Below are 144,179 nucleotides of genomic sequence, written 5' to 3' on the forward strand. Positions count from 1 at the left end.
GTACTTTTTAAAGATTTAGCATCGAAACCAATAGTAAAAATAAAAATGATCTGAAGAGAAGCATGCCTTAATGCATGTATTTGCATGTGGTGAACTGAGTAAGCCTAAAGGGCATTTTTTTATGGATTCATGTCTTTGGGATGGGTTCATTCATTCAGTTCATTCAATTGTACTGATTGAGCGCTTACTGTGTGCAGAGTACTGTACTAAGTGCTTGAAATGTACAATTTGGCAACAGATAGAGACAATCCCTGCCCAACAACGGGCTCACAATCTAAAAGGGGATAATTTCTTTCCAACCTTCCTTCCCTCATCATCTGACCCTTCAGCTGTCTCTAGTGAAGAGAGGAAGGGTGCTGGGGGGGGGAGGGGAGCAATCTTCACTAAATGCTTGTGCTTCAGTTTCATTCCCTCTCACGGTTGAAAGGTCAGCATTTCTCTCCATATTATCGGGAAATACACAGGTCTGGAAATATTTGGCCTGAGCAGGGGAACGCCATCTGAAGTGTGATATTCACTTTTTTTTCCTATGTCACTTAACCCTCTAGTTCAGTCACTGGAAATGAAAATGTCTATTACATCACCTAATTATACCACCTCTTCGCAAGGTAAGGATGTAGCTTCCAGATAGATGTTAAAATTATGTTCTCCTTGACCTTTGGGGAAATGCCAAGAAAGAACAACAGAGGAGAGAATGTCTGAGAAGAATAGTAATCTGCTTTTAAAGGACCCCAGACTTAACGCTTGTTACTTTCCAAAATGCACACCTCCATATCTCTGTCTGGCGACGTGTGGGCTTCTGTTTCCGCAGTGAGTGTGTGGCTTTACCTCTGTGGCTCTGCTCCTTCTACGTGTCTCAGATGTAAGCAGTCAGGGTGTGTACGTCAAGCGGGGCGTAATCCGCCAGAAATCTCAAAATGCTCCCCAACACCATGCGAAAACAAGCCATCGAACGCTTATTTGCTTCTAATCAGCATTCCTTATATTTGCTCCCTTTGGAAGGAGATGCACAAGTAGGCCAACTAATTTTATGTCCAACTGGGACTGCCTTCAACACCAGATGTGCTTCCAACACACTCTTGTTTTCATGCGTGATGCCAAAGCCAGGCCTCAGGAAATTCAACCCAGATTATATGCTGTTAATATTCATTCATTTGATTATATTTAGTGAGTGCTTACTGTGTGCAGAGCACTGTACTAAGCGCTTGGGAAGTACAATCCAGCAACAAACAGAGACAATCCCTGCCTACAGTGGGCTCAAAGTCTAGAAATAGCTTTGGGTGGTTGTAAAAATCGGACCTTGAGGTTGAGGATGCAGGGAAGCAGGCGGGGTTATTAGCCGGTGGCCTTCTGCAGCCTTCTGACTCCTGAAGAGCTACTGGGGTAGTGGGGAAGGATACTAGACAAGGGCAAAAGGAAAGATTTAGAAAAGGATGAAATCAGGGCACTGGTACTAATGGTAGTCATTACCCTTAGACCGGCAACAAAGATGATTGCTGTTTCTACCAATATCCTGTTTTTGTTTCCTAATAATGGATGCTACAGAGAGGCGGGGGTGGGTATGTTGTTACTATTTTAAATTGTTGGTGACATTAACTACACTCCAGATACCGCATGACTTCCTTTAAAATCTATCCCACGCCACTGGCATGCCTCCATCTTTGGCAGGGATTCCATTATCACTATTAACACATAGTTCTTAATCCCTAATACTCAGATGAATGAAATTAGAGTACTTAAGTGCCTGCTCTTGGACTCAGCCCTCTAATTATTCCCTCCCCAAATGGATTCTCCTGTGAAGCACCTCCCCTGCCCTTGCTGATTTGGATCAGTGTTGCCTTTTGTGGACAGTGGAACATTTCTAACAGTTATAATTCAATCTCTTTCTTCACAGCAGTGGTGGCACTCGCTCTGTGTCCTCGGTGGGCCCTCTTTTTCTTTTTGTGGTATTTGTGAAGCGTTTACTATGTGCCAAGCATTCTATTAAAAGCAGAGGTAGATACAAGATAATCAGGCTGGACACTGTCCGTGTCCCACAGGGGGCTCTCAGTCTTAATCCCCATTTTATATTCATTCATTCAGTGGTATTTATTGAGCGCTTACTGTGTGCAGAGCGCCGTACTAGACTGAGCCCCAGACTGAGCCCTCCTTTCCCTCTGGTCCTCTTCCTCTCCCCTTCCCCCCCACCCACCCTCTGCTCTTCCCCCTTCCCCTCCCCTCAGCACTGTGCTTATTTGTATATATTATTTATTACCCTATTTATTTTGTTAATGAGGTGTATATCTCCATGATTCTATTTATCTTGATGATGTTGCCTTGTTTTTGTTTTGTTCTGTTTTGCTCTGCTGTCTGTCTCCCCCGTTTAGAGTGTGAGCCCGTTATTAGGCAGGGATTGTCTCTATCTGTTGCCAAATTGTACAATCCAAGCGCTTAGTACCATGCTCTGCACATAGTAAGCACTTAATAAATACTATTGAATGAATGAATGAATAGTACGCACTTGGAAAGTACAATTAGAGAAGCAGCGTGGCTCAGTGGCAAGAGACCGGGCTTGGGAGTTGGAGGTCATGGGTTCGAATCCCCGCTCTGCAACTTGTCAGCTGTGTGACTGTGGGCAAGTCACTTAACTTCTCTGTGCCTCAGTTACCTCATCTGTAAAATGGGGAATTAAGACTGTGAGCCTCACGTGGGACAACCTGATTACCCTGTATCTACCCCAGTGCTCAGAACAGTGCTCTGCACATAGTAAGTTCTTAACAAATACCAACATTATTATTATTATTACAATTCAGCAACAAAGAGAAACAAATCCCTTCCCACAATGGGCTCAAAGTCTAAAAGGGGTGAAACAGACATCAAAACAGGTAAACAGGCATCAGTAGCATCAATATAAACAAATAGACCTAGATATATATAGCTACCCCATCTGTAAAATGAAGAGTAAGACTGTGAGCCCCACGTGGCCCAGGGACTGTGTCCAACCTGATTAACTTGTATGTATTCCAGCACTTAGTACAGTGCCTGGCAAGCAGTAAGTACTTACTGATTACTATAAAAATTTCAAAAAAAAGAATCTTGTCAGACAAAATCATCCCCCTTCCTAGACCATAAAATGTCGGTGGATATTTAAATGCTGTTAGGACCTTCATTTTCATCAGAAATACAGGGGACACAAAACTTCTTTTAACAACAAGGGGGGGATATGGAAGTAGGGACACTTTCTCCTCCCAAATAGAAGCTAGGCCCTTCCTGTCAAAGTTAAGGCTTCAAAGAGGCTTAAGAATTCGGAAGCCAGTGTCAGTGTAAACAGCTGCTGCTGTTTATTTACCTTTGCTTTCTCTTTCAACAAACTAAAGGGAGGGTCAAAGTTTGACCACTCAGAAATGCCTTTTGCTCCTGCTGGCTTTTCCCTTACCTCATCCCTTCCCCTTGGCCCTGCTGCCAGTCCCAGTGGCCCTGGGGCAGCCATGGAATCTGGCTCGGGAGCAGACCTTGGAATGGGGATGGAGAGGAGCAAAGTAGGACACAGGCCTCCACACTCCCCAGGAACTGGCTGCTCGTAAAGAATCTTCTGGGGGCAATAAAGAGCCTGGCACAAGGAAGCCACACATAGCCCCACTGCCTGTCTTCTCAAGGGAGGGAGACCAGTGATGAGGTATGTGATGGCCATGTCACTTATTGCCTGGAAGGCAGTGTGACCCGATGATGTCTTAGGGGCCATATTGTGGAATTTCGCCAAGTTCATTCAAACCTGAAGCATTTCTCCAGGTACACTGGATTTGCGCCCTTTTCCACCCTCAGTCCCTCATCACTTATGTACGAATCCATAGTTTATAGTAATGTCTGTCTCCCCCCAAAGACCGTAAGCTTCTCGAAGATGTCTACCAACTCTGTTTTAATGTTCTCTGCCAAAGGTTTAGCACAATACTCCGCACGCAGTAGATACTCAGGAAATACCATTGTTCGATGGATTGATCGTGTCCCCCGCTGTTGTGCTCCTCTCCCTGGGCCCTTTGACTAAGGATGTCGCTTCAGGACATGTGCTTAGGACATTGCTTTGCACACAGTAAGGTTCAGTATTTATCTACTATTGATTGATTGACTATAAGCCCTTACTAAGCCCTCCTTTGCTCTTCTCCCACGCCCTTCTGTGTCATCCTGACTCGGTCTCTTTATTCATCCCTCCCTCCCAGCCCCACAACCCTTAAGTACATATCTGAAATTTGTTTATATTAATGTCTGTCTCCCCGTCTAGACCATAAGCTTGTTATGGGCAGGGAGTGTGCCTATTTATTGTTAGATTGTGCTCTCCCAAATGCTGAGGATGGTGCTCTGCCCCCAGTAAGCGCTCAGTAAATGTGATTGAATGATTGACTAGGTGCCTTCCCCGATTAGACTGTGAACTCGTCACTGGGCAGGGGTTGTCTCTATCTGTTGCCGAATTATATATTCCAAATGCTTAGTACAGTGCTCTGCACATAGTAAGCGCTCAATAAATACTAGCTAATGAATGAATTGAATGAATGAAGTGGAGAGAGAGCTGGCAGCTGAAAATAAAAATATCAGACAAGCAAGCAACTGGTGACAGGTCCCTACTGTAATGTCTGTCTCCTCTTCTAGACTATAAGCTCCTTGTGGACAGGGAATATGTCTGTTTTTTACTATATTGTACTCTCCCAAGTACTAAGTACAGTGCTCTGCACACAGTAAGCACTCAGTAAATACAATTAGATGAATGAATGAAGGGGGATGGATAGAGAGAAAGGTAATCGAAAACCCAACTGATGACTATAAAACCAGAGGACTGGCCATATTGTCACCAGCCCAACCTAGGAGAATGTACTGAAATATAAGCAAAACTGTTATTTACAAAACCCCTTTCAATATACGGAAATAAAATAATGCCGGTTTTGCCGTGGCAGTTAAACGTAGAGGGGGTTTGTTCTAATTATTTCATTTTTTGTTCAAACTTCTGTACTGTTTACCTGTTATAGATGTGATGAGAAAGCCAGGCCCATCTTTCTCTGTAATAAAAGATTTCTTCATAGAAATGAATATTGTTGGCATTATAAAGTACACTGCATAGATAATGGCTGTTTGATGTTAATATACATGTTTCCCCTGGGGCCTTGATTTCATAAATATTCCATAGAGCAAACTTTACTAAACCTTTCTGATTCCTGATCACATGATCTCACCACTGTATTCAAAAACTGCAATTACCTTCAGGATCTTAATCTGTGTACTAATTTGCTGTTCCATTATTGATCACAACTCAAAGTTCCTTCTTGTAGTGAAACCCAGATGGCATTAAGCATAAGGGAATTTGCTACTTGGATGTTAAGCTTTTTAATTTCATTTGTTGTTTTTGGTTTTGGTTTTTTTTGCCCCTGAAAGACTGATGTAGAATAATACTAATAATGGTACTTTTTTAAGTTCTTACTATGTGCGGAACACTGTTCTAAGCACTGGCATAAGTACAAGTTACTCAGGTTGGTCACTGTCCCTGTCCCACAGGAGGCTCACAGTCTAAGTTAGGAGGGAGTAGGATTTATTCCCCATTTTGCAGATGAAGTAACAGAGGCACAGAGAAGTTAAATGACTTGCCCAAGGTCACACAGAAGAAAAGCGGAGGAGCCTGAATTAGAATCTAGGTCCCACGACTCTCAGCTCTATTCTCTTTCCACTAGGCCCCATTGCTTGAATGAATGCTTCTGAATTTAGAATCTGTATTTAGAATTCTGAATTTAGAATGGGATGTAGAGCCTGCAGCTTGGTCAGGGTAATTGAGACAAAGGTAGTTTTCGTTGTCACCACTGCTATCATCATCATCGTCACCATTGGTGTTTTTTTTATGGTATCTGTTATTGTGCTTACTATGTGCCAGGCACTATTCTAAGCACAGGGGTAGATACAAGCTGATCGGTTTGGACGTGGTCCACGTTCTTCATGGGGCTCACAGTCTTAAACCCCATTTCACAGATGAGATAACTGAGGCATAGAGAAGTTAAGTGACTTGCCCAAGGTCACACAGGCCCAGGCCCTTGTTCCATCCACTAGGCCATGCTGCTTCTCGGATATTCACTGAGCGCCTTCATGTCAGGCTTGACTGTCCTGTTTTTCCTGTGGTCCTTTGTTACAGGTTTTGAGGTGGGTGATAGTGCCCCACCAAAACAGGTCCAAGACCAAGGGGGTCAGAAAAATCAATCTCACATTTAGCATTATTTCATGACCTGACCCCCTTCCCTGGAACCCTGTCCTAGCATAATAATAATAGTATTCGTTAAGTGCTTACTATGTGTTCTACGCTGCTCTAAGAATACTACACTGTTCTAAGCACTGGGGTGGATGCAACTAACCAGGTGGGACCCAGTCCCTGTCCCACATGGGTGTCACAGTCTTAATCTCCATTTTCCAGATGAGGTAACTGAGGTCCAGAGAAGTCAAGTCACTTTCCCAAGGTCACACAGCTGACAAGTGGCTGAGGTGGAATTAGAACCTAGGGCCTTCTGACTCAAAGGCCTGTGCTTTATCCACTAGGCCACTCCGCTTCCCATGACACTGCCCAACTGTACAGCCACAGGGTTGGAGAGAGAACATGGTGAAAATGGCATCGGGGTGAAATGCTCATTTGCACAGAACATAGCCTCGCACAAGGCCAGCACTGCTGGGTAGACTTCAGTGAGGAAAAGGAAATAACACAAAGCGTCTGCTCCTTGGACAGTCCAGAGTAAGCATGTGATGTAATCACCTGGGATCACTTAATTTCTCAGGGGGATCATGCCCAATTGCACTAACTGGCAACAGGGTTCAGAGGTCTAGTTTGGCCCTTATAGAACAAGCCATTTTCCTTCTTTCTGACCTGCAGTGAAGAGTGGGAGAAATTTCAAAGGATTGAAATGACCCCCCTGCCCCCCAAGTAGAAAAAAATGCACTAGGAAGCCTCCCTGACTTTTAAAAGCACGGCCAACCCCTCGGGTCCCCGCCAGTGCTCTTTCTTGTTTGATGTTGGAGGAAGATATCTTTCACAATGAGGCATTATCTCCTGGCTGGGAACCCAAGAGTTACATCCTGTGTTTAGGGTTTTTCTTCGTTATTTTTGAACACTGAGGAGACCTACAGTCTCATTTCAAGAGATGTGAATGAAACATTTTTTTGCATGTCTCTATTGCTCTCTCTCTCCCTGTAGACTGCAAGCTCGATGTGGGCAGGGAACACGCCTACCACCTCTCTTGTAAGTCCCCTCCCAAGCACTTAGCATGCACCTAATAAATACCATCGATGCAGGAGAAGCAGAGTGATTTCCACTTTGGGCAGTTTCTGGTTATGATGATTAATAGTAAGTGCTCAATAAATGCAATTAATAGATTGATTAACATTCGCTAAATGCACTGAGAGTGGCAGGAGGGGTTGGATTTCCCAATCGAAAGATTTATCCGGAAAGAGGAAACCGATGACGTAAGAAGAGGGGAAGCCGGGGGCCAGGTCTCCTGGTTAGATCCGTTCCCTGCCGTGATCTGGGAAGTCTTGGGACATCTTCACTGTATTTAATCTTCAAGAAGTTCATCGACAGAAAAAAAAATGGTATTTGTTAAGTGCTATTTATTTGGTCAAGCGCTGTTCTAAGTGTTGGGGTCGATACAAGTTTATCTCAATAAACACATCCCTGTCCCACACGGGGCTCGTAGCCTGAATAGGAGGGAGGACAGATATCGGATCCGCATTTTACAGGTGAGGAAACTGAGGCTGAGAGAAGTAAAATGACTGACCCAAGGTCACACAGCCAGCAACCGGCAGAGCTGGGCTTAGAAGCAGGTCCTCTGACTCCCAGACCCATGCTTTTTCCACTGCTTCCCCTTCGGTTCAATCTGCTTCCCCTTCGGTTCAATCGATTCACCTGTTCTAGAGCTTTCACTTGTGCGAGGCCTTGGGCATCCATTAATTTCTCTACTGCAGCCTGAAGTTGGTAGGAAGCACCCACTGGAGGGGGTAAAGATGTTGGCAAATCCCTGCCTCACCAGCCTGAGTGTTTCTGGATCAGGTGGTCCTAGACACACCCCTGCTCCCTGGCCCCGCTTACTAAACTTAATACAGAGCTGCTCTTCCGACTTCTTCCTCCTTCCTCCCACTCTCGCCTCCTACTAGGGGTGGCCATTTTCTGGTTTTACAACAGACGGGTTGGTTTTCAACCTGACTGTCAACTACCCGACTCAAATTCGGCAACAGGCACCTCTGTGGCTGGCATTAACATTTTCAGTACTGAAGCTCACTGTGGGCAGGGGATGTACCTACCAACTTTGTGATACTGCACTCTCCCGAGGGCTAAGTACAGTGTTCTGTACATGGTCATTCCTTTGTACATTCAATTATATTTATTGAGTGCTTACTGTGTGCAGAGCCCTGGACTGAGTGCTTGGGAAAGTACAATGAAACAATAAACAGATACATTCGCTGCCCACAGTGAGCTTACAGTCTAGAGGGGGGGAGACGGGCATCAGTGCCAATAAATACATTACAGATAGGTACAATGCTCAATAAACAGCACTGATTGATTGCTCCATCGAGGTACCCTTCCCCCTTGGACCCCGGCATCTGGTTCTGGGACAGACACAGTCACCGTGTTTCTGGTGGACCTAGAAAGGAACGCAGTGGCCTGGGAGCCATTGCTGGGGTGGTTCAGAACAACCTAAGGAAGTGCTCTAAGGTCATCCAGAATTGGGAGGACCTCCACAACACGGGGTCCTGTGACATCATCCCAGCACCCAGCGTGCTGGCGTTACGCTTGTGACGTCGTGTATATCCTGGGGTCCGATTTTGTTGAAGGCTGTCACTGGACACGCTTACCTCCTGGTCTGAGAAGCAGCATGGCCTAGTGGATAGAGCAGGGGCCTGGGAGTCAGGAGCAACTGGGTTCTAATCGGGGCTCTACCACTTCTTTGCTGGATGACCTTGGGCAAGACATTCATTAACTTCTCTGTGCCTCAGTTACCTCTTCTGAAAAATGGGGATTAAGACCGCGAGCCCCATGTGGGACATGGACTGTATCCAACCTGCTTAGTTTATATCCACTCGGAGCTTAACCTAATAAGCGTGTAAGAAACACTGCATTAAAAAAGAAAGAACCCATAACCCGCTAGCCCAAACCCTGCTTTTTGACTCATCTCTGGAGTCTCTCTCTGCAGTTCACAGGGAGCTGGAGTTCTTTCTAAGGTTCTGTTCACTGAGGCTGAAGTCGCCAATTTGACAGGAGATTGTTCATTTGGATTGCCCACCTCGTAGACCAGTTAGAAAGTAGATTCTAGACCTCTCTCGCGCGAACTTCTCAGCATGGTCTGGAACCGAATCACCAATTTACACCAAATGGTCTAGCGCTTGTTTGAATGGTGCATTTTCTATGTGCATCCTGCATATGTCTAAGAGTGCGCATTGAGTAGAAGCATCAAAATGTATGCAGAAACCACACTAGTGTTTCCAGGAAGTTCGCACATTCAAACGATCTGGTTTTTCCTCTGCTTCTTTTTTGTTTCTGCCTCACTGTTTCTTGCAAATTAAAAAGTAAAAGCCAGGAAACTATAGTTTAAAGAAAAAACACCGTGGGGGGAAAAAAGTACAGTGCCATCAAAAGAAATTTAAAAAAAATGAGAAAGTGAATGATGCTCTGAGTCAAGATGATTCTGTGAGGACTCTGGAATGATTCATTTATTAATCACAGTGATTATTATGGGTCTTACTTTGTGACAAGCATTATTCTCAGCCCTGGGGTAGATACAAATTAATGTGGTGGGACAGTGTCCCTGTCCCATAGGGGGCCTAGAGTCTAGAGGAGAGGGAGAACAGGTATGTCCCTTCTTTTTACGAGGAGGAAACTGTGGCACAGAGGGGTTGTGACTTGCCCGAGGTCACACGATGGGCAAGTGGCAGAGCTGGGGTTAGAACCCAGGCCCTCTGGAACCCAGGCCCATGCTCGATCCAGTAGACCACGTTTCACAATCCCAGTAAGCCCCCACTAAATACCACTGATTGATACCATGGCTGATCCATTTGGTAATTCTGTTCTACAGCTTCAAAATGTTCACTGTGAATAAGAAAAGGGTGCCATCATTACTTCTCTATTTTGCAACTCCTAATCCAGCCATGGAAAAATCCCACCGTGCCCCTTTCTTGCCAGGGGCATGTTTCCCCCCCCCCCCTTCCTCAGAGTTACAGATGCTCACTGTCACCAGATATAGCGTGGGGCATGGAGTAAAAGGCTTGTGGCCATTCAGCTGGAACGGAACTTGGGCATCGAATTCGGATATGGAATCGGACATCTTTAGGTCCAGGATTTGCACTTTGAGCACCCACCTCCCTCCTCTCCAGCTCCGGCCGTGGCTTGGAAGCGGCCTCCTGGTTCACCAGGAGGAGAATGCATCGGCTCTGGAGTGAGATGAGTGTTCAAAGACACCCTCCCACGCACCCCTTTTAGGAGAAATGTCCTAGGTTCGGTTAGAGAGGTGGATTCACCCCCTCTCACTTACTCTCCTGGAGAGATGTGCTAGGTTTGGGTAGATGGGTGGATTCAACCCCCGTCTTCTCCCCGCCAGAAGAAATGCTCTAGGTTCCGGTGGACTCAGACTTCCATAAAATGGAGACACCACACCTCACGCAAAGCACGATGTCACACACGTCGGGGTTTTTGGTATCGCCGAGAGCGGTCCCTGGCCACGGTAAGTATATGTGGTCATGGAAAATGGCAAGGGGAAGCGGGAAGGTGTCTGGTCTCGCCGAGAGCTGTCCGTGGCCACGGTAAGTATATGTGGTCATGGAAAATGGTGACAGGAAGCGGAGAGTGTCTGTTCTCTGCAAGCCCCATGTACCGCAGTGGCTTCCTAGAGCGTGACTAGACTACATTCCCCAAAGAACGGGGGGATGGTGAATGAAAGGGGCCTCTCGATGGAAGACGCCAGCCTGAAGAGAGACTGGCCGAGCAGAAGCAGCCTCCCTCTGTCCACTTCTTCAACCTCTGGTAGGATGAGTGAAAGTCCTCACACAATAAACCAGAGAGACCCTCCTTTCCCCTTTCGAATCTTGTAGCGCGATGCCATCTGTGGGGGAAGTGTGTCCGATCTTACCTAAATCTAGAGGCTATCTTGGCTGAATCTGGGCCCCTTCACTTCCTCTAGCACTTCCCCGTCCTCCCCAGTCCTTCAGATGAACATGGCTGCCGCTTTTGGACGGTGGACCCACAGGCCAGGAGCCAAGGGGTTGGGAGGCTGGGGGCCGCAAATGTACATTCTGGATGTAAAGGCATCAGGTGTCCAATTTGTACCCGAGGAGGGGGACAGACCTGCTGAAAGCCAGATTTTCCAGAAAAACAACAGGAGATGATGGGTCACCCCTCGCTTCACCTCATCTCAAAGAGTCGACCCCGACGACCCCGACGGGTAAAAAGAGATCATTTGTGGGCCGGCTGAATTTTTGGCAGGCTTGATGACTTTTTGATTCATTCATTCATTCAATAGTATATATTGAGCGCTTACTATGTGCAGAGCACTGTACTAAGCGCTTGGAATGTACAATTCGGTAACAGATAGAGACCATCCCTGCCCATCGGCGGGCTCACAGTCTAATAGGGGGAGACAGATAGACAAAAACAAGACAACTGAATAGCAATAAATAGAATCAAGGGGATTTACACCTCATTAACAAAATAAATAGGGTAATAAAAATTTATCCAAATGAGCACAGTGCTGAGGGGAGGGGAAGGGAGAGGGGGAGGAGCAGAGGGAAAGGGGGGAAAGGGAGCTTAGCTGAGGGGAGGTGAAGGGGGGGTAGAGAGGGAGCTACCACTGGTGCCAAGGAGTAGACTGGAGATGTGGAAGGGGTTTCTGAGGTGACAGGACCACAGATTCCCACAGCTGTCACCAGCCTCGCCCTCGACCACCCTGAAGGGAGGTGTCGGGGCTGACGCACTGCCCTGAGAACGCCACTTCCCGGCTGGGCAGTGACAATAGAAAGGTAGCATCAGGGTGGAGAGAGATTAGTGCAGTGGCTGGCACATAGTAAGCGTTTAACAAATAGCACAATTATTCTATGTGAGGGCGCCCTGGGAACCAAGGTGACATGAGCGGTTGTTAAACTTTTGTTAGTGTCTTGTCGGGGCATTTGCTCTCACTCTGAGCCATTTCTTCTTTCTTAAGGCTCACAGACCCCAGTATTTTTAAAATAATGATGATATTTGTTCATCCATTCAGTCGTATTTATTGAGAACTTACCATGTGCAGAGCACTGTACTAAGCGCTTAGGAGAGTCCACTACAACAGTAAACAGACACAGCCCTGCACACAATGAGCTTACAGTCTAGAGGGGGAGAGATAGATATTAATATAAGTTTATTAAGCACTTATTATGTGCCAAGCACTATTCTAAGCGCTAGGCTGGATACAAGGTAATCAGGTTGTCCCACTGGGGGCTCTCGGTCTTCATCCCCATTTTACAGATGAAGTAACTGAGGCCCAGAGAAGTGAAGTGACTGGCCCAAGGTCACACAACTGATTGGAAAAAAGCGTGGCTTAATGGAAAGAGCCCGGGCTTGGGAGTCAGAGGTCGTGGGTTCTAATCCCGGCTCTGCCACCTGTCAGCTGTGTGGCCATGGGCAAGTCACTTAACTTCTCTGGGCCTCAGTTACCTCATCTGTAAAATGGGGATGAAGACTGTGAGCCCTACTTGGGACAAGCTGATTACCTTGTATCTACCCCAGCTCTTAGAACAGTGCGTGGCACATAGTAAGGGCTTAACAAATACCAACCTTATTACTGTATCTACCCTGATGCTTAGAACAGTGCTTGGCACATAGTAAGCGCTTATCAAATACCATCATCATTATTATTATAAGTGGCGGAGCCGGGATGCCCGTTTTCTAGATTGTGAGTCCACGGTTGGGTAGGGACTGTCTCTGTTGCCCAATCGTACCTTCCAAGTGCTCAGTACAGTCCTCTGTGCATAAGAGAAGCAGTGTGGCTCAGTGGAAAGATCCCGGGCTTGGGAGTCAGAGGTCATGGGTTCAAATTGCGGCTCTGCCACTTGTCAGCTGTGTGACTTTGGGCAAGTCACTTCACTTCTGTGGGCCTCAGTGACCTCATCTGTCAAATTGGGGATAATAATAATAATAATAATGCTGGCATTTGTTAAGCGCTTACTATGTGCAGGGCACTGTTCTAAGCACTGAGGTAGATTCAAGGCAATCAGGTTGTCCCACGTGAGGCTCACAGTTAATCCCCATTTTACAGATGAGGTTACTGAGGCACAGAGAAGTTAAGTGACTTGCCCACAGTCACAAAGACTGGGTTCCCCAAGTGGGACAATCTGATAACCTTGTGTCTATCCCAGTGCTTAGAAAGTGCTTGGCATCTAGTAAGCGCTTAACCAATATCATTATTATGTTTAGACTGTGAGCCCTTTATTGGGCAGGGATTGTCTCTATTCATTCTTTCAATTGTATTTATTGAGCGCTTACTATGTGCAGAGCACTGTACTAAGCACTTGGAGTGTGCAATGCGGCAACAGATAGAGACAATCCCGTTGCAGAATTGTCCACTCCCAGCGCTTAGCCCAGTGCTTGGCACCTAGGAAGCGCTTAACCAATATCATTATTATGCTTACAGTGTGAGCCCCTTATTGGGCCGGAATGGTCTCTCTCTGTTGCCGGACTGTCCCCTCCCAGCGCTTAGCCCAGTTCTCTGCACCTTGTAAGCGCTTAATCAATATCATTATAATGTTTAGACTGTGAGCCCGTTATTGGGCAGGGATGGTCTCCATTCATTCAATCACATTTATTGAGTGCTTACTAGGTGCAGAGCACTGTACTAAGCACTTGGAGTGTGCAATGCGGCAACAGATAGAGACAATCCCATTGCAGAATTGTCCACTCCCAGCACTTAGACCAGTGCTGGGCACCTAGTAAGCGCTTAACCAATATCATTATTATGCTTACAGTGTGAGCCCCTTATTGGGCCGGGATGGTCTCTTTCTCTGTTGCCGAACTGTCCCCTCCCAGCGCTTAATATAGTGCTTGGCACCTAGTAAGCGCTTAACCAATATCATTATTACGTTTAGACTGTGAGCCCCTTATTGAGCCGGGATGGTCCCTCTCTGTTGCAGAATTGTCCAGTCCTAGAGCTTAGCCCAGTGCTTGGCATCTAGTAAGCCCTTAACTAATATCATTATTATGCTTAGAGTGTGAGCTCCTTATTTGGGCCTGGATGGTCTCTCTCTGTTGCCGAATTGTCTCTTCCCAGCGCTTATCCCAGTGCTTTGCACCTAGTAAGCTCTTAACTAATAGCATTCATTCAATAGTATTTATTGAGCGCTTACTATGTGTAGAGCACTGTACTAAGCGCTTGGAATGTACAAATCGGCAACAGAGACAGTCCCTGTCCATTGACGAGCTTACAGTCTAATCATTATTATGCTCAGAGTGCATATTGGGCCGGGATGGTTTCTCTCTCTGTTGCCGAATTGTCCCCTCCCAGTGCTCAGTCCAGTGCTCTGCACCTAGTAACCCCTTAGCCAATATCATTATTATGCTTAGAGTGTGAGCCCCTTATTGGGCCGGGATGGTCTCTCTCTGTTGCCGAATTGTCCAGTTCCAGCACTTAGCCCAGTGCTTGGCACGTAGTAAGCCCTTAACTAATATCACTATTACGCTTAGAGTGTGAGCCCCTTTTTTGGGCCGGGATGGTCTCTCTCTGCTGCCTAATTGTCCCTTCCCAGGGCTCAGTCCAGCACCTAGTAAGCCCTTAACCAATATCATTATTATGCTTAGAGCGTGAGCCCCTTATTGGGCCGGGATGGTCTCTCTCTGTTGCCGAATTGTCCAGTTCCAGCGCTTAGCCCAGTGCTTGGCACGTAGAAAGCCCTTAACTAATATCACTATTATGCTCAGAGTGTGAGCCCCTTTTTGGGGCCGGGATGGTCTCTCTCTGCTGCCTAATTGTCCCTTCCCAGGGCTCAGTCCAGCACCTAGTAAGCCCTTAACCAATATCATTATTACACTTAGAATGTGAGCCCTTTTTTGGACCGGGATGGTCTCTCTCTGCTGCCTAATTGTCTCTTCCCAGCGCTCAGTCCAGCACCTAGTAAGCGCTTAACCAATATCATGATTATGCTTAGAGCGTGAGCCCCTTATTGGGCAAGGATGGTCTCTCTCTGCTGCCTAATTGTCTCTTCCCAGCGCTCAGTCCAGCACCTAGTAAGCGCTTAACCAATATCATGATTATGCTTAGAGCGTGAGCCCCTTATTTGGGCCGGGATGGTGTCTCTCTGTTGCCGGATTGTCCCCTCCGAGCGCTTAAGACAGCGCTTGGCACCTAGCGAGCGGTCCCCGTCCGGGCCGAGGGGCGGGGGCGGGCCTGTAGTCCTCCCGTCCGGCAGGGGGCGCGGGCGTCCCGGGGCGCGGAGGCGGCCGGGGCGGGGGCCGCTCTCGTCCGGCGCCGTTCTCCGGCCGGGCGGCGCTGGGGCAGTCGGGAAGGTGGCGGTGGGTGGGGGGGGCCGGGGCCAGCCGGGGCCGGGGACGGCCGCCCTCCCTCCCTGCTCGTCGGCGGCCATGGCGGCCAGCGCCAAGAGGAAGCAGGAGGAGAAGCACCTGAAGATGCTGCGGGACATGACCGGCCTCGCCCCCAACCGCAAGTGCTTCGACTGCGACCAGCGCGGGCCCACCTACGCCAACATGACGGTGGGCTCCTTCGTCTGCACCTCCTGCTCCGGCAGCCTGTGAGTGCGGGGGCCGGGATCGGGACCGGCCGGGATCAGGACCGGCCGGGGCTTGCGGGGGCTGCGGGCCCTGCACACCGTCCTTCCTGCCAGTCTGTCTCCCCCGCGCTTCCCGGCCGCGGAGCACTGTGCTGAGCGCTGGGAAGCCCGGTTTAGCCGTAGCTAGAGACCGTCCCTGCCCCCAGCGGGCCCACGGCCCCATTTTCCCCCCTCCCCATCCTTCAGTCGTGTTCGTCTGCTCCCCCTCCCCATCGTTTCCCTTCCCATCCTTCGGTGTAGTTCATCTGCTCCCCCTCCCCATGGTTCAGGCGTCTTTATTGACTGCTTCTTGTGTGCGGAGCACTGTGCTAAGCGCTGGGAAGCCCAGTTTAGCCGTAGCTAGGGACCGTCCCTGCCCCCAGCGGGCCCACGGCCCCATTTTCCCCCCTCCCCATCCTTCAATCGTGTTCATCTGCTCCCCCTCCCCATCGTTCCCCTTCCCATCCTTCAGTGTAGTTCATCTGCACCCCCTCCCCATGGTTCAGGCGTCTTTATTGACTGCTTCTTGTGTGCCGAGCACTGTGCTAAGCGCTGGAAAGCCCAGTTTAGCCGTAGCTAGGGACCGTCCCTGCCCCCAGCGGGCCCACGGTCTCATCCCCCTCTCCCCCCATTTTTCAATCATGTTCATCTGCTCCCCCTCCCCATCGTTCAGGCGTCTTTATTGAGCCCTTTACTGTGTGCGGAGCACTGTGCTGAGCGCTTGGAAAGCATAATTCAGCAGTAGCTCGAGGCCGCCCCTGCCCCCAGCGGGCCCACGGCCCCATTTTCCCCCCTCCCCATCCTTCAATCGTGTTCATCTGCTCCCCCTCCCCATCGTTCCCCTTCCCATCCTTCAGTGTAGTTCATCTGCACCCCCTCCCCATGGTTCAGGCGTCTTTATTGACTGCTTCTTGTGTGCGGAGCACTGTGCTAAGCGCTGGAAAGCCCAGTTTAGCCGTAGCTAGGGACCGTCCATGCCCCCAGCGGGCCCACGGCCCCATTTTCCCCCCTCCCTATCCTTCAGTCGTGTTCGTCTGCTCCCCCTCCCCATCGTTTCCCTTCCCATCCTTCAGTGTAGTTCATCTGCTCCCCCTCCCCATGGTTCAGGCGTCTTTATTGACTGCTTCTTGTGTGCGGAGCACTGTGCTAAGCGCTGGAAAGCACAGTTTAGCCGTAGCTAGAGACCGTCCATGCCCCCAGCGGGCCCACGGTCTCATCCCCCCTCCCCCCATTTTTCAATCATGTTCATCTGCTCCCCCTCTCCATCGTTCAGGCGTCTTTATTGAGCCCTTACTGTGTGCGGAGCACTGTGCTGAGCGCTTGGAAAGCATAATTCAGCAGTAGCTCGAGGCCGCCCCTGCCCCCAGCGGGCCCACGGTCTCATTCCCCCCCCCCAGATCTTTCAATCGTGTTCATCTGCTCCCCCCTCCCCATCGTTCAGGCGTCTTTATTGAGCTCTTACTGTGTGCGGAGCACTGTGCTGAGCGCTCGGGAAGCACAATTCAGCCGCAGCTAGAGACCGTCCCTGCCCCCAGCGGGACCACAGTCTCATTCCCCATCCTTCAATCGTCTTCATCTGCTCCCCCTCCCCATCGTTCACTGGTCTTTATTGACTGTTTCTTGTGTGCGGAGCACTGTGCTGAGCGCTGGGAAGCCCGGTTTAGCCGTAGCTAGAGACCGTCCCTGCCCCCAGCGGGCCCACGGCCCCATTTTCCCCCCTCCCCATCCTTCAGTCGTGTTCGTCTGCTCCCCCTCCCCATCGTTCCCCTTCCCATCCTTCGGTGTAGTTCATCTGCTCCCCCTCCCCATGGTTCAGGCGTCTTTATTGACAGCTTCTTGTGTGCGGAGCACTGTGCTAAGCGCTGGAAAGCCCAGTTTAGCCGTAGCTAGAGAACGTCCCTGCCCTCAGCGGGCCCACGGCCCCATTTCCCCCCCCCCCCCCCCCCATCCTTCAGTTGTGTTCGTCTGCTCCCCCTCTCCATCGTTCCCCTTCCCATCCTTCGGTGTAGTTCATCTGCACCCCCTCCCCATGGTTCAGGCGTCTTTATTGACTGCTTCTTGTGTGCCGAGCACTGTGCTGAGCGCTTGGAAAGCATAATTCAGCAGTAGCTCGAGGCCGCCTCTGCCCCCAGCGGGCCCACGGTCTCATTCCCCCCCCCCCAGATCTTTCAGTCGTGTTCATCTGCTCCCCCCTCCCCATCGTTCAGGCGTCTTTATTGAGCTCTTACTGTGTGTGGAGCACTGTGCTGAGCGCTCGGGAAGCACAATTCAGCCACAGCTAGAGACCGTCCCTGCCCCCAGCGGGACCACAGTCTCATTCCCCATCCTTCAATCGTCTTCATCTGCTCCCCCTCCCCATCGTTCACTGGTCTTTATTGACTGTTTCTTGTGTGCGGAGCACTGTGCTAAGCGCTGGGAAGCACGACTCAGCCGCAGCTAGAGACAGTCCCTGCCCCCAGTGGGCCCACGGCCCCATTTCCCCCCCTCCCCATCCTTTAATCGTGTTCATCTGCTCCCCCTCCCCATCGTTCAGTTGTCTTTATTGACTGCTTCTTGAGTGCGGAGCACTGTGCTAAGCGCTTGGAAAGCATAATTCAGCAGCAACTAGAGGCCGCCCCTGCTCCAAGCGGGACCACGGTCTCATTCCCCCTCCTTCAGTCGTGTTCATCTGCTCCCCCTCCCTATCGTTCAGTTGTCTTTACTGACTGCTTCTTGTGTGCGGAGCACTGTGCTAAGCGCTCGGGAAGCACGATTCAGCAGCAGCTAGAGACCGTCCCTGCCCCCAGCGGGCCCACGGCCTCATTCCCCTTTCCCATCCTTCAATCGTGTTCATCTGCCCCCCCCCCCCCCCCCAATCGTTCAGTTGTTTTTATTGAGCCCTTCCTGTGTGCGGAGCACTGTGCTGAGCGCTTGGGAAGCATAATTGAGCAGCAGGTAGAGGCCGCCCCTGCCCTCAGTGGGCCCATGGCCTCATTCCCCCTCCCCATCGTTCAGTCGTGTTCATCTCCTTCCCCCTCCCCGTCATTCAGTCATATTTATTGAGCTCTTACTGTGTGCGGAGCACTGTGCTAAGCGTTTGGGAAGCACAGTTCAGCCGCAGCTAGAGACCGTCCCTGTCCCCAGTGGGCCCATGGTCTCGTTCCCCCTCCCCGTCCTTCAGTCGTGTTCATTTGCCCCCCTCCCCGTCACTCAGTCATCTTTATCGAGCGCTTACTGTGTGCGGAGCACTGTGCTGAGCGCTCGGGAAGCACGATTCGACAACAACTAGAGGCAGTCCCAGCCCCCAGCGGACCCAAGTCTCATGCAGTCGTATTTGTCTGCCCCCCCCCAATCATTCGGTTGTATTTGTCTGCTCCCTCCCCATCATTGTTCAGGCGTGTTTATTGAGCGCTTACTGTGTGCGGAGCACTGTGCTGAGCGCTTGAGAAGCACAATTCAGCAACAGCTAGAGGCCGTCTCTGCCCCCAATGGACCCACGGTCTCATTCCCCCTCCCCATCGTTCAATCGTATTGATCTGCGCCCCCTCCCCATCGTTCAGGCCTATTTATTGAGCTCTTCCTGTGTGCAGAGCACTGTCCTAAGCGCTTGGGAAGCACAGTTCAGCAACAGCTAGAGATAGTCCCTGCCCCCAACCGACCCACAGCCTCATGCAATCGTATTTCTCTGCTCCCTCTCCCCGTCGTTCGGTCGAATTTCTCCGCTTCCCCTCCCCATCGTTCAGTCGTATTTATTGAGCGCTTACTGTGTGCAGAGTACTGTGCTGAGCGCTTGGGAAGCACAGATCAGCAACTAGAGACAGTCCCTGCCCCCGACGGGCCCACAGTCTCATTCAGTCGTATTTATCTGCTTCCCCCCCACCCCATCGTTCAGTCGTATTTATTGAGCGCTTCCTGTGTGCAGAGCACTCTACTAAGCACTTGGGACAGTACAATTCAGCAACCCAAAGAGACGATCCCTGCCCACATCGGGCTCACAGTCTCATTCAATCTTATTTATCCGTTTCCCCTCCCCACCATGCTTTCAGTAGTATTTATTGAACGCATACCGGGTCAGAGCACTGTACTAGATGCCTGGAAAGTACAGTTCAGCAATAAAGAGAGCCAGTCCCTGCCCACAACGGGCTCACGGCTAGAAGCGGGGAAACAGACATAATACAAGTAAAGAAGCATCATCCTGACTCCCTCCCTTGTGTATGTATGTACATATCCATAATTCTATTTATATTAATGATGTGTATATATTTCTAATCCTATTTACGTTGATGCTATTCATGCCCGTTTAATAATAAATAATGTTGACATTTGTTAAGCGCTTACTAGGTGCAGAGCACTGTTCTAAGCACTGGGGAGGATACAAGGTGATCAGGTTGTCCCCCGTGGGGCTCACAGTCTTCATCCCCATTTTACAGATGAGGTAACAGAAGCCCAGAGAAGTGAAATGACTTGCCCAAAGTCACCCAGCTGACAAGCGGTGGAGCTGGGATTCGAACCCATGACCTCCGACTCCCCAGCTCGTGCTCTTTCCACTGAGCCACACTGTTGACTTGTTTTGATGTCCGTCTCCCCCCTTCTAGACCGTGAGCCCGTCGTGGGCAGAGATTCTCTTTTTATTGCTGATTTGTACTTTCCAAGCGCTTAGTACAGCGCTGTGAACACGGTAAACTGTCAATACATACGATTCGGTGAATGAATAGAGCACTGTGGACTAAGCGCTTGGAAAGTACAATTCAGCCCCCGAGAGCGCACGGGGAGCGCTCAGTAAGTACGATCGGATGCATGCCAAGGTGGCAGCCCCCGGGCACGCAGAATCAGGGGCGAGAAGTCTGCAGGGATGGTCACTCTTTGTTGTTGTGGGAGCGCACTTTCCCGAGCGCTTACTACAGCGCTCTGCACACAGGAAGCGCTCAGTACATCACTCTTTGTTGTTGGATTGCCCCGAGCGCTCAGTACAGCGCTCCGCACCCAGGAAGCGCTCAGCCCACACGATTGAATGAATCTCCCTCTCATGGGGGCCACATTCGGGTGGGAGGCAAAGAGGGGGGCCAAACTCTTTGAAAAAATTAAGAAAGAGGCTTTCTTCCTAACGGATTCCCCCGCTGCAAAGCGGTTTGGGAGGGGGGATCGAATGGGAAGGGGCTGTGGTTGGGGGGTTTTGGCTGTGGCTCGTCCCGGAGCCAGTCACCCAGGGCTTCTGCCTGATTTTAGAAATGCAGAAAATGTGCAAACTTGTTCCATTAGTGCCGGGGGGAGGTCACCTACAAGCTGCCTTCTGCAGGCACATCCAGGCCGTCGGATGGACTGGGTGGCCGGCAAAAGCGGGGGTTGCTCAATATCAAATAGCTAAAGTGGAATTCACACACGAAATAACCAATTTATAGAAGTGTGAGGAAATGGACACACCCAGTGTGATTTGGGGTTTTGGGTGGTTTTTACTTGGTGGGGGTGGGGGCGGCCGTGGGGAGAGTTGGCTCTCCCTCCTAGACAGACTAGTGTTGAATCAGCAGAAGGATTCGGAGAACAATGCAAGTTTTGAATTTAGTCTTCCTTTTTGAATTTGCACAGGAGGCTGCAGATTCCCCCGATTGCCGAATAAAGACCAAATGAAAACTAAATTAAGTTACATGCCAGGATGATATTTTCTCTTTAATCTATAATTCAGCCTCCCTTGTACATAATGAACTGTTTCGCTTTTTAATAGGGGTTGCGAGTATTCGAGTCGGGATTTACTTTCCCTCGTCTCTCTTCTTGGAATGTCTGTATAAAGAAAGAAGCTGTCTGTTTCAGGGTTGTTTTTTTCTTTAATTTATAAGTAAAAGCCCAGAAGAGTAATTTGCCTTGTAAAAGGAATATATTTTTGCTAAATAGTCCGTGGTGTGTGTGATTTCTTTTTCGGGGACTAGCCTTTTATCGCATGTAAATCTGAAGAAATCTAGGAGGATCTATCTCGTGGATAGCAGCACCATTGTTAACCTTGCTTTTAAGTAAACTGAACAAGTCGGTCTAATTTAGAATTTCCTTTGAGTGTCTTTTATGCTACCAGACTCCCAATTAATCTTGCTTTCCCTTCTCTGCTCACTTTTGTGTTTTGCACAGATGTCTGTCACGTGCGTATGCTTATGTGCTATCCATTCAGAATAGGAAGCTTAAAAAAACTGAAATCAGATTGTGAAACATGAAAATGAACTTTATTTTTAGGTGTGTGACTGTCGCCGAAGCAATTATTGAGCTTCAGATTTTAATTTCTAAAACCTTTGACGAGGCAGCAGCTACTGTCTTAGTATTTTTTTCAAGCGATGTAGCCCCACGTAATTATTCATAATCATACGTATCCTGAATTAGAAGGCCAGCAGTTGTTTTGTTCTGATATCAGAGAAAGTGTATTCGTTTTCTCAAAGTAAATTCCATGTGGGACGATCTGATGGGTCACTCCAGGGCCCCAGTTGGGTTTCCTGCTCTTTAAGAGTAACAGCCTCAAGCTCCTAGAAAGGAAAGGCTTAATAGACTAAATCTGTTTTAAGGTCTTATTGCTCATTCATATTCCACTACCTAAAAAGATTAAGACGCTTTACGTTGCCTGCTCAAGTTATTTTAAAGTTTCGGGGGTAGAGCTAACAAAATTCTATTAAATGCCCATCATGAGAAGTTAAAAGAAAATTGATTTTTTTTTTTTAAGACTGAGAAGCATGGATATTCATGACTTGGATTAATGGGTTCTTTTTTTTTTAAAACTTAGAGTTTCAGCCTTGAATGTCTAGACCGTTTGGGGGAATTTAAATAAAGGGGTTTACTGTATTAGTGCTTTGTGCTTATTAGTTCCGTGCAGTCTTATTTGGTTATTTTGCAAGCAGATAATTGAATCCAGTTAAGTACATTGCTGAACAGTTGTGGTGCCCTATATACCCCTAGTGATGTTCACAAGGAAGATAATTCAGATAGAAAAAGGTTAGAACTGATTGTGGGTTTCCACTTGCTAATGCAATACCCATGATCATACTTTGATACAGAAGCAGTATATTGAACTGGAGCTATTTTGTAACCTCAATTTTCAGTGTTTTAGTTGATTGAAAAAACTGGAGAACGTTGAAGTTGACACACCTTTGTTACCTTGTATAAGTGTTTGCTAATTGAATAAAACTTGGGGGATTTTTGAAGAATTTCTGTTTACTTGGTAATGATAAAAGCAAAGGAATGTCTAACTTCTCAACTGAGCATTGATCATCGTCTCTTATTTTCTTTCCCCCGAGACAGCCTTCAGTGCTATTTCTCAGTTTCTATTCAGTACAGCCACACGTGCACCATGTAATGTTTTGACGAAATTGTTTTTAAGCTAAAGAGTGACACGGTGCTTTTCTTCCTAAATTTCTCGCACTTTTTGCACAAATGACCTCGGTAGAGTCAAACTTAACGGTCTGTGAACATGTGTCGTAATCTTTAAGGGTCAAGTTTTAGGCACTTTGAATCGGAAAGTAGCACAACAGACTTGAATTTTTGCTGACGTTGTGTTTTGAATGTGATGATTACTGTATAGAGGCTGTATTAATGGCAATACGATGTAGCTGAATCCCCACTTGAGTCTTGTATCTTGTACCTTTACAAGATCCAACTGGGGGACTCCAGGTATGTGACCAGGAAAGGCCTGAATTGTGATCTCTGCCTGGATCTGGGGTGCTGACTGTGGGGAACCCCAAGGTCAAACCTACAGCTTCAGCACATTAGAACAGCCGGGCTGTGCTGACTTCCACCCCTGGACATTAGCTCCTCACATATGGGTCTTTCTGAGGGTGGAGTGAATAGGAACCCTAGTACTGAGGGGTTGAGGACATTGGAAGCATTCGTTGTGTTGCATGCAGATGACTGTACTATTGGGAGAGCGAAGCAGCGTGGCTCAGCGGAAGGAGTACGGGCTTTGGAGTCAGAGGTCATGGGTTCGAAACCCGGCTCTGCCACTTGTCAGCTGTGTGACTGTGGGCAAGTCACTTCACTTCTCTGTGCCTCAGTTACCTCATCTGTAAAATGTGGATTAAGACTGTGAGCCTCACGTGGGACAACCTGATTACCCTGTATCTACCCCAGCGCTTAGAACAGTGATCTGCACATAGCGCTTAACAAATACCAACATTATTATTATTATTATTAGTTGCCCACAAGGAGTTTTCAAAGTAACAGACAGTCTTCATTTGGCACTTCATCTCTGGAGGTCCTGTTTTGTGATCCTGGGGCAATAGCTTGAGTTTTCCATGGTGTTTTCACTGTTGATTGTACATTGCTTATTGTTATGCTGTTTATTGCACTGTACTTTCCCAAGGGCATAGTACAGTCCTCGGCAAACGGTAAGTGCTTAATAAATACGATTGGATGAATGGGTGAATGATTGAGTCGCGGATGTCGCCCGAGAGCCAGCAGGAACCAGAAGTCTGGGGCCCGGGCGACCAGGCCTGACCAGTTCCAGCCCCGTGTGGCCCGGCTCAGCCTATTTCTGGTTCTGGCTTCCTGTCAGCAGTGAACTGAGTCCCACAGGTGAATGTAAAACTGCAAGCTCTTGGAGGACAGAGACTGTGACGGCCAACTCCATTGTGCCTCCCGAGCTCTTAGGACAGTAAACACTCAGTTAATAGCCACTTCCTGGGCCTAGAAATAGTGCATTTTCCTTTTTAGTGTCAGTAATCAGGATCATAATCTTCACAGTAGAACTGAGTGCACTGGATTCATTGAGAAGCAGCACGGCCTAGTGGATAGAGCCTGGGTCTGGAAGTCAAAGTCCTGGGTTCTAATGCCAGCTCCATCACTTGCCTGCTGCATGCCCTTGGGCAGGTCACTTCTCTGTGCCTAAGTTACCTCATCCGTAAAATGGGGATGAAGAGAGTCAGCCCCATGTGGGACATGGACTGCGTCCAACTTGATTAATTTTCTCTAACCCAGCGCGCTTAGTACAGTGCCCAGCACATAGTAAGCACTTAACAAATGCCATTTAAAAAAATGATGCTCCACAGTTATAAGATGGAAAGTCAGTGGTATTTATTGAGCACTTACTGTGCGTGGAGCACTATAGTAAGCATTTAGGAGAGTGCATTCTAACAGAGTGCATTCCATGCATCAAGCTTACAGTCTAGAGAACATATTTTAGTGAATAAATTTTGGTGCTTACCCACATCATTTTCTTCTCTGTGCCCATTTAGAAGTGCAGTCAATCAGTCTAAACCTGGGTGTGTTTTAATAACAAGAATGCTTATCTACTTCCCTGGGGTCACCCAATTTAAAGTCCTCATTTGAAATTATACCCCTTTTCCATCTTCTAGAAATGTTGTTGAGAATAATTGGACTAATCCCTAGAGACTTTGTTCTGGGTTCTCTTCTCTCCTCCCTCTGAACTCATTCTCTTTAGGGAGCGCATCTGCTCACTTGGCTTCGCCTGTCACCTCTATATAGATGACTCCCAAATCTCTGTCATCTGCCTGATCATCTCACACTTCCTTCGGCCTCAAAGACCTCTCCACATGAATGACCAGCCAGCACTTTAAACTCAGAATGGCAAAAACTGAACTCCTTATCATTCCTAAACCTACCTCTCCTCCTTCCTCTTCTCATGACCCGAACACCCACCCCCACCCCCGACCTAGAAATGTCTCTCCACTGTGTCATCTTCCTCTCCTTTCTACCTTTTAGGATGTTTCTCTAAATTCCGTTGGTTTTTCCTCCATCCGTTTGGCCACCTCCCGGTCCAAGCCCTCGTCTCGTCTTGGCTGGACTATTTCATAATAATGATAATAACGTTGGTACGTGTTAAGCGCTTACTATGTGCAGAGCATTGTTCTAAGCGCTGGGGTAGATACAGGGTAATCGGGTTGTCCCACGTGAGGCTCACACTCTTCATCCCCATTTTACAAATGAGGTAACTGAGGCACAGAGAAGTGAAGTGACTTGCCCACAGTCACACAGCTGACAAATGGCAGAGCTGGGATTAGAACCCATGACCTCTGACTTCCAAGCCCGGGCTCTTTCCACTGAGCCACACTGCTTCTCACGCTGCTTTCGTCAGCCTCCTACTCATCGCCTGCTTCCAGGCTCTCCCTCTCTTCAGTCTGTCCGCACTCTCCCATTTGGAGCATCTCTCTGAAATGGAGCTCAGGATGGCATTCACTCACCACCTCCTCAAAAACCTCAAAACGTTTCTCTCCCCATGAAAGAGAAACTCTTGACCATTGCATTTAAGGCGACTTCCCAGCTTTGTCCTTCTTGCCTTTCTCTCTTACATCCTGCCGCACCCCAACTCAAATTCTTCACTCCTCATCTCCTGGCTCTCTTTCACTCCTCTCCTATTTTTGACCCCGAGCATACCCAGTCCCCCACTCTATTCCCTCCCGATCTTCCAAGCACTTTTAAAAAGCTTCAAACTCTAGGAAGTATTTCACAGCTAATCCTCTCCTCTGGCCGTGTCACCTTTTACCCTCCTTTAGTAATTAAAGAAGCAGCGGGGCTTAGTGGAAAGAGCACGGGCTTGAGAGTCAGAGGACGTGGGTTCTAATCCTGGTTCCGCCACTTCTCTGCTGTGTGGCCTTGGGCCAGCTACTTAACTTCTCTGTGACACAGTTACTTCATCTGTAAAACGGGAATGAAGATTGTGAGCCTCGCATGGAAGAACCTGATTACCTTGTATCTACCCCAGTGCTTAGGACAGTGCTTGGCACATAGTAAGCACTTAATAATAATAATAATGTTGGTATTTGTTAATCGCTTACTATGTGCAAAGCACTGTTCTAAGTGCTGGGGGATACAAGGTGATCAGATTGTCCCACGTGGGGTTCAGTTTTAATCCCCATTTTATAGATGAGGTAACTGAGGCACAGAGAAGTGAAGTGACTTGCCCAAAGTGACACAGCTGGCAAGCGGCAGAGCTAGGATTAGAACCCATGACCTCTGACTCCCAAGCCCGTGCTCTTTCCACTGAGCCATGCTGCTTCGCCAACAAATACCATAATTATTATTATTATTATAGTTATGTGTGGATGGCTTTCTCCATTTATTCACTGTTTGCTTTTATTACCAGCTGTATCTCTTTTTCCTTTAGTTCCTTTTTTTTTTGAAGCCTAGATTTTTGGCTATTACTACTACTACTAATAATAATGAAATGTGAGAAGTGGCACTGCCTACTGCATAGAGCATGGGCCCAGGACTCAGAAGGACCTGCTCATCTAATCCCAGATCCGCCACTTTTCTGTTGTGTGCCCTTGGGCAAGTTCCTTCACTTCTCTGTGCCTCAGTTCCCTCATCTGTAAAATGGGGCATGGACTGTGTCCGACCCAAATATCTTGTATCTACCCCAGCTCTTAGTACAGTGCCTGGCACGTATTAAGTGGTTAACAAATACTTGACTAAAACTGTAAGTGCTTACTCTGTGCCAAAGAGAGATAATCAGGTCTGTCACAGTGCCTGGTCTAGTTGTAGTGGTGTAGTTTGACTCCAGCTTTGTTCAGACCTATCATCATTCCTTAGAGCTTAGTTGATTTGGCCCAGTAGCTTATAGTCATTGCTGGCCTCTTTGGGTGTGAACCCCTAGAGAGTAATGATCCACATAAGAAGCAATTCTTGAAGGATCGTCTGTCAATAGGGAAGTTTCCCAGAGCAGTGCTAGAGTGTGCGTATGTGTGTTTTGTGTGTTCATATAGTATCTGTTGTGCACTCACTATATCCCAGGCACTGAGAGCTCACCTCCTCCAGGAGGCCTTCCCAGACTGAGCCCTCCTTCCCTCTGCTCCCCCTCCCCTCTCCCCACTCTCTTTCCCCTTCCCCTCCCCTCTGCACTGTGCTCATTTGTGTATTTTATTTATTACCATATTTGTTTTGTTAATGAGGTGCACATCTCCTTGATTCTATTTATCTTGATGATAATGTCTTGTTTTTGTTTTGTTCTCTTTTGCTCTGCTTTCTGTCTCCCCCGATTAGACTGTGAGTCCCTCATTGGGCAGGGATTGTCCCTATCTGTTGCCGAATTGTACGTTCCAAGCGCTTAGTCCAGTGCTCTGCACATAGTAAGCGCTCAGTAAATACGATTGAATGAATGAATGGTACTAAGCTTTGGGGTAGATACAAGCTAATCAGGTTGGACACCATCCATGCCCCACATGGAGCTCACAGTCTCAATACCCATTTTACCGATGAGGTGTCTTGAAATATAGGGCATGTAAGACCCTGGTTTACTTGGATTCTGAAGTGCCGTGCGTGTGAGATGGAGACGCAGAGATCCTAATCCACCCAATACGGTTAAGCAGATGTGAAGCAGTAAGGGACGCTCATCTCGTGTCTATTTTCTTTTGTGGTTTATGCATTTCCCAGTACCTTAAACCCTTTTTCAACATCTGCCGAGGCTCCACCTAGGATTGTAGCATTCCAGTCCTGAGGAGGAAAACCCTATCCCAAATCTCTGCCACCTTACCCCAGGCTGAAGTGCCAGGCCAGCCTGGGGGAGGGGAGGACGCATTCAGTTTTCGAGACCACGTGTCAAAAAGGGAAGTCTTTGCTGTCACGGTCTCACACTCAGCCTTATTCAGAAAACCATCCTGGTTGCCAGATGGCTTGAAATAGGGGTCACGAGACCCTGGGTTACTTGGATTCTGAAGTGCTGCATTATGTGTATTGTGATCCACGGTGCGTATCGTGGTCCAAGGCGGTGTTTGGATGCTGCATGCGTGTAGTCAGCGAGATCCTCCAGTATCACCTAATGGGTCAGCCCCACTATTAAGTGGAGGAGCGGTGTGGGCACAGTGGAAAGAACACGGGCCCGGGACTCAAAGGACCTGAGTTCTAAATGCCAAGTCTGCCACTTGCCTGCCATGTGATCGTGAGCCAGTCACGGAACTTCTCTCTGTTTGTTTCCTCATCTGTAAAGTGGAGATACAATACCTGCTCTCCTCCTACTTAGACTGGGAGCCTCATCTGGGGCCGGGACTCAGTGCAACAGTAAGCGCTCGATAAATACGATTGAATGAAGGAATGCAGCATACGCCCCAGCACGTAGTACGGTGCTAGGCACGTGGTAAAGACTTAAAATACCACAATTATTATCTAGCAGCAAGACAGGATCATTAACTGTGAAGTTTGGGAACACAGTCTGCTAGTGCTGACTGTATGCTTGAAACACAACTTCTCTGGGTGGGATGTGAGGAAGACGAATAATGGAATAATCCTCAAAGAGCCGCTGTGTGTTGAACTGAAATTGGACAACTGAAAACCAGGGAGGCAGAGGAAGCGTTTTAAACATGCGGTACAGTAAATCCTGAGGCATTATTCTCTCTCAGCTGAAAACTGAGTGGCAACTGTAAAAGAAGGTCCAGCGTAGAATAAGTAGCTGTCGCGGCTCAGATTGTAGCAAGGGGATTATGAGGCTGAGGCATGGTAAAACAGAGTCAGGCCCTGCGACTACAAACCCGCAGCAGGGCAGAGGACAGTCTTGATGTGCGCAAATGGGATCTGGGCAGTGGATCACACGTTGGCCTTTTTGTCACCCAATCGAGAGTATTTGAGCACCTATGGGCAGAGAATTGTAATAGTAATGATGATATTTGTTAAGCTCTTGCTATGTGCCAAGCACTGTTCTAAGCGCTGGGTAGTAAGCGCTTAGGAGAGGACAGTGCAGCAGAATTATCGGGCACATCCCCTGCCCGTAATGAGCACACTTGTGACATCTTCTTTAAGTGCATTCTGTTTCACCATAACATATTTTGAGTAGAACAACATTGGCAGAATTAGGAAATATTTTTCTGCTGTTACATCTGGATGCAATGCCAGGTGATTGTCCTATGAGCAAGTGTTGGACTCAGGGTAAGTCCTACACCGTGATTTTCTCAAGGTGAGCTTCTGCAAGAACACCACTCTCACTTTATAAGAGAACCAAGGGTTCTGATAACGTAGAACTGAGTGGTAAGATAAGTGGACCAAGCGGTTTTCATATCCTGTCTTGACCACTGCATTAGCCTTTTCACTGAACTCCCAGTCTCTCTGCTCTCTAGTCTAAGCTTCACTCGGCTGCCCAGATCATTTTTCTAAAAAAAAAATATACTGTCCTTATCTCTGTACTCCTTAGAAAACCTCAGTGGTTGCTCACCCATCTCTACATCAAACAAAGCCTCCTTACCATTGGCTTTAAGGCACTCAATCAGCTATCCCCTTCCTACCTAATCTCGCTAATCTACTGCCTACCCATTTGCACGCTTCACTTCTCTGTCACTAACCTACTCACTGTGCCTTGATCTTGCTCCTCTCGCCTCCAACCCTTTGCTCGCTCTCTCCTTCTTGGCTTGTCGCTCCCCCTTCGGAGTTGCTAGGTGGTCAGTATTCCCATCTTCAAAGCCTTACTTAAAATCAAATGTCCTCCAAGAAGTCTTCCTTGATGAAGCTCCCTTTTCCCAGCCCTATTCACCCCACTCCTCTGCATGCCTCCGCAATTGGTTGGATCTCCTGAGTACTTATTCACCCTAGCCACCCACCTCTTATGTACAGATCCCTAAGCTCTGCCCTGTCCCCTATCTCTAATTTATTTTTGTCTGTCTCCCACGCTAGACTGTAAGCTTCTTGAGGGCGGGGACCATGTCTACCAACTCTATTGAATTGTACTCGCCCAAGCACTTAGTACAGTGCTGTGCACAGAGTAAGCACTCAGTAAATTCTATCGATCGCGTGTGTGGGGGCAACTGTATGTGTTACCTAGCTCTGCCTCTCTCTCCCAGCAGATGGTAAATTCAGGGTCAGGGAACCATGTTTTCTTTTAATCTACACTCCCAAGGGCCTAAAATAATCCTGTTCAAATAGCTGCTCACTACATACTAAAGATGATCTGGACGGGGACAGGAGAGGTGGGGGATTTAAGCAAGAGTTTTCAAACCTCTGGCATTATTTAGGTAAAGCTACTTGTTGATCCCATCTTTGTCTTCTGGAGAAATATTTTAAGAATAGTAATAATAGTATTAAGCGCTTACTCTATACAGAGCACTCTACTAAGGACTGGGAGAGAATACATGGATGGGAATTAGACATGATCCCTATCCTTTGGAGATGGTCATAATCTAATTGCTTTGCAATATAGTGTATCATTTTTAACCAGCTTCAAACATTTTTTTGGTTCTGGTAGAATTAATCTGTTGTTTTTAAGCTTTACAATGCTAACTTCCTACTGCATGCTACAGCTTGGCATTTTTCTCCCTCCTGCTGCTTGGGCTCTGGAAATTTGATAACCTATTAAAGGCTTCTTCCATCTGCCGTAGGTTTTAAATATATAATTTGCCCAGTGGATTATGGTACTTATTTTTTTTTCCCGAGTAGCCAGGATTAGGATGAATTTAATGTCAGACTTTGCTGCTTGTAAATTTAGTTGAATATGGTGAATTTTGGCTAGGCATGCAATTAAAGACTTTAACAGCCCGCAGAATATTTTGCCACCCCTCTACCATGGTTTGTAGAGTGCCTACCGTGTGCAGAGACCACTGTACTGAGTGCTGTGCACACTAGAAAAGCAGTGTGGCCTAGTGGATAGTGCCTAGGCGTGGGGGTCAGAAGGACCTGGGTTCTAATTGTGCCTCCACCACCTGTCTGCTGTTAAATTTGGGCAAGTCACTTAACTTTTCTGTGAACTCCCCCCCCGCCCCCCCAGTTACTTCATCTGGAAAATGGTGATTAAGACTAACCCCCAAGTGGGACAAGGACTGCATCCAACCCGATTAGCTTGTATCTGCTGCAATGCCTGGCACATAGTAAGCGCTTAACAGTTTCTGCTAAAAAAAAAAAAAAGTAACTTGCCAGAGGTTTGAAAACTCTTGCTTAAATCCCCACCTCTCTTGCCCCCGCCTAGATCATCATTAGTATGTACTGAGCATCTGTTTGAACAGGATTATTTTAGGCCCTTGGGAGCACAGATTAACAGAATTGGTCGACTCATCCCCTACCCACAAGGAGCATAGGGTCTAGAGTGGGCAAGTCAGGATTATGGGATGATCTTTGGTTTGACAGATAACTGACTTTATTTGCCCACCAGTGGCTGTCAGTATTTTACTTCCATGAAGGTGATTTTCTGCTGACCCTCTAGAATGAATCTAATCATCAGTTTCCAGCCACGCCTGGAGGATGGTTGATTAGACTGAATCCTAGGGACATGTCTAGAGGCCAACTGAACTGAGAGAGCATATTTGGCTCTAGCAGAAGATGATTTTAGAGAGCGCTGAATCTATTTACCAGCAAGCATGCCTTCACAATTTTTGCTTTGCGAAAGTGTAAATCCTGTGCCAAAAAACGAAGAGTCATCCTTTGCATTTGGGGACTTAAAATGATGGCGCCTTTCTATTGGAAACTTAAATTGTGGTTTGCTTGCCCAACAACTTCATTCAGTAGATCTGACTAATGTAATTCCAGTAAATTGCTTTCTAAACACTTAACATGCGTAGCAGCTAAGTAGGGCTTTGCGAATCGGGAAGTAGCATCTGCTTCCAGAAATAAGTGCCGTTGGGCGTTACCGACGGCACCAGGGATGAGTTTTCGATCCTGTAGGGGATTGTTTTGCTTGACTGCCACCTAATCGGTGTGCCAAAGGAGGGGATTTGGGAAGGGCAGACAGTGAGAAAAGAATGAAAAATGAGTAGATAGAATGGGTTGGCGAAACTATCTTCAGTTTAACCAGCTTTGTGAGGACTTCCGCGTGAAATAGCATTTTCCTAACTCATTTAATACCATCTTTCAAATGGGAAAACAAGCTCCCAGTGAAAGTAGCTGGTCTAAGATCTCGCATAAAGACCGTCATGGATAATCCATGACTCCCGAGAAAAGAAGCCCGGGAGAGTGCTAAATTTAGAACACGTGTAGACAGGCTTTTTCAGTTCTTATTAGCAGGCCACGGTGGGGACAGGGAACACGCCAACTGGGAGGTGCAGTAACCACATGACAAATGCTTAAAGCACCCCTCCACCCATTTCCTTGTCTTTAGAGAAGAGGCACAGGTGGACTGGAAAGAATAACAGGAAGCTCAAGATGTGAGGGGTTAAGCAACGATAGCCCCGTGCCAGTCACGGAACAATGAGATGGGTCAGTGGGCCATCCACCTGTTGAGAAGCGGTGTGGCCTAGTAGAAAGAGCACGGGCCCGACAGTCAGAGAACCTAGGTTCTAATTCCGCCTCTGCCAATTGCTTGCTCTGTTAACTTGATCGAGTCGTTTAACTTCTCTGTGCCTCGGTTTTCTCAACTGTAAAATGGGGATTAAATACCTGTTCTACCTCCTGCTTAGATTCCGAGCTCCATGTGGGACAGACACAGTGTCCAGCCCATTAACCTATGTCCACCCAAGCACTCAGAACCGTGTTTCATACATACTAAATGCTTAATAAATGTCATTATTATCACCCACTGGCACCTCTGCCTGGCATTGTTGCTGACTCCGGCTCAAACGGATAAACTGAAAAGATTTGAAATAATTCAGACTACGCAATGAGGCAAATTAAAGGAAGTTAGAGATGGGAGGGAAAATGTAAAAGGAAGCTTCTCGAGAACAAGTAAGAGGTTAAAAAGTGAAATGGAATAAGTCTGCAAGGAAAACTAACACATACTGCGAAGAAGGATCACATTCAGAATTATCTTTTCAATTCAGAATCGAAGGCAGGTTTGGAGGAAAATGTCAACGCGGAAGGGGAACCAGTATAGTTAACGGGTTTTTTCAAGACCTTAGTTGTGAAACCTGGCGTTCCCATGAAGTGAAGGTGAGAAGTTTTATTTCTTGTCGATCCCTACAAGACCCATAAGCCAAGCAAATGTTGCTTCCAAGGAAACTCTAAACGATGCCCAGGCCGTATAGACTCGGGGGGTGCTGACACGCAGGAAACTGTAAATGCTGGTGAGCTACAGTGCACTTGTCAGCTAATGACTAGGCTCTTGTCCTTCCTGCCAAGGACTCAAATGCCACCCTGAAATTTGTAGCTTACCCCAACTGTTTGAGGTTCAAGCTGTTCATCCCAGCTGCTGCACAGGAGTGTTCATTCATTCTCATTCAGTCGTATTTATTGAGCACTTACTGTTGTTCAGAACACTGTACTGAGCACTTGGGAGAGTACTATATAACAATAAGCAGACACGTTCCCTGCCCGCAGTGAGCTGACAGTCTAGAGGAGCAAGTCATTAGAGGAGTAGTCATTTAAACCATGTGGTGGTTATCTGGGCCTGTGGAAAATGTATGAATTTCACTTGCACTACACTGTACTTGATATTGAATTTAAATCATTTTTGCAAACAGTGAGATGAGGATTACAACACCAGCACTAAAGGGAGAAGAAAAGCAGCTATACATTTAATCATGCTGAGATAAGACAACTCATCCTTGTTTTGACATTTAGTGTATTAAAAAAAATTAAAAATTAGTATGTGAATTTTATCTAGGGGTTCTGAATAGCTCCCAGTAGGACTGGAAAAGATGCTTTAGTGGACATTTAGGGTAATTTTAGTGGGAAGAGTCAGGCTTTTAATTTTTTTTAATAGTCTGATTTTCAGAAGCAAAATGAAATGACCTTTGAGCCATCAATACTCATTCCCCCTAGCTCAAGAGATGCTGAGACAAATTCAGGTTTTTATGACTTCCAGAGCAAAATTGGTCTCTGAGACAAAACTTAGCTCAAACCGGCCAACAGGACTTTCTGTGGAAAGGAAGCTTCCAAGAAGAATGGAATTCTGGCACCTGCAGTCAAGCCACTAGGGCATCAGTCAGTCGTATTTATTGAGTGCTTACTGTGTGCAGAGCATTGTACTAAGCATTCGGGAGAGTACAGTAGAACAATATAAACATATTAGCTGCAATCTCCAGCATATCTGCGTAGAATACAAGGAACAATACCAGACAGTATCGCACCCTTGCTTTACTCATTGGCTATGGGTAAAGAATCAAACACAGCACAGCCAACCCAACTGCTGTGGAGCAGTTTTTGGTCTTAATGAACTTCTCAGGCCAGCCAAATTTTCCAAGCAATTCAGTAGTATTTATTCTGTCCCTACTGTGTGTACTGCTGGGATAGATAATAATAATGATGACGATGGTATTTGTTAAGCGCTTTCTATGTGCGAGGCACTAAGTGCTGGGGGGGGGGGGTGATACAAGGTGATCAGGTTGTCCCACGTGGGGCTCACAGTCTTAATCCCCATTTCACAGATGAGGTAACTGAGGCACAGAGAAGTTAAGTGACTTGCCCAAAGTCACAAAGCTGCCAAGTGGCGGAGCTGGGATTAGAACCCATGACCTCTGATTCCCAAGCCCGTGCTCTTTCCACTGAGCCATGCTGCTTCTCTAATCAGATAGAACCTGATTAGTTCTTTCCTAACCCAGCCCTTGTTACTGTGAATGGCACATAGTAAGCGCTTAATAAATGCCATTAAAAAAACACTGCCCTATACTAAGAGCTTGGGGGAGAAGAGCTGTTTCTAAAATCTGGCTTTACCAATAGTATCTTTACTCAGTGCTTCCTCTCAGGATTTCTGATGTATATAACATTCTGCAAAGTATAAGCCTGCAGTTCTGCACTGTGGTCTGAAGATATATTGTAATAATATAACGCTGGGAACATGTGGTCAGCTGTATTCAGCAGCTGGTCCGGAAGGAGTATGGTTAAGATCTGGCCACTGTCGGGGTGTAGCGAGGTTTCTCGATAGTCGCTGCAGTCTGATCTTTCTCCTTTCTTCCTGAAGTTGGTGATGAAAGAGAAGTCTTTGGGATCCCGGGCAAGCTTCTCAGTGTTCGAAATTTTGAGGAAAAGTGCATATTAGTGTTTCAGCAGGCTGTCTCTTCTGTGCGGTAGATCAAAGTGGGTGTGCCGTAGGTGTTTTTCGTCCCTCAGTTGTGACGTCCGCAGTAGGTGGGTGGGTTACAGGGCTTTACGTGGCAACAACTTCTTAAATGTTTGCAGGCCTAATCTTCAGTGACAGTAGTAGTAGTAATAATAATAATTATGGTATTTGTTAAGCACTCACTATGGGCCAAACATCGTCCTGAGTGTTGGAGTAGATCAGGTTGGACACAGTCCCTGTCCCACATGGGGCTCCCAGTCTTAATCCCCATTTAATAGATGAGGGAATTGAGGCACAGAGAAGTGAAGTGACTAGCCTAGGGTCACACAGCAGACCACTGGGAGATTAGCACACACGTCCTCTGACTCCCAAGCCCGTGCTCTCACCACAAAACCATGCTGTTTCATAGTACAGGCCATGTGAAAGGCACTAGACTCAGTGCTGGGAGAGAAATACTTAGACGAGAAGCAGATTGGCCTACTGTGAAGCAGTGTGGCCTTGTGGATGGAACTCAGGCCTGGGAATCAGAAGAACCTGGGTTCCTATCCCGGCACCACCACTTGTTTGCCGTGTAATCTTGGGTAAGTCACTTAACTTCACTGTGCCTCAGTTGCTTCATTTGTAATTTTTTTTTAAAATGGTACTGGTTAAATGCTTATAAGTGGTAGGCACTGTATTAAACACTGGGGTAGATACAAGGGGATCAGGTAGGACACAGTCCCTGTCCCACACGGGGCTCACAGTTTAATCTCCATTTTATAGGCGAGATAATCTAGGTACAGAGAACTTAAGTGACTTGCCCAGGGTCATACAGCAGACAAGTGGCAGAGTCGAAATTAGAACCCAGGTTCTCTGCTTCCCAGGTCTCTGCTCTTTCCACTGGGCCACACAGTGATTAAGACTTTGAGCCCTGTGTGGATAATGGACTGTGTCCAGCCTGATTATCTTGTATCTACCCCAGCGCTTAGTACAGTGCCTTTCAAATAGTAGGGGTTCAGCAAATGCCATAAAACCAAGATAAACAGTAGGAGAGGTCATTGAAATATTGCTGGCGTTTCTTCCTGTTCTGTAATAAACTTGGAGCCATCTGAAGTTTTCAGGAGTGCCATGATAGCATGAACAGGGCTGTGCAATTTTTGTAATCGTGTGTAGAAATTCTTGAGTTGTGATTTGCACAGTCTTAGATCTCTTCAGCTTTTCCGTCCCATCGGTACCATCCCTACTGCGCGTGTTTCTTGATTTGCATCTTGTCATGAAGGTTTCTCTAAGTATCTTTATTGTCTGAATGGGTGCTTATGGTTGGATACTCCTTTTGCTGCACGTAGTCTTTTTATCTGCGTAATTTCCATTGAACTCAATTTGGTGACTTCACTTAGCCACACTGCCATGCCTGATATCTTGATGGTGCTCTGTAAACTAGACGGTAAGCCTGTTTTGGGCAGGGAATGTATTCATCAACTCTTATATTGTACTCTTCCAAGTGCTCAGTACAGTGCTCTGCACCCACAAAGTGCTCAATAAATATGATTGATTGCTTGATAGATAGTATTCTCAGTTCTGCTTTATGATGAGCTGGACTGTGGTAACCCCAAATGGGGTGGACAGAAAAAAAAATGCCGAAAGGCACAATGAAGCAAAATCTTGAATGGTGTGTAAAGGCAGTGAAAGGCTGAGAAATGTGGCCAGAAAGTAGATTAGCTTGGCTTTTGAATAATAATAATGTTGGTATTTGTTAAGCATTTACTATGTGCAGAGCACTGTTCTAAGTGCTGGGGTAGATACAGGGTAATCAGATTGTCCCACATGAGGCTCACAGTTAATCCCCATTTTACAGATAAGGGAACTGAGGCACAGAGAAGTTAAGTGACTTGCCCACAGTCACACAGCTGACAAGTGGCAGAGTCGGGATTCGAACCCATGAACTCTGACTCCCAAGCCCGGACTCTTTCCACTGAGCCACGCTGCTTCTAAGGATAAGCGCCTTCACTATATCATAAGCTCCTTGGAGAGCATGGCTACCAACAGTATTGTATTCTCCCAAGTCCTTTTTGTACAGCGCTGTGCAAAAAACAAGTGCTCAGTAAATAGAGTTGACTGACAATTAGAAGAGGGGTGACTGTCTTAAAAGAAAGGTTGCAGAAAGACTGCCAGGATAGGATGGAACAAAAATGGCACCTGGGTAGCAAATGCATATAATATAAATATTTAATTCACACATACCTGTTCGGTGGACTGCACATTTTACCTGCTCTTGCTCCTTTCCCTGGACCAGAAACTGTCTGTGTCAGCAGTTACAAATGGCAAGCAAAGCACACTTTTTTCCTTCAGATATCCTCCCCACTGTCTGTCCCCCACATTCATGACAGGAGGTCAAGAGAAAACAAGAGTGTGTTCTGCTGGGCCACTGGGAGATGCCTGGCACATAGTAAAGCCCTCAACATACACCATCATTATTAGGTAGGTTTCAGTCCTTTTTGGAGGTAGGAAACTAAGCACAAATATTACAATAATAATAATTATGGTATTTGTTAAGTGCTTACTATGTGTCAGGCACTGTTCTCAGCGCTTGGGTGAATACAAGCAAATCGGGTTGGATACAGTCCCTGTCCTACATGGGGCTCACAGTCTCAATCCCTTTTTACAGATGAGGTAACTGAGGCCCAGAGAAGTGAAGTACCTTGCCCAAGATCACACAGCAGACAAGTGAGGGACCTGGTATTAGGACCCACAACCTTCTGACTCCCAGGCCTATGCTGTAACCACTACACCATGCTGCTTCTCATATCTTTGTATGTCATTATTAGCGGTCACATAGAAACAAGCACTTGACTCAGGGTTACACTATTTTTGAGTCATCCTCTATCTTTATTTTAAAATGATAGAAATTAAATGGATATGGCTATGAGCACTTAAAGCATAGTTATGTTTTCTCAGTCCTGCCAGAGGACCTCTTCACATAATGGTGAGTTTCTAATAATTATGGTACTCGTTGAACGCTTACAATGTACCAAGTATTGTTCTAAGCTCTGGGGTAGGCACAGTTCCTGACCCACATGGGGTTCCCACTCTTAATCCCCATTTTACAGATGAAGTAACTGGAAAGTCAAGTGACTTGCCCAAGGTCACACAGCAGAGATGTGGTGGAGCCGTGGAGTCCTTCAGATTCCCAGGACTGTGATCTATCCACTAAGCCATGCCGCTTCTCTTTCTGTTCCCTCTCCCCTCTATTGGTGGTATGTTATACTTCTAAAGGTGATTCTCATGTTTTTGACTTTGAAAGTAAAAGCTAGACCTCTGGGTTATTTTTTACAGTAGCTTACGATGTTGTCTGCCAGGTAAGACAACTTTTTTTCTTCTTTTATTGCAGACTAGGGAGTTGTCAAATAACGGGTGGCACAGTTTTATGAACAGAATGTACACTTCTCTGTACATTCTGGTTGGAGGTAAACTCAGTGTATATTCTGGTTGGAAGCACTTCACAGGAGAAGTAGGGAGAGTCAAGAGCTGGGTTAATAGAGGCTAGTCCTCGAGTTCTTTTCCAGAGCGTTCAACCTTGATGTAATCATCTTGGAGGCATCTTTCATAGATTAGGTCAACATTGTTTAAACAGGTTGTACATGTGGGTGGAGTCGTTTCCCTTGATACTAGTCTAAGGAAAATTTTTATGCCTGGATCGAATCTTCATAAGTTCATACTCTGAATGCATGGTTTTCTTTCCTAGCAGTTTTTGCTGCAGAGCAAACACACGTGAGAAGCACAGATATGAAATGTTCCCCAAGGTCCTCTTGATTTCATGAATGCTTGAACGTTTTTATAGGAGGGCACCATTTTATTATTGGTAAATTATCTGTTGCGAATTTAGTTGCCTTTGAACCAAGCGTAAATATTACTAACAATATGCTCCTTATTTCCGGAGAAAATGTACTGGTTAATGATCTTTTGTTTCACGCTTAACGTCGTAAACAAAATATTGAAAATACTGGCCTAATCCCCAGATTGCCATGTAGAGCATAACCTTACTCCTCATCGAAATAAAAAAAAAAAGTGATAACAAAGTCCTACTTGTCTAGTGCTGAACCTTTCAAGAGTCACATACTGCAGTCTTCCTATCATAGTTGCTTAGTAGTTGTTCGGATTTACTGTGAACTGTAGAATGTAATGCTTGCTGCTAACCTTCTCTTTAGAAGCATTGATTGGGTCTGCATCCCCGAGTGAAGCGGTGGATTGACGAATTTTCCAGGTAGTTTGCTTTCTGTGCGTAGACCAAAAGGATCGTTCGGGCTCAAACTCCGCTTGCGGAGCTGATGCATCCATTTGGGCCATCTACTTGGAGCAGATCTAACAGATCATTGCTCAGTTCTTCATTTAGGCCGTGCAGACCCAGCCATTGTGTAGGTTAACGTCATTTTAAAATAGTGCTTGCAAAATGCTTGGAATCTATCCACATAGCAGTGGGATGAAAACAGTACTAAGTGTGAATCTGAATTTTACAGATTAGAAAAGTGTTGTTTCGCTTTATGGCGTATTTAGAAATAAACCTAAAGCTCCTTTCATCTTACAGGCGAGGTCTAAATCCACCACATAGAGTGAAGTCCATTTCTATGACAACATTTACACAACAAGAAATTGAATTTCTGCAAAAACATGGAAATGAAGTAAGTGCATTTTCGTCATCTGTTGAACTGGTGATCTCTTTAGCATTTTTCAACCAAGGATATGGTTAACAAGGGCACAGACTGTTTTTCCTCGGGAATGACACGAGTCTCAAGTGAGAGAATTTTTTCATCATTTTCAGAGTGACCATTTTATTTTACTGTGTGCTAAAGTATTGCATGTGAATTTTTATGTTTTGTTTGTAAATTTTAAAACAAAAAAAAAAGGCTTGACTTAGGGAAGATCTGGTGCTGGTTTAGGTCAAACAGAAAGAGAGGAAAATCACACTCGATTTGCATTTAGTGTCTTTATTGCTCAACCCCACATAGAGGTGTGATTTTTTTTTTCTTGTTGAAAAAATTTACTGCCTTAAATATAATGGAATCTTGTCCAACAGAATACAAAATGTGATGGATCCAGCTCCCCTTCAACCCTTCTCCTGCCCCAAATAGCCCCTAAAGTCACTATGAGGGGAGGGGAGGGTGGGAGAGGGGAGATTGGATACTAAGAAGCCCCTGCAGAATCCTAAAAATCTGGGTTTTTCCTCCTTCCAGGAACAGGCAAGATTTGGGGGTCCTCTAAAAAGTAAATACAAGAAATCCGCCCTCCCGACTGTTCTCTCCCATACCTTTTGACTCTCCAGAAGCACCTTTAAGAGCAAGGAGATTATTTGGGCCCAAGCCAGCCACCCTCTCCCTTTCCCGCGAGGCTAGCTAGCCGCAGGAAGTTTGGAGACAGAGTTTTGCCTCTCTTCCTCTTCTTCAGATCTCAGGCACAGGTGTCCCCCAGCAACCAGGAACCACCTACACCCCCTACCATCCAGGACGGTTGGTTAGGGGTTTAACCGATTGCTAAGGAAGATAGATATTATCTTTATAATTAGGTAACAGAGGTAAATTAAATCCAATCCAGACCACCTATCCCTTTTATCCAATGTTTTCCCCTCAAGAGTTAACACTTTGGGTGAATTTTCCTGCTTCCCTCTTGAACGCCCACCCCTCCCCCGACCCTTTCTGTTTTCTCTTAAACTGTTCCAGTTCACATTCCTTGGTCTGAATGTTCCCCAGAGCCTTTCTTGGGAAACCCTAGGTTCCAGGTTCCCCTCCTTTGGAGCAGTCCAATTCCTAGGTGCCAAGGTGGTTCCATGAAGGAATAGTGCCATTTTGAGCTATGACCCGTTTATCAGGCAGAGTCCATCAAGGTGACCTGCAAAGGGGCTACTTTATCTTGCTGTCTCATCCATTATCTAGCGGGTCTGTATGCAGTCCGGTGCCTAGGGACAATAGGACGGAGCTGGGGGAGTGAGAGGGTGGGCCATTCTGTAATCCCCTTCCTACCTATCCCTTAGTGTCCCTCCTTTCCTTTGGAGGACCGGCAGCAGCACAACGCCCCCAGATCCCCCGTACCTCTTCTTTGTCCTCTGGAGGGACAGGGGCCGGGCGTTATGGCACAGAGCCAGGATGCAGCATCGTGATGCTCACAGGGACGACTCCTTCCCTGAGGATCCAGGGTGCAGCGTAGTGAGGCTCATGGAAGGGGTGTGAGACAGGGACAACCCCTTCACCCCTGAGGAGCCAGGGTGCAGCTTTGGGAGACTCGTGGGGTGTGTCAAGCTTGTTGGGGAAATTGCCTGAATCTATCCCTCCATCTCTCCCACCACTCCCCAAACCAATGTGTGTCAGATTGCATCATGCGATTGGCAGATGATCCAAAAAAATCAGGTCCCATCTGCAGAAACCTATCAGAGAATACCACTCATTAGCGGGCCGTTATTCAACCCCTTCACCTGAGTGGGGGAAACTGGGTTAGGGGCCCAGACATGTCCTAAATTCAGTCAAACACATTTTCGTTCGTTAGCACCTCTGTCATATACCTGTCAGGGTAAAACTGCTGCCAGGGTGGAATGACAGTCTCTTGGGTTATTAGAAAACTTGGGTCATCTGAACATCACAAAATATTAATTTAATGTCCCCCCCCTTTTTTTTTACATTTTATAGACATATACGCCCGTGACTTCAGTTCAATTCCTGTATGACTGTGTATAACTGTATTTTCCCCCCTTTTGCTTTCTGTCAGAGAAATGGATATAGTGTGGTTTTGAGTACCCAGGTACATTTTCTCATTAAATTGACATCAGTGATATAAAATTCCTTTCCATGCACTTATTAGTATTGTGTTAGCTATTTGCCCAAGACTTTGCATGCTTCTTTAAACCCAGTTATGCTTTTTAATGAAAGTGTTTGGTACCACAATCATTAAGTTAAATCTGTCTGGCAGCAGGGCTTAGTGGAAACGGCACAGGCTGAGGAGTCAGAGGATGTGGGTTCTAATCCCAGCTCCTCCACTTGTCTGCTATGTGACCTTGGGCAAATCACTTAACTTCTTTGTGCCGTAGTTATCTGTAAAATGGGGATTGAGACTGTGAGCCCCACGTGGAACAACCTGATCACCTTGTATTCATTTCATTCATTCAGTCGTATTTATTGAGTGCTTAGTGTGGGCAGAGCACTGTACTAAGCGCTTGGAATGTACAGTTCGGCAACAGGGACAATCCCTGCCTAACAAAGGATTAACCATCCAAAAGGGGGGTACAGACAGCAAAACAAAACAACTAGTCGGGCATCAGTGCCATCAAAATAGATAAATAGAATCATAACTCTATACACATCATTAATAAAATAGAGTAATAAATAATATAAACGCATATATACAAATGCTGTGGGGAGAGGGAGGGAATAGGGGGAATGAGGAGGGGAGGGGCGGGGGAAAGGGAAGGCTCAGGCTGGGAAGGCCTCCTGGTGGAGGTGAGCTCTCAGTAGGGCTTTGAAGAGAGTGCCAATGCCAACATAATTGCTATTTACAGACTATGGTATTAATTTCATTTTTGCTTTTGCCTTAAAGTCCTCTCTGAGGTTCAGCTTGAAAAGAATTACTTCTTTTTTGACTGCAAGTGGACCACGCTGGTCTCCCTGCCACTGTCGTCTCCCAGTTTTCAGCTGAAGTTGCTCCTGGCTGCGTTCCTTAATGTTGCCTCCAATCCCCTCGCTTTTGGTTTCTTCACTTCATCTTATCATACAGTAGTTCTTGGGGTACTCTACTGTCAACCATTCTCCTAGTAATAATAATAATAATGGTATTTATTAAGCACTCATGTGCCAAGCACTGTTCTGAGTGCTGGGATAGATACAAGGTAATCAGGTTGTCCCATGTGGGGCTCAAAGTCTTAATCCCCATTTTACAGATGAGGTAACTGAGGCACAGAGAAGTTAAATGGCTTGCCCAAGGTCACAGCAGACAAGTGGCAGAGCTGGGATTAGAACCCATGTCCCCTGTCTCCCAAGCCCGTGCTCTTTCCACGGTGCTTCTCCGTGGCATGTGTTTCTCATGTGTCTCTGCCAGCAAAATTGTGTTGAGGTGAGAATACCTTCAGTGCTAGAAGACCGGCCTTGATCCAGAACGTAATTTTTTGTGATCTTATATTGCCACTTGATGGGTATGGCCAGAGATAATGATGTAACTGCACAAGCAGATGTTTTTGTTATGTCCAGAGCTTACAGTCAGAGAGCAGGTTGGACCACACTTCTGCCCTGTAGACCTGTAGTTTGATCTGAAACATGGTTGTTACATTGCCTCCGCACTGACAATCTACTGAACTTCAAGACTTGATGTCGTACTTCGTTTTTTTCAGTTGCATTATTAGATAGTGGGCTGCCTAGGTAACACGATTTTGTTATGGTGTGTTTAAAGCACTCAGGAATGTGGCAACTTGTTAATTCAGGGTTCTTCTCAGGAGTGGCTTAGCTCAGCTCGGCATGCAGCGCCTTACAAGTCTTCCTCCTTGGTTTCTCCTCCTTCCCCCACCTTGCTTGGTATTCTGTAAGAAAATTCTCCTAAAAGGGGAGAATTCAGTGCTTAGGGTTTTGAAGCTGGTGCCAGCTGTCATCTATCAGATTTGAAGTGAAAGGGAGATCCAGCTGGGGGGAAGGTGTGAGCCAGAAGCCGAGACAGCAGGAGAGGCGAGAACAAGGCACAGTCAGTAGGTTAGCTTGAGTGGAATGAAGAGTGCTAGCAGGGCATCCGTGTAGACTTGTCCTGGAGGTGAAAGGGAATGTGAGGTTGTATAAATTCAAAACCAAAAATGCAGTAGAGACTGCCTATTTGAGAGAGAAGAGAAGGATCCTGTTCCTACTTCTTTCTAGTCCCCAAGAAACTGATTTATTTTGGATCTTGAAGATCTGCATTTATAGATAACAAAAGAAAAGTTCAAGACGGCATCCCCATTAGAGATTTATCCCACACTGCGGCATGACAGTGTCCGTCATGCCCTCAACCTGGATGATACTTCCCTCCTCATTTCTCTCTACCCTGTATGTTGCAAGTTCCTCCATTGCCAAATCAGTGATCACCACATTGTTACAGTCCCTTTGAGCTCATGGTCTGTCCACTGAGTGTGTGAAGTGACTAGTAGCCTCGTGACTTGGCTCAAGGGGCAGAAGATCCTATTTTAAATCCAACGGTATTGATTGCTTACTGTGTGCAGAGCACAGTACAAAAGAATTAGCGGAAGTGTTCCCTGCCCATGATGAGTTTTTCAATAAAATTAGTGGGCAGAATCCCTGCCTTGATGAATCTTGCAGTCTAATTGGGGAGCTAGCAGGGGAAACAACAGTATAGGGATTTGTACGAAAGTGCTATGCGTGTGGAGTTATCACAGTTCTCAGAGGGTACTCTCTTTCCTAGGGTCCACTCCATGGTGACTTCCAAACTTGTTCATCCTAGGTCTCTGATAAGCATGACGAATTTCCAGTTTTCCTTGAAAAGACCCAAAATGGTGTCTTTCCAGCCTATTAGCTCCTTGAAACATTGTACTCTCCCAAGCTCTTAGAGTGCTCTGCAACGCAGTAAGTGCTCAATAAATACCATTGATTGATTGAAGCAGGTCCCCTTCAATTTCCATCCACTCCAACTAAAACACATACCTCCTTTTGTCCCCAAGATGAAAATGAAAAATAGTTTCCTCTGCTGAATTTGGCGTACAGTAGGCAATCAGTCATACCATCGGTGATGAGTGACCTGTGGGGTGAGCCGACCAAAAGGGCTACTTGCTTCATAGGGCTAGTCCTCCTCGGAATAATACCGGTCTCAGGTTGAATCAGCTAATCCATCTGCTGCGAGGGCTGGTTCTTCCCAGATCTTGATTATGAAGGCACAGCAGCCCTTCCTCTTCCTCTTCATTCTCTCCATTTCCCTGGGGAGCTAACGCCCATCCATCTCTACTCCTCCTTGAAGTTGGGCTTATATTTGATGGCCTTGGGAATGATCAAGCTTTCTGGTGCCCTCAATTGTTCTATTTACTGTTACCCTGGTGACATAGTAGGGGAAGTTCAGCTTAAAATGATCCTTTGTTGCTCTCCATTTAACTTTGCTCTCTTGCCCCACCTCTTCTTCATCCTTTGCCTGTTGGCATTGCTCCCACTTTGTGGGTTCAAAGGTAGAACTGAGAAGGAAATCAATCATATTTATTGAGCCCAACCACACTTACTGGGTACAGACTTCTGTACAAGAACTTGGGTGCATACAGGACAGTTGAAATTGTAGAGGGAAAGCTGAAGGGTGCTCCCCATTGCCTAGCAGCTTCATGGGGAGCAGCTCTGCCGAAGTGACTTCGGCTGTAAGCTCATCGTGGGCAGGAAATGTCTGTTTACTGTTATATTGTACTCTTCCAAGTGCCTAATACAATGTTATGAACAAAGTAAGCGCTCAGTAAATACGATTGACTGACAGCCAAATGCCTTTGTCAAGCTGCAGAGTGTTCCGGTGGTTTCTTGTACTTTCCAAGACCTCTTGGATAAGTGGGACTGAACTGTAAACTTTTGAAAGCAGTTATTTTAAGACTTTAATACTTAATCAATGGTATTTATTGATTAAACGGTTACTGTCTGCAGAGCACTGTCCCGAGCGCTCAGAATTCGGTACAGCAGAGATGGTAGACCAGTTAGTTCCCTGCCCACTGAGAGCGTACAGTGGGAGACAGACATTCATATAAATAAATAAATAGATCACGGATATGTACCAAGTTGCTGTGGGAATGAAGGTGGGGTTAATATTATGTGCTTAAAGCATACAGGTCCAAGTTCGTGGGCAATGCAGAAGGGAGAGGGAGGCAGGGGGAAAACGGGGTTTAATTGAGAAGGGCCTCTCGGAGATGGGACCTTAATAAGGCTTTGAACGCGGGGAGAATAGTCGTCTAGTATGTGTGGAAGGAGAGGGAGTTCCAGGTCAGAGGGAGGATGAGGGCAAGAGGTTGACCAGTGAGATAGATGAGGTGGAGACACAGTGAGCAAACTGGGATTTAGAGAAGCAAAATGTGCAGACGGGTCTGTATTAGATTAGTGAGGTAAGTATGGTAAAAGGGGGCAGGCTCATCGAGTTCTTTAAAGTCGATGGTGAGGAATTTTTGACTGTGGAGGTGGATGGGCAGCCACTGGAGGTTCTAGAGGAGTGAGGAGTTGTAGACTGAATGTTAATTTAGAAAAATGATCTGGCCAGCAGTGAAGTGTGGATTAGAGAGGGAAGAGACAGGAGGCAGGGAGGTCTATGCATTAGGCAAGGCTAGAAGTCTTGGATTACAGTGAGTGTTACTGTTCAGCAAAAGGGATTTTATGTTTACTTTTTATGTTTTATGTGTGAGAATGAGTGAAACAACATTCTCTGGGGAGAATTGCCTTCTGAAGTCAAACATGGAAGTTGGGAGGGACTGAATTCTTGGGTGGGAATGAAGTACCTGAGCAGATACTCAGCAGATACTGCTGAACTGCTATGTCAGTTGCTCTCAGAAAAAATATTTGGGATTTGAACTTTAGAAAGTGAACTAGTTTTTCCGTATTTTAAAACTTTAAATAGCTTTTGTGCTCTCAGAGGGATAGTAAAATTTTGTTGTTTTTTTTAAACATTTCATAGGTTTATAGGTTACTCCTCTTCAACTTGTTTGCCGAGTTTATACGGTCTAATTGAAAACCTCAAAGTATTTTGGGGTCTCTTGTTTTTCCTAGAAGCATTAAAGTAAAATTTCATTGACCTTTTATGGTCACTGGTTGAACACAAGTTTCATTTGGACCTTGAATAAAATTCCTTGGGTAAGTATCCTTTGCAGTTTCACCGAGGTAAAGTCTAGTTTGATTAAGGCAGGGAGGATTGAGGCCAAAGGCCAAAAAGTGCATGATAGGCTACACATTAACTTCATTAGAATTCTTTACTACTGTGTCATTTATGCTACTTGCCTGGTGGCACATTTTTCTGTTTTAGCTGCCCTGTATCTACTCCATCCCAAATAAGAAAACTGGAATAAAGGTGGTGTAAAAAATGAAATATCGAACGTCTTTTGAATTGGGTTGTCATGGTCTCAACAGTCTTATATGAAACGATTCTCACATATTTGCACTTGAAATGAGAGGAACTCCGAGTAGAATGAGCAGAATAGAGGAGAGGCTAGCCTGGGTTTTCTCTACGATATTGTCACAAACTAAGGATGTGAGTAAATAGGAAGTAATTTTGATTTGCTCTTTTACAGGGTACATAGTAATAGACGGTATGGGAGGCCAAAGTATTATAGAGTCAACAAACCTGATTCCTGGGTGAGGCCTGATTATCAGTTGTAGTATTAAGACTGATAATTCACCTGGTCCATTGAAAGAAAGATCTGTTGACAGCCTGTGTCTTACACTTTTGTAGTTGAAGCCTAATATATCTTTTGTCAAACTTGGTTATATTTCGGTGGAAAAGTTAGGAAAACTACAAGGCAGTAATTTGTGTTGAATTTTAGGTAGTTTTCAGTTAGTCGTATTTATTGAATGTTTACTATGTGCAGAGCCCTGTTCCAAGCGCTTGGGAGAGTATATTACAACAAAATTAGCAGACCCATTCCCTGCCCATAATTAGTTAACTGTCTAGAGGGGGAGACAGACAATATAAATAAATACATAAACAGTAATTTACCTTCTTTCAAAAGAAACATTTTGCTAAATGTTGACTTTTTTAAGGCTGTGTTTTGGAAGCCATTTTTGTGTTTCCAAACTGCAGTTAAGAGCCTAGACTTCCTCCAATATTTTGAATAATCTTTAAAAAGATCAAGCCAATCCATGTATTTTTTTAGATTCAAAGTGGATCCTTTAGACACCTGTTGGCTTCAGCAGCTGTAAATGTCTGCAGAAAGTAAATTGTGTTATGCATTTTATTACTCTAATATTGCCTTCTCCCTCTCCTAGTATGTTGCACTCTATTCTTTCTGAGGAATTTGCGTAACAGTGATAACTTGAATACTTCTGAATGTGGGCAATTATTTTAGCCCATAAGCTACTTAGAAAGTTGCATGTGGACTGGCCAGTGCTGAAGAGTGGAAAGGAAAAGGAGAAAGAGAGATTTCAACCCTAGAAATGCAGCCACTTCCATCTCTGGCCAGTTTATCTCAACTCCAAGCAAGTTGCCGAGAGTCATTAACCCCCTACATGTACTGTTCCGTGGTTTGCAGCGTGGCTCGTTTGATATCATCAATAGTATTTCCTGAATGCTAACTGTGTGCAGAGCACTATATTAAGGACTTGGGAGACTGCAGGAGAGTTAGTAGTCACGATTTGGGTTCTCCCAGGATCTTACAGTCTAGCAGGAGAGACAGTCAGTAAAATGGATTACAGGTAGAGGGAAGCAACAGAGCTTAAAGATATATATATAAAGTGCTATGGTGAAGGCGTCAGGGGAGGAGATAAGAAATCAAATGGTGCTGAAATGGCAGTAAAGGGGGAAATAGGGAGGGGAGGTGAAATTAATTAGGGAAGGCATCCTAGTGAGGATGTGACTTCAGAAGAGCTTTAGAAATGTGGAGAGCAGTGGTCTATCTTCCAGAAAGGAAGGGAGAGGGAGTTCTAGGCAGAAGAGATGGCAGGAACAAGAAGTCAACGGTGAGAGATATGAGAATGGGGCCATTGAGTAGGTTGGATTGAGAAGAGCAATATGTGCAAGCAGGATCAAATGGGAGAGGAGTGAGAATCCAGTAGTGGGTAGAAAGCTAAGGGATGTTTTTTCATTTTTTTCCTCCTATTTAAGTGCTTTAATAATAATAGTAATGATATTTGTTAAGCACTTACTTTGTGCCAAGCACTGTTCTAAGCACTGGCGTAGATACAAGGTAATCAAGTTGCCCCACGTGAGGCTCACAGTCTTAATCTCCATTTGATAGATGAGGTAATTGAGGCACAGAGAAGTTAAGTGGCTTGTCCAGGATCACATAGCAGACGAGCGGCAGAGCCAGGATTAAAACCCATCTACTCTGACTCCCAAGCCTGCGCTCTTTCCACTAAGCCACACTGCTTCTCTGCCTATGTTGTATTCATTCATTCATTCAATAGTATTTATTGAGCGCTTACTTAGTACTTACTTAGTAAGTACTTAGTACAGAGCACTGTACTAAGCGCTTGGAATGTACAAATCAGTAACATAGAAACAGTCCCTGCCCTTTGATGGGCTTACAGTCTAATCGGGGGAGACAGACAAGAACAACAGCAATAAATAGAATCAAGGGGATGAACATCTCATTAAAACAATAGCAAATAAATAGAATCAAGGTCGGGAGAGAGTCGAGGGCAGAGACTTGTTTACTGCGCTTAAGGAGGCGATGGTAAACCCCTCCCGCATTTTTACCAGAAAACTCTGGATCCGCTACAGAATGATTGCAGGTGGAAATGGGGCATTCGGGGAGAGATGTTTCTGTCGCAGTGCTATGGGTCGGACACGACAACCACCACCACCCCAGTCAGTGTCTGGCGCATAGTAAACACTTAATAAATAACATTAAAAAGGAATAAAGGGCTTTGGAGATGGAGGGAGCTGTGGATTGACAGATTTAAATGGGAGGGTGTTCCAGGAAGGAGAAGGGGCTTGAGCAAGGAGGCAGAGTTGAAAGAAGAATGAGGCACAGTGAGTAGGGGAGCTTGAGAGAAGTAAAGAGTGAGAACTGGAGTATAGTGGGAGAAGAGGGGGAGAGAGGAAGAAAGCTGCTGGAGTGCTTTGAACACAATGGCCAGGAATTTCTGCTCAGTGTAGAGAAGGAACTGTAACTATTGAAGGTTTTTGAGAGGGTGAAAGGGAGTGGAACATCAGTTTGCCGCTCAGGCAGAGGGGTGGATAGACATGCTAATCAGGTTGGACGCAGCCCATGTCTCACCTGACATGGCACAGTATTAATTCCCATTTTATAGATGAGGTAACTGAGGTACAGAGAAGTGAGGTGGCTTCGCCAAGGACAAACACTGGACTAGTGGCAGAGCCAGAATTAGAACTGAGGTCCTTCGGCCTCCCGGGCCTATGATCTATCCACTTGGCCAGGCTACTTCTCTTGCACATAATGGTGTGGAGTTTTTGCTTGGTGTGGAGAAGAATGGTCGGGAATTGGAGATTTTTGAGGAATGGAGAGATAAGCTAGCAAAATGATCTGGGCAGGAGAGGAAATATAGACTGGAGAGGGGGAGAGGCTGGAGGCAGGGAGGTCTGTGAGAAGGTTGATGAAGTTTGGTTGAGAGCTAATGCTACTCTGGTTCCTGGACCTGGACTCAATCCTTCTGTGGGCTTCACTCAGCCCACATTTTGCCCACCCTTCGTAATGTGGAGGGCTGGAGGGCAGCAGTGGAAAACGATAGCAAGTTGGTGAAATTTAATGGGCATAGGAAGTTTACCCATAGTTACCGGGAGGTTATTTTTAGGAATTCTTGCATGTTTTAAAATGGTAAAATGCTGTTGATAGTAATCATATTAAATGTAGGCTTTTTGGAAAATAGGTATATCATGCATCTGTTTTCTGGCTTTTCGCTTTCCTCCTGAGTTTGTTGACATCTGCCCTAAAGTTCAGATGTTCTCGCCAGGTCATCATAAATTTAATTTACCTTTGAACTTGGCTGTTTCATCCCTGACAAATTGAATTAAAAAGACATTTTGGCCTCCAAAGATCTTCTTTGCTCCATTTCATGTTCTTTATCAGCTTACACAGCACTCTGTAGCAGCATTTCCTTTCTTTATGTTGTGGACATTCATATCATCTGATTAATTTTGGAGACCCAGGAATAATCATGTAATCACATGTATTTGTTGAACACCTATTGGCAAGCAGGCAGGCACAGACGATTTACCATCAGAAGGATGGTGAAAAACAAAGGTTCACCTGGAATTGCCAGAAGTAGAAAAAGATGGAGAAGGGAAAAAACAGTGGGGTATGTAAATTACTGGGTAGATAAATGCTCTGGGTAGTTCTGAGTTCATAAGTGCTGAGGTGACTGTTAGGTGGCTGAGGAGGGGATTAATTAGGGAGTGAATCCTTGAAGAGGTTGTTTTCAGGAAGAGTGGAGAGAGTTGTGGTCTGGCAGATTTGATATTGATTTAATTTCACAGCAACTTGAAGCCCTGCTCTTTCCTCTGATAAATAGCTGCCAATTTCCAATTATTTATTCCCAAACTATCCCCATCCTCCCCTAATTCAAAAGCACTCAATTCCAAAGGGGGAAATCTGGCAAATAATTTTTGAGAGAAGAGGGTTGCTTGTGAGAGGTCTCCAAATGGGTTCTCTTACAGACAGACTAGCATTATCCACTTAGGGTAAATTGTATTTTTACATCTAAAATAGGTTTTATATTCTTGATTTTTTTCATTCCTTCAATGAAAAATAGCTGTTTATTTTTCCCTTTAAGGAAAATTTATGGGCCTCACTGAGTAACCGTATGACTTTATCATTTCAAACTCCAGAATTTGTAGTTAGATCTCTCCCTTTGTCTCTGACATCTTCAAAAAGCTCACATTCCTCTGATTGCATTTTTTAATGGCCATTCATACAGTCAATCGTATTTATTGAGTGCTTACTGTGTGCAGAACAGTGTACAAAGTGCTTGGAATGTGCAATTCGGCAACAGATAGAGACAATCCCTGCCCAACAATTAAAAAGAAAGCACATTCATAGTGGAGAGAAGACCAGCTTTGGAGGATCCTCAAAACTATTGTGTCTTGTCTTATGCCGTCGAGTCATTTCCGACCCAAAGTGACATTGCATAAAATCAGAATGTGTGTTAGCCACGTTCCCTGGTGAGCCACCCTAGACTCTTGCTCCAGCCCTGTTCTCTCCAGACAACTGCCTTTCTGAGACTCCCCCATTCCACTCTTTCCTTTGGGAATTTGGTACTCATCCCACTCTCGGTCCTACAGAATTTACTTACATATCCGTAAATTATTTATATTAATGTCTGACTCCCCCTTGAGACTGTAAGCTCATTGTGTGCAAGGAACATGTCTACCAACTCTAAGTCCTAAGCACTTAGTAGAATGCTTTGCACACAGTAAGCTCTCGGTACCATTGGCTGATTGACCCTGGTGCTATTCATCCAGTACCATATGTCAGGTAGGACATAAGCAACCAATTTTGCTCTGTTCTGCATCCTGTTAATTGCCCTCAGGAAAAACAGACTATTGTATGGTGGTGTTGCTTTCCCCTGGGATTGGTGGTTCAGAGACTTAATCACTAATATTTGTTGGGTGCCTATTGTTTGCAGAACATGGTACCTAATATTTGGGAGAGTGTTATAGAAGTAAAGTACATGATCAGTGCTCTCAACTAAAAGATATGAACACAATCCTCAGGGGTAATAGTTATAATAATGATTATCTTGCTTGTTAAACTCTTACTATGCTACACACTGTATGAAGCACTGGGGTACCTACTAGTTAATCAGGTCAGATAGAGTCCCTGGCCCATATAGGGCTCACAGTTTAGGAAGGAGAACAGGTCTTGAATCCCCATTTTATAGTTGTGGAAGCTGAGGCACAAAGAAGTTAAGTGACTTGCTCAAGGTCAAACAGCAAACAAGTGGCAGAGCTAGGATTAGGCCTATACTTTTTCCTCCAGCCCCTGCTGCTTCCCCAAGGATCCCACGATTTAAAAAGGGAGGCAGAATAATTTACATTTAGGAGGGAGAAGAAGATAGAGGGCATAAATAAAAGCTCCACAGGTGTGAGTGCATAAGCTATGAGTTGGTAGTTGAGACCCAGGGAGAAGAAAATGTGGGAAAACCTCTTGAAGGTGGTGAGAATTTTGGTAGACTTAAAAGATGAGGGAAGCTGAAGGAGGAGGAAGAGCCTCCAGGCAGGAGGAAGGGCACGAGCAAGGAGTAGAAAGCATGAGAGTCATGAGCATAGCACAGTGAGAAGGCGGTCTCTGAAGGAGCCCCGCCTGTGTGTTGGGGGTGTAGTAGGTGAGGCGTGGATAAGAGAAAAAGACCTGATTGGGTATCTTAAGGAGTTTCCCTTTGATGCAGAGAGGGATGGGGAACGATTAAAGGTTTCTGAGATATTGAAAGTTTTGTGCAGTTTGGCATTTCGGAAAAATAACCCAGGCAGCTGAGTGAAGCGTGAACTAAAATGCTGTCCTTCATAATTTCAGAGGACTATTGCAGATGAGTATCCTGCCTTTCTTACCCAAAATGAACAGCAGACAAGTTGTACCAGAGGAGATTTCCCAGTTTAAGACTCATGGTAGTGGAGGCAAAGTGTTGGGGAGTTGATTGGTAGAACATCATTGGGTAGGTTGAGTAGGAACAGAGAAGTTTTGTGTTCATGACCACATCTTCCGGTCTAATGGCCTAGAGGAAACAGTGGGGCCTAGTGGAAGGTCCAAGGGCCAGAAGTCAGAGGACTTAATCCTGGCTCCCCCACTTGCCTGCTATGTGATCTTGGGCAAGTCACTTAACTTCTGTATCTTGGTTTCATTCTCTGTGAAGTAAGGATTCAGTACCTCTTCTCCCTCCTTTAACTGTGAGCCCCATGTGGTTCAGTGATTCAGTCTGACCTGATTATCTTGTTTCTGCCCCAGTGCTTAATACAGTGCTTGACCCTTAAGTGGTTAGCTAGTAACATCATCAACATCATCAGTGTACATACAACTCTGTTGTATTGTACTCCGTCAAGTGCTTAGGACAGTGCTCTGCACACAGTAAGGTTTCAATAAATACCATTGATTGATTATCGTTATTGTTAGTATTCAGGAGTCTGAGGTGAAAAGGGACCAAAGTTGAGCAGAAGGCAGTTGCTTCCTTGGGGGACGGAAGTGTGTGTTGTCGGGGCATGGGGGGTGTTTCCGTGGTTGCTCAGGCGTATAGAAAGTTGGCCTCTTCAGCCATTGCTTACAGAACTTCAGAAACAATTCATAAGTGCAGTTAAACAGGAAAAATTAGTTTGGATTCAGCATAGGAAACCCAGAGCCTCCTTTGGGAAGAGGTTGCCAGATTGTTTATTGGGATTGTGTTCTCTAAAGAAAAGTACCAAGGTGTATATTTTCTCTCAGACAGAATATTTTACAATTCCAATTTTTATCCTGTGGAATTTTTTTAATGGTTATTTCCTTCAAAACTCTAAGTATAACTATATGAAAATTTCAGAAATTTCCAAGTATTTTTCATAGTTCTAGGGTTTGTGTGTTAAATAATTTCAGATGGCTAAGAGGACTGCTAAACTGTGGGAAATAAAATGTTTTCAAACAGTGGTTAACTTTCCACTTACGTAAAGGTGGTTAGGTATTTATGACTTGGAAAAAGGTGTGTTGTAATGATGTGGAGTCAAAACCAGTGTGTTGTAAAACTGAAACTAGGAGTAAATTTAGAAATGTTGCAGTTGCCATTATCGTAACTCAAACTCTTAATTTGAGGATGTCCCGTACTGCAAATTGGTTGAGGAACAATCCCCAAAGAGCTCTTTGCTTTCATGAATAGCCTGTCGGGGGAGATGGAGGGAGGGTTATGCAAATATTTCCAGTGTAGTTGAGACCAACATTTCTTCATTTTATGAAAGGGGACTGAAGAGTGTAGATTAGGGAACTCCTTTAGGGTCATTCAAGGAATCTTTAGGAAAGTTAGAATGGACTCATTCGTAGTCCAGTATCCCCTTCACTTAACCTGTCATTTTCTAGGAGTATTCAAGCTCCAAACATTATGCTTCACCTTTTAATTGTCACAGGAATCGCAGCTTCCTTACTTTGCTACCTGATGGCCGTATTATTCATTTTCTAAAAAGTGTACTTCTTTCAGTAGGACACCTGAATGAACTACACCAGAGTAGCTATAGAGAAGCAGCATGGTCTAGTGGATAGAGCACGGGCCTGGGAGTCAGAAGGACCTGGGTTCTAATACCAGCCCTGCCGCTTGGTTGCTGCGTGACCTTGGGCAAGTCACTTCCCTGTGCCTCAGTTACCTCATCTGTAAAAGAGGGATTGAGACTGTGAGCCCCATGTGGAACAGAGACTGTGTCCAACCCTATTTTCTTGATCCACCCCAGTATTTAGTAATAATAATAATAATAATAGTGGTATTTGTTAAACGCTTACTATGTGCCAGGCACTGTACTGAGCCCTGGGGTGAATACAAGCAAATCAGATTGGACACAGTCCCTGACTCACATGTGGCTCACAGTACAATGGATGGCACGTAGTAAGTGCTTAATAATATAATAATAACAATAATAACAATTATCACATTTAAGCACATATTATGTGCCAGACACTGTACTAAGTGCTGGTGTGGGCACAAGCAACAAATTGGCTTGGACACAGTCCCTGTCCCAAATGGGGTTCACAGTCTGAAACTCCATTTAACAGATGAGGTGACTGAGGCACAGAGAAGTAAAGTGACTTGCTCAAGGTCTCACAACAGACAAGTGGTGGAGCTTAACCAATACATTTTTTTTTTATAGTAACAAAGCTTAAATAATTTACCAAGTTCCTGTTTTGGAATTTCTGCTGAGTTAGCTGGCATTAATGACCTTATTAGGGACATCTACATGTATGACCAGAAAGTGCTGCTAAACTCTTCTTTAAAAGCATATTTTCTGATACACTTGGAACAAATTGAGAAGCAGCATGGCCTAGTGGAAAGAACATGGGCCTGGAACTCAGAGGATGGGTTCTAATCCCAGCTCTGCCACTTGTCTGCTGTGTGACCTTGAGCAAGTCACTTAGCTTTTCTGTGCCTCAATGACCTCATCTGTAAAATGGGGATTAAAACTATGAGCCCTTTCAGGGAGGAACTGTGTCCAACCTTATTATCTTGTGTCTACCCCAGTGCTTAGTATGCTGAGGTACCAGGCACGTAATAAGTGCTTAATGGACAAACACCCATGAAGCATAAATCGAGGCAAAAACCCACTTGAATAATTCTGGTTGTTCCCTGTGTTTTTCTCAGCCTCATCCATTTCTAATGATAAATGGAATATTTTAGTGTGTGTCCTAAATGTATCTGTTAAATAGCGTTATGATATGTCTTATAAAAAATGGAAATTGTCTCTTTTGTTAGTCATCCCAATTAGACCTAATAAGGATTATTATTTTTTCTTTTTACAGGTATGTAAACAAATTTGGCTAGGATTATTTGATGATAGATCTTCAGTAATTCCAGACTTTAGGGATCCCCAGAAAGTGAAGGAATTCCTACAAGAAAAATATGAAAAGAAAAGATGGTGAGTTAAAGTTTATTTGAAACTCAATTTTATTAACGTCTTCAAAATGACTAGATTTGTATGAGCTAATTCTTCATCGCTAAACAATGAAAACAAAAAGAGCTGTCCATTTTCTTCTTGGCAAGGTCATGATATTTTTATGCCCTTGGGGCAAAATTAATCTCTGGCCGTTTCACCTTTGTAATTGTGTCTGTCTTCATTAAGTACCAATTTGGAAGTTCTCAAATTGTGATAGATCAAAATTGCTATGCGTTTGGGGAACCTGGTACGTAATAAAGAAATCACGCTTAGAAATTCATCCTTTTTAAGGGTGGGTTTTTTTTCCCAAAGAAGATGAAATATAGTTTTCAAATCCCTCCAAGAATCTTGTTAAACATCCTAAAACATTTGCCAAACACTTTGGGAATATACGACTTATTAATATACAAAAAGAATGATCCACTTTAAATTCCAGTAACACTTCTTCTCCTGAATTCAAAGTTCTTTACAGATCATCATGTGTCTTCTCCTTGGAGAAATAGGCCCCAGCAGTTTAGGGCTTGATCGAGTCTCCTGCCCCGGGAATTGTGTAAGGCAAGAGGTGCCAGGCGTGGGGGACGATTGTGCCCAGTTGGCACTTCAGAGAGCCAGCCCCTGAGGGCAGAGGACTCAAGCCTCACTTCCCCAATTCTCCTGTCCTACCAGGCTCATGTGAAAGGACTTTTCTTGAAAACGGAAAATCCTGAATAGCTGTCCATCTGCTTTCATGAGCATCTGAATGAAGGATTATTTCAGCATGCCATTTTTTCATAGGCAGACTGACCTCATGAATCTTTTAACACTTCAGGGTACTTATAGAATTTTTAATGTCTGTAAGGCTCACCTTCCTCTGGCCGCTTTCTCGGTCTTGGAACGCATACCGTCATTCGGAAGATTTGTGTTAATTGTAAAACTTGATCTTGTCCAATCTAGGTATGTTCCTCCAGAACAAGCGAAAGTGGTGGCATCGGTCCACGCGTCTATTTCGGGCTCCTCTGCTAGTAGTACAAGCAGCACACCTGAGGTCAAACCACTTAAGTCTCTCTTGGGAGAATCTGCACCAGCACTGCACTTAAATAAGGGCACACCTACCCAAGTGAGTAATCAGTGGCCAAGTTTGGGATGAGGTTGAGGGGGGCGTTTGTTCTTATAGGAAAATTGTTAGGTACTTGAATTTCTCAGCAGTAGGTTACATAACACTTGGGTACTGAGATCAGCCTGGGCTGGTAGGATCTACCCCTAATGGTCCAGCTCTGGAGAACTTGCAGAGGGTTGACATCACCTCGCCACACCCCCTCCCCCCAAAACTCTTGTGGATTTTGAAGGTATTTCTCTCTGCATACTGTGTTAAACCATTCGCCACTTCGATTGCCCTCTCTACGACCGGATTCATTTGAAGATTCTTGCAGCCTTTCACCTCCCCCCCGTGTCTGTCCAGTAACGCTTTCTGTCTCTCACCCAGCAAATGAGGCCTATCTTCCTAACTGCATGTTCTTCAGAGTCCTTGTCTTTTACTTTCTATGTTGGGAATTGTTGATTCTATCTCCATATCTATTAGTGGTGGTGGACTAGTTAATCTCCGGTCACTGAGTTCCGTGTTCGGTCCCTTTGTCTGGTTGGCCATCGAAGGTTCCTCTGCTCCGCTACCTCCAGTATCTTGATTCTTCCTTGTGGGATTTCACCTTAAAACATGTTGTGTGTTTCTGACTCTGCTTCAGCTTCTCCACCCTAGTGCTGTTACAGCTCAGATCATTGTTCACCAGGGGAAGGCAGTTATTTCAGTCTGAAGGGCCCTTTCCAATCATTCGGTGCTATCCGAGTGCCTGCTGTTTGCAGAGCACTGGATCGAGTGCTTGGGAGAGTACCGTACAGTGGAGCTGATAGGCATAATCCCTGTCCACAAGGTGTTTAGGAAAACCTAAAGTACTCTGTCAGGCAGATGCCGTGGAGTGGATTTAAAGGCAGGACTGGTGGAATGAGACTTGAGGAAAACTAACCCTACCAGCTCGGGACAGTTGACACAAATGCCACTGTCAGCACCCTCCGCCCCCAGTTGTGGCCCCTGGTACTTGGTAGATAGCTAGTCCCAGTCAAGGACGCAGTATGGTTAATTTGCCTGCTGGTGGGCCTCGGGTTAAGTGGGAGAAGCGGGCTTAGCGTGCAGACCATCCCTTTAGATGGACGGTCGGCAGCAGCACACCCCAACAAGCAGAGCAAGAGCAGCAAGCCCCCACCATGCCAAGAGGAGGGTGAGGACCAAGAAAGCAAGAGGCTGTTGTAGCTCACACTCTACTAGGTAAGAGCAGGGGTAGAGAGGAGTTAAAGAACTCCTCTTTCCCATGGAGATGCCGTCTTGGCTATGAACCAGCCACTGGTCTTGGCTGTGAACCAGCCACAGGCACGATCCATAACGCCCTCCGTGCCACAGTTCTCTGGGTCATAGCGCGCCAGGGCTGCTAATTGAAAATATGGCTGGCTTGAGAGCAGCATGATCTAGTGGAAAGAGCACGGGCCTGGGAGTCCAAGGACCTGGGTTCCAATCCCAACTCTGCCACGTGTCTGCTCTGTGACCTTGGGCAATTCACTTTACTTCTCTGTGCCTGTTACCTCATTTAAAAAGTTGGGGTTAAGACTGTGAGCTCCATATGGGACAGAGACCATATCTACCCCAGAGAAGCAGCGTGGCTCAGTGAGAAGCAGCGTGGCTCAGTGGAAAGAGCACGGGCTTTGGAGTCAGAGGTCATGGGTTTGAATCCCTGCTCGGCCACTTGTCAGCTGTGTGACTTTGGGCAAGTCACTTCACTTCTCGGTGCCTCAGTTACCTCATCTGTAAAATGGGGATTAAGATTATGAGCCCCACGTGGGACAACCTCATTCCCCTGTATCTACCCCAGCACTTAGAACAGTGCTCAGCACATAGTAAGCGCTTAACAAATACCAACATTATTAGCTTACAACAATGCTTGGCACATAGTAAACGTTTAACAAATACCATTATTATCATTGTTATTATTAATGATAGGAGCCACTGGCCGATGAAGCCGGGAGCCAGACTTGACCTGTGGACCGTGTTTTCCCCACTGCTGTTGTAGTCCAAGCAGCTGGGACCACCACCCCCTCACTCTGTGCCTGGGGGCAACCCACTGTTTTTTGTGTTTATTTGCCTCTTCTGCTGTTTTCGTTTTCTTTAACTGGAGTTGAGATTCATTATTAGGTTACTCTTGCACTCGCACAGTGGCTACAAATGTTTACAGACACTGGAGAATCCTCAAGTAATTATATATTAGTCTCATTTTAACCACTCTAGTTAGCAGAATAATAGCCTGTTTTCTGATTTGCTCTGCTTTAATCAGACATTGACCTTAAGTCAAAATAACTCTTCATAGGGTTGCTTCCCAGTAACATGAATTTCAATAAATCCCTTAGTATTTTCTCTCGTCTTTTTAAGCGATCTTATATTTTGTTGCTGTGTAAGACTAATAAAAATAGGTTTCTAAAAGTCTCAAACATTGTGGCACCTCATCCCACGGGATTCATTCATCCAGTCGAATTTATTAAGCGCTTACTCTGTGCAAAGCACTATACTAAGCACTTGGAAGAGGACAATATAACAACAGATACATTCTTGCCTGCAACAAGCTCACAGTCTAGAGGGGAAGACAGACATGAATATTAATAAGTGAATAGATAAATACAGATATGTGCAGACATGTACATACATGCTGTGGGGATGGGAGGGAGGATGAATGAACAAATGAGAGCGGTGCAGAAGGGAGTGGGAGAAGAAGAGAGTTTAGTAAAGGAAGACTTCTTGGAGGAGATGTGCCTTCAATAAGGTATTGAAGTGGGGACCAGGAGTTTTCTGTCTGATATGCAGAGGGAGGGGGTAGGAGGTGTCAGGTTCTGTCTGTTTGACTTGTGGCAAAACGCAGAAGGGAGAGGCCCGAGAGGCCCTCAGACTGAGCCGCAGCAGACTGAGGCCCTGAGCCGTCTACGTTCAAGGCCTGTACAAGGCCCTGAGCCCTTCAGGGTAGCCCGCCTAATTCGGTTGAGTTTCTCTCCAGTAGAGACTGGTTGGGATAATGACTGGTGGCTGCCCATAAATGAGTTCTTGATGTATATTAAGTCACCGTGAAAGCTATTAAAAGGTTAATGCACAGCCAGTCATCTAAAGGCTGAATGAAGGCCATCAAACAAATGTTCACAATATCCCCTGTTGATTTTGCATGAAGGACAAAACTAAATGCAACCAAGTAAGTCCCAACATGGATGTAACAGATAAACCTTATCAGTGGTGTCTCTGGAAGCCTTTGATGCATGCTAGGGTGGAGTTCACTGATCTTTGTCAGGCATTTGGCCTTGAGAAATTTGTTCTAATCCTAAAAAAATGGTCTAACTTGGTTCCAATTCTCTATCTTTGTTCCCTAGTTCTCTTACATTTGGTGGAAGTTTCTTATCTAGGCACAAGAATATTTGCAGTCCATAGCTAATGCAACTAGCTTGTTTGAAATTTGAAATATAGATGTTTTTCCTTTATTTGTATTGCTTCATAGCTAGTTTCTCGGTTTTAACTAAAGTCAGGAGTATAAATTATTTGGCAAACTCTTTACCTGCAAAGAAAATGTTCGTTTGGGTGGGTAAATAGTATATCGAGAAGCACTGCAGAAGTACCTACCCATATATTGGGAAGAAATCCAAGATTTCTTTTTCTTCTGGTTCCCAGTTATCTAATCTGTGAATCAGAATTCACAAGGTTATAGTAATGTTTACAACCCGGTTTGGGCCTCAGGTGGGAAATATAAATAGCAAGGTAGAACTAAAGTTTGATTTTTGGAATCCAAGGTGGGTATATGCAAGATCTTATACGGTGTCTTATTTTCAACATTACCAGTCCTGTCAATGCAGTGGAAGTTTCTATTTGTGTAAGAACTCGTAATTTACATTTTGTCAGGGGGCCTTAGTATGCTTCTAAATCTCAGGCAAGAGCAGGAATTAATGACCTTAATTTTGTATGAAATTTTGAGAAAGCAAATGGGAGATTTTTTCCTTCTATATAGCTAATGTATGGTTTGTAGTCCCCTGTTGTAGCTCGCTCTCAAGTACAACAGCAGCAAGAAAAGAAGCAATTTGACCTCTTGAGTGACCTTGGCTCAGACATCTTTGCTGCTCCAGCTCCTCAGTCAACTGCTACAGCAAATTTTGCTAACTTTGCACATTTTAACAATCATACAGGTAAGAACTCTTCCCCCGCCCGAACACTCTCTTCCTCAGAAGAATGTGCAGACACCGTCAGGGGTTCATTCTTGAATATTCAATGCATATAATGGAACTCTGTTCTTCAGGTTGACTTCAGGTTGATTGAGACCGTCTTTCTTCTCTAGTAACCTGTCAATCATAGCTCAGCCTGAATTTATGGCATTTTGGAAATTCAGACATTCGAATAACCAAGCCAGAAGCGTAGGCATAGCAGTTGATTTTCATTGTCTGGGAACAAAATAAGATGAAATAATTAAACTTGCATTATTGTCTAGTCACTGTCCATTAACTCAATGTATCTGACTTTTGTTAGAGCAAGAAATAAAGGTAACAATGTAATTAAGGTACTGAAGGACTTGTTTTGGAAATAACCTCAATTCCTGTCCATATATAGCACGCAGGTTCTTTTAAAATGGAAAAAGATTTCTAATCTACGAATTTCGGAAGCAGTTGTTCTTGCAGGATTTTAACATTTTCAAGGGAGGGCAAGGTGATGATCTGGCAACTTTATATTAAGGGATCAGAATAGCACCCTAATGTTCTGCACTGGCTAGCCTTAGCCCTCAAAGCTGAATCCAACTGAGTTTGGGGGAGTTTAGGTAACTCACTCCACTCATCTTTGCGGCTTTTCCCCAGCTGGACTAAAGAGTAATGGGAAAGGAGAGCAAGGGAACTAAACGTGTATTTTTCAGATGATCTTTATCTCCTATCAGGGAGATACGTTGAATAAAAGGATGACTAACACGTAAACCTATATTTACCTTCACCAGTGCTCATGCCAGAGCCGAGACCACATATATATTCACACGCACACACATACCCTTAATGGGGTTACAGTGAGCCAGAACCCAATGGTATGATAACCTGTGTTCAAGGAAAGGTTGGATTGGTCCCCCCAAACTGGCCTATAAAAGGCTCTAAAACTCGTGGACATTTCAGGTCCAGATCAGTAAGGTACAGAGATCAGGAGCCAGAATCCACTTTAAGATAAATGTAATGACCAAATAAATAAGAGTGGAATTAGAAAGAAATGACAGCCTCCTCCCCCACCCCCAAAGTGGTGTAGTCTATATCAGGTACCTTTGCAGACGCTGTGCTTTTTGGCAACCAGGCAGTCAATGCAGCATTTTCTGCATTACAGGAAACAGCACGTCAGCACAGTCGCTTTGAGCTACAGTAATACTTCCTTTAAGAAGCCCTTATTAGTCCAGTGGACAAAGCAGACTCTGAGAACTAGAAATCCTGGGTTCTAGTTCCAGCTCATCAAGGAGGAGAATATTTGCCAGGGGTTATACTATCAGTGGTGATGGTTTCTGTCTTGACAAGTGTGTATGGCACTCAGTGGAAAGAGCATGGGCCTGGGAGTAAGAGGATCTGATGGTCTTATCCCAGCTCTGCCGTTTGCCTCTCATTTAACTTCTCTGTGCCTCCTTTTCCTCAACTGTAAAATGGGGATTCAATAACCATTTTCCCTCTCTTAGACTATGATCCCTGTCGTGATGGATTGCATCTTACCTGATTAACTCGTATCTACCCCAACACTTAATGTGCTTGACAAATGCCATTAAAATGAAAATGTGGCAAGCCTCGGTACTATGTTGTGGTTACTTCTTCCATAAGTGGGTCCTGTGCATAAAAAAAATATTTGTGTTCACTGGGCAGTGAAGCGTACCCCCATCTGCCTATTTGCTTGTTGCCCTTGATATTCCTTAGGGAATGCTATTTGCAAGGACAAGAGAGTGAGTGGTGTGGTGCAGATTTGAACTGACCAATGTATAATAATTCTGATCTAACTTCACCATCAACAGTATGTTTTATACATCAGTGTATTTACATCTATCTTGGTTAAGCTACACAGGTGTTCAGTACACAGATTACTGACAACACAAGCCCATGTGGAAACATTAAAATGAAGATAACTGATTGAGATAACATTGATATACTCAGATGATCAACATGCGGGTCTACCAGTGTCCCTAAACCACTCAGGACCGAGGCGTGTTTATCATACTATACAGATTTTATTGCTCAAGAGTGTAGAGAAGCAGCGTGGCTTAGTGGAAAGAGCCCGGGCTTGGGAGTCAGAGGTTGTGGGTTCTTATTCCAGCTCCGCAACTTATCAGCTGTGTGACTTTGGACAAGTCACTTAACTTCTCTGTGCCTCAGTTACCTCATCTGTAAAATGGGGATTAAGACTGTGAGCCCCACGTGGGACGACCTAATTACCTTGTATCTACCCCAACACTTAGAACAGTGCTTGGCACTTAGTATGCGCTTAACAAATACCATTATCATCATCATTGTTAATTTAGATATTGTATTTGTACTCCATCTCTCTGAAGTAGACAGGTATGTCGATCTTAGTTTAAGAGGTGAGGAAATTGAGACAGAGAGAGGTTGTTGTTGGCCTAGGATTTCAGAGTGACTGGCAGAACTAAAACTTAAACCTGCACTTTTTCCGCTGGTTGCAGAAAATTAAATAACAACAAGTGCCATAGTGATGACTCCTCATCAGTATTTCAGTGTCTTCGTTTGCAGAGCCCTGTTCTAGGCTTTTGAAAACATATGATAGAAGTTGTTGTCCCAACCCTTGAGGAACTTAGTCTCATAGGGGAAACAGGTAGAGACAGATTGCAAACGTAAAGTAGGATTGAGAACGAAAATATAAACTAAAAATGTAAGAAGCAAAAAAACCCAGTTGTTAAATGAAATATACATATGTTCCAGGTTGGGTGATTGGATGGCATGACCACAACTTGGGGATAAATCAGGGACTACTTCCTGGAGGAGATGGCATTTTAGGAGCGCTTCGAAAGTAGGGAAAGACGTGATTTGGCATATGAGAAAGACTTTTGTTCAGGGTAAAGGATATGCACAATGATTAGGAGATAGTGGAAGGTGAGGTATAGTCAAGTGAGCTTGGAAGGAGTGAAGAGTTCAAGTTGAAGTGAAGCAAGCAAATTTTAACAATATCACAATTCGTTATTAGTATTATAATACTTTGTACAGTGCTCACAGCATAGAAAGCACCACATAACTACCACAATTATTATTATTTTGAACCTGTTTCAGGCTTACAGTTTAAGCTGGCATTTTTTATACTTGTTGATCTTTCTAGAGAGCTGTTTGGGAATCAATTTTTCATCAAACACTCCTACCAAGGTGTCAGTAGAAGCTTGGGAGAGAAATAATCTGTTGCGATCCTAGTGGGTGGTTTAGGGACATCGGTAGACCCGCATGTTGATCATCTGAGTACATCAATGTTATCTCAGTCGGTTATCTTCATTTTAATATGTTTCCACATGTGCTTGTGTCAGTAATCTGCATACTGAACACCTGTGTAGCTTAACCAAGATAGATGTAAGTACACTGACTTACAAGGCACACTGTTGATGGTGAAGTTAGATAAGAATTATTACATATTTAGAGCTTGTGTTTCATCTGACTGTTTCATTATATACAGAAAATGCTAATTGAAGATGCTCTCTAATATGAGCACCATTATTTTAGTGAGGGCCCAGGTAATTTTGAAATAAACCCCATTGTTAAAAGCGGAGTTCAATTTATGTTAGTGTAGCTGATAATAATCCCATGCCGAATGCATTTGAATGTCCTTGTTGGTAGGGTCTGATTGTGGAAAAATTACAAGCTCCTATTGGAGGGCAACAGGAAAATAGGAAATTTTATTCTTGTAACATCAACTGCCTAGAAACTATATTTCTGTTAGGCCAGGAGCCAACACTTCTCAGAACCTTATATGAATAGAACCCAATTGGCAAACTTCTAAATTCAGGGAAGGGGCCTCTGCTGCTTCCTTCTTCCTCTTTTCATCTGCTAAATTGTGTTCTGGTAGTTTGGCTGGATAATTAGTCAGGGAGTCAATCAATCACTGGTTTAATTGAGCACTTACTGTGTGCAGACCACTGGACAGAATGGGAGAGTACAGTACACCAGGGTTGATAGACACTCTCTCTGTCCACAGAGAGTTTATGTTCTAGATTTATTGATGGATTGATTAAGGACAAGACAGACTACGTTAATGTAAATAAATTATGGAGGGACTTAAAGGTGCCAGAGAGCTAGTATCTGAAGGACTTTATTGAAGTTTGCTTGTCTATATATGGTTGTTTATGGATATTTTGAAGTTTGTATGGTTAGTGGAGCGTAATTAATAATCAAAATCATATTTATGGAGCAGCCCCTGTGTGCTGTGCACCAGTGGTTAGTGCTTGAGAGAGCCTAATGGAATTAGGAGACCTGATCCCTGGCCTCAAGAAGCAATCAGTCTACTGGGGGAAACAGACACTACAAAAAGTACCAATAGGAAGAAGTGATAGAATAGGAAGGTGGGCACATAATTGCTCTGGGGGAGGGATACTGTGAATACCAAGTGCTTAAGTGGAATGGAAGTGCTGAAGTTCTTAAGGAGTTAAGTTGGGGAGATAATCAGAGAAGGTCTTTGGCAGATGATGTGATTTTAGAAGAGCTTTGAAGAAGAGATAGCAGTGTTCATTCATTCAGTCATATTTATTGAGCGCTTACAGTGCGCAGAGCACTGAGCGCTTGGGAAAATACAGCAATAAACTCTGACAGTCAAGACGATGGAGTGTAGGCATTTGGATCTGGACAGACTGCCCCTTACCACTCTTTCTGTATTAAATTACTATGAGCTCCAAGTGATTGAAAATACCTGGCAATACTTATTTTCCCTGTAGATTCCCTATCATTAATTCTGATAGACTGACTTTAAGCGAGTGCCAGTTAGATTGTAATTACAGTTTTATGACAATTTTGATCTAGGACTTTTCAAGTCCAATAACACTTTTAGTAAAATGGCAACTTCATTTATTCTAAGTAGCAACTTGCTTTGTGGAAAGCAGTCTTTGTTCTCTGGGACTGTCTACATCATAGATAACAAAGTGCTTTTAAAATCTACCGCTAATATAAATTATACTCTTGATGTAACCTCTCAGAGTTGAAAGTTCTAGTGTAAATGTCTCTTTAAGCCACCAAGGTTCCAGTACCCAGTTTTTTCTCATAAATCATCCATTACTTCACTGAAGTCCAGTAGGCAGAATTTCTTTCTTAGAAATGCCTATCTAGTCCTAAATTCGAACCCCGTTAGCCTAGGTAAAAACTGTTCTGAGTGAAATTCTGGCTCTGAATCTTAGAACTGTTGCTGGTTTGGAAACCCCATATGCCAAAAGCTACAGCAACCTCACCGGTGCCCTTTCGGACAGTCTTAGTGTAGTTCAGCAGATAAGTAGTCTTCAGAGAAAGCATGTTCCCAAATTTTCATTTGTTCTGAGAAGACTGGAATATCACAATAGGCAGATCCGTGTGACATTTGAGAAATATGACAGTTGGCGAAATAATAAGTGGGAAATTGAATTGTCTCCAACAGTAGAGTAGGTACAGTATTTCAGTACTCTAATACTGTATTGTCGACATGCTTTCCTCTTTGTTGTTGGGGTTAAATATTAAGATTGTTTTCAGCCATAAGAACGATAACTAAACTGCATGATCTGAGTGCTGCAAGGGTATCTGGGGATTCAGAAAGACAAGGCTTAACCTAAAAAATAGTGGTCCAAAGCCTTAAGTACATTCGTTAGATTTATCCATGATTTGCCAACTACTCTTCCTTGTACAGTGTGCCCATAAAAACACAGTTTAGAGACAATCTTCCTCATTTGTCTCATGTGATAATTAAAAAGGCAATCTAAAAGTGTTCTTTATTCAATCAGTCATATTTATAGTGTGCTTACTGTGTGCAGAGCACTGTGCTAAGAGCTTGAGAGAGTACAGTGTAACAGTATACCAGACACATTTCCTGCCCACAACGAGCTTTAATCTGGAGGGGGAACTGACATCAATATAAGTAGATTATGAATATGTACATCAGTGCTGTAGGGCTGGAGGGGGAGGTCAGAAGGGAATGGGAGAAAAGGAAATGACGGCTTAGCCAGGGAAGGCCTCTTGGAGGAGAAGTGCCTTCAATAAGTCTTTGAAAGTGAGGAGAGTAGTAGTCTGCCCGATATGAAGAGGGAGAGTGTTCCAAGCCAGAGGCAGGATGTGGGCAAGAGGTCGGTGGTGAGATAGATGAGATCAAGGTACAATGAGTATGTTGGCATTAGAGGAGCGAAATGTGCAGACTAGGTTTTAGTAGGAGAGCAACGAGGTGAGGTGGGAGGTGGCAAGGTGATTTTAAAGCCAATGGTAAGGGGTTTTCATATGATGCATAGCTGGATGGGCAACCACTGGAGGGTCTTGAGGAGTGGAAACAGAACATTTTTGTAGAAAAATGATCCAGGCAGCAGAGTGAGGTATGGACTGGAGTCGGGAGAGACAGGAGGCAGGGAGGTCAGCAAGGAGACTGATCTAGTAATCAAGGCAGGATAGGATAAGTGCTTTAATAATCAGGTACCCTTGGAGTTTATATAACCTCATTTGGATAGGTCAAATGAGGGGAAGTTGGGAAAGGGCTTACTGGGAAGAGTAATTTCTTATAAATTTATGTGGTGTTAAGTCTCATCACACCTATATTTTGAAAGAGACTCCATTTTAAAAATAACTGAAAACCATCTGTGGTATTCAGTTGCTTCAAATTCAGAAAATCCTGTTCATTGATGATGATTAGGTCATCTATAGAGAAATCGATAGTTTCTGATTTGCTAAAGAAATGAGTGAAATCCTTTTTGTTTTTTAAGAAATTGGTTAAAATGTCTGTCTGCTTAGTATTGTGGCCTGCTCTGCACGCAGTGTTGTACTAATTGCTTACTTCATATCTTCTCTTCCTACACCCTGTAACTGTCAACTTGTGCTCCCTTTTTTCCCCCTAAACTCTCCTTGTAGATGTTGCCAGATCCTGAGGACACCATATAAAATGGAGATGACCTTCAGGGATATGGAAACCAAATTTTCCTTAGGAAGCACTGCTCGGAGCATTTTTCATTTTAATTGCTTGTCACTTTTAAAGGAGAAGCTCTTTGAGAAGGAATTTTCCCTTTTTTGAGTGGGGGTGTAATTTGAGACAGAAATCTGTAATCTTTACCCTCTTTATTCATTTTCCTATCCCTGGATGTATGCAAATATTTAAGAATTCAAATAAGAATTTTTGTCATTCACTATCACCACAATATGTTTTAATATCTGTCTCCCATTCTAGACCACAAGATCTGTTAAATTGTACTCTCCCAAGCACTTAGTACAGTGCTCTGTCCTACAGTCAGCGCTCAGTAAATATGATTGATTAATTGGTATTTACTGAAAGCTTGCTATACTAACCACTTGGGAGTCTACAATAGAGTTAGTAAATATATCCTTTCAAGTTGGCTAGACCTTTAATGCAATTTATTTTAAACCATTAAGTGTTACATTGTTCATTCTCATTCATTTTGCTTTATTGTGAACTCCACATTTTTAGAGCTTTGTCTGCTAATGAAGTCAGTTGTTTTTATATATAAGAAAGTTTCAGTGGATATATGGTCATGGCAACATTCTTGCTATTCAGGTGGAGGTAGTGTTAGAAATTTAACAATTGTTTGGTGCTTTTTAATGTATCAATCAATGGTATTGAGCACTTATTCTGTGCAGAGCACATACTGAAGTGCTTGGGAGAATACAGTACAATAATTGGTAGACAACTTTCCCTTTCCTCAAGGAGTATTGGATTCAGGATCCACAGAGTCCTTCAGGAAGATCTTAAATTCAATTGTCTCATCTGTTTATTTTGTTTGTGTTTTCACATCCATTAATCTGTTTTGTTCCTTTACCATTTCAGCTCAGAATTCTGCAAATGCAGATTTTGCAAACTTTGATGCATTTGGACAGTCTAGTGGTTCGAGTAATTTTGGAGGTTTCCCCACAGCAAGTCACTCACCTTTTCAACCCCAAAATACAGGTAGAGCTTCTCAATCATTCTGCATAAATGTGTCTTAAAAACAATATCAATTTTTTAAACTGAATTATTTTGTGATCATCTGCCTTAATAATCCTGTTTTATGAAGCTCTGGGGAAACCTAAATGAAAATTCTCTTTTCTGTTTTTCTGGACTTTGGGAAATTAATTCATAGCATACTAACTCCTCAATTCCCTTTTCACATTAAACCTGTAAATCTACCTCTTGGATGTATACTCTTAAATACCAGAATCTTGTATTCCACTGCTTTCTGTTGATGTTATGCCTCTAATGGCAACCGGATTAGGTACTGCAGTTGTCACAGTGGAAAAAACTTAGATGTTAATATGTCTAGGAAAGACGCATTGGAAAAATAGTGAAGTTACAAATTGGACAAAAAGTGTAAGGATATCTTATTTTAAGAAGACTCTGTGAGTAGTAAGTACTATTGAAAAATCTTGAATTCTTACTTTGACTGTCCTTTGCTGTTTACCTGACTACTTGTCATTCATTTGTAGTTTAAAGGTTTTTTCCTTCAATTTTATTTTCCCCATTTTTGTCTGTTAATTTCACTCCTCACTCAATTTCTGGCTCTTCAGCATGTAGAGTGCTTTCATCTAGCTGCAGTTTTGGTGAATTGACTTCAGCTTTTCCTCTCCAGGCTATCCACAGTAAGTTCTGCTAGAGGAAACCTAGATTGTGTTGTGCAACATCTCATTGTTATTTTCTTGATTTAGTTTTAGCTCTCAATTCGTTCCTTCATCTTTGATTATTAATGCTACACATCTCATTTTCACTAATGTAATATGCTAAACTAATTTAGAGAACAAAAAGGGACTACTGGGTAGAATAAAGACAGGACACTTGCATTGATCACACACTATTTTGCTTTGACAAAATACTCAACTAAATGGCTTTGATTGAGTTACTTAGCATGGTTCAGTCTTTTGCATTTAGTTACTTAGAAGCTTAGCACCTTCATTGTCCAAAGACTTGAACAGATCACAGTTTTTTTTCTCTAGAATGACTAGGGATTAAGTGAAAATTTAGAGTAAACCTAATAAATACTACATATGGATCTGGTTATTGGCCCAGACTAATGTATTTATTGATAGAATAAGTTGGGAAGTTTTGATGGTTCCTTTTATTTTAATAATAATAATAATAATGTTGGTATTTGTTAAGCGCTTACTATGTGCAGAGCACTGTTCTAAGCGCTGGGGTAGACACAGGGGAATCAGGTTGTCCCACGTGGGGCTCACAGTCTTAATCCCCATTTTACAGATGAGGGAACTGAGGCACAGAGAAGTTAAGTGACTCGCCCACAGTCACACAGCTGACAAGTGGCAGAGCTGGGATTTGAACTCATGAGCCCTGACTCCAAAGCCCGTGCTCTTTCCACTGCGCCACGCTGCTTCTCTAATGTTTTATACTTCTCTTGTTTTATACTCAACTACCCCTGCCCCATTCTGTGATAGCCAGGCGGGCTTGTTTTTGCAGTTCTTGAATTATCAGTGCATATTGCTGCAGTGGAATCACCTGACTATTTGAATGTTTCTCAACCCGCAAGATTTCAATCAGTGGTATTTGTTGAGAGTCCACTCTATGCAGGGCCCTGTTACCAAGTTCTTTGGAGACTACTATAGAATTAATAATAATAATGTTGGTATTTGTTAAGCGCTTACTATGTGCCGAGCACTGTTCTAAGCGCTGGGGTAGACATAGGGGAATCAGGTTGTCCCACGTGGGGCTCACAGTCTTAATCCCCATTTTACAGATGAGGGAACTGAGGCACAGAGAAGTTAAGTGACTTGCCCGCAGTCACACAGCCAACAAGTGGCAGAGCTGGGATTTGAACTCATGAGCCCTGACTCCAAAGCCCGTGCTCTTTTCCACTGAGCCACGCTGCTTCTCTAATACGAAGGGCAGCCTGGCCTAATGAAAAGAGGTTGGATCTGGGAGTCAGAGGACTTGGGTTCTAACCCTGGCTCTGTCACTTGTCTACTCTGTGACCTTAGGCAACTCACTTAACATCTCTGTATTTCAATTACCTCCTCTGTAAAAAGAGGATTAAGACTGTAAATCCTTTGTGGTACATGGACTGTGCCCAACTCAATTATCGTGTATTTACCCCAGCACTCAGTACGGTGCCTGGCCCATAGTAAGCCCTTAACAAATACTATTTGAAAAAAAACAAAACACATTAGTACCCCTTCCCTGAAGCAGCTAATTTAATCCTCAGAAGAATGACGCACTTCCTAGTGAGCTGCACCATGAAGACAAATAAAATTTTTTATTTACATTACTACTAACATTTTCAGAACAAATATTTAAAAAACTGTGCGAGTCAAATGGCCATGAAAAAAGTATGTGATCCCGAAAATTAGAAAAAAAGCTAAGTACTCCCTGCAGTATTGCTATAATAAATTACTTTGTGCAGATCCTCAGTCCTGAAGTCCCAGGGCTGAAGCTCTTCTTTCATTCTTGGAGGGAAACTCCACTCCTATAATATCAAACCAGAATGATGAATCTTGCAGTATTCCTTGGTCAACCATGATTCTCAACCAAATTGAAGGTCTTCTAAACTGTGGTTGTGCACATCCTTTTATAAAATGTGAGGCCTGGACTGTCCCCAGAAGGCACATCTGGCTTTTGGTATTGTGACATCAGTGTTACCTTTTGACATATTTAACAACAAATGGCAAGTAGGATCAGCAATAATGAAGTCTGGTACTGCAGTCAGCTCACCAACATTTAAGCAGTGCTCACCACAGCAAAGCTTCATCCGGTAATCCCAAAACAAGCAAGGAGAGCGGATGATAGGATATCTAAAGGGCTATTTATAAGAAACTTGAGGACACAGGCCAGTAGAGAGAGCAGAGTAAGCATTTTGAAAACACAGCGAAAGAGTCTCAAGCATTGTGGACTAGCAGCAGGCTATGAGAATGCAAATTGCAGCAGGCACTCCTGCCTAGAAAGCAACAGACTGGGAAAAGAGTTGCTGTTCTCCACTAGTTTGGGAGCCAAGAGGTCAGATCTGAAGAGAGTAAGCAAGGGCACTGCAAGCAACAGCACCTCAGTATGGCAAGGATCGTCTTAACACGCTCATAATGGGCCAGGGAGTGTCGGGCTTTGGATAGATCTGTTAGCCAAACCCTCAACCGGGGCTTGATTGATCTTACCGTTGGTAGTGACATTTTTGAACGTGAACAACGTTTCTGTGCATATTTTTGTTCATACACGCTGATCTATAAATACAGACATGTCCATTGAGCCCTGAAGAGGTAATGGCAAAGACTCTGTGGCTTCTGTCTTAACCTGATCATAATTGTTAGCCATGGAGGGTGAGTGATGCCTAAGATAATTGGTATGGAGATTTTCGTAGCTTAGAAATACCTTCTTGAATTGGATGTCACCAAAAAAGACTTGCTCTGAAAAATCCAACCCTGCAATTATATAGTTATATTGAGAAACTTCAAAATTTAGGCCACTTAGGACATATGGCATATTATACAAAGATGTATTTAAAGGTGCCATGGGCTTTTGGGAAGCTTAATTGAGGAAAAAATAACCATGTTGTCATTCCTAAGGGTGTTTTGGAAGAATTTGAGGTGAATTTAAAGTATTCTGTCTCATTCATTTTGTTACAGGTGGAAGTGGTGCAGCAGTAAATGCTAATTTTGCTCATTTTGATAACTTCCCCAAATCATCCAGTGCGGATTTTGGAGCCTTCAATGCTTCTCAGAGCCATCCATCAGCAACAACTGTCAATAAAGTTGTAACAAATAAAGCTAATCTCCCAACAGCTGACAAATATGCAGCACTTGCTAATTTAGACAATATCTTCAGTACTGGGCAAGGTATTAAGGTCTTTCATAATATATGTATATTAGTATGTATATACATGGGATTAAAATGACAAGGCACTCAGATTTAATTGGTTTTTTGATTACTATATATGCACATATATAATACATATAATACATATATAATATACATACGTATTGTATTCCAAAAACTGATTAAACCTGAGCACATTAATTCACAATTCGCCATTGTCAGAAATGGTAACTGTGATAAAGTGATTTCTGAAGAAATTCTCAGGCTTAAAATACTTCGAAAATTTTCAGTAGTTACCATGAAAAACAGTACTTAAATCTTGCTTTGAAAATTAAATATCTCGTTTAAACCCCATCAATACCTAGTCACTATATGCCTTGAGGTCTTGTTTTTTTCTTTATATCATGGCTAAGGTAAATGTAATTATAGTTAAAAGTGAATGGACAGTAGGGACCTGTAATTTGAACATTCTAATGGTTCAGGTTTTGGTAGTTGTGATGCTCTTTAATTGTTTAGAGACTGTCATGGGCAGTCAGTTAACCAATTGTATTTATTGAGCACTTAACTGTGTGCAGAGCACTGTACTATGCATTTGGGAGAGGACAGTACAGCTGAGTTAGCAGACCTGTTCCCTGCCCACAAGGAGCTTACAGTCTAGAGGGGGAAACAGACATTGAAATAAATTACAGATGTGTACATAAATGCTGTGCAGCTGAGGGTGGGGCAAGTGTCGAGTGCTTAAAGTGTCTGGATCCAAGTGCATAGGCAACATAGAAGGGAGAGGAAGTAGGGGAAAGGAGGGCTTAGTCAGGGAAGACCTGTTGGAGGAGATGAGATTTTAATAAGGCTTTGAAGGTGGGGAGAGTTGTGGTCTATCATATATGATGGTCTATCATACGTACATGTGGTCTGTCATACAGTTCCGAGAGGGAGGCCATTGGCAAGGGGTCGGTGGTTTTTTAGAATGTTATTTTTACAAAAATGATCTGGGAAGCAGAGCGAAATGGCGAGTGGAATGGGGAGAGACAGTAGTTTCAACTACCAGTTAAAATATCTCAATCTCCGTTCCAGGGGTGAACTAAGCCAAATCATTTCTGAATTCATTACAATGCTGCCACCTAAATCTCCTATTTTTAATCAGTTTTTCTCTTCTTAAACTGAAATATCCAATTTTGAAAATACCCATGTTACTAGAAGATCTGGAACCAACTAATAAGTTTATTTGATAAATTACTGTACTTCATGAATTTAAATTGCAGTCTATATTTTTTTCTAGGTGGTGGTGAGCAAGGAAGTGGTTTTGGCACAGGAGTTAAAACACCAGCAGGCCCAGCTGTTTCAGCTCCAACCCAGACAAGTTCTTCGGACAAGTATGCAGCTTTGGCCGAATTAGACAGTGTATTCAGCTCAACATCAACCTCTAGTAATGCGTATACTTCCACCAGTAATGTTAGCAGGTACTTTTTTTTATTAAAAGTTAACATAACAGTGGCTTTGAAACATTATTTGCAGGTATAAAAGTGAAGATTTCACAATCGTCTTGTGTTTAAAAGAAGAAAACCCAAAATTATGTGCGTCTTTTGCTTTGGTCATGTGATTTTTAAAGTGTTATATTACATTTTATTCTTTCTGGATGTGAACAGGTTCAACATGGTCGTTGTCTTATAATATTATTCCTGACTAAAGTAAATCATCATGGTATGGCCCAGGGAAGACTATATAAACAAAAATGCAGGTGTTCCCCGTCACAAACCTCTTTGACACATGCTAAAAAAAAAAAAAAATCCTGTGGGGAATGTGCAAAATATTCCCAAAATGACTTACTTTCAGTCTGTCTTAAAGTCGTGGTACAGATTTCCTGCTCAGTAGGATATCGTTGTCACTTAGTACAATAGTGTACTTTGCGTGTTTGTAACTGCAGTTGCAGGGTCTGAAGAAATAATACTCATTTGGAAATTCAGAAGTTCATATAACTGTGTCTTTACAAATTAAATAGAATGTCCCATTGCTCAGCACTATTTATCCTTTAAAAACAGCGACAAAATTATCCCCTTTGGGTATCAAAGTATATTTGAAAAGTATACGGAATATCACTCGTGTTTTCTAAGGGCCATTAATAAATATTGTTTAATGTTCTCACAGATTTTAAAAATATTTTCTAAAATACCCCACTGAATATTTTTCAGCAATGTTTTTGGAACAGTGCCAGTGGGTGCTGCTACACAGACACAACCCACGTCTTCAAGTGTGCCTGCTCCATTTGGAGGTATGTATTCATATCCCCAAGGTTCATGAAAGTGTATTTGCCTTCTTTAAAGACTTCTTTTGCAGTGCCTAAAAGCGCACACTGAATCCATATCCCAGGATTTCTGGGATGCAGTAAAACCAAACTTTTTTGCCCTCAAGAATGTCTTTTTTTCACAAGTGAGAGAAAGGGTCGTTGTCATAGTAAGAAGAATATTAATAATAATAATGTTGGTATTTGTGAAGCTCTTACTATATGCCAAGCACTGTTCTAAGCACTGGGAGACATATAAGCCAATCAGGTCGGACCCAGTCCCTGTCCCACAAGATGCTCATACTCTTAATCCCCATTTTGTAGATGAGGGAACCAAGGCATAGTGAAGTGACTTGTCCAAGGTCGCAGAATAGACAAGTGGCGGAGCTAGGATTAGAACCCAGGTCCTTCTGACTCCCGGGCCCATGCTCTATCTACTAAGCCACGGTCCTTCTCTAAAAGATGTGCTTGTACTAAAAGATGTATTTCATACTCTTACCAATTCAGTTGGCATTTAGAAAAGCAGCGTGGTCTAGTGGATAGGGCACGGGCCTGGGAGTCAGAAGGTCATGGGTTCCAATCCTTGATCTGTCACATGTCTATTCTGTGGCCTTGGGTAAGTCATTTCACTTCTCTGTGCCTCAGCTACCTCATCTATTAAAAAAAAAAAAGGCGGGTGGATTAAGAGTGTAAACTCAAATGGGACAGGGACCGTGTCCAACCTGGTTAATTTTTATCTACCCTAGCTCTTAGAACAGTGTTTGTCACATAGTCCGTGCTTAACAAGTACCATAATTACCATTACTATTATCAGTATCATCGATGGAACCTATGTGCAGAGTACTGTTCTAAGCACTTGGGAGCCTACAATACAACAGACTTGGCAGACATATTCCTTGCCCACAGTGAGCAGACAGTCTGCAGTCTTTTATAGATAAATCAGAAAAATCAGTGCATTGTAAAAAGGTTATAATTTTTTTAAAGCTACACCTTCTACGAATCCATTCGTTGCTGCTCCTGTTCCCTCTGTGGCATCTTCTACAAATCCATTCCAGACCAACACCAGAGCAGCAGGTAAGAAAAAGAATCACACCTTGTAATTTTGAAAGGCGTAAAGGAGGTGTTAATCTGGAGGCATCCTCTGAAGGAAGTCCCCAAGAAAACCCAGTGCATGTAATAATACTATCGAACATAGAGAATGCAAAGTTTTTTGGGTAAAAACCACTGAAGCAAAAATAAGTGAGAGCTTTAAAATGAAGGTATTTTTAAAACTAAATTTGCGAATTTCCCTCCCAGCCCTTCTCAAAGAGATAAGAGCTTCTGTTGAAATTATACCCTGAAATATCTGGCAAAATTTATGTAGAGGATCTCAATGATGAAAACTTTTACCAGTGCTTTCCTATTTATTGCAAGATGTATGGAAAAACTCATACTTGGGGTTCCTTGGAAAAGTTTGTATAAGAAATTTGAGTTTATTCCATTTTGTATCATCGTATATACCTTTGTCAGGCTCTCAACTTGAGCCTTATTGGTTTGGGGCATGTCCTTGGTTTATATTTCAATGCCCTGGACACTGAAGCCATTGCAGTAACTAATGAGTCAACTTCTGAATTTGCAGACCCTCAACAGGTGGGTATGCAGTGTGTAGGCCATAGTTAATAATATCCAGCGTGGCCTAATGAAAAGAAGCCAGCTCTGCCACATGCCTGCTTATTGTGTAACCTTGGGCAAGTCATTTAAGATTTTGAGGCCTCAGTGTCCTTATCTATAAAATGTAGATCAAGTGGGTTGTGAGCCCCTTGAGGGACTGAGACTCAGTGCAATTTCACAACCTTATATCTACCCCAGCACTTAACATGTTGTAAGTACTTTATAAGTATCCTAATTAGTAATGAAGGCACCACTCCCTTTAAGTTTTCAGGGACCAAAAGGGTTTGTTGCAGGCCACTTATCCCCAGTAAGCCTGTGTTCCAACCACAGTGTTATGTAAACTCAAATACATTTATTCTCTCACAGTATATGGATTACTAATAAAATTTGCATTCACATTTAAATTTGAATGTTTCCAGGAGTCTAACTGAAAATGTCCTAACATTCTGACACATGTTAGTTTAGATTTCTAGACTTCATCTATACTGAGAAAAGTGGTGTATGTCCCTGTAGAGTGTCGCTCCTGGGCGTCTTCAGTATTCGTATTTAGAAATAATTGATTTTGCCACAATTAGTTAACCATTTCAAAAAAAATGGAAGCATTAAAAGACATCTTTATATCTCCTAATTCCAGTACTCAGAACAAGCCTCAATAAATGAATGGTATTTATTAAGAGCTTACTGTGGGCAGAGCACACTTGGGAGAGTAGACTACAGTGAAGTTCGTAAACACAATCCCTGCCCAAACACTTCTTTGTATATTCACCCAAATCTCCCTTACATTATTTTTCCACTTTTGGAACTTTGCTGATCTTCCAGCTGTTGAAAACCATGTTATTTTCTGACACTTTTTCCCCTATATTCATCATATTTTGCAATGGGGATTTTTTTTAACCTTAAATCATCAGTGACAATTTAAAGAACGCACTATTAATGATGTATATATGGAAAGGAAAAAAAGGAGTACATACACTTTACTTTAGAAGAGTCTTCAATGAGGATTGAAGAGTTGCTGAATAAAGTACTGGAATCTTGAGGGAATATTATCAAATCAATAAAACAGTAGGTAAAATCTGAAAACAAAATTACAAGGCTTCTCTTTAGACTTAGTGTCTGAAAGTGGACACTGGACGAGGCTGTGTGAGAGCCAGAATGAATAAGCAGAAACACTGACATTTAGGTCACCAAATAGAAGAAAAAACTTGAAGATAAGGAATTAAGGTGAGGTTTGAAAACAAAGTTGACTAATTCAAGTTATGAAAAAAGATAATATGCTTATGGGTAATTAAAGAAGTTGGAAATTAGGGTGAGAAGAAGCTAGGACAGAGAGCATAAACAATACTACCAACGAATTGAAAGGACCTATGAAGACCAGCTAGACCGAACAAGAGAAATTAGAAAACAGTGTTTGAAAATATCTCATCAAGGTGGTTCTCCCCTCAAGGAATTGTAAAGGAAAATAAGCAGCAAGAGCTCCTCTGTTGAAATGCTTACTCCCCTTATTTGAGGATGTTACTGCAGTTTTTACTTTTGGAAAGCAGCCATTGATATACTCTTCAGCAAGAGTTGGGTTGTACTAATTTTGAAGCAGCAAACAAATTATTTCTTCCAATTCATATCCACCAAGAAAATGCTAGCTACTGAGAGCAGCAGAAACTAGCTTCACAATGAATGAGTGAAATGACTCCTAAATCCACAGAACCATGTTGATAAAGCGTGCTACTGCAGTACCACATTTTGGAACAAGTAGTTTAGATGTTTTCCTATCAGTCAGTGTCATTTATTGAGAACAAGCTCTGTACCAAGCATTTGGGAGACTTCAGCATAAGGAAGATTCCTTTTCCCAGCCCACAAGGAAATTGCAGTCCACTGAGGGAGATAGACAAAAAATATTTACAGATATTTGGAGTGGGAGAAATAACAAGGTTACAGCAAACTTGTGCAAATATAGTAGGATGCATTGTCTGAATAAATTGAACATGCACATAAAATTATACATATCAACTAAGGTAGGAAAAGTACTTAATTACTAAGGATGGCAGTTAAGTTGATGTAATTAGGGTGTGGTGGAAGGCTTCCTGGAGGAGGTGGTATTTTAAGAGCATTTGGAGGATGAGAATTGCCTCAGCCTGGTGGGATTGATGGGGGGAAGGGAGTTTTAGGCCAGGAGAACAAGAATGAGTTTTTTTAAATCTATATTTGTCAGTGGCAACCTCATCTTCCCAGTGACTATTCTTCACCTTTGTCATAATTGACAGTCTTCGAGGACCTTTACTAGGTGGAAGACTCTGTGCCAGGTTCTCTTTCTTTTGGAAGTTCTCACATGGGGTCATGATGAACCTTTAATTTTTTCACAGCTGTTTGTCAAGAATACATTTAAGCACACAGGCTTAAAATGACATTGATCCATTTGTCTCACACTTAGTTGCAGGTTTTCAGAGGTTGACATGCAATTATTACCAATAATAACAATAACTATTCTGGGTTTACAGTCTTCCCCATTTATAGTGCACATCTTTTAACTCTGAGTTCTTTCTTGATAGTGCTTTTGAATACAGTGCCAATATCTATTACACCACTCTCATACCTGGAAATGTCTGCAGAGTTTATATTGACTTGAACAACTCCTTTCTCCTCCTTTTCAAACTTCTAAGTATTTTTGACTTACTTGACAAGTGATTAAAGTCCCTTTCAAGTTTAGCATTAGTTAAGGACAGATCTCTAGCTTGTTAGCACCCCAGCCTTATTGTTTTGAAAATTAAGTATTAACAATATGTACATATAAAAAACTAATTCCAAATCTTTCATTATTGCAGTTATTTGCATTGTTTTTTAATCAGAATTGCATTAATTGTGTCTTATATCACTACTTTAAAATATAAATTTTGGGGGATCAATTTTTGGGTCTTGGGCACATGGTAATTTTGCATTATTTCCTATAGGGGACTGTGCTTTTAGTGCTCTTTTCTTTATTGTATTACACTCTGTTTTCATGGAACTAATTTAATATTTAATAGCTGAAGAGAACAGTAGTTCTGTATGTGTAGGAAATGTTTCAGTGGTATTTGAATATTATATTCCTATAGGTAGCTCTTAAAACGTTTGTAGGTTTTAGTTAAGTTTGGGCTTGTGATTGCTTATAGGTAATATTGCATGAAACATTATGGTATTCAATGCGACTTCTAATTGTTTCTTTTCATAGTTCTGTGTGTTTAGTTGAAAAGTAGCGAATAATCAATTTTACCATTTACTAGCCGTCTGGCCACAATCAAATTTTCCATTAACAATATTTAGGGTGCTATTTTAGGTGGTTTTAAGAAGCCAACCTCTGAACTTAGGCATCGTTACCGAATTAAATCATTTTAATTTGAGAAATGGCTACTGATGAGGGATATTAAAACTTGACATTATCTGGTCTCTCTATGGTTCTCCATAAGGCCTTTCAGGAGCATTGCACTCCCAAGTGTTTCCCCACGCTCATTTTGGTAGGTGGCCACATTTGATATCTGAATTATGTGTGGCTAATTGTTTGCTTGTGAAAGCTTCTTGTTGATTTTCTGATTCTCTGCATGAGGAATTTTGAGTAGGTTTATTCCATGTGTTAATATGGACTGGGCATGGATGTGTGGCAGAAGAATTAAATCGTGACCTAAAATTTGCTTGAGCACAAGAATTGCTGCTAGTATCATCGCTTACTCTCCATGGTCACAGAAGTAAATACTTGCAGCTTATAGTAATAGCTCTAAAGTGTGTGTTTATGGTAGTTTGTGATTCCTTTTAAATATACCAAACCATTGCACCCAGTTGTCCCAATGGATTTGGTTTTCCTGTGTCTGTATTTAGTTCGCTTATCAACGCCTTATTAGAAGATGTACTGCGTAAAAGTTATGTCAGTGCAACGTGTGTGTTATCAAGTTCTGTTTTACTCTGTGTGTGATATATTTGGTATTTCCTTTTCAATGCAGCCGTCTCTAGGATTGCTTCTTACCATTGTTTTCATAGTATCTTGTGACCTTCCAAAGCCAAGCCAAACTTTTTAAAAATCACTACACCATATAGTAAAATATCTCTCCATTAGTCTTTCCTAAAGGTATAAAAATGAATTGAGTGACTGAGCCCTCTATAGAGGCAAAACTTCTTTTAAAAATACCTAGGTATAATATATGGTTATCAGAAAATCCAGTGGAATTACCAAGCCATTCTTTAAAAGTTCAGTGAAATGTATTCTGTAAATATAGCATTCAGCCGTTTATGTATTGTTCCATTTAAGATGATTACAGATACTCTAGTATAGTGCCCTACCTGCAATGTTCAGCAGCTGTAAACCTGAGGAAATAAGCTTCCTTTTGGAACTGTTAGCTTTATGCCATCTGTCCTCATGAATATTTTATACAGTTAAGGTTATTTAAAATTGTATTTCTTAAAATATATTGTTTATTGGATTTTAAAAATCCTTATGCTTTTTAAAATTTGATTCCTGAAAAGTATTAAGCATCCAATCAAGGAACAGTTCAACTCTTCCCTGAAAAAGTACCGGGAGAGAAATTACCTAGGTGTGTATCCAGCGCTTAGAACAGTGCTTGGCACATAGAAAGTGCTTAACAAATACAGTCATTATTATTATTACCAAACTAATTTCTGAATTAAGTGTAGGGCCTAAAATTCACCTCCTTAAATGTGATGGATCTGGAACATTTGACTAGATTTCATATTATCTATTTCAGGGTAACTATAGCTATGGAAAGCTCCTCAGAAGCCAGACGTTACTGACCGTGCTTTGCAGAGATACCATCTGTGGAGCATAAGAGAGTTAATAGGCTGTCAATCTAGGATGCCGATCGACTCCTACAATCTAACGTTGGGTAATTTTGTTTCCAGCAGCAACATTTGGCACAGCATCCATGAGCATGCCTGCAGGATTTGGAACTCCTGCTTCTTACAGTCTTCCTACTAGTTTTAGTGGCAATTTCCAGCAGCCCGCCTTCCCAGCCCAAGCAGCTTTCCCTCAACAGACAGCTTTTTCTCAACAGCCAAATGGTAAGGTCATCCGTGCAGACTGTTTGTCCGCCTGAATTTAAATACCCTCTAAAGAACACATTGCTGTAGATTGGGGATTTGGACTGTAAACTAATTTCCTAGGGAACGGAAAGTACTTGGATCTTGTAATAAAATTACCTAAGGCTTATATAAGTGAAGTGATTAAGCGAGGCTATTTTAGCTCTCTTGGGGCAAATTGTATTGCCAAGATGTTGAGTAGAGTTTTTCTCTGTTTTGCTTACATCATGTCTAAAAGTTGTTTTCTTGGCTGCGTATATTAACATTTGTAAGGATAGGTGTGTAATTCCCCCTCCTTCCCACCCCCCAATTTTTATTTTAGGAAGGCTTAATTCTATTTTTATACTTCGTCCATGTTAAAAAGTGCACCTAATTAGATTTGTGTAGACTGCCTTTCTATTTCCAGGTAGGAAAAGCTTACAAGATAGCAAAAGGAAAGAATCTTCCCTGGATTGCCTTGGAGGGGTTTTTTTGGTTTGGTTTTTGGTTTTTTTATTTATCTAAACTTGATGGATTTCTCTTTATCATATTTTTGTGGAACCTTTTAGTCAGTCAGAAATGAAAAGCCCATTTGAGTATTTGAGAACCTTCAGAGAAGGAAAACTGCAGTTAAGGCGGTTGTTCAGTGAAGCAGACTCCTGCAGACTCTCAGATTTCTGAGACTGCCTCTGAAAATTAGCCACAGGGTAGAGGCTAAGTTCTGGTGGAGTCAGAAGATTGATTTTTGTGATTCAATAGCAGCAGACCCAAGTGTTAAAGATTATGGTTCCCAATAAATATTCCAGAATCTCATCTTTAAAAAGATGGGTTAGATAAACTCCTAAATAGGCTGGATGACAGCCACCCAAATTAGACTGTTTTATGTCCAACAATCAGATGTTGCTTTGCCAAAGAACCAGGAATTACTTTTGATAGTTGATTCAGCATAATATCGGTCATTTTGTGTACTTGGATCATTGACCGTACATTTTCATGCAAGCACACTCCCATGCTGATGTTAGCCAACACTCCAGAGTTATTTGGGCAGCATTTTGTTTTTAAGACAGTCCACTGGTGGAAATTCATTCAGTAGTATTTTGAGTAGTATTTATCGAGCGCTTACTATGTGCAGAGCACTGTACTAAGTGCTTGGAATGTACAATTCGGCAACAGATAGAGACAATCCCTGCCCATTGACGGGCTTACAGCCTAATCAAGAAGCAGTGTGGCCTAGTGGACAGAGCATGGGCCTGGGTGTCAGAAGTACCTGAATTCTAATCCTGGCTCCGTCACTTGCTTGCAATGTGACCTTGGGCAAGTTACTTCACTTTTGTACCTCAGTTCCCTCATCTGTAAAATGGGGATTGAGTCTGTGAGCCCTGTTTGGGAAAGGGACTGTGCCCAACCCAGTTACCTTGTATCTACCCCTGTGCTTAGTACAGTGCCTGGCACAAAGTAAATGCTTAACATATACCACAGTTATCATTAATTATTATTGATTTTATTATTATCACTTATGAAATCATCATCATCAACAACATCTCATCTCTGGAGTTTGGAAGGGGGTGAGACCTCAGTTGCACTAGATGAAAATTTTGAGCCTTCCCAAAGGGTATTTGCCAAGAAACTGGTTCTCCGGTTTAATAAGCACAATTGGGGATCGCTTCCAAAGTGGATTGTAACTGGTGGTTCTACTTTACCAAGGTGCAGGTTTTGCAGCTTTTGGACAAGCGAAGCCGGTGGTAACCCCTTTTGGCCAAGTTGCAGCTGCTGGAGTATCTAGTAATCCGTTCATGGTAAGTGAGATTTGTTAATTGTCTTTTATAATTAATTCCAGTCCAAAGAGATGTTATCGTGTACAGATTTGGCTTAAGAGACATGCAGCTTGTTTTTGTTTCAAATTAGGAAAAGCAGCATGTGAGTCCTCCTAGATGCAGTTCAGTATTCTGGTGACAAGGCATTCTTAAAGGCTGTTCAAATTGAAACAGAGGTATTTATATACCATCCTCTTCTGAGGATTGGCTTTTCTTAAATTAGCGATGTTGCAGACAGAAGTATGCAGTAACGGATAAGTTGCGACATAAAATGGAGGTGCTTTTTCCCCCGTCCCCTTGGCAAAGCAGTGGCAAATTCTGCTCTTCTCTGAGGCTGTCCATTTCACTCCAGATTCATTTACCGCCAGTCCTACTGCAACATCAGTGTGCTCCTCATGGGTTGTGGCTGGTGCTCACGCCATGTTGAATTCCGCACCCTCGCCCATAACCGTTTCTGACAGCCCACTGAGTTTTGTCCAGGCAGATGCCCTGGCAGAAGACCACTTCCTGCTTCTGCAGTGGCATCCTATCCAAACCACCTAATGAAAATGCGGCTCAGGGCAGAACCCATTCACTATTTGAGGGTCTGGCGTGTGTAACCAATTTCCCAGTGCTGATTCCAGTCTCTCTCTACTTTCAGGCCGGTGCACCAACAGGACAATATCCAACGGGAAGTTCATCAACCAATCCTTTCTTATAGCCTTACAGACACTTTACCCAAATGAACTCTTACGTGGTTACATAACATCTCTGCTCCTCTTGCACTGTTGTCTTGTTTCACTGATCTTAGCTTTAAACACAAGGAAAGTCTTTCAGAAGCCTGCATTGTGTAATAAACACCAGGTGATACGTGCAAAACAGAGGGCTCTGGTAACATCCCATAACCTATGAATTGGCAGAAAGAGATAGCGGTATCATGTATATTAAAATTGGCTAATATTAAGTTATTGCAGGTACCACATTCATTATGCTGCAGTACTGTACATATTTTTTTCTTAGGAATTAGCTATTTGTGCATATCAGTATTTGTAACTTTAACACATTGTTATGTGAGAAATGTTACTGGGGAAAATAGATCAGCCACTTCAAGGTGCTGTTGTACCTCTTGGAATGAATGACCTAAATCATTTTAACCCTTCCCTTTGAAAGTTATCAAGTCAAAATTGGAAGGTTTTATTCATTCTTGAATTTTTTTTCCTTTTCCTAAAGAGCTCTTCTATTTATACATGCCTAAATTCTCTAAAATGTAGAGGGATACCTGTCTGCATAATAAAGCTGATCATGTTTTGCTACAGTTTGCAGGTGAAAAAAATAAATAATACAAAATGTTATTGTTTGTGTGTCCTTGCTGCAGTGCCTTAAACAAAGTGGGCTGGAATGTGAAAACAGATTTGTATATCCTCACGAGTGTTTTATGGCCAACGTTTTGTGCTTTAATTTACAAATTGTATAGGAGGTTCACCCCTGGGAAATTGGACAACCTTATAAATTGAGGTGTTTATTACAAAAGTATGACCATTCTTGGATATGTTCAGATCTTTCTGATGGATGATGGAAAAGATTTCCCACACAGTTTGTCAAATTCACCCCAAACTTTAACAAATGTAAATGCTCATGCAATTACTTATCTATTCTCCACCTTTTCTGGCCACATTGAAATTGTGAAATTTGAACTGTAACAGGAATTTGTCCTATACGCGTGCTTGCATATGTCTTTTGTGTGGAATCATGAAGTTTCAGAATGGAAGCTTAAAAGACCTTTTAAAGGGCTCATCCTGTGTAATGTAATATTTGAGTATAGGAACAGTGTTATATTGGCTGATTAATGATGGAGTATACTTGTATTTTTGAGCAAATCATTATTGTCAACTATGCAGTTATGGGCACAAAAGGCTATTATTTTTGTGTTCCCTACGTGAAATAAGAAAACAAGAATGGCTTTGGAAAACACACCTAGGCATCCCCTCCTTACCTGAGCCTAGGGTACGAAGCAGGCTAAAAATTAAATTGCCATTGTAACCTAACTTTGCAAACTGCTTGAAAAACACCGTTAATTTTAGTATCAATTAAAAACGAACTCTAGGATAAGTTATTTTTCATTGTTCCGTGTTTTTCTCGGCCTTTAGTGTTCTGGACAGCCTCTCAGCTGTAAATGCAACTGGGACAACTTTTCTTTGGGATTCCCCTGGCGCAATTGGGAACAGGATTGTTCTTTTGTGCATGGAGAGTTTAGATGGTCAGATTAAGACTCGGTGCTCCTAAAATTAAGTGTCCCTAGTGGAGTCACTTCCAAAAATGCAGTGTTAATTACAAATCAACATATAACCTGCCTTTCTCTTCTAGCTGTACATTACTGTTCTTTTCAGCCCTGTTGATTCCTTTTACCTTTGAGTCAAACTTGATGCTACTTTTGTTTCTTTCTCTTTGCCTTGTGAAATTATGTATTTTTTTTTACCCTGATATTGAACCATCTGTCCCTGATAACAGGCTGCTTCTCTCAGCTGTGTTTTTCCAAACTATCAGCAGTAAGTTGTCATTGCTTTGTCGTGGACTTTTTATAGACCAGGTTACCCTGTGCGTATCTGTTCACTGAAAACATTTGAAAATGGAACTGGCTCTGAAATGGATGAGCCAGGCCACCTGCACACCTGATGGGAAGATTTCCCAGTAAGCCATACCCTAATCCCTTTAGTCAGAGTTTAGTGCCTTTGTGCCATATTACTGTGCCCCGGCATTATGTTGGCTCTCTTCCTAAGGTGGAATGTCCATTTTACTAAGGCATCATTGGGTAACTCCTGCCAAGGTATAATTCTTTTAGGGCTTTTAGTGCAGGAATACTTGGCCTTTTTACCCGCGAGCCCGATTTACCGTTAGTTCGTGGACAGAGCTCAAGTGTCAGCTCGATACATCATCTTGTTGCTCCCTATTCTAGGCAAGACTTCTCTCAAATCAACCCAGAAAGAGAGCTGTCTACATTTTGCTAACAAGTCTTCACAACCCTTAGAGCTAGGAGCCTCTCAGTTCATTGTGGGCAGGAAACTTGTCTACCAACTATGTTGTATGGCCAACTCCCCAATGCTTAGCACAGTTCTCTGCACACATGCTCAGTAAATGCCACTGATTGACTGATCGATATCTCTGAAGACAGACCCATCTTTTCCCCCAGTATTGATGTTTTGAGTTGTCTTCTGTTCCAACGTGCCTCAGTTCTCACACACAGTTCATCTGTGGTATTTATTGAGCATTTACTCTGTGCAGAGCACTGTATTAAACGCTTGGGTAGGTACAATACACTAGGGTTGGTAGAAATGTTCCCTGCGCACATTCTTTTAAATTGTTCTTTTAACTTGAGGACATTTCTCCCATCTCCATCGGAAATCAAGGTCTCCTGTTCACATTTGCTTTTATAATAACTCTTCATAACACATCACGCTGTCAACTTTCTCTTGTCAGAGATTAAAGCTTCAACTCCTACGAAGTATTAAATAGATCAGTGCTGTAGCAAAAATGACCAAACAATCTGGAACCTACATAGCTCATCTTCAGAAGTTTAGTTTTGACCGAAACATAGCTGCTCGGGAAGAGGTGGAAGAAGAGGCCCTGGGGGTAGCAGGGGAGGGGATGTCATGTATATACCCATTCCTCAAAAGAGTCTGCATTCCACTGCTTGTCTCCTCTGTGACCTTGGGCATTACACTTCTCTGTGCCTCAGTTACCTCTTCTGCAATTGGGGAATAGGGCTGTGAGCCCCATGTGGGGCATGGACTGTGTCCAAGCTGATTCACTTGTATCCAACCCAGCGCTCAGTACAGTGCCTGGCACATAGTAAGAACTTAATAAATACCACAGTTATTATTGTTATTCCTTGACCTTTCGGCTGCAGGTTCCAAAGTTTTTCTGTTGCTTCACCTTTATAAAATTTTATAATTTCACTTGGTGACAAGAGTAGTGATAGGAAATGATGGGGCTCAAACCAGACTAATTGAGTGGTGGGGTGGTGGGGGAAATTCAGCCAGCTGTTCTAACACCAACTTACTCCCCGGATCTCAAGCTCATCCATCTCACTGCCAACCCCTTGCCCACATCCTGCTTCTGGCCTGGAACTCCCTCCCCGTTCATATCCGACCATCACACTCACCACTTTCAAAGCCTTATTAAAATCACATCTCCTCCAAGAGATCTTCCCTGACTTAGCCCTTATTGCCCCTTCTCCCTCTCCCTTTCCATTGCCCTTGCCCTTAGATTTGTACCCTTCATTCACTCCATCCTCAGTGATCCAGCACTTAAGTACATATCCCTAATTTATTTTAAAGTCCGTCTCCCCCTTCAGGCTGTAAGCGCATTGTGGACAGGGAACAAGTCTACCAATTTTGTTGTACTTTCTCAAGCACAACATAAGTGCTCAGAAATGCAGTTGATGGATTGACTGGGGGATAGAGGTGGGAAATCTTCAGAGCCACATTGACTTTCAAAGAGTCTCTATTTGGCAACCCACTGGCCCCTCTTGAAAACCTGAATGTTCTCAGCATTGACAATTTAAGAAATGTATTAGGTAATGTATTAAGTTAGAAAATTGTTAGGTACTCTATTCAACATTAATATTATTAGCGATAATCTATTAGAGATAACCTAGAAAAGCAGCATGGCCTAGTGTATAGAGCACAAGCCTAGGAGTCAGAAGGAGCTGGGTTCTAATCTCAGATCTGCCACTTGTCTGCTGTGTGACCTAGGGCAAGTCACTTCACTTCTCTGTGCCTCAATTGCCTCATCTGTAAAATGGGGATTGGGACTGTGAGCCCCATGTGGGACATGGACTGTGTCCAATCTGATTAGCTTGTATCTACCCCAGTGTTTATTTCAGTGCCTGACACATAATTAGCCCTTAACAAATACTATAAAAATCTAGTAAATTAGGTAATCTATGAATCGGTTCCAAATACAAATGAATCGATTTTTGGTAAATTTCTTTGGATTTGTTTTCTAATTGTTAGCCTTGCCTTTCAAGGTTGTGATTTGTGGGATGGTTTGATGCAAATTAAGGTGTCCCTTAATTTGGAATATTTAACTTCCTTATCTGAAGTCCATATGTCGCATATGGGTACTGAACTGTTTGGTAACTGTCTTTGTTCAATTAAAATCAGAGACTAAGGTGATGGTCTTAATATGTATCTCATTTTATAGGTTTATATTAGGAAGAATCATTTTGATATTAAAGCCATATATACACAAAAGTACATATTTTACTGAAGCGTATACACATGCATATATGGGTGTGTGCTTTCAATAAAATTGAATTACAACCTTATTTTTCCCTACTACCATCTGAATAAAATCTCAATGGAAGTGTGAGACTGAGGAAGTGTGCTTTCCTAGAGAAGCAGTGTGGCTTAGTGGAAAGATCCTGGGCCTGGGAGTCAAAGGTTGTGGGTTCTAATCCCGGCTCGGCCACTTGGGGCAAGTCACTTAACTTCCTTGTGCCTCAGTTCCCTCATCTGTAAAATGGGGATTAAGACTGTGAGCCCCACGTGGGACAACCTGATTACCTTGTTTCTACCCCAGTATTTAGAACAGTGCTTGGCACATAGTAAGCGCTTAACAAATACCATCATCATCATTATTATTATCTGGCAAGTAAAATCTTGCTAGAGCTTCAAGAAACCTGATGAGTTGGTATTGAGGAACTGTTTTCCTAATTTGGGCTGAAAGTCATGTTTTGGTGGGAAATTTCCTGTTCGTGTCGAAGTTTCTTTTTTCTTCCCATTCATAATAAAATGCATTTGTTATTTCCTGTCATTTTGAATTTTTTTTAATTTATGCTGTAATGGGCCACTTAGTGTCAGCTAAACTGAGAATGGTTCAAATCATTTAAATATTAATAACTAAAAATTGATCAAGTGGCTGTGAGAGAGCCAAATCGAATTGTTCGTAGCTAAACTTGTGACTTGTTTTAACTTTGTTCCTAAGTAATTTGGGTGATCGGCATGCTAGAATCCAAAATATATTAATTCCTCATTCAGTGTGACTACAAAATTAAAAATTTCCGTTATTAATTTCTAAGGTTCTCACCAATATGACACCTCCACCCTGTAATGAAAATGAGAGTCTCAGCATGCAGTTTCTCTGGCTGGATAGCATCACTGTTACGCATTTAAAATGTTTTCTTAGAACATGTCTGTTTTCAACACATTGCTGTCAAACTATAGGTTTTCTTGAAAGCATGATTAGCTAAAAATCTGTTCACCCTCCTCCCTGAACACCCCTTTTGACTGGAGACTTTCAAAAAAGGCAAAATGGCTTCCTCAACATTCCTAAATTTTACCGTGCCACTTGGTAAATACATTGGCTTAGTCATCTTTGGTCTGCAGCTTGTTCCAGACGAGCCTTTTGCCATTTGTGGCACATTTGTGAGGGTGGCAGAACTTGGCCTTATATAATAATGGTATTTGTTAAGAGCTTATTATGTGCCAAGCACTGTTCTAAGCACTGGATAGTTCCTCGAGAAAAAATGGAGACTGAATTTGGAGTTTCCTATTGTCTCAATGTATTTTTGTCACTTGGGAAGAATAAAAAACTGTTCATGCCTATGTTTTGCTTAAGTCCACTTATGAATTGGAGAACTATTTCTATCAGTACATTTAAGTATGGTCAAGAGGAAAAGGTTCAACTGCTAGGTGGCATTCATACACGTCTTAATTAGTTGTTTTCTTATATATCATGATATGTAAGTCTTTTTGTAATACAGTTATGGTTCCCAGTGTAATTTGGTGTATACTGTCAGTTTATGATCAACCTAATAATGTCTGTAATTTTCCAGTCCAGGACTAAACAGTAATGTCAGTTATGTTCTGACACCTAATAACTGTTCTAAAAGTTGAGATAGATAAAAATCAATCAGGTCAGACAGAGCCCCTATCCCACATGGAGCTCATAGCCTTAAGTAGGAGGGAGAACTGGTATTGAATGCCCATTTTACAGTTGAGGGAATGGGCCACAGAGAAGCAAAGTGATTTCGGTCAAACAGCAAGCAAATGGTGGAGCTGGGATTAGAACTCAGGTCCCCTGACTCCTAGTCCCGTGCCCTTTCCACTGGACCCTGCTGCCTCTGAGGCGTCATTCTTATAATTTGGCTGGTAGTCTGTATTTCCTGACTTTCTAATGAAGATGGTCCTAGAGCTTCCTTTCAGTTTCCTCCAAAGAAGTGTTTTGAACTTTTTGTGAAATCTATTAGCCACATTTAGTATGCATGCCTTCTTGTGGAAGAATCATGTTGCCAAGAAGGATTGTAAATTAATTAGAAGAGTACTTAAAAAGGAAAGCCTCCCAGACCCAGGCGCGTGATTTTGAAGTCTATCTCTGTGGGCGGTGAGTTCAACGAGGCAGCAGTGAGCTTATAACCAAACCCTAAACTGGAATGTTAACGATAAATATGACTGGTTGAAACTGTAAGGACAATTATTCTTCATTTGCACATATCCAGTTTAACTTTTCAAACATTTCCATTTTGCATTTTTCATAGTAACAAACACCTCTTTTTGTGACCTTAAATTAGTTCCAGCAACTCTCACACCAGCTAAATGTCAGAGGACATCAGAGTTGCCAATATTTTTTTTTCCTACAAAGGCAATTCCAGAGAGAAATCTCCCCACTTTATTCAACTCTATGTATTTCAGCCTCTAGCCGGCACCCTTCTGAGCTTTCATTCATGCTTATTAAACTTTCACTGGGGAAGGAAGATAGCTATTGGATTTTGGTTTTTTTTAAATGCTAAACATTTTTAAGTTTTTCTTAAAATAACCAAGACTCACAGTTCCCATGGATTTGGGAGAAGTAGAGTGTTCAGTCAGTAATGGAAGAGGTGGGCGAAAGGATGGTCAGAAAGAGGGAAATGAACACCTTCACCTACGTTCAGTCATTCACCCAGACATTCACCTGGATGCAGCCAAATAAGACGTTCTCACCTAGATAACCCTGACAACAGTGGGATGGAGGAGTAGCAGGAGAAGCTTAGTGGAAGAATGGAGATTTCAGCCGCTGCCATTGTTCCCAGTGCTCCTGACTGGCATGAATTCATGATGAGACATACTCCCAGTCGGAGCTGGCGTGGGAAAAACCAGTCTACTCAGCCCAGAGAAACCAGTTTGGAGAGGAGCATTGCTGGCAACAGGTAAGTGAAATCACATGTAATCAGTAATATTTACTGAGTGCTCTGTAAAGGCCAAGATGCGTAAGTACTTGGGAGAGGACAAAACCAAAGAATTGTTGGACACAATCCTTGCCCTCACGGACTTCATTCATTCATTCAATAGTATTTATTGAGCACTTACTGTGTGCAGAGCACTGTACTAAGTGCTTGGAATATACAGTTCGGCAACAGAGCCAATCCCTGCCCAATGAGGGGCTCACAGTCTAAACAGGGGAGACAACAAAGCAAAACAGAACAAAACAAAACAACATCATCAAGATAAATAGAATCATGGAGATATACACCTCATTAACAAAATTAATAGGGTAATAAGTAATATATACAAATATGCACAGTGCTGAGGGGAGGGGAAGGGGGAGGAGCAGAGGGAAAGGGGAGGCTCAGTCTGGGAAGGCCTCTTGGAGTAGGTGAGCTCTCAGTAGGGCTTGGAAGAGGGTTTGGCGGAGGTGAGGAGGAGGGGCATTCCAGGACAGTGGGAGGACGTGGGTCAGGGATCGACAGTGGGATAAGCGTGAATGGGGGAAGGTGAGGAGGTGGGTGGCAGAGGAGCGGAGTGTACGGGGTGGGCAGTAGAAAGAGAGAAGGGAGGAGAGGTAGGAGGGGGCAAGGTGATGGAGAGCCTTGAAGCCAAGACTGAGGAGTTTTTGTTTCGTGCGAAGGTTGATGGACCACCACTGGAGGTTTTTGAGGAGGGGAGTGACATGCTGGAGAAGCAGCGTGGCTCAGTGGAAAGAGCATGGGCTTTGGAGTCAGGGCTCATGAGTTCGAATCCCAGCTCTGCCACTTGTCTGCTGTGTTACTTTGGGCAAGTCACTTAACTTCTCTGTGCCTCAGTTCCCTCATCTGTAAAATGGGGATTAAGACTGTGAGCCCCACGTGGGACAACCTGATTCCCCTATGTCTACCCCAGCGCTTAGAACAGTTCGGCACATAGTAAGCGCTTAACAAATACCAACATTATTATTATTATGCCCAGAGCATTTCTGAAGGAAGATGATCCGGGCAGCGGAAGGAAGAATATCCTGGAGTAGGGAGAGACAGGAGGAAGGGAGAGTCAGAGAGGAGGCTGACAATAATTCAGTCAGGATATTATGAGAGCTTGTACCAGCACGGTAGAAGTTTGGATAATAATGTTGGTATTTGTTAAGCACTTACTATGTGCAGAGCACTGTTCTAAGCGCTGGGGTAGATACAGGGTCATCAGGTTGTCCCACGTGAGGCTCATGGAGAGGAAAGGGTAGATCTTGGCGATATTGTGAAGGGGAGACTGGCAGGTGTTGGTGACGGATTGGATGCGTGGGGTGAATGAGAGAGTGGGGTGAAGGAGTGGAGCAGCACTATCTAGTGGAAAGAGTACAGGCCTGGAACTTGGAAGACCTGGGTTCTAATTCCAACTCCTAATAATTATGGTACTTGTTAAGCGCTTACTATGTGCCAAGCATTGTTCTAAGTGCTGCAGTTGATACAAGTAAGTTTGGACCCAGTCTCTATCCCGGGGCTCAAAGTCTCAATCTTCATTTTACACTTGCCCCCCCCCCCACCTCACCTCCCTTCTCTCCTTTTCATTCATTCAGTTGTATTTATTGAGCGCTTACTGTGTGCAGAGCACTGTACTAAGTGCTTGGAATGTACAATTTGGCAACAGATAGAGACAATCCCTGCCCAACAACAGGATCACAGTCTAAGAGACAGACAACAAAACAAGTAGTCAGGCATCAATACCATCAGGATAAATAGAATCATAGAATCATCACACATCATTAATAAAATGGAGTAATAAATAATATATACAAATATGCACAAGTACTGTGGGAAGGGGACGGGGGAAGAGCAGAGGGAGGGAGTAGGGAGAATGGGGAGGGGAGGAGGGGCAGAGGGAAAGGGAGGGCTCAGTTTGGGAAGGCCTCCGTGTACTCCGCTCCTCTGCCACTCACCTCCTCACTGGGCCTCGTTCTCACCTGTCCCGCCGTCAACCCCTGGCCCACATCCTACCACCAACCTGGATTGCCCTCCCTCCTCACATCCGCCAAACTAACTCTCTTTCCCTCTTCAAAGTCCTACTGAGAGCTCACTTCCTCCAGGAGGCCTTCCCAGACTGAGCCCTCCCTTTCCCTCTGCCCCTCCTCCCCTCCCCATTGCCCCTACTCCCTCCCTCTGCTCTGCCCCCTCCCCCTCCCCACAGCACTTGCGTATGTTTGTACATATTTATTGCTCTATTAATTATGTGCATTTATTTATGGTTCTATTTATTTTGATGGTAGTGATGCCTGTCTACTTGTTTTATTTTGTTGTCTGTCTCCCCCTTCTAGGTTTTGAGCCCGTTGTTGGGTAGGGATGGTCTCTATCTGTTGCTGAATTGTCCTTTCCAAGCTCTTAGTACAGTGTTCTGCACACAGTAAGCGCTCAATAAATGCAATTGAATGAATGAATGAATGAATGAATATGTAGTAACTGAGGCCTAGAGAATCAAAGAGATTTGTCCAAATTCACACCTCAGACTAGTAGCGGAGCCAGGATTAGAATCCTCACCTGACTCCCAGTTACCTGCTGTGTGACCTTAAGCAAGTCACTTAACTTCTCTGTGCTTCGGTTCCCTCATCTGTAAATTGGGTTTTCTGTTCTCCCTCCTGCTTAGACTATGAGGCCCTTGAGGGACTGATTATCGTCTATTCCAGCAGTGGATACAATTCTTGGCACATAGTAAGGGCTTAATGAATACCACTACAATTATTAAGGCGTTTACAATCCAGTGGGATTTGAAGTGAAACGGCAGCTTCTAACGGTAGAAAGCCAATTTATCACGCAGGCTTCTATGGGATTTACTAGAGGAATTCTGGCTAAGCATCCCTATTGCTTCATTTCTTCCCTGGCTGCTTGTGCTGTTTTGGCCTTCCAGTTAACTCCTCTAAAGACATTTGAAGGAGTGTGTCCTTCACAACAATGGATTTGTGTGTGTGTGAAAGTCGGTTTCTGTAATGAGTATGTGTTACTCTCCCTCATTACTATCTCTCCTACTCTTCCTGCCTCTCTCCCTGCCTGGAACACCCCTCCTGGTCAGCTCTTTCAAAACCACATGGAGTCTTCCTAAAAAGACACCTCTTCCAGGGTTTGCTTGGTGAGGAATTTCCCAGCATCCCAATTATGCATCCCTCCTCGCTACTCATTTATTTAAACTACTTGTTTATTATTTATATTTTCTCACTCTTGGCTATGATATATATTCATTGATTTGTGTCTGCAGTTTCCCTCATTTTATTATAAGCTCCTTTAGGGCAGAGATTTTGTCTTTCTTATTTTTGTATGTCGTCCAAGCACCTATCGAAGTACTCTGCACTCAGTTGGTCCTCAGATACTATTGTTGATTCTGTTGAATTGTGTGTTTTATGCATGTTTATATGGCTGAAGTTGCAGTGATACTAGTTGGTGAGAAAGAAGGGAGACTGCCAACCAACTCCCTCCCTGTTGGGATTGGGGGTAGGGCTGCAAGAGGGGGGATGTTGTTTATCTCCTCCCAGGGTTGTTTTTGCCCCATTTCTTGGAGATGAAATTAGCAATAATTGTGGTAATTGCTAAGTGCCAGACACTGAAGTAAGCACTGGAGTGGATACAAGCAGACAAGATTGCATTCAATCATTGGTATTATTGCACACTTACTTTGTGCAGAACACTGCACTAAGCACTTGGGAGATTAGAATATAACAGATTTGACAGACACATTCCCTGCAGAGAAGGAGCTTACAGTGGGGTTTAGGAGGGCTGAACCCAAGTCCTCCCTGCCAGTTGCAATCTTCAAAACAATGAGCAGTTAGAAATTTGCCTCCAATTGGTGACACTTCCAATTTTTTATATGTGTTCTTTTCCGTGTGTGAGCCATAAACTAACAGTAACAACTCCAATCATTTATGAAAACTCATCCACAAGGTTCAGATAATGGGCTGGAGTTGTCACTTTAAGTTGAACCTGGACTGCTTTACTGCTGGGCCGAGGCTTTGCTGGTTATCTTCCTGGATTTTCAAAAATGACCTGCTTCTTTTGCCCAAAGCCGCACACTCCTTTGAAAAATTGCTTTGTAAAATAAACCAGCCCTGCAGAGGTCAGGCAGCATTATAATCATCTTACCTTTGGATGATCAAAATAGAATTAAATGGAAACATTGCTCTAACTCTTATGCCTCTGAGTGGCCAAAACCAGAACCGCCGCCAGAGATTGAGAGCAAAAGCCTGGAGAAAGAGGATGGGAAGGTGAGGAAGAGGGGCAAGAGATCAGTAATGACTGTCCTCGAGTCACCTCTGAAACCATGTAGCCAAGACTGACAAAGGAGAGGAAAACATGAATAGGAAAATCATGTGTGATTTTTAAAAAAATTTTATAAACATTTAGTCATGTGAGTTGGAATGCTTAGAAGAAAATTGTCTTATAGTAGTGATCAATAGCAGTGGTATTGATGTAACATTATTTGGAGGACAAGGAAAGTGTTTGTGAAATAACCTGATCTTTACATTAATTGTAACTCTCCCATTTCAAGGATAACTTTGTATACATGTGGATTCTAGGCATGGTCAAAAGTCCTATGCAAGACTGTTGTCCATTTCATATTATGTGCATTTAACCATTGTCCTTTGCTGTGATATGCTATAATCCCAATTTTCAAGTCCTCATCTTATGTCCCAGAATTTCCTAAAGCCTCTGCTAAGAGAAAGTAATTTTTCTTCTGCTTGCTAGATACCAGGCAGACCTGTCTGGTGTAGTTGTCTCCCTGAGGTCATAATCTGTTTAAAATTATGCTTCTCTAGGTCTAAGCATTTGTTCTATCCTTTCTGCTTTCAAATGCTCCATTTCAAAATCCCTAGCAATCCAAATTGGTTGGGCACTTGTGGTGGTAATCTATTTTGCACACTTAACTCATTAATACCCTTATTCTAGTAATAATTGTGGTATTAAGTGCTTACTACGCATCAAAGCACTGCACTGAATGTTGAGGTAATTAAAAGATAAATAGATCAGAGTTCCTGACCTACACCAGGCTCACTCAAAGAGGAAGTAAGAGCAGGGATCTTATCCTCTTTTGTACATGTGGCTTGTCAGACAAATGTCTCGAAGGTTTTGCAAGTGAACCTAGTGGTATAGAGACAGCTGAGAAAGAAACACAGTTTTTCTCAGTCACTGGATAATCTTCCCATTCCCCACAGCATTTTTTGTTAGTCCCTGGAAGGATTTTGGGGAGTTACAAAGTCATTGCTCAAAACACAATACTGCCCGAATTGAAGTTAATGTTTGCCTGAAGTAAATGTGAGTAACGGAAGGGAATGCCAAGCATTTTTTGAATGCCTAAATGGAATGTCATGCAGAAATACCAAGACTTTCAAAGCTTTTGGGTAACTAGATTATCTTAACTACAATATCTTGAACTCCAAGGGCAAGAGGAGATAGAATTAGAGAGACACTAAAATATACCAAATTTTTCTCTGCTCTCATTTGTTCTAAGATGAAATATCCAAAGAAGTATGAAAGACTTACTGTTGAAATTAAATGTTTTGTAGTTTCATAACTTGGAAAACTAAAGAAGAATTCCTTCATTTATGTAAGCATAAACTCATATTTCAGTCAAGGCCTCCCAAGTGTCATTCTGTCCAAAATAAAATGTGTTATGAATTCTTCCATTGTAAATGAACTAGTAATCCTTTTCATTTGTGAACACTTCAAGGATAAGGCTTAGAATATCTAATCAAGTTTTGACATTAGCACCAATGTTTCCTAAAATGTAGTACTGGTGTTTTATTCTTAGACACTACTTGTAGGACATTCATTTGCGTATGTGCATTTTAAGGCATTGATCATCCAAAAACTTGGAGGAAAAGGTATGCGTGTATAGCAAAATGTTCTGTGGGATTTGGTTGTGTTGCCTGCTCCTCTAGTACTGAAAAGTTGCTGGAATTTAACTATTACCCTTCTCTATCCATTCAACTGCAATATGTAGTGGTGAATATAAATGGCATTTGAACATTTGATCTGTCCCTTGAAGAAAAGTATATCACGTTCAGTTTTTCTTCGAGAAGATTTCAAATTAAGACATCAATTATGATTGCAAATAGGGATGTGGTGAAACCCACATAACACAGTGATGTCAGAAGCTGGGTGTCATTCATTCATTCATTTAGTCATATTTATTGAGCACTTGAGCTCTGTGCAGAGCACTGTACTAAGCGCTTGGTGAAGTACAATATAGCAATAGAGACAATCCCTGCCCACAACGAGCTCATGGTCCTGGTCTTCCCCTTCCCCTAAATTTCTAACTGTAGAGCAGGGGACAGAAACCTTCCTGAAAGGGACCATTATCATGGCTCTGGGTGTGAGCACCCAGTGGTAGAGGTGATGGGATGGAGGGAGGAAGTGTAGAAAGGGGGAAAGCAGCTAGTGGGCCACTGTTTCCTCTTTCACCCTGAAAACCAAGCTCAGAGCAGGGTGAGGGTCAGGGAGCAGCAGTGGGAACTTGGGGAGATGGGCAGGGGGCAACTGAGAGAAATACCCTCGGCTGGATTGGGTCACAATGGGAAGGCGCCATAGAGAAATAGTGATGATGCCTCCGTCCACCCGTCCCAGCAGAGTTGACTCCTGCAGGTCCCTGAAAGGAGGGTCCGTTTTGGCCCTTACCATTGTCAACCCACCCAAAGGCTGGTTTCCTGCCCCACCTAGCAGTGACCGAGAGCAGCAGGGGCTGGAGCCACAGTGCCTGCCCGGTCTTGGGTACCACTGCCCTTTGGCCAGAAGAACCGCCACAGTGCTGCCTCAAAACAGTTTTTTACAACCAGAACCGCGGTCCTGGCACTTTTCCTGACGCGGGAGATGAGTTCTGGTCTGTCCCGCCTGACTTCTAGCAAAGTATCCGGAGGGAATAGGGTTTAATTTGGGATAGAAAATATGCTGGGCCTCAGGAAATTAGGTAATTACAAATTTTATGAGCATAATGATTTTGTGTGGTGATTTTGATGGCATTATTAGTAACGGTGACAGTAATTTGGCACAGCCTAAGACATGTCACTCCCAGAAAGGCCTGGGTTAGCACTGCCAAATGTGTCAGGACAGAGTCCTATGACCCGCCTAGCCCTGAAACTATTTAAACAATGAGTAGAAATTTTCTGTCAAGGAATAATGTGGAATTAGCATTATCTGGAATCTCTTCCTGAGTAACTGTTTATACCTATATTTTCCTGTGGGATTAAAGACTCGGTGGTTGGTTCTTTTAGTGTTTACAAAAAGCCCACCAACTAACTGGTACATTTCCTGTGATGATTGTAGATAGGCTACATTTTTCTAAATATCAATATTTAAGAAAATAAGTAGGTGACCAATGTACCAAAGTACATTGTTCGGCCCAGAGTAAGCCCTCAATGAATGCTATCGATTGATTCAGCGTTATTATATTCCAAGTAGTTACTTTTGTTTCCTGGTAAAATCAACTGAAAAATTGGTTTTCCATTTTCAAATTACTCTTTGATGTGCTCTTAGAGCAGGGAGGTTTCTTTTAATTGTTTTTACAGCACCTTCTATGTGTTCCTGTACCTCTGATAATAAAATCTAAATGACTCTTTCAACAGTCTATCATAATGTGACTGTTTATTGTTGTATTGTACTCTCCCAAGTGCTCAGTACAGGGCTCTACACACGATAAGTGCTCAATAAATATGATTGAATGAAAACCATTGCTATAAAATCTCTAGAGAGGGAAATTGCCAAACTTGTCTAGCATTCTTCATTGCCATGAAATTCTTCCCTGTATATCCCTGACCCTACAACAGTAAGGGTGGGTGATAGAGAGTTAATGCTTTCCCCTCAGATTCATCATCTTTTGAGTAATAAATTCCAATTCCTCTTAGATCTTGCAAATTCTCTATTTCAGGCTGGCACAGATCAGAGCAATTCCACATGAACTCTGGGGAAATAACTGAGTGTCACCTGACCTTTGAAACAGCACGCACACTATGTAAACCTCCTTATCTGCCCTGCCATCTTCAAACATAAAGGGCAATAGCGCATGCTTAATTTGGCAAAATACAGAATACATACAGAAAGTTCATGAATAAGTTCAGATTTATACTGTAAGAAGTTTAATTTTTTGCCCGATAGTTTTGAACAAAAGAAATGGCAGTGTTCCTAAGACCCGAATGGAATGGATATTGACCCTTAGATACAGAATCCATTTCATTTAGATTATATTCTAATCTGTCACTAGAACAGATGTAAATTAATGGTGCTGTTAAGTTAGTTTTACTTTAAACTTTTGTTTTAAGGAACCGTTTTGGCAAGGTACTAATAATGACACCCATTTTTGTTTTGAAATAAATCCAGTTCAGTCTGTAGAATTGTAGTTCCATTTAGTAATTCAGCTTGCTACTTTGTTTCTTTGAGGCCCAATGAATATTTCTCATCTAATTGGTTCACGATTAAGCCCTTGAAATAACACCCTTTTAATAACGTGGAAGTTGTCGTCTCTGTCTCCTCCTTCCAGAAACGAGTATGAACTCAATTTCCTGTATCATTTGTGGGTGAAAGGACACCATTTGAAGAAAAAGAAGCTCAATATGGGCAGGGAATGTATCTACCAACTCTGTTAATCGTACTCTCCCAAGTGCTTAATACATGCTCTGCACACAGTAAGCACTCATAAGTACAATGGATAGATTATAAAGAACACCCATGGCATGAATCAGCACTGCAGGGTGTGGTTTGAAAATACTTAATATTTTCACACAGCTTTACAATTGTAAAAACAAGCACAGACACTTCCAGGAATTCCAAAGCCTTTAAAAAATACTCTGGATATTTAATATATTGAAACCAGAAGGAACCACTGAAATCAACAAAAAAAATGAATAGCTACTAAGGAATGGTATGATTTTTACACTGGATGCCAATAGTTTCTGCCTAATGGATTTAAAAATCTAAATTTCACAAGCAAGATCCCAGAACAGAAAATGTGAAGCACTTAGTGCTCTGTATATCATTTGAGGTGAATAATGTAAAAAAAAAAAGAATAACAATCCACACTTATGTAATCGCACTGAAAAATTAACCTGAGAAAATGATCAGTTAAACCTTGTAAAATGATACTCTCTTCAAAGAAAGTATAATTCAAAAGTAATTGTTATAAGACATTTGCCTGAGATAAAATACTATATAATCTAAATGAATAAAGTCAAAGTCCATTATTTTTCTTTGTCTTTATTCACCAAATTTTTCATATGGATAATTTGCTATTTCCAGGACACTTCTAGTTTAAGGATCTGGACTAATGTTTGGAAATATATATGCTGTAATAAATTTGGGGTACATGTGACAAATAGAATGCACATTAGTATCATAAAGCCATTTATGTGTATAGAAAATAAACTTTCATAAAGAGCAGTAAACTCATTTTTAATCTAAAAATTCTTAACATCAAATAAGAATAGACTCAGACAATAGAAAATAATAACAATAATATATAAATGCTTACTATGTGCCAGGCATTGTACTAAGCACTGGGGCAGATACAAGATAATTAGGTTGGACACAGTCCCTGTTCCACATAGGGCTCAAAGTCTCAATCCCCGTTATACAGATTAGGGAACTGAGACCAAGTGAAGTGACTTCCCAAGGTCACAAAGCAGCGTGACCTAGTGATTAGAACACAGGCCTGTGAACCAGAAGGACCCAGGTTCTAGTCCTGGCTCTGCCACTTACCTGCTGTGTGACCTTGAGTAAATCACTTAGCATTTCCGTGCTTCAATTATTTCATCTGTAAAAGGAGATTACAACTGAGTCTCATGTGGGATAGGGACTGTGTTCAAACTGATTGCCTTGTATCTACCCCAGTGCTTAGAACAGTGCCTGGCACATAGTAAGTGCTTAATAAATACAATTTTTTTTTAAAAAAAGTCCTTCTGTCTCCCAGCACTGTGCTTTTTCCACTAGGTCATGCTGCTTCTCACAAAGAAGACTATAATCTCGTTGTGGGCAGGGAACGTGAAGCAGCGTGGTGTTTTGAATAGAGCACAGGCCTGGAAGTCAGAAGAGCGTGGGTTCTAATCCTGGCTCTGCCACTTGTCTGCTGTGTGACCTTGGGCAAATGACTTCACTGGGCCTCAGTTACCTCATCTGTAAAATGGGAATTGAGACTGTGAGCCCCACAAGGACTTTGTCCAACCCCGATTTTCTTGTGTCCATCCAAGCACTTAGTACAGTGCCTGACACATAGCATTTAATAAATATCACAATTATTATTATTACCAAATCAGCTATATTGTACTCCCAAGCATTTAGTACAGTGCTCTGCATACAGTAAGTGCTCAATAAATAAGGTTGATTCAGCTATTATAGCAGGTAAAATAAAATGGAAAAGTGGGTAAAATTTGCATAAAATTGCTATGCCTGGGGAGCATATTATAGAAGTGAAGGCATCTCATAATGAACTTTAAGCCAGAATTCTAAGGGTAATAATGATGGTTGGTTCAGTGCTTTGCACACAGTAAGCACTCAATAAATACAATTGAATGAATGATTGAAGTTGGTATTTATTAAGTGCTTACTATGTGCCAAGCACTGTACTAAAAGCTGGGGTCAATGCAAGATAATCAGTTTGGACACAGTGTCTGTCCCACATGGGGCTCACAATGTAAGTAGGAGGGAGGAGACTTTAATCAGATGAGTAAACTGAGGCACAGAGAAGTTAAGTGACTTTCCCAAGGTTCCACAGCAGACAAGTGGCAGAGCCAGAATTATAACCCAGGTTCTCCGACTCCCAGTCCTGTGCTCTTTTCCCTAGGCCACGTTGCTTCCCATAGTAGAGTAGGTAGAGTAGGGAAAGTGCCAGAGAGAAAGTGAGAAAAAGGGTGGGAGGTGAGAGTGTTGGGAGACCTGCGGAAAGGGTCCAGGGAAATCAGGCATAAGTGGGTCAGTAGCCACAGAAAGGCAGACAAGAGTTCTGTTCTGAGTGTACAAACATACACATCTGGGGAAAAAAAGTCAAAAACCTAAGTATGCTAGCTCAAGAGACCCTCCAACACAAGATCCTGCGCTATACTATTTTCTGGAACATAAGCCAGAAGTTCATGTGTAAACAGAATTCAGGGGATGGTAGGCTTTGATGGAATTGTTTCTGTTTTTTTTCAGCTGTTGGCTATTTTGAACTTTGGCCTGGACTAAAATAACTTTTCAGGGGTCAGTTTTCTGATTTTTTTTGACAGATATTTTTCAAAGTGGTCAATTTGCTCTTGTGTTTGTTGTAAGTAGAGTTTATTAAATATGGAGCAATATCGTGGCTCAGTGGAAAGAGCATGGGCTTGGGAGTCAGAGGTCATGAGTTCGAATGCTGGCTCTGCCACTTGTCAGCTGTGTGACTGTGGGCAAGTCACTTCACTTCTCTGTGCCTCAGTTACCTCATCTGTACAATGGGGATGAAGACTGTGAGCCCCACGTGGGACAACGTGATGACCCTCTATCTCCTCCAGTGCTTAGAACAGTGCTCGGCACATAGTAAGCACTTAACAAATGCCAACATTATTATTATTATCTATAAAATGGGAGGCCTCAGCCTTAATATCTGGGCCAGCAAAGTTTGCTTATTTTTCTGTGTGAATTATTAGCTCGTAGAGGCCCTTTAAGGTTTCTGGGATTGAGCAGCATTTCTAGTTTCCTCTGCTTATCAAAGAACAGCTCTTGTGTCCTAGAGAGAAGATATCAGACGGGAAGAAAGGAACATAGAAAAGGCTTGGAGAAATTCACCAGAGTTGTTTTGTTATGCCTATAAAAGATATATAAAACACTGGGGCATTTCAGATTTAAAATAATGATTGTGGTATTTAAGCAATTACTATAATAGTAACGCTTGTGGTGTTTAAGTGCTTACTATGTGCTTAGCATGGATTTAGCACTGGGGTAGACACAATGCAATCAGATCAAACAAAGTCCCTGTCCCACCTTTGGCTGGCCATCTCAGGGTAGGAGAAACTGAGAAACAGAGAAGTTAAGAAACTTCCCAGGTGGCAGAGTTGGGATTAAAACCCTAGTCTCCTGACTGCCTGTCAATAATAATGATGGTATTTGTTGTTGTTGTTATTATTATTAATGATAATCATATAATGATGGTATTTGTTATTATTGATCATAATAATGGTATATTTAAGTGCTCACTCTAATCCAGGCACTCTACTAAGCACTGGGGTGGATACAAGGAAATCGAGTTGGATACGGTCCCTGTCCTTCATGGGGCTTCGCAGTCTCAAGCCCCATTTTATAGATGAGGTAACTGAGGTTCAGTGAAGTGACTTCACCAAGGTCACACAGACAAGCAGAGGAGCTGGGATTAGAACCCATGACCTGGTGACTCCCAAGCCCGTGCTCTTTCTGTTCATTCAATTCAATAGTATTTATTGAGCGCTTACTATGTGCAGAGTACTGTACTAAGCGCTTAGAATGTACAATTCGGCAACAACACCTGGCCATGCTGCAACTACTTACTATGTGCCAAGCCCTGAACTAAGAGCTGGGGTGGAGACAAGCAAATCGAGTTGGACACACTCCCTGTCGAGCCCACCGTCTTAATCCCCATTTCACAGATGAGGTAACTGAGGGTGAGAGAAGTGAAGTGATTTGCCCAAGGTTACACAGCAGACAAATGTCGGAGTCAGGATTAGAACCCATGTCAATGCATTATATTTTTTGAGCATTTACTGTGTGCCAAGTACTATTCCACCAGATTTACAACCAGATCATCTTCTGCTTTGAATATGTGGACTATGAGGAATACAAAATAGAAAACAATAATACCCACCTATTCCTCCCAAGCCCAGCCTGTAATATGCTGCTGCTCCCTCCTCCTCTCTGCAGAGTCCCACATCCTAATTTCTTTCTAGGACTGATCAAAATTTTTTATAAAACAGGTTGGTACTATTTTGCGCAACTATCATAGCATTTCTATTTTCTTACCTTCATTTAATAGTATTTATTGAGCACTTACTATGTGCAGAGCACTATACTAAGCACTTGGAATGTTCAATTCTGCAACATACAGAGACAATCCCTGCCCAATTATGAGTTTACAGTCCAAACGGGGGAGACAGTCAGTTTACCTCTGACTGTGGGGTTAAATATCACGGAAAAATGAGAAAAGCAGCTTAAATAAAATCAATGCTGCTCCACAGACGTCTTTAGGGAAATCACCAATTCATTTTATGAATAGCCCTTTTGTAGAGGGTCTGTTTTTCTTTAGATTAAAGCATTCCATTTAATCTGTTTGAATAAATTGCCGACGCCTTAGGCCAGCAAAATCCTTGTGATCAGCTACCTTTTTCTTCAGAATTACAGCATTCCCTGATGGGCAACTCTTCTGTGCATTTAGCCACCACATTTTCCTTCACACTAAACACAGCTGGGCTCCAAGAAGCTTCCTGTAGTCTTTGCTGCTAATTATAGCCACCTACACTCCATTTCTACAACTTTATGATAAATGGTACAGCTGTGGATATCTAGAATAGGAAATCCCACTCCTCCATGTCCCATGGCATCACTCAAGGGTGTCATATGATTTTTTTTGGTCTTACCCAAGCTGGTGGTTGGTCATTAAATCCTTCCTAGATATGTTTTATGAGACCCTCAATTACTCATGCTTCCTGATTATATGTTTACCTAGGCTCTCAGAGCAGTGTCCTGGAGTTTGCTGTTGCTTCTGGGAGAGATCAATGGGTAACTGGAAAGGTAAGATAACATTTAGATTGCAGACTACTTGGGACAAAAACAGGCCTTCAAAGGATACAACCCTTTGAAGTGGATAAATGCCTCACCACATTCTGGGGTCCAGTCAGTTCTCCACTTGGTCTCACCGGAGGTCACATGTTCAGCTGGGACCTGGGCACATAAAACTGCTTTCTACCTTGGAAGATTTGGTGGGATGTCAGTCAGGCAGAGGTAAAAATACTGGCCAATAGAAGCCACTGGTCACACAGGTAAGCTCGCTACCGGCAGGAAACGTGTCTATTAATTCTGTTACAGTGTGCTCTCCCAAGTGCTTAGTACAGCGCTCGATAAATACCATCGATTGATTGGTCAACCCCCTTTCTTTACTCCCAAAGAGGCCTAAATCAACTGCTACGTTGGGCAGCTCTCTCAGTGCTTGACATTGGTTGGTAAATGGACGCCATGTAAATTTCGGAGGCTTGTTCTAGTGAAGACGTTTACGTAATATACCATCTGCCAGCCCCAGAGAGTAAGGGGGAGGAAGGAGAAGAGAAAGGACTCTTGGCAGTGTGCTTACCCTGGATCTAAAGAGGTTCAGAGCAGAGTGTAAGCTTAAAGTAAGTACGAGGTGTGTAAATGGTAAATTCCTTCAGGGCAGGGATTGTGTCTACTGCTTCTGTTGAATTGTACTCTCCCAAGCTCTTACTATAGTGCTTTGCACATGTAGAGAAGCAGCGTGGCTTAGTGGAAAAAGCCCGGGCTTGGGAGTCAAAGGTCATGAGTTCTAATCCCGGCTCTGCCACTTGTCAGCTGTGTGACTTTGGGCAAGTCACTTAACTTCTCTGTGCCTCAGTTCCCTCATCTGTAAAATGGGAATTAAGACTGTGAGCCCCACGTGGGACAACCTGATTCCCTTGTGCCTACCCCACCGCTTAGAAGAGTGCTCAGCACATAGTAAGCACTTAACAAATACCAGCATTATTATTATTAAGTGTGCAGTAAATACCATTGATTGGTTGATTACCAAGAGACCAGAAAGGCCAAGAGGGAAACCCCCCTCAAAGCCTGGAGAGGTTAAGAAGAAACCCTTTAAGGAGTTAAAGGATCTACAACAGAATATTTGACATCATCAAAGGAAGTAAAATAAAAGTTCATTAAAAACTTGGTTTTACCACTATCTACAATTGTGGCAGACCTGGTCACCACGTTTTTTAAAGGACAGAATAGAAGAAATGATAGTTGTTCTTTTTCATTCATCCCTAGTCATATCCTGCCAATTCCTCAATCATTCAATCAAGCGTATTGTGTGCTTATTGTGTGCAGAGCACTGTACTAAGCATTTGGAAACGTACAATAAAGCAGCATTGAATTTCTCCTCAATAATATACATATTTAATGGTATTTGTTAGGCACTTACTATGTGCCAGGCACTGAACTGAGCACTAAAGGCGCACCAGATTCATTCATTCATTCAGTCATATTTATTGAGCACTTACTGTGTGCAGAGTGCTGTACTAAGCGTTTGGAAAGTACAATTGAGCAATATAGAGAGACAATCCCTGTCAACACCAGTCTTAATCAGATTGGACACACTCCCTGTGCTACAAGGGGCTCCCAGTCTAAAATGGAGGAGGATTTAATCCCTTTTTAACAGATGGGGTAACTGAGGCAAAGAGAAGTTACGCGATTTGCCAAAGGTCACACAGCAGATGAGTGGCCGAGGTGGAACTATAGCCCAGGTCCTCTGATTCCTGGGCCTTTGCTCTTTCCATTAGGCCCTGTTGCTGCTCAAATATTGAATGAATATTTCACAGAACGCTCCCTTACTCCCCTTTCTTACACCTGCTAGTGCAAGCTCTCCTCACTTCCCAATGAATTACTAGAGTAATGCTCTACACTGTAAACTCGTTGTGGACAGGGAACCAACTCAACCAAACCAAACAAGAAAGTGGTAGTTTCTCAAGCAATTAGTACAGTGTCCTGCACACAGTAAGTGCTCTAAATACCATAATTGACGATGCTCTGCCCACAGTAAATTCTCAATAAATACCACTGTTGATGGTGGTGATGATGATGATGACTCCTTGCCGGGATCCCTGCCTTGAGAACCAGTGTGGCCTAGTGGATAGAGCACAGGCCTGGGAGCCAGAAGGACCTGGGTTCTAATCCCAGCTCCACCCCTCTTCTGCTGTGTGATCCTGGGCAAATCACTTCACTTCTCTGTGTCCCAGGTACCTCATCTGTAAAATGGGGCTTGAGACCAGGAGCCCTATGTGGGACAGGGACTGGATCCAACCCAAATATTTTGTATTACCCCAGCACTTAGTACAGTGCCTGGCACGTAGTAAGCACTTAACAAGCACCACAATTATTATTATTACTGAGGCTCCCGTATTTCCAATGTAGCCTGCATGCTTCAAAGAGGATAGACTGCATTAATAGGATTATAGTATTTCATTCCTCAAACTCTACAGTGACTAGAGACTAGAGCTCCTTTCCCTTGGTTTACAGGCTCCACACTTGTTGGCTCCCAGTTACTTGGTGCTTTTTTCTCCCACTACACCCCAGCTTCCCTCTCTCCATTCTTCCCATGCTTGCCTCCTATTCCTTCCCCACATTCACTCACTACTTTTTTTAATGGTCTTCATTAAACATTTATTATGTGCCAGGCACTACTAAGTGTGGGGAAGATATAAGCTAGTCAAGTTGTACAGAGTCTATGTCCCACATGCAGGCTCACAGTCTTAATCCCCATTTTACAGTTAACTGAGGCCCAGAGAAGTTAAGTGAATTGCCCAAAGTCACACAGCAGACAAGTGTGAGGCTGTTGTTGGGTAGGGATTGTCTTTATTTGTTGCTGAATTGTACTTTCCAAGCACTTAGCACAATGCTCTGCCCACAGTAAGTGCTCAATAAATAAGATTGATTGAATGAATGAAGTGGCGGAACTGGGATTAGAACCCAGATCCTTCCAACTCCCAGGACTGTACTCTGTCCTCTAAGCTATGCTGCATCTCTTTTGGTAAAGCAGTCCCCCATCTAACTAATTATGGACACCATCCACAATCTGGGTGAGAATCCACTGAAGAAAGCCTTAGATATAATGACCATATTCCTCACATGGACATATTGGAGAAATGAGCAGAGATCGTGCATATCAGTGCATGGCTGACATTCCTCTGGGGGGGCCATAAAACTGGAGCAACTCTGGGCCTTAGGTCCTCAGTTAGGTTTTTTTCTTTCTTTGGGCTAGGAAATACAGGGGTAATGTTACTTTCTGATTAAGCTCTGCATTGTTTCTGATAAAAAGGTTAAATGTAGGGAAGGGGCCAAAGAGGAGAGTGTGCTATGTTCCCGGGCCTCTGAAGGCTAGCAGGGAATTGACCGCCGAGCGGTAGCCAAGACAGAACAGACTGCAGGGACTCCATTTCTGGAAACATGCACTAGAAGTAGCAGATGGCTTGGAAGCAGTCAATCCTTGTTTTCCCTGTAAATTTCTTAGAGGTGTATGTCATGCTACATATGACCTGATAAGAAGGAGGTCTTGGCCATCGCACAAGGACAGGACTGTAGGCCAACCTTTCAATGAAAACAAGGGTACAGACTCTTCACACAACCGAGGCAGGAGAAGGGAAGGTTTGATTCAATCACTCTGGAGTGTCTGAGGATCAGCTCCAGATAGACGGGGAACAGACGAGAGGGCCAGAAAAGGAAAGTCAGGACCCCCAGGGACCAGCTGTCAGGGAGACTGATGGGAACATGTGATGAATGCAATAATTTAACTGGGAAAGAAGAAGCAGCATAGCCTATTGGATAGCGTATAACCCTGGAGATCAGAAGAACCTAGATTCTAATCCCAGCTCTGCCACGGGTCATGTCTGTGACCTTGGGCAAGTCATTTTACTGTGCTTCAGTTATCTCACCTGTAAAAGGGGAATTTGAGACTGTGAGCCCTTTGTGGCCCAGGGACTGTGCCCAACCTGATTGGCTTGTATCCACCCCGGTGCTATGTGCCTGGCACATAGTAAGTGCTTAACAAATACCATCATAATACCATATTACAAATGGAATAATATGAAAGAGAGGATGCACCATGAGCCCCATGTTTTGAAAAGTGGTGGTTCTGTAGTATTTTCCTCAATGCTCAGCACCGTGCATTGTATGCAGCAGATGCTCAATAAGTATGACTAGTGCTATTCCTGCCAATACTACAAATTTTGTAAGAAAGGAACAGCTACCAGAAAAGAGAGATTACCCGCCCCCAGGTGACTTCTCCTAAGGAAATACACTCCCAGCATGTCCACTTGAGGGAGCAGCGTTTCTCTTCCGCCACAGTCTGGTTGACTGCATCATTTCTGCTGGAGACAATCCATCCCACGCAGCTGAAACAGCATGGAGGGCAGGAGATGGATCAGAGCAGCCCTGAAGGCAGCATCTGCCACAACGATGACCACATGAACATCCACGGTTAAAGCAACCCTTGGGGTTCGTAGAAGGGTTTCCTCAGGGGGCAGGTAATTAATAATAATTGTGGTGTTGGTTAAGCTCTTACTCTATGTTAAGCACTATGCTAAGTGCTGGGATAGGATGAGGTTCTGATAGGATGAGGTTCTTGATTTTCTTCCAGGCAAGCCACCCAGGACTGTTTCCTCCTTCTTCATCCCTCTTTACAAGGGGAAATTTCATGAGGTTCGTTGTTCCCTTCCTAACCTTTGCCCTCCTTTGCCTTAAAATGATTTATTCACGTTTTTGTTCTATTACACCTGTTTGGAGCCAAATTGCCAATGAAAATCAGAATGTGACTGATAGTACAGACAGGATTAGGAGAATCACCCCATTCCCTTCTCCTTGAGGAAGCACTTTTTTCTCTCATCAGGTGCTCAAGAAATTCACAAATGAGACAGAAATTGTAAAAGACCCAAGTGCTTTGGCGATGCTAAAGTGTTCAAAAAAGGCATAGGGAGGGAAAGAGGGTGGGGAGATGAGAGGTTAATTGGGGAAGACTTCCTGGAGGAGATGTGATTTCAGAAGGGCCTTGAAGATGGGGAGAGCAGTGATCTGCCAGATGAAGAATAGAGAGTTCTAGGTAGAAGGGAGGATGTGAGGAGAGGTCAGCATTGAGAGAGACAGACAAGGATGTGATTAGGTTGACTTGAGAGGATTTGAAGCTCATGCTGGAAAGTGGTGGGAAAGAAGGGAGGATAAAAAATGGGGGGCCGGGGGGCTGAATGAGTGTCTTGAAAGTGATGGTGAGGAGTTTCTGCTTGATGCAGGGTTGGATGGGCAACCATTGGAGGTTTTTGAAGAGTGGGGAGATGTGTGCAAAATAACACTTAAGAAAATGTATCCTCAAGTGTTAATCCTGCCTACATGACAGAATGCCTGCAAATGTTTGCTCACAATAGGATCACTCCATGCCCCTTTGGTCAGGAAAGGAATTTTAAAGGAACAATTCATTATAAAGAATTACTTTGGGTAGACTCAGCAAGAAAGAGAATTCAGAAAATGCAAAAAGCATGCAATTCTTGGTTTAACTACTTGCTCTGGTCAAAGAGATTCTTGGCCAGGAACTGTGATGAGTCCTTTATTATCTTTCACTCTGATGAGGTTCTCTCTATCTCTCCCTGCAGGTTATGTTTGTTATGCCAAGTTTCCTCTTTAATTACATGGTGGAGCATTTCCATGTAGAACAGCAAGTGCTGCAGTGATTCACCCTTGACACTGATCTCATTCTGCTGTTTTCGTTTCATTGGTATTTAAAATCCATTGGTAGTATGAGACAGGAGTGTTTTAAGATAAAGCATAGCTTACTAACAGAAGATGCCTGTGTTTCCTTAAGGGATTAGAAGACAGAGGTGGTGATAGGAAGGAGAGGAGTGCTGTTGCATCACATATGTAGGGACAATGTTGGTGTTTCAAGGAGAAAGGAACTGAGGAGGCAATTTAAAGTCCCCTTTCACATCCAACAGTCCCTATTCTCCCTATCTTCAAAATCCTTACAAAACATCTCCTCCAGGAGGCTTTACCTGGTCAGTCTCATCTCCTGGCCCTATTTTTCCCATTAAACCTCTGTACTTGTTCCTTAACCCCTTAAGCATTTGGACTCTCCTCCCCTTCTTTCTCCCCTCCATCCCACCCTGAAAGGTGGCGGGGGTGGGGTAGGGGGAGGGGAAGAAGGAGGAAGGGACATGCAGTGTGTAAAGAGCAAATGCCTGGGAATCAGAGGAACTGGGTTCTAATTATGGCTCTGCCATATGCAGTTGTGAGACCTTGGACAAGTCACTTCTATGTGCCTCAGTTTCTTTATCTGTAAAATGGGGATTAAATCATATTCCCTCCTTCCTAATAATAATAATAATAATGTTGGTATTTGTTAAGTGCTTACTTTGTGCAGAGCACTGTTCTAAGCGCTGAGGTAGGTACAGGGTAATCAGGTTGTCCCACATGAGGCTCACAGTTAATCCCCATTTTACAGATGAAGTAACTGAGGCACAGAGAAGTTAAGTGACTTGCCCACAGTCACACAGCTGACTGTGAATCCCCTGCAGGACAGGGACAGTTCCAACCTGGTAATCCTGTAAGTAGCCCAGTGCTTGAAACAGTGCTTGGCACATAGTAGGCAATAAAGAAATATCATTGCAATATAAACATATGTATATATTTACATATATATATATATATATATATATTAGAGTTTGTCTTCCCCACTAAATGGTAAGCTCCTTGAGGGCAGTGTACACACCTACTCAACTTCATTTTACTTTCCCAAGTGTTTAGTATAGTACTCTGCACACAATACATCCTCAATAAATATTATTTATTGAGTGTTGCTTTAATGAATCGAAAGTCTATTTTGCCTGATTGACAAAAGGATTACCAGAAAAGTGGAATAAATGTGACTCCGGTCCACATTTTCCTCCCTATCCTGCCACCTTCCAGAAAACTGGTGTGAATAAGAAAAGCTCTCTCCTCACCATGCCTCAATAGCTGCAAAACTCCTGCAGAGCCTAGCACAGGGTCAAGCATAGGAGGAAATAAATTAAGGAAACAGTCAAGCACATCTGTCCCCATTGCCAGCCAAGGAGAATTTCTGTGGGCTGGGTCCTGGGCAGCTGCAGGTACTCTGAGCAGTGAGAGGCTGGAACAGCAACTTCCCACAACTCCAAACTCAAACTGTGTCTTTGGGGATGTCTGTGTGAGTGCATGTGTCTGGGAGTGGGTTGGTTATTATCCCCATTCCCAATCCCTACTTTCCCTGCCTTCCAACTCCACCCTCAAGTGCTTAGTATAGTGTTCTGTACCTTGTAAGCACTCAATAAATTCCATTGATTGATTGAGAGATACAGGTGAGGGTTACCAGGCATCAAATCAGAAAACTAGTGAGAGTGGCATTTGTTAAGGCCTTATTATGTCCCAAACACTGTACTAAGTGATGGAATAGATACAAGACAATCAGGTTGGATACTATCCCTGTCCCACATGGGGCTCACAGTCTAAATAGGAGAATAAGTGATTAATCCCCATAGTACAGATGAGAAAACTGAGGCCCAGAGAAGTTAATTGACTGTTCCAAGGTCTCACTGGAGGCAGGTGGCAGAGCTGGGAATAGAACCCAGGTCTTCTGATTCCCAGGCCTGTGTGCTTTCCACTAGACCTGTTATTCAGAAAGTGGGAACCTGGAGGTTACGAAGTCTGAGGAGAGAGAGGGAGAACCCAACCGTTGGAGATGATAATGGTGAGCAGGAAAGCTTTCTGGGAGGCAGGTGAGCAATGGACAACAGAGTGATGAAGGTTCTATGCTTGTGCTTTGTGGGGAGAACGATCACTGTATTCAAGTCTTCGAACTCAGTAAATCATTCCTGAATATCACTGCGCCTGACTCTGGAAGTTTCTAATATCTTTGGACTCACATAAAATAGATATGTGGGCAGGGAAAGCATCTGTTTTATTGTTGTGCTGTACCCTTCCAAGCTCTTAGTACAGTGCTCTGAACACAGTAAGCTCTCAATAAATACGATCGATTGATTGGATCCAGGCCAGCCCCTCACCGAATGGCTGGGGAATGTGCTGGCTTCCGCTGGGCAGGGGTCATGTGGTTATGCGGAGGTGTCACTAGTAGTGATTATGTGTGTTAAGGAATTGCAGAAATTCCCCTGAGATGAGACAGCTGACCCAACTCCTGATCTTCTGGTGTGAAATCAGTTTTTCTGGAGCAGGAAGAGGATTCAGAACAGGCATCCAATGCTTTCAGTTTCCGACCTCTTCTACTTTCATAGTGGAGTCTGGGAGAGACGCATAGATGCAGGGGAAGTGTTGCTCTGGAGTCCCAAGAGATTCACAGAGGACAAGCAGCAGAATCTGGGATCTTTCATCTAAACAGTGTTTACTTTCAGCTGGAAATGACAGATGGTAGAGATTCAGCCAGTCTGAATCACTCATATCTATTTTAAATTCCATAAAACTTTGTGCCCCTGCTATAAATGCACTTATTGGAAATGAGAGCTTAAATGCCATACATGCATAGGATATTAGGTGCTCAGGGGTTGGAAATGAAGTATGACAATAATAATAATAGTTTGGGTATTTTTTTGAGCTGACTATATTCCAAGCACTGTCCTAATGCTAGGGTAGATACAAATTAATGAGGTCAGACACTCCTTGTTCCATATGGGGCTCAGAGTCTAAGTAGGAAGTAGAACAGATATTTAATCCCTGTGTGCAGATGAGGAAATTGGAAGCAGAGAATAGTTAAGTGTCTTGCCCAAGGTCACACAGCAGGCAAGTGATAGAGTTGGGATTAGAACTCAGGCCCTCTGACTTCCAATCCTGTGCTAGTTCCTCTAGGCCACGCTACTTCCCAGTCACACCCAAGTGAATCACATGTGAATTAAGGTAGGCTAATAGAGCCACGTATGTAAAATCACTGGTATTTTATATCTCTTGCAAGTTAGGGACTTTGGTGGGAACACTTGATATTTGCACCACCCTCGACTCCACAGTACAAATCTATAAATTATATTAAAAATTATTTATATTAATGTCTGCCTCCCCCTCTAATCTGTAGGCTCATTGTGGAAAGGGAATGCATCTACCAACTCTGTTGTAATGCACTCTCCCAAGTGCTTAGTACAGTGCTCTGCACACAATAAGTGCTCAATAAATACCATTGATGAAAATGACGATGGAAGGAGGAACAGGAGACACATCTTGCCTGCTGTGTGACCTTGGGCAAGACACTTAACTATTCCGTGCTTCCAATCTCCTCATTTGCAAAACAGGGAATAAGTATCTGTTCTACTTCCTACTTAGACTCTGATTCCCATATAGATTTCATACCAGTGATTTTACATGTGTGGCTCTATTAAGCCTACCTCAATTCACATATGATTCACTTGGGTGTGACTGGAAAGTAGCGTGACCTAGTGAAACTAGCACAGGACTGGAAGTCAGAGGGCCTGAGTTTTGTGTAGCAAGACACAGCAGTTTTCTAGAAAATCAATTTCTCTGTTCTTCTTATTCCATTATTTTTCTCGGACTGATGGACATCTGGGTGGATACCTAAATACCTGTTGAAAGAGAAAGATGACCACACTGCTACTTCACTGGCCACGGGGAGAGGAACAGTTCGTGGCTGTTTCCTGTGAGTCATCCTTCTAAAAGTCAGGCATCTCCATGAGAACAACATTCTTTTTTTCGGATAGTTTTAGTGCCGACCTCTGAAAAGTAAAATTTAATGAATTATTAATCCAGGCTTTTGCCTCTAGAAAAACTGGTTTTCTTCTCTTGCATTCAGAAGTTCTGTAGATGACATTCTACCATTCAACCCTTTCTGATTCCCACTGCAAATATGAATTTGAAACCAAAACAAATCGAGCAGAATCTAAAAGAAGCATTTTAATGAGGGAAAAGGTGTCCAATAAGGAAGTAAACAAGGAACCAGGGGGAAATCTGCTGTGACAACTGGGATAAACAACAACAAGGAAGTGGTCCTGGACATGGGCCCATCCCAGCGGGGGTGGGTATATAAGAGCTGCCCGGCAGCAAGAGGGCATCAAACCTGCCCCACTGCTCCTCCTTCACCTTGCACGGAAACCTCTCCTCTGACACTATGGGTTGCTGTGGCTGCGGTGGAGGCTGCGGCGGAGGCTGCGGAGGCTGCGGCGGAGGCTGCGGAGGCTGCGGCGGAGGCTGCGGAGGCTGTGGCGGAGGCTGTGGCGGAGGCTGCGGCGGATGTGGCGGCTGCGGTGGTGGCTGCGGTGGTGGCTGCTGTAGCTGCTGTGGCGGCTGCTGCGGCTGCTGTAGCAGCGGACCCACCTGCACCCGCACGTACATCTGCTATAGACCCTGCTGCTGCACTCCCTGCTGTGGGAAGGGCTGCAGCCAGCAGAAATGCCAGCAGAGTTGCGGCAAGAAGGCATGCTGCTGATAGGTGTGAACACGATGTCGGGTGAGTGGCACACTGGGGACCCAGGGTCTCCCTATTAATTTCCTCCATCTCATAATATCTAGCCTTATCCCGGATTCTATACAATTCTTATACCACAGAGCATATACCTGGGCCTGTGTTTATCTCTGACTTTGCAGTCGGAGATTCTATCTCAAACGCTTTATGTATTCACAAATCTTTCCATCTGAAAAAAAAAACTTTTTACAACCCAGTCTCTGACATTAGTCCAGCAAAATGTTTCAAGTCATGCTGAATACTTTATTTTACCATTCTATTTTACTTTGGCTTCTTTATATCCAGCTCTCTCTCTTACTGTACAGTACAATTGCTTTCTCTTCTCCCCTCTCTCCCTTTTCCTAAACGTTATTTTGTGAATTTCTAAATAAAATTTAATAAACTCCCAGAAAAAATATATTCTCCAGCTATCTTTTGTGTGTGCATGTGTGTTTTCTCTTTTGGGAAAGAGAGGAATTTCCCATTCTGTATAATAATAATAATAATGATGGCATTTGTTAAGCACTTACTATGTGCAAAGCACTGTTCTAAGCGCTGGGGGGATACAAGGTGATCAGGTTGTCCCACATAAGGCTCACAGTCTTAATCCTCATTTTACAGATGAGGTAACTGAGGCACCAAGAAGTTAAGTGACTTGCCCAAAGTCACAAAGCTCGCAGGTGGCGGAGCTGGGATTAGAACCCATGACCTGTGACTCCCAAGCCCATGCTCTTTCCACTGAGCCACACTGCTTCTCAATAATATATAATATTGCATAGGATTGCTTCTCAACAATATATAAGAGGCCACGATAAAACGAAATAGGCAGCAAATGGTCTGGCCTCTCCTTTTTTCTCTTCCTTTGACCTCTTGAATTCTCCTTTGTAAAATTCTTAATAAAATACACTAAATGTCCACATAATGATAATGTTCCCAACCTTATTTGATCCTGACAGTCCTCTGCCCTGGTACGGACATTAGTGAAGTTAGGAAAGAACCTGGGTCTTCACTGATCTCGGCAGCCAAGCAAACCAAAGAAATCCAACCAGGTCTAATCTGAGAATGGCCCCGTGAAGGATGGCCTGGGCCCACCCAGGGCTTAATTTTGCAAACCTTTGGTTCTGCACATGTTGCCTAGCCCCTAAAGCAGCAGTTTCATCATCAGTGCCACCTGCATTGATGGGATGTTGGTTTGTGAGATTAATCCCCTTGGTCTCCGTGCCCAAATTACCTTCTCAGTGCACAAATCAATGCCCTCCTCACAGCCCTCACCACTGAATTCAGCTCCCTCACTTATCTGTCCCTCCATCAATCTCACACCACTCACTTACAACCCTGGATCACTTCCACAATATGCTCCCTCCACTCCTGTGCTCGCACTATCAGGCTCAGATGTTGAAAATTCATCCACATCTGCTTTAATTCAGCCCCGCCTCCCCCCCTCCCCCTACCCCTTACCCCCTACTTGACAACACTATTTCTCCATCCTATTGATTCCCATTCCCACTGCCTATGCCAGCTTTTCCAGACTTTTAACTCCTTCCTCAAACGGCCTCCCTCCCGGACCGCCTCATCTCTTTCCCTTCATTAATAATTCACTTTCCAGTGACTCCTTCCCCACTGCTTTTAAACATGTTCTTGCATCCCATATCCTAAACCAAACCCTCCCTTGACCCCCTCGGTTTCCTCAAGAATCATTCCATCTCCCTAAACCACTCCTCACCAAACTTCTTGAGAGAGATGTCTACACCTGCTGCTTACCCTTCCTTTCCTCAAATTCTCTCCTTTACCCCCTGAAATATGGTTTCCTCCCCCCTCATTCCACAGAAACTGACCTTAGAGAGGGTCAGCAATGACTTTCTTCTTGCCATATCAAATGGCTTCTATTCCATCCTAATCCTCCTAGACCTTTCACCTGCATTAGACATTGCAGAACTCTCTCTTCTCATTGAAACTTTATCCAACCTGGGCTTCGCTGACACCGTCCTCTGCTGGTTCTCCTTCTATCTCTCTGACCACTCCCTCTCAGGCTCTTTCACAAGCTCTTCCTCTACCTCCCACCCCTCACCGTTGGAGTCTCTCAGGGCTAGGTTATGGGCCCCCTTCTATTCTCCATTTACACCCTTGGAGAACCCATTCAGGCCCATGGTTCCAATTACCATCTCTAGGTGGATGATTGCTAACTTTATTTTTCCAATCCTGACTTCTCTCCTTCTCTGCAGGCTCCTATCTTCTCCTGCCTTTGGGACATCTCTACCCAGATATCCTGCCTTCACCTCAAATGTAGCTTGTCCAAAACAAACTCCCCATCTTCCCACCCGAGTCATGTCCTCCCCTGTCTTTCCCATCACTGTAGACAACACCATTATCTCCCTATTACAAACACTATAACCTTGGCATTATCCTTGAACCATCTCTCTAATTCAACCCACATATGAATCGATCATTAAATCGATCATTAAAGCGATCCACAGCATCGCTAAAATCCACCCTTTCCTCTCCATCCAAACCACTACCACATTGATCCAAGTATTTATATCCTGCCTGGAATCCTACATCAGCCCCCATGCTGATCTCCCTGCCTTCTGTTTCTCCTCACCTAATCCAATCCTCACTTCACTCTGCTGCCCAGATCATTTTTCTACAAAAAATTTAGTCCATGTCACCCCACTCCTCTAGAAAGTCCAGTGGTTGCTATCCACTTCCACATCAGAGAAGCTCAAAGCACTTTAAAACAATCAGCTTGCCATCTCTTATCTTACCTTGTTGATTTCCTACTACAAGCATCTGTACACTTTACTCTTCAAATGCCAATTTAACTATACTTTGATCTTGTCTACCTCTCTACCAACCTCTTGTCCACTTCCTCTCTTTTACCTGAAACTCCTTCCTCCTCCATGTACAAAAGACCATGACTCAAAGTTGTATTAAAATCATATCTCCTCCAAGAGGTCTCCCTTGATAAAACCTTCTTTTCCTCTACTCCCTCTCCCTTCTGTGTCACCTAGACACTTGGATCCACACCCTCTAAGCACTTGAAAGTCACCTCACCCTAAGTCCCACCATAATTACGATGTCCATAAATTGTATTAATGTCTGTCTCCTCTCTAGACTATAAGCAACTTGTAGATGGAAAAATGCCTACCAACTCTGTTGTACTCTCCCAAGCTCTTAGAATGGTGCTCTGCAGATGGTAAGTAAATACTTTTGCTTGATTTATTTTATTCCCCTTGATTTAACCCCAGAATGATTTATAGTGCATATCCAGCCTGAATGGCTTCTATACTTTCAAAATGAGTTCAATTCTCCCCCTGCTACTCAGCAAGGGGAAGCTGAGATGATGCTGTTTGCCTGGGTTAATAATAATGATGATAAATGTGATAATAATTGTGCCAGATAGTAAACACATAACAAGAAGCAGCATGGCCTAAAAGAAAGAGCACAGACTGGGAGTCAGAGGAGCTGGGTTCTCATCCCTGCTCTGCCAATTGCTTGTTGTGTGACCTTGGCTAAGTCACATAACTTATCTGTGCCTCCATTCTCCTGTTTTTCCTCCTTTTTAGACTGTGATCCCCATCTGGGACAGGGACTGTGTCCAACCTAATTAACTTGTATCTACCCAGAGCTTTGAACCAAGTTTGATACATAGTAAGCACAACTTTTTTTTCAAAGAAACAACTGACTTATGCCTCAGTTTCATCATCTTAAAATGGGGACTAAACACTTGTTCTCCCTCCTAAGTTGACTGTGAGCCCCATGTGGGTTGGACTTCTCGCCGGGCAGGAAGTGTTCCCTTTGTAACATTTCGACTGTTTCTGGGTCTCGTCTGATCCTCCCCCATCCCCAGTGGAGTAAAGCAAGGGACATTTGCTCAGCCCAGTTTTACATAACCTATTCCATGTAATCGGGATCAAGGACATAAGCAATCTGGAGGCGGGAATCAGAATATGATTCCAGTCCTCTGGGAAACGCCTCCAAATCAGCAGACCAAGAGCTTTCTTTAAGGAGTCACTGATACAGGATCCCTTCTGTGCTGGTGACTCATGTTCAAATGATCACGAACCTCTTTTCAGGATCAGCAAAGTACTATTGGCTGGGAAATAACCTGAAAAAAACTTGCATTTTTGTGTACCAGCCTGACAAACCCCATGGATTGCCATTGGTGACGAGTTGATCTTGGTCTCAGTTTTGTAATCTAGGCAACATGTTGTTCAGTTACACAAGGTAGAAAAAAGGTAGTAAATCAAATCAAGAAGACTGACATTGGAGTAGAGCACCATCAAGGAAGCAGCGTGGCCTAGTGGAAAGATCATGGGCCTGGGAGCCAGAGGGCCTGGATTCTAATCTCGGCTCTTCCACTAGTCCACTATGTGCCCTTGGGTACATCACTTGACTTCTCTGTGCCTTAAATTACCTCATCTGTAAAATGAGGGTTAAGGCTGTGAGCCCTTGTGGGACTTGGACTGTGTCCAACCTGAGTAGCTTGTATCTACTCCAGTGTATAGTGCAGAGCCTGGCACATTGTAAGCACTTGACAAATTCAAAAAAATAAAAATAAAGGAAGGAATCGAGATTCAAACCAAACTGGAAGTCTATAGCACATTTGTAGGGAAGTTTGGAGCAACCAGTGATTGTTAATCCAACTTCTCTAGCAGAAGCACCCTATTTAACATTAATTAATCAATCAGTGGCATTTATTGAAAACTTCCTGTGAGCAGAACAATTGGAGTTGGATAGATGTGATCTCTGGTCATCTCAAAGAGATCCTGGAACAATCAGTCCACCTAAGGGGCCATACTCCCTGCCCATGTTCAGTGGGATTGCCAAATCTTCAATTCACTCTTATTATTATTATTTGTCATTTATTCTTTTTTTAAATGAAATTTGTTAAGCACTTATGTGTCTTGTACTGCTGGGGTAGATACAACAAGCTAATCAAGTTGGACACAGTGCCTTTCCCACTTAGGAGTCATAAGCATGGGAAGCAGCGTGGCTCAGTGGAAAGAGCCCAGGCTTGGGAGTCAGAGGTCATGGGTTCGAGTTCGGCCTCTGCCACTTGTCAGCTGTGTGACTGTGGGCAAGTCACTTAACTTCTCCGTGCCTCAGTTACCTCATCTATAAAATGGGGATTAAGACTGTGAGCCTCACGTGGGACAACCTGATTACCCTGTATCTACCCCAGTGCTTAGAACAGTGCTCTGCACATAGTAAGCGCTTACTAATACCAACATTATTATTATTATTATAATCTTAATCCCCCTTTTACTGATGAGGTAACTGGGACACAGAGAAGTTAAGTGACTTGCCCTAAGGTCAAACAGTAGACAAGTGGCAGAGCTGGGATTAGAACCCAAGTCCTTTTGACCTCTAGGCCCATGCTCTATCCACTAACCCATGCTGCTTTTCTATTCTTCTTGTTCTGTCTGCCTATCCTTTCCCACTTAGATTTTTGTTCCCTTTGTAGGATGGGGAATGAGTCTAAATTGGCGCATAACTGCTTACTGCAACAGTAACATGAATGATGTTCAGCCAAGTACTTAGTACTTTTCACACTTTAGCATGCTAGATGTGTGGTTCTAGTCCTGGCTTCACCACTTGTCTGCTGTGAAGCCTTGGGCAAGTCACTTCACTTCTCTGTGCCTCAGTTCCCTTATCTGTAAAATGGAGGTGGAGACGGTGAGCCCCATGTAGGACAGGGACTGTGTCCAACATAATTAACTGGCATCTACTCCAGCACTTCGTACAATGCCTGGCACATTGTAGACACTTAATAAATATCACAATGATTATAATTATTTAGAAGTAGAGTGTTGCAAGAATTGTGCCAGGAGCCTTGCCTTTCTACTGAATATGTTTTTTCTTCTTGAGCAGGGAGCCCATTGACTGAATATTAAATTACACATATGTTTATTTACTATTTCTGCTTCTGGGAAATTACATTTCAAAGGAACTGGGAGAGTGCTTTGGACCTGTAGAAGAATTGGATTCGATTAATTTAAACACACAAGAACTTTCAAAAGGAGAGAAAAGCTGCAATGCCAGCAGCATTCATTAGGAATCCACCAGAGACAGGAGGTCAGATGGAAGAGAAGGCAGTTAGAATGAAATATTGAGTGGGCAGTGGGGTCTCCCATGAGCAAGATAGTAAACAAATCACCTGAACAATCAATTAGTGATATCTATGGAATACTTCCTGAACACTACACACACTACCAAGCCCTTGGAAGAGGGGAACAGAAAAAATTATAATCTAGTGGGCAATGGATCCCGATTGGCTATTTTGATGATAGGCACAGGACAGAGGCCGGGCTCTCACTTGACGGACAAGTGCCCCGGAGTCACTTGTTTGCTGTTGCCCATTACATCACATGTACCTCCTCCAAAATTCCTTTCCAGTAACCATCTCCTGACAATATCCCATGTTGTCCCATGTGAGTCCACGGCGTCAGAGGCCTGAAAAAGAATCAGGAATGAGCCGGACAGTATTTCCAGGGATCAAAAAAAGAAATGGGACAGGGTAACTATTGAAGTACCACTTTGCTTTTCCTCATTTTCTTTCTCTCATGAAGCAATCTCTGGCAGGTTTGGGAATTTTCTGTTCAACACTGAAGAGAGGTGACCTACCGGACACTGAGAGATCACCCTGAGGTGTAGGATTCTCACATTTGCTTGCTAAGCCCCTCGATGAAAAATGAGGAAATTGGGGTTCCTCCAAATCCCACATTCCACTGGAAATTTGTCTATGAACAAGAGTAGGTGGAGTGAAAGCTAAAATAAACATTTTAATGAGGCATGTCCAGTGAGGAAGTAAACAAGGCAGTAGGGGAAAGCCTGCCATGGAAATGGGGATAAATAATAAAGAAGCAGTCTTGAGTGAGGCACATGACAGTGGGGAAAGGTATTTAAGAGCTGTCCGGCAGCAGGAGGGCATCAAACCTTCATCAAACCTTCCCCACTCCTCCTCCTTAACCTATACACGGAATCCTCTCGACTGACACTATGGGTTGCTGTGGCTGCGGTGGAGGCTGCGGAGGCTGCGGCGGAGGCTGTGGTGGAGGCTGCGGAGGCTGTGGCGGCTGCGGTGGTGGCTGCGGTAGTGGCTGCTGCGGCTGCTGCGGCGGCTGCTGCGGCTGCTGCGGCGGTGGGACCACTTGCACCCGCACGTACATCTGTTATAGACCCTGCTGCTGCACTCCCTGCTGTGGGAAGGGCTGCAGCCAGCAGAAATGCCAGCAGAGTTGCTGCAAGAAGGCATGCTGCTGTTAGATGTGAACCTGATGGCTGGCGAGGGTCACACTGGGTTCACAGTCTCTCCCCAGGGATGGTGGTTTCCTCCATCTCATCCCACCTAGCCCTGTTCTGGTGTGAATAGTATCAGCGCCAGGCACACAGATCCAGGGGCTGTGTTTTATTGGACTCTGCATCCCTCTCGATTGTCCCGTACTACTCTTAGTTGGAGTGGAAAACCCACAAAGCGGTGCTCACCAACTACAGCCTAGAGTCCCCAAATCCTCAACTCTACTGTTGTAACCAAGTGGAAAAATGATTTTGTTCTTAAGAATTGCTCTGTTTTTATATTATCCATGATTGACTCTCTGATTTGGTTTAATGGTTTTTTTTGCAGGTATGGTACAATTCTCTTATTTTCTTTTTGTTTCTCCCTTTTCCCAAATGTTAAGCCAATTTGTTAATAAAGTGAATGAAACAATAAAAAGAATTATCCTTGCATCTTTTTTCCATGAAATCACCATCTGTACTGATAGTAGTCCTTCTGGATCTATTGATGAAACCATAGCCAAACCCATCAGGCCTGAAAAGGGATTATTCATTTCTTGCCACCTTTTCTCTTTCAGTAGTTTCCCAAATGCTCTTTTGTAACATTCTCATAAAATCCTCCATAAAGCTACCCCTCTGTGGCTTCTTTCTTCACGACAGTTGCCTCATCTTATAGAGATATTTCCAACCAAAGGGATGAGACTGTTTCTCGAGTGACCAATGTGGCAAAGGGCACTAAAGAAAACTAATCAGGTCTTAGATGCTAGAAATGTATCTTTTAACCAGATTTTATCTGATTGACCTTTCTAGCTTTCAAAGACCATACTTCACCCTGGAAACAGAAACCTCATAGTTTGGGGTCTGAGGGAATTTCATTTCTTTTCATGCCACTTAACACCAGAGAAGTTTATTCTACTATACACCAGTGCTGAAATAACTTATTTCCAAATGATGCGGTTGATTCGTGCCCTTAGGGACTAAATCATCCTAGACATTGATGTGAGGAGAAAAGACAAATACCATTTGGCCTCTTATGGCTGCAGAGGGTTTAGAAAATCTCCCCCAGAGTTTTTTAGGTGAAGCTGACTTTGTGGGTTATCCAGGGCTAATGGAATCCAGGATCTTTATATAAAATTGCCACATTGTACTTTCCCAAGTACTTAGTACAGTGCTCTGCACACAGTAAGTGCTCAATAAATATGATTGAATGAATGAATGAATGAATGAATGAATGAATGAATGAAATTGGACTTACCACTGCATTGGATTGTTCTGGAGAATGATCCAGGGGGCACGATTGGTTCGGAGCCTCAGGACTCCTGCTCTGTCCTCAGGATGTAGGACTGTGGTGAACAGGAGTCTGTGGGTAAGGTCACTCGCTGATCTTTCCCTTAACTCTTGATCTCCGGGTCACTGTGAACTGGCAGGCCTTGCAACTATAGCTCCTTTTCTTCCTCCTCCTCACTGCCTTAAATCCAATGGTCAGGAATTTCTACTTGACATAGAAAGTGATGAATTCAAACCATACTTCTCAACATCTCTGTGCTTTGGTGACTCAGCCTATACTGTCTTAATCTTTGCTTGCGTGAATTGGAACGAATATCTAAAATATGGCACAAGCTTTCCTCTCCAAGAGTTTTCTAAGAGGGCTCTCATGGAGTCTGCATTGGGGGTGCAATTTGCATACTTTCATTCATTCATTCATACTGAGCTCTTACTGAGTGCAAATCACTGTACTAAGTGCTTGGGAGAGTACAACTTAGCAAACAGATACATTCCTGCCCACAACAGGTTCACAGTCTAGAGGGGGAGACAGACATTAATATAAATAAACAAATAAATAAATTACAGATATATACAGATGTATACATGTGAGGCACTTGGTTGGTTTATGGATTTGTCTGGGTGGCCTATCAATTCTACCAATCCCAAAGAAAAGGGGTTCAATTACTATCCATAATAGTGCTCCCTTTCCCACCCAGTCATATGCTGAAAGCTAATGCCGACTTGGTTGCTGCCTTCTGGGCACGGCCCCTCTGGGCCTAGCAATGACCAGCAGATGAGGTAACTGAGGCACAGAGAAATTGAGTGACTTGCCTAAGGTCACAGAGCAGACAAGGATTAGAACCCAGATCCTGCTGATTCCCAGGCCGTTGCTCTATCCACCAGAGCACGCTGCTTCCCAGCAGAATTAAGACTGTGAGTCCCATAATAATAATAATGATGGTTTTGTTAAGTGCTTACTATGTGCCAAACATTGTTCTAAGCGCTGGGTAGATACAAGGTAATCAGGTTGTCCCACGTGGGGCTCACGGTTTTAATCCCCATTTTACAGATGAGGTAACTGAGGCACAGAGAAGGTAAGTGACTTGCCCAGTGTCACACTGCTGATGAGTGGTGGAGCTGTGATTAGACTACAACCCCTGATTCATAAACTCATACTCTTTCCACTAAACCACCTCAGCTCTTAGCAGTGCACCTGACACTAGTACGTGCTCAACAAGTACCATTAAAACAGAAGAAAACAAACAACTACAACAGAAAACAAACAAAACTCTGCAGGAAGCAGGCTGGGAGGCTTCATAAAGGGATTGTCTCACTTTATTGCTGAATTGTACCTTCCAAGCATTTAGTCCAGTGCTCTGCACACAGTAAGCACTCAATTCATTCATTTGTTCATCCAGTCATATTTATTGAGCGCTTACTGTGTGCAGAGCACTGTACTAAGCACTTGGAAAGTATAATTCATCAAAAGAGACAATCCCTACCCAACAATGGGCTCACAGTCCAAAAGAATAATAATCTCACCTCCTCCAAGAGGCCTTCCGAGACTGAGCTTCCCCTTTCCCTCTGCTCCCTCTGCTCCCTCTCTGCCCCCCGTCACCTCCCCTCAGCTAAGCCCCCTCTCCCCCCATTCCCTCTGCTCCTCCCTCTCTCCCTTCCCCTCCCCTCAGCTCGGTGCTCATTTGGATACACTGTAAACCCATCAAAGGGCAGGGACTGTATCTGTTACTGATTTGTACATTCCAAGTGCTTAGTACAGTGCTCTGCACATAGTAAGCGCTCAATAAATACTATTGAATGAATGAATGAATGAATGAATATATTTTTATTAACCTATTTATCTTGTTAATGAGGTGTACATCCCCTTGATTCTATTTATTGCGATTAAGTTGTCTTGTTTTTGTCCATCTGTCTCCCCCGATTAAACTGTAAGCCCGTCAATGGGCAGGGATCATCTCTATCTGTTGCCTAATTGTACATTTCAAGTGCTTAGTACAGTGCTCTGCACATAGTAAGCGCTCAATAAATACTATTGAATGAATGAATGAATATTTGTTAAGAGTTTACTATGTGCCAGGAACTGTTCTAAGCGCTGGGTAGATACAAGGTAATCAGTATGTCCCACTTGGGGCTCACAGTCTTAATCCCCATTTTCCAGATGAGGAAACTGAGGCACTGAGAAGTTAAGGGACTTGGCCAAGGTCACACAGCAGACAAGTGGCAGAGCCAGGATTAGAACTCATGTCCTCTGACTCCCAAGCCACTAATTCCTAATTCCACAAGCTCTATCCACTAAGTGACTCTGCTTCCTAAATACAACGGAATGAAAGTGCTGTTTTATGAGATCATCTTGAAGGATTTCTCCCAATGAATATTGCATAGAGCAAAATCTGCCAAAACATCCTGGGACCCTCTCTGGGTCTCTGCACCAGAAGCAGTTCTTTGTTACCTTTTATCCCATGGAAATAGAATACAAAACAAGGGAGAGAGATGAGGAATGGAAGAAAGTGGAGTGAATTAGAATTTTTTGAATGTACATCCTACCAGTTACAAGAGTTGAAAACAATTTCATCCACAGTATCCTGGCTATCTGGCTTCTGACCTACATTCTCTTCATTCTTTCATTCATTCAATCATATTTATCGAGTGCTTACTGTGTGCAGAGCATTGTCCTAAGCACTTGGGAAAGTACAATACAGCAATAAAGAGAGACAGTCCCTGCCCACATGAGCTCACAGTCTAGAGGGCCGGGAGAGACAGACATCAATACAAGTAAATAGACATCAATATAAATAAATAAAATTACAGATATATACATAAGTGCTTTGGGGTGTGGAGTTGGAGGTAGAGCAAAGGGAGCAAGTCAGGGTGAAGTGGAAGGGAGTGGGAGATGAGGAAAAGTGGGGCTTAGCCTGGGAAGGCCTCTTGGAGGAGATGGGCCTTCAGAAAGGCTTTGAAGAGGAGGAGAGTAATTGGCGGATTTGAGGAGGGAGGGCATCCCAGGCAGGAGAAGGACGTGGGCCAGGGGTCGGCAGTGAGACAGGTGATTGAGGTGCACTGAGAAGGTTAGCACCGGAGGAGTGAAGTGTGCAAACTGGGTTGTAGAAGAAGAAAAGCGAGGTCTGCAACCCAAAGGCTCAGTTTACCTAAGATTCAGGTGCCATTACTCCCTTGTCCTAATACCCACTTGGGCTGCTGCTGAATAGATCACCAGTATCCGCCTCTGATCTCACCACCTCTCTGGTCTTCACTGAGGTCTGTGCAGTTGGTACCTCTGCTGTGCCTTCCAATGGTCTCTGATGGATGGCACCGACTTCCTTTTTTATGGTATTTGTTAAGCGCTTACTATGTGCGAGGCACTGTACCAAAAGGTGGGGTAGATACATGCTAATCAGTTTGGACACAGTCCATGTCCCACGAGGGGCTCACGGTTTTAATTGTCATTTTATAGATGAGGTAACTGAGGTACGGAGAAGTTAAGTTACTTGACCGTAGTCACACAGCAAAAAAACGGCAGAGTCGGAATTAGAACCCAGGTCCTTCTGACTCCCAGGCCTGCAGTCTACCCACTAAATCATGCTGCTCTCTCTCTTCTACGGTTATTTCATCAACATCAGCAGCAACAGCATTTATTAATTGCTTTCTCTGCAGAAGGTCACAAAAGTCCAAACTTTGTTCTGCTTATGCAGAATTCTGTGGGATAGAAGGGGGTGGGACTTTGCTAAGTACAAGAATGATAAGGAGAGCATAGAGCTCTAAAATTCAGAGGAAAAGAATCTAAGAGCCTTGTATGTGGTTACTGCCTCCCGTGCGTTGGTATGGTAGAAATGTTATCCACAGTAATTTAATACTTTGCAGAAATCCGTTCAGTACTTTTATATGGACTACCCTGGGGATTTTTATATTCCATGAGTTTTCCTCTGAGACAGGAAGGGCATTGTCTGAGTCAGAAAATAAGCATGTGGCTATTTCCTGTCTCAGCATATGGAGTTAAGCCTGAATATGAGTTATATCATGGAGACTGTAAATCCCCAAATACTAATCAAACCACAGGCTGCCTTTGAACATGTTTAACGAAGAGCTTGCTTTACTGTGACTGGGAATATCTAGTGGTTTTAGGTGGAGCTAGAGAGGCACAGAAAAACAGGGAAAGGAATGCAAAAAAATGATAGAAGATGAATGGACAAGGGAAAAAAGCAAGAGATGTGTAAAAGGGGTGATGGAGAAGGGGAAGCAGGAAGAGATGTAGAGCTAGGGTTGGCGGAAAGCACCATTCCCTCCTCCTCCACCATCCTCTGATGCCCAGAGTGGGACAGGGGGAGCCCAGCCACAGAAGGTCCATCTCCATGGTCTTGCAGTGGTGGTCAGTCCTGCCTCGATCAAGCAGGTGGTGGTAGAGAAGCAGCATGGCATAGTAGAGAAGCAGCATGTGGTAGAGGATAGAGCAGAGATCTGGAAGTCAGAAGGCCATGGGTTCTAATTCTGGCACTGCCACTTGTCTGCTGTGTGATTTTGAGCAAGCCACTTCACTTCTCTGGGCCTCAATTCCCTCATCTGTAAAGTAGGGATTGATATCCCCAACACTTCCCCTCTCAGGGTCGTATCTGGAGAGTTTCCAGTACTCTACCACTCTCAGCTACAGGAGGGAGAGTCAAGCAGAGGCATGCCCACTCCATTCCTAGCTTGGGCAGTGGCTAGCGAGTGGAAGGCAATCTGCTACAAGTCAAAACTTACCTGGGCTGGGCAGCAATGGTATGGGAGAGAGTCGAGGGTGGAGACTCAAGTTTACTGCACCGAAAGAGGCCATGGTAAACCAGTTTCACATTTTTACTAAGAAAACTCTGTGGATTTATTTCTAGAACAATTGCAGATGGAGGTGGGGCATTCTGGGAAAGGAGGTGTCCATGGTGTCTCTTTGGGTGGAAATGACTCCACAGCATAAGACAAGACCCCATGCTTAGTATAGTGCCTGGAACATAGTAAGCACTTTACAAATACCACAGTTTGTCACTAGAAGGGTCTCCTGGGGGTTTCTGACTCAGCACCTCCATCGCAGAGAGGCTGCTCCAGAAACATCTGGGGATCAGGCTAGGAAGTAGCCATTTGAGCCCCTGGGACCACAGGAAGGGGGAGAGTGGAGGGAGAGGTTCTATAGTCTTTAGCACTTCCCAGTTGCTGCTTTTGGCCAGTGACTATCATCAATCCATCTATCAATCGATCACCCAGCCACAAGAACTTAATAAATTCCACTATTGTCACTATATCCTCCCAGCCAGTCCCTCATTATTATGCACTCCCCACCACTGTATATATCAAATCACGTACTATGCAATTTAAGCATATAGCCATCTTTTCATTCCTTTTTTTCTCCAGGAGTAAGTCATTTTGTGTCCATCTCCCCTGCTAGGTTTTTAAATACTTGAGAGCATCGATCTTGTCTTCTATCTCAGTTGTACTTTAACAAGTGTTTGATACAGTACTCTGTACATGGCAGACAATGAATTTTCATGATTTACTAATTGATCTCACAATAGCAAACAGTGACTGGACACTGGATAGGGAAATAGCTTTCGCCAAAAGAGCGTGTGAGATGGAGCCTGTACACACAATGGCTGCTTCACATAAGCCACCAACTCAAGAGTGCAGCCCACCCAAATTCTATTCCCAAACTTGTCCCCGGTGATGTTCTGTAATGTCAGTGGCTGAGAAGGAAGTAGAGAGGACCTAGGATGGGATGTGATGTGGTTATTTGCCCAGATCCATCCTTTCCACAAAAATTGGGTCTCCCAAAAAATTGAGGTGGAAACCTTTCAAGTGTAATATGGATGACCTTCAGTGATTGCCAGCTTCTTGTGGGCAGGGAATATGCCACTTCATTTCTATCAGTCAAATGTATTTATTGAACACTTACTGGGTGCAGAGTTTACTGTACTTAATGCGTGGGAATGTACAGTATAACTGAGTTGAAAGACACGTTCCCTGCCCACAAGGAGCTCACAGTCTAGATTGGGAGACAGACAATTAAATACTGTGTACTTTCATTCATTCATTCATTCATTCATTCATTCATTCATTCGTATTTACTGAGTGCTTACTGTGTGCAGAGCACTGTACTAAGCACTTGGGAAGTACAATTTGGCAGCAGATAGAGACAATCCCTGCCCAACAACGGGCTCACAGTCTAGCACCTAGTTCTATGTGTCTCACCAAGAGGGTGCTGAATTAATGCTATTACTATTACTACTATTACTAGTATTACTACCAGATATAAAAACTCAGAACTTAGTTCTTTCTCTGCTTGTTTCTTCAACATTTGTCTTTTGAGAGATTGTGATTTCTGCCAGGCTTGGGGGACTGTCTGTGGTACTAGAAAGGCTTCACCTCTGTTAGGACATTGGTAACTCAGAAGACAGTGAGATAATTCCCCCAGCTAAGTCTAGCAGATGTAAATAGTCTCTTCGCTTGGAAAATCTCAAAATGAGAAATGAAGGCCTGTTATTCTAATCTTCGGTCTGTACTATTTGTCTTTAGAAAAGGGAATCTATGGAGAAATTTAGCACAAACACAATCAGCAATTTAGCAAAACAAAAGTGTACAGAGAGGAAATAAACAAGGAACTGGGAGAGAGTCTGCCATGGAAACTGGAATAAATATAAACATGGAAGTGCTCCTGGTCATGGGCACATCCCAATAAGGGCAGGTATATAAGAGCTGCCCGGCAGCAGGAGAGCATCAAACCTCCTCCACTTCTCCTCTTTGACCTGCACACAGAAACCACTCGACTGACACTATGGGTTGCTGCGGCTGCGGAGGCTGCGGAGGCTGTGGCGGCTGCGGAGGCTGTGGTGGTTGCGGTGGTGGTAGCTGTGGGGGCTGCGGAGGCGGTTGCTGCAGCTGCTGTGGCGGTTGCTGCGGCTGCTGCGGCTGTAGGACCACTTGCACCCGCACGTACATCTGCTATAGACCCTGTTGCTGCACTCCATGCTGTGGGAAGGGCTGCAGCCAACAGAAATGCCAGCAGAGTTGCCGCAAGAAGGCATGCTGCTGTTAGATGCCAACATGATGTCTGGTAAGTCTTACACTGGGGCCCCAGACCCTCGGAGTGGTTAAGAGTTTTATTCATCTTCCCTTCTCTGGGGTCTGTATAATTGGAGGGCCACAGACATCTCAGAGTTTGCATTCTGTGATTATATATAAAACACACCCTGACAAAGCTACTCAGTCCTCTGGGGGTGGGGAGGAGGGAGAAGGTGAGGAACCTAAGCCCATTCTAAGACCATATTTTGAAAAAAACACTGTTGGCCAACAAATTGGAAAAAATCCAGTATCCTATTAAGTATTTAGTATAGCATGCTATTGGAATAATTGATTTCTCTGTATTTCTCTATGTACTGTACAGCTTTATTTTCTTCTCCACTCTCCCCAATGCTATTCATAACTATCTTAATAAAATCAATTTAACAGCTATAAAACACCCATTCTCTGTTGTGAATTCTGGCACCTCCATCGTCTGTATCAGAAGTACAACTTCTAGACCAGCGGGTAATGTTCCAACTGCACTCGATTAGACTAACTGTAGAATCAAAGGTCATCAAAGGTCATGACTTATTTTGGCTTCATTTACTATGTCTTCCTGAATCTTTAGCAAAACTATAATATATTTCACTACAGGAAGTCATCCACCTAATATTGTTCTAGTTAAAGGGAATGACACTTAGAATATTTTGAAATCCCCACACTACCTCAGCTTTTCAGTGCATCAGTTTTGGCTTTTAGACCCTAACCTTCTTTATGGTACTAGGTCTAGGGGCACGGGGGGCAGGATTGGGAGTAAAAGGGGTTCCAGGCAATGAGGGGTTCATTTGGGGAGAAAGTTTATAGAGGATCAGGGTGTGGAGCAGAAAAGGTCAGAGCCTGGGAGGAAGAGGTGGGCTACTTGATTGCCAGGCAGAGTCAGCAGGGAAAGTCAAAATGCCAGATGAAGTAAAAGTTGGCTCTTCTATGGTGGAACCACTGGGACCCAATTAGTTCGTTAATGGGAGGCAGTGTGGCCTTATGGAAAGAGCAGGGTAATGGGAGTCCGGTGATCTGGTTTCTAGCACCGACCTGCTGTAAGACCTTTCTCACGTGCAAATTGTGGAGGAAATGTCTCTTATCCCTTTTTTTAAAAAAATGGTATTTGTTAAGTGCTTTCTATGTGCCAGGCACTGTTCTCAGCTCTGGAGTAAATACAAGGTAATCAGTTTGGACACAGTCCATGTCTCACATGGGGCTTACAATCTTAATCCCCATTTTACAGATGAGGGATCTGAGGCACAGGGAAGTGAAATGACTTGCCCAAGGTCACCCAACAGACAAGAGGCAGAGCTGGAATTAGACCCCAGATCCTTCTGACTCCCAGGCCTGCGCTCTATCCACAAGGCCACACTGCTTGAATTGTGTGGGATTGTTCCTTGTGAGAGATTGGGTTTGATTTGATTATTCCTTAGTGCTGACTAAGGAGAAGCTGACACATTCAGTTCTAGAAAGAACTGGGGTGCCATGCTGTGAATCTCAGTGAGGTCAGAGTCACCTTCTCCTCTATATCCAATATCAGAAGGCAGAAAAATCCTCATTGTACTGCCCTGAACCTAGCAAGAGCACTCCAGACAAAACCATGAATCCCATGAAGAGATCCTTGGGAATCCCCCTGTGGGCATCGCTCGATCATTCATTCAACAGTAGATACTACTAAGAGCCTTCTGTGTGTAGAGCATAATACTAAGCACAGGATACTCATTAACAGTAGACAACAGGATCCCTGCACTCAAGGAGGCTACAGACTAGCGATGCAATGCCCACCCCCCCACCTCCGCCAAACTAATTCTCTTCCCCTCTTCAAAACTCTACTTAGAGCTCACCTCCTCCAAGAGGCCTTCCTAGACTGAGCTCCCCCTTTTCCCTCTGCTCCCTCTGCTCCCCCTCTACCCCAACTTCACCTCCCCTCAGCTTAGCCCTCTTTTCCCTTCTTTCCCTCTGCTCCTCCCCCTCTCCCTTCCCCTCCCCTCAGCACTGTACTCATCCGCTCAACTGTATATATTTACATTACCTTATTTATTTTGTTAATGAGATGTACATCGCCTTGATTCTATTTATTTGCTATTGTTTTAATGAGCTGTTCATCCCCTTGATTCTATTTATTGCTATTGTTTTTGTCTGTCTGTCTCCCCCGATTAGGCTGTAAGCCTGTCAAAGGGCAGGGACTGTCTCTATCTTTACCAATTTGTACATTCCAAGCGCTTAGTACAGTGCTCTGCACATAGTAAGTGCTCAATAGATACTATTGAATGAATGAATGAATGAATGAATGCAATCTAGGCAATGGGTAAATACAATTCATTCCATGAGCTCAGGTAGGAATAGGAGCAAGGAGGCAGGATGACGGCAGGAGGGGTGGTTGGACTGAGAGCAAAGGCGGTTAGCAAGAGGGAAAGTTGAGAATGTTTGAAAGCAGAAGCAAAGGGGCCATAAGAGGAAGAGGATGCAGAAAGCGGTAAAACAGGGGAGGAGTGCATTTATGAGGTGATAGGGGTCTGGAGTCAGAGATACAGGTAGAAGAGTGAAAATAGAAAGCAGATGGAAGATGCCCATCTTTAGAAATAGCTGGGAAGGAAGTGAAAGATGAAGAGGATGTAATAGACAGGTATGGAGCTAATAAAGAGATTTGCAAAGCTCACGCCTGATGGCTTTCATCATATTCACAATGTAGTGGGTGAGCTCATCATGGATTAGGAAAGGAATAGTGCTTAATACAGTAGTCTGTTCACTAAGAGTGCTCAGTAAGTACCACTGATCGATTGAAAACATGGAAACATGGAGGGGAGGAGATAGGAGACATGCAACACTACCAATAATGTCCCATGGGGTCATGCACTTCTCTGTCGCCATTCTTAGCTAAGTTAATAGGGAGCAGCTGCCTATTTGCCCCCTTCAACCCCCACACAACTTTCACTCTTAGTCCATGGCTTATTAGTTCTGGCTTTGGTGGTGGTGGTGGGGCACATTTGAATGACAAATGGTGGCTGAAACGAGATAGAAGCTTTCCGCCCTTGCGGTTGCCTTCAAGTGTTCTCAGAGTCTATTTAAGGCATGTTGTTCCCCAGCTTCTTTACACCCAATGAAAAAGAAAGTGTTGAAGGAGGTGGAGGTAGGAGCATACGAGAGGAGGCAGGGACAAAACCATCTGGGGAAGAATATAGAAGGTCAGTGGCCTAAAACATCTCAGAAAATAATTTTCAAGGACAAGTGACGCAGCAAGAAAACAAAGCGGCCATGCGACCGAGGTAGGGCTTGCAGGGGAAGAGGCATATGATTTGCAAGTTCTGGATTCCCTAAATGCATCAACCCCTCTTAGAGTCACACCTGACAAGTTTCCAGTACTCTACCAGTCCCGACTGGGGGAGGGAGCATCAAGCAGAGGCATATCCATTCCATTATTAGCTTGGGCAGTGGCTAGAGAGTGGAAGGTAATCTGCTATAAGTCAAAACTCACCTGTGCCGGACAGCAGCGGCATGGGAGAGTGTCGAGGGCGGAGACTCAAGTTTATTGCGCGGAAGGAAGCAATGGTAAACCACTTCTGTATTTTTACCGAGAAAACTCTATGCATGCACTACCAGAATGATTACAGATGAAGATGGGGCATTCTGGAAGAGATGTGTCCACGTTGTCATTATGGGTCGGACACGACTCGACAGCATAAGACAACAACAACAAGTGCATCAGGCAAATCTCTGATTAAGGAAGAAATAGAAAAAAAAATCAACAATAGCAAAGTTTAGCAAGAATAAGTACATCACTGAAAGGGAATGAGATCAGGTCCAGTGATTTGGAAAAGAAGATGAAACTTTACCAACTTTTGCACACCTTGGTAAAATGTCATAATTTGCGTGGTTGGAGGGAGTCTGGTTATGATTACTGAGGAACGTACTGGGTGTGTTGTCAGAAATAAGCTCCCCTAGATTATAAACTACTGCAGGGCAAGGATTGTGCCCATTAACTGTATTCTCTCTAGCACTTAGGACAGTGTTCTGCACAGAGTAAACACCCAATAAATACGTTTGATTGAATTAACAGTGAATTGCAGAAACCAAGCTGCGGAATGTACATCCCAAAATAACCATGAACTTCCTTGGTCTAAGTCTGAGCTGTAAAGTGAAAGATCTGAGTCAGAAATCAGGTATGTGGCTACTTCCTGTTGCAGTTTGCAGAGATAATCCTGGCAGTGACTAGAACCAAGGAGCTGGGAAATGAACATATTTCAAGTGGCGCTAGATCTACTTTGAAGGCAGGTAGCAATATGCCATCACAAATCTTAAATTTGTTCACATTCAAAAGGAGAGAACTTCTGTGTTAAAAGTAGCCAACTGTTCTAGGATGAAATCAGAGGCAGAAGGTCACACTGAACAGAATTCACATGGGGATTGATAATGTGAACATCTCTCGAGAGCAAGCTGGTAAATAAATCACCTGATGGGCAATGGATCATGATTGGCTATTTTTGTGAGAGGCACATGACAGAGATGGGGCTTTCTGGAGACAGACGTGTACTAGGATCAGTACACACGATAGTGTTATCTGTATTCCACTGTGTCACATGTTCAGGCTCTAAAAATCCTTTCCAATAACCATCTCACTTTGGCTCTTGAGAATCTTGGACAAGAAGGATTCATTCATTCAATCAATCGTATTTATTAAGCGCTTACTGTGGGCAGAACATTGTACTAAGCGCTTGGGAAAGTACAATATGACAATAAACAGTGACAATCCCTGCCCACAATGAGCTCACAATCTGTGGGGAAGACTGTGGGGATAAACAGACATTAATGCAATAAATATTCAGGGGAGAAATAGAAATGTCACCCAGTGTGTTCTTGGGATCTGATTTGATGTGGTGTGGCACATGGTAAAATTTTGTTCTTTCCCGTGAAGAAGTACCAAGTTTGGGAGATTTTCCTGAAATCTCAAACTTGGCATTTTTTCATGGGAGAGACCAAAAGTGGAAATCTAAAATGGAAAATCCACTTGCCATTGAGTACCATTTAGAAACCCCCACCAGATTATAAACTCTCACTAAACTGTAAGGTCATAGGAAACAGGTAATGTGTCTGTTTACTGTTATATTGTACTCTCCTGAGTGCTTAGAACAGTGTTCTGCACACAGTAAGTGATCAATAAATACAATTGACTGACTGTAGAGAGGGAAAGTCTGCACTCCGTTGGACACCGAGACTACTGGGAAATTCAGCTAGCCCAGCCTGAACCATGAAAGACTCACTTTCTCTTTGGAGGCTCCTGCATGAGAAATGAGAGATGCTTTCTCTAAACTCTGCATTTCCCATGGAAATTTGCTTTTGGAATAGTAGCTTATGCAAGCACAAGGCAAAGCAAGGAATTTAATGAAGCCCAAGGTGTCCGGTGAGGAAGTAAACAAAGAATCAGGTGAGAGGCTGCCATGGAAACTAGAATAAACAACAACAAGGACACAGTACGTCCCAATTAGGGAGGGTATAAAGAGCTGCCCGGCAGCTGGAGGGCATCAAAGCTCCCCCACCACTCCTCCTTTACCCACCCACGTAAACTTCTCGCCTGACACTATGGGATGCTGCGGCTGTGGAAGCTACGGTGGATGCGGAGGCTGCGGAGACTGCGGAGGCTGCGGCGGTTGTGGCGGTGGTAGCTGTGGGGGCTGTGGTGGGGGCTGCGGTGGTGGCTGCTGCGGTGGCTGCTGTGGAGGCTGCTGCGGCTGCTGCGGTGGTGGGACCACTTGCACCCGCACGTACATCTGCTACAGACCATGTTGCTGCATTCCATGTTGTGGGAAGGGCTGCGGCCAGCAGAAGTGCCAGCAGAGTTGCGGCAAGATGCCGTGTTGCTGTTAAAGGAGGATGTGATGTCTGGTGAGTCGCACACTGGGGCCCCAGACCCACCTGAGAGTTAGTAGTTTTCTCCATCTTCCCTTCCCTGGTGTAGGTGCAATCCGAAGGTGACAGACATCTGAGTTTGCATTCTGTGATTCTATTGCGAATGCCCATGACATTGCTACTCTGCCCACCCTAGAAGAGACCCAAGCTGATGCTAACCATCCTCAAAATATTGGCCAACAAAATGGAAAATGTCGAAATTTCATCCCGCAATGTTCTTTATTTTACATTGATTCCCAGTCTCCAGTATGAACTGCACAATTCCTTCAGTTCACTTCTTCACTTCTCTATTTTACAAATTGTAAATTTTGTGTAAATTTTAATAAAATCAATTAAACAGCCACTAAATATTCTCCATTGTGATCTCTTGGGTATCTACTGTACTTTTGCTTTTCTTGGTGTGTCCCTCAAAAGTGTAATAAAATTCATTGAAGAGACCTTTACAAACTATGCTCTGCCTTCTTGAATGACATTTACTGTTTTCAACAGAAGAAACAGTCAAATCATTCAGTTGCATTTATTGAGGTTGAACCGAATGCTAAGCAGTGTTCTAAGTGCTTGGAACTGTATAATGCAACAGATTTGATAGACATCTTCCTTTCCCACAAGGAGCTTACTGTCTACAGGGGGAGAATGACAATGAAATATGTTATCAGATTATTTATTTATATTAACATCTGCCTCCCCCCCAGACTGTAAGCACATTGCAGGAAGGGAACACATCTACCGACTGTTGGCACTGTATACTCTCAAGCCTTAGTACAGTGCTCTGCATAAGGTAAGGGCTCAATAAATACCATTGACGATGGTGAGGATGATGATATGTTACCACTGATCCACTTAATTGATTTATGTGGGATCCTCTGCTCAAGGAAATTCTCCTCTGATGATGATGTAAACAGTACTGATTCCTCTGCCTTTGGCTGATAGTATGTGAAAACTATTCCCTTGAGAAATCTTGACTTTGATGCTAGTTATGTGTGAACCTTATCCTTGAGCAGTTCAGATTATCCTCCCTGGACTGATGCAGGCTCCATGTGGGTATCTTGCTGTTTTGTTTTGTTTTTTAAATGGTAATTGTTAAGACCCCTCTCAGGGTCACACCTGGAGAGTTTCCAGTACTCTACCAGTATTGGCTACAGGAGGGAGAGTCAAGCAGTGGCCTACCCATTCCATTCCTAGCTTGGCCAGTGACTAGCGAGTGGAAGGCAATCTGCTACAAGTCAAAACTCCCATTTGCTGGGTAGCAGCAGCATGGGAGAGAGTCGACGGTGGAGGCTCGATTTTACTGCATGGAAGAAGGCAGTGATAAACCATTTGCGTATTTTTATCAAGAAAACTCTACTGATACCCTCCCAGAATGATTGTAGATGGAATTGGGGTGTTCTGGGAGAGGTGTCCATGGTGTCGCTATGGGTTGGAGATGACTCAGTGGCATAAGACAAGATGATTGTTAAGCGTTTACTATGTGTCAGACACTGTACTAAGCACTGGAATAAATACAAAATAATCAAGTTGGGCACAGTCCATATATCACCTGGGACTCACAGTCTTAATCTCCATTTTACAGATGATGTAACTGAGGTTACTGAGCTATTCTGCATCTGGCCTGAATTGGACCACTGGAAACACTTCCTCACTTTTTTTTTTATCTCTGGAAATCCTTTGCTTCAAACACAATTGAAGGGTCCAGTTTCACCTCCCCAGATTCATTTGCCAGGTCTTAATTACCCAGTGTTTGGTACTGGGACTGAGCCCTTGAGTGGTTTCTTTGAGCTTTGTGACCTTTCTCCTCATGAGTACCTTTCTCATGTTCAACGTCTCCACCAGTTATAGTTGGGGACATATATTCAAATCCTTGAATGAGACCACATATAGACTATTCATGGTATCAAAGTAGGCAAAAAAAAAATGTCAAGTCCATTTTGATGGGGAACATTGATTTAATGGAAGGAAATGAGGTTTCACCCAAGCTTGAATCTGTATTTCCTGTCCAGTCTCCAAAGTAGCAGTTCACATTGATTTCAAGAGCAGGATTGTTGGGGTTGAGCGATTAATTCCCTTCTTCTTCACTTGATTATTCACTAAAGATTTCTGCTTTTGTACAAGCAGCCTGAAAACAATGGACTTTGTAAACAATGAGCTCAATTCTGTGTTCGGAGCATGATCTTGGGGAGATTGGGAGGAAGAGAGGAGAGGGCTTATCTTCTTAGTGGAAAGGAGAAGGACCTCTGTTCTTTGGCCTTCCATATTCTCTGAAAAACAACTCTCCAGTTCACCTCCAGTCAGAGAATCTCGGGTTCCAGACAGGAAGCAAAAACATCAACCTCCTCGCCTTCCCAGATGGGAGTTAGAAAAAGCCCTCATGGCACTGCCGTGACCCATGAGGGCACCTCTGGGAAAACCACAGAGAAATCCTTAGGACTCCATTCTGTCCTTTGCCTCTCTCCTTAGGGATCAGAAAGAAAATCTGAAAATCTTCTTCCCCATCTCCACTTCCTTAATTCCGTCTCCCTCTTAAGGGAATCTGATTTCTTCAGATTCATTTCCTGAGCTATTTCCAAAGAATGGACACATTTTACATTGAAATGAGGTGATAATATAGATTTACAAATACTTTACGCTAGAGGACTATCCCTCCTAATACCATTTTCAGGTCACTTGCCTTGGATCCCATACTTCAGGAGGCTCTACCTTTCCATGCAAAGCCAATCCCTTGGAAACCTGGGAACAATTGTCAGGTGGCCTTAGACTGGAGAGGAAACAAAACAGCCAAAGAATGGGTAGTTCAAGAAGCACAGCCACTGCACCAGTAAGCAGTTCTGCTACACAAACAGACACACACACATAAACACACACATACACACACACATCTAAAGTTATGGGGTGGTTTGTAACCAGCAGAATCAATCAATGGTATTTATTGAGAATTGACTGTGTGCAGAGCCCTGTACTAAGCACTCAGGAGAGTACAGTCTAACAGAGGTGGTAGATACACTTGCTGCCCACAACAAACTTACAGTCTAGAGAGGGAGACAGAGTTTGATATAAATAAGCAGTTTATAACGTATAAAAGCAGAAGTGCTAGCAAAACTGGAGCAAGGGGCAGTGTTCCTGTCAGACATGCATGAGGTGCTGTCAGATTCTCCCCAGGGATAATAGTTTCCTTCATCTCAGTATGTCTCAGTAAGCCCCTACTAAAAATCATAATAATAAAAAATGTATTGGCTTAGAGAAGAAGTTCAGGATGAGAAAGGTATTCCTTGAAATGTGAGAAAGGTATCAAGGATCATAAGGTTTCAAATTTGGAATTGGAGTTAGAAGAAGGATTTAGTTGCACGAGTATCCCCCAAGAATAACAAAGGGGATCTCCCTGGGAATGATGTCAGGAGGGGCTTGCCATGCCAGACAGTGAGGCCCCATTCCAGGGAACATTGATTCCCACTGGCAGTGGATTGGCAGTGATTCCCATTGGCATGTGAAGCAGCGTGGCCTAGTGGAAAGGACCACAAGCCTGGGAGTCAGATGACTTAGGTTCTAATCCTGACTCTGCCACTTGCTTCCTGGGTGACCTTGGGCAAGTCACTTAACTTATATGTGCCTTGGTTTCCTCACCTGTAAAATGGGGATTCAATACTTGTTCTCCCTCCTACTTAGAATGGGGACCCTGGTTGGGACAGGGACTGTGGCTGGCATGAATACTTTGTATCTACACCAGCGCTAGTGCGGTGCTTGGCACATAGAGCTTAACAAATATGGCAATTATTATTATCATTATTATTATTTGAGAAGGAATGTCTCCAATGTAGAGTCTCAGAGCCTATAGGCACTTAAATACTCCCTTTCTCTATCCAGTAACTTTGGGAGAAGGCGCGTGAGAAGTTGTATGGCTCATTGGCAAGAGTCCGGGCTTGGGAGTCAGAGATCATGGGTTCTAATCCCGGCTCTGCCACTTGTCAGCTCTGTGACCTTGGGCAAGTCACTTAACTTCTCTATGCCTCAGTTACCTCTCTATCTGTAAAATGGAGATGAAGACTGTGAGCCCTACATGGGAAAACCTGATTACCTTGTATCTACCCCAGCTTTTAGAACAGTGCTTGGCACATAGTAAGCGCTTAACAAATACCAACATTATTATTATTATTATTTGGGATCAAATCCTCAGATAATACGAGCTAGGTTCTTGGCTACTCTAGATCTAAATGCTAACAGGTCAACTCAATGCAAGTCTGGTTGAAAGACCAAGGCCTGCAGAGTTTTAATGTTGCCTCTGAACACCTTCTTTGTGTATCACTTAAGGATGAGTGTTTACCCTGGAACTGAACTGAGGTTAGACCAGATCAATTGGAGGGAGATCCAACTGACCCATCCATCAGCTGGCATCAATTTTCAGATCTAAGACTGCCTTGGTGCCTTGATGTGGGAGGGAATGGGTTTTAATCCCAGCTCTGCCACTAATCTGCTGTCTGGCCTTGGGCAAGCCATTTAACTTCTCTGTGCCTTATTTTATCAAATCTGTTAAATGAGGATTAAGACTGTGAGCCCCATGTGGGTCATAGACTGTGTCCAACCTGATTAACTTGTATCTATTCCAGTGCTTAGAATGGTGCCTGCCACATCGTAAGTGCTTAACAAATTGTCTACCAACTCTATTATACTACATGTATTGTACTCTCCCAAAGAATTTAGTACAGTGCTCTGAGCAGAGTAAGAACTCGATGAATACCACTGCTTGATAGATTGCTGCCCTGATATCTTGATCTTCCTACAGCCTCCTAGGGAATTGAAGTGAGTTTTCAGTGCCCACAGCAAGCAGGGGGATAAGGGAGAAGAGAATGGAGTATCCTACAGCAGTTAACAGGATTTTAGAAATAATTTTACATAAAATCCATTAGGAAGGCACACAGAGAAGAGAGGAGATGAAAAATGTGTTTGCTATCACAGTTAATCCCATCATGACTTGGTGGTTAAGGATGGAATCACCTTTTCTGCATGGTGGCCAGGTGAATACACAAAGAGCAGAGACCGACATTTTGTGTGGCAGTGTGGTGTTTTTTATTATGAAATTTGCAGAATAAAATTTAAGAAATCAGAGAAGCAGAGGACTACAGAGGAATTACATAGAGCTTGCAAAAAGAGCAAAAATACAGGGAAAGGGTTGAAAACATTTCTGATGACACTTCAGCAACACATTGTATAGTAGAAGGTTGAGAATTACAGCATCTTCTCCAAAGCCGGGCTGTCATTGGTCATCCGTGACTTGGGGATGTCTGGATGGATAAGCTTTTGAAATCAGGATCCACTGCACGGACACCAGAGAGGGATTCAATAGGATGATATGAAGGAAACTAAAATTATCAACATGGAGAGTCTTGTCAAGAATCGCAGTCACGTCTATCAGCAGCATTGCTTCTTGCTGCAGCACTGCTGGCATTTCTGCTGGCCGCAGCCCTTCCCACAGCAGGGAATGCAGCAGCAGGGTCTATAGCAGATGTACGTGCGGGTGCAAGTGGTCCCACCGCCGCAGCAGCCGCAGCAGCCGCCACAGCAGCCACCACAGCAGCCACCACCACAGCCACCACCACAGCCACCACCGCAGCCCCCACAGCTACCACCGCCGCATCTGCCGCAGCCTCCACAGCTGTCACAGCCTCCGCAGCCTCCACCGCAGCCACAGCAACCCATAGTGTCTGTTGAGAAGTTTCCGTGTGCCGGTAAAGGAGGAGAAGTGGGGGAGGTTTGATGCCCTCCTTTCTGCTGGGCAGCTCTT

General features: G+C 43.6%; 1 protein-coding gene and 2 non-coding genes across 15 annotated transcripts; all 3 read left to right on the plus strand.

Moving 5' to 3' along the window:
- The first annotated feature begins 15,533 nt into the window (after positions 1-15,533).
- On the plus strand, positions 15,534-86,628 carry AGFG1 (ArfGAP with FG repeats 1). 13 transcript variants are annotated; one of them, XM_029068954.2, is made up of 15 exons: positions 15,534-15,750; positions 40,128-40,221; positions 56,634-56,749; positions 57,701-57,863; positions 61,843-61,999; positions 69,804-69,923; positions 73,571-73,782; positions 75,036-75,217; positions 75,947-76,026; positions 77,023-77,112; positions 81,126-81,173; positions 82,567-82,725; positions 84,427-84,518; positions 84,628-84,712; positions 85,177-86,628. In XM_029068954.2, the coding sequence occupies exons 1-14, from the start codon at positions 15,584-15,586 to the stop codon at positions 84,673-84,675; spliced, it is 1,728 nt and encodes a 575-aa protein (XP_028924787.1). In that variant the 5' UTR covers positions 15,534-15,583; the 3' UTR covers positions 84,676-84,712; positions 85,177-86,628. The 13 variants fall into 13 exon arrangements, with proteins under 13 accessions (XP_028924787.1, XP_039768431.1, XP_028924786.1 ...); XM_039912497.1 differs by having other exon boundaries at positions 84,433-84,518; XM_029068959.2 differs by lacking the exon at positions 84,628-84,712 and adding an exon at positions 39,291-39,404 and having other exon boundaries at positions 15,669-15,750.
- A 43,407-nt stretch (positions 86,629-130,035) lies between these two features.
- On the plus strand, positions 130,036-130,173 carry LOC114813373. The gene has a single exon (XR_003761094.1). It is a non-coding gene; the product is annotated as a small nucleolar RNA SNORA7 (small nucleolar RNA).
- A 9,322-nt stretch (positions 130,174-139,495) lies between these two features.
- Positions 139,496-139,633, plus strand: LOC114813645. Its single transcript, XR_003761362.1, has one exon. It is a non-coding gene; the product is annotated as a small nucleolar RNA SNORA7 (small nucleolar RNA).
- Positions 139,634-144,179: the final 4,546 nt, after the last annotated feature.

Source organism: Ornithorhynchus anatinus, chromosome 7, assembly GCF_004115215.2.
Source record: "Ornithorhynchus anatinus isolate Pmale09 chromosome 7, mOrnAna1.pri.v4, whole genome shotgun sequence".
Lineage (NCBI taxonomy): Eukaryota > Metazoa > Chordata > Mammalia > Monotremata > Ornithorhynchidae > Ornithorhynchus > Ornithorhynchus anatinus.

Bases quoted from the DNA above. Each gene is read 5' to 3' on its own strand.
- AGFG1 (XM_029068952.2), top strand. From the start codon at position 15,584: ATGGCGGCCAGCGCCAAGAGGAAGCAGGAGGAGAAGCACCTGAAGATG. The intron at 73,783-75,035 runs ATTAAGGTCTTT...TATTTTTTTCTA, and splicing joins TCTTCAGTACTGGGCAAGGT to GGTGGTGGTGAGCAAGGAAG. The intron at 82,726-84,426 runs GTAAGGTCATCC...TACTTTACCAAG, and splicing joins TTTTTCTCAACAGCCAAATG to GTGCAGGTTTTGCAGCTTTT.